General features: G+C 41.3%; 5 protein-coding genes and 2 non-coding genes across 11 annotated transcripts; 6 read left to right on the top strand and 1 right to left on the bottom strand.

The window, feature by feature from the left end:
• The first annotated feature begins 863 nt into the window (after window positions 1-863).
• On the top strand, window positions 864-3,342 carry LOC109867589 (PCNA-associated factor). Of its 2 annotated transcripts, XR_002251827.2 has the most exons (5): window positions 884-1,084; window positions 1,710-1,793; window positions 1,946-2,120; window positions 2,581-2,673; window positions 3,057-3,342. XR_002251827.2 is itself a non-coding variant. In XM_020456828.2 (4 exons), the coding sequence occupies exons 1-4, from the start codon at window positions 1,039-1,041 to the stop codon at window positions 2,618-2,620; spliced, it is 345 nt and encodes a 114-aa protein (XP_020312417.1). In that variant the 5' UTR covers window positions 864-1,038; the 3' UTR covers window positions 2,621-2,757. The 2 variants fall into 2 exon arrangements, 1 of the variants encoding a protein (XP_020312417.1); XM_020456828.2 differs by lacking the exon at window positions 3,057-3,342 and having other exon boundaries at window positions 864-1,084; window positions 2,581-2,757.
• Window positions 3,343-24,666: 21,324 nt separating this feature from the next.
• LOC109866866 (casein kinase I-like) lies at window positions 24,667-88,185 on the top strand. Of its 4 annotated transcripts, XM_020455744.2 has the most exons (14): window positions 24,676-24,829; window positions 32,590-32,930; window positions 36,929-36,969; window positions 38,986-39,055; window positions 67,265-67,416; window positions 67,545-67,779; window positions 70,409-70,494; window positions 70,817-70,901; window positions 75,193-75,341; window positions 75,628-75,735; window positions 77,752-77,865; window positions 79,751-79,857; window positions 82,409-82,432; window positions 83,057-88,185. In XM_020455744.2, the coding sequence occupies exons 2-14, from the start codon at window positions 32,753-32,755 to the stop codon at window positions 83,109-83,111; spliced, it is 1,404 nt and encodes a 467-aa protein (XP_020311333.1). In that variant the 5' UTR covers window positions 24,676-24,829; window positions 32,590-32,752; the 3' UTR covers window positions 83,112-88,185. The 4 variants fall into 4 exon arrangements, with proteins under 4 accessions (XP_031657349.1, XP_020311334.1, XP_020311333.1 ...); XM_031801489.1 differs by lacking the exon at window positions 77,752-77,865 and having other exon boundaries at window positions 24,667-24,829; XM_020455745.2 differs by lacking the exon at window positions 82,409-82,432 and having other exon boundaries at window positions 24,674-24,829; window positions 83,057-88,183.
• A 6,820-nt stretch (window positions 88,186-95,005) lies between these two features.
• LOC116356419 (small nucleolar RNA SNORA71) lies at window positions 95,006-95,115 on the top strand. Its single transcript, XR_004204915.1, has one exon. It is a non-coding gene; the product is annotated as a small nucleolar RNA SNORA71 (small nucleolar RNA).
• A 53-nt stretch (window positions 95,116-95,168) lies between these two features.
• On the top strand, window positions 95,169-101,756 carry LOC109867328 (40S ribosomal protein S17; the record flags this gene model as incomplete). Its single annotated transcript, XM_031801434.1, has 4 exons — window positions 95,169-95,353; window positions 96,862-96,967; window positions 100,257-100,322; window positions 101,629-101,756. Coding segments are annotated over 4 exons (435 nt in total), but the record flags the coding sequence as incomplete, so codon positions are not given.
• LOC116356418 (small nucleolar RNA SNORA71) lies at window positions 98,823-98,951 on the top strand. Its single transcript, XR_004204914.1, has one exon. It is a non-coding gene; the product is annotated as a small nucleolar RNA SNORA71 (small nucleolar RNA).
• A 3,754-nt stretch (window positions 101,757-105,510) lies between the features above and the next one.
• Window positions 105,511-107,193, bottom strand: cart2 (cocaine- and amphetamine-regulated transcript 2). Its single transcript, XM_020456988.2, has 3 exons — window positions 106,516-107,193; window positions 106,145-106,228; window positions 105,511-105,863 (listed from the first exon to the last, which is right to left on the bottom strand). Exons 1-3 carry the CDS (start codon window positions 106,678-106,680, stop codon window positions 105,756-105,758), a joined length of 357 nt encoding a protein of 118 aa, XP_020312577.1. The 5' UTR covers window positions 106,681-107,193; the 3' UTR covers window positions 105,511-105,755.
• Window positions 107,194-122,420: 15,227 nt separating this feature from the next.
• Window positions 122,421-127,018, top strand: LOC109866790 (uncharacterized). The gene is made up of 5 exons (XM_020455625.2): window positions 122,421-122,617; window positions 123,348-123,477; window positions 123,586-123,759; window positions 124,013-124,183; window positions 124,755-127,018. The coding sequence occupies exons 1-5, from the start codon at window positions 122,465-122,467 to the stop codon at window positions 125,303-125,305; spliced, it is 1,179 nt and encodes a 392-aa protein (XP_020311214.1). The 5' UTR covers window positions 122,421-122,464; the 3' UTR covers window positions 125,306-127,018.
• The last annotated feature ends 7,349 nt before the right edge of the window (window positions 127,019-134,367 follow it).

The following is a 134,367-nucleotide window of genomic DNA, read 5'->3' on the forward strand; positions in this document are numbered from 1 at the left end:
GGCTAGTTACCCCCTAGTAGAGGGGGCGAGTTGCTCCCAACACACTCATCCAACATATTATTACTTTACAAAAAAATGATCTACATTTTTCTCTCTAAACAAGTGGAGTATTTATATTAATGCTTTCCTACTTGTATATTTAAAAAACAATTATAGATCTAACTTAATTTGAATATATCTACAAAATTGACATTTTTTTAAATCGATTTACCACAAATAGTTTTGTTGAAATATCTCCAAGTTGTGATGACACAGAGGAAATGTTTTGTTGAGCAAGAGCAGTGGCAGCCAGGGAAAGTGTTAGGGAAATAATTTGTTGACATCTTGTGAATTACAGAGGGAGGGGGGGTGCAGATAACCCCTAGTACCCTACCCCTGGTTGGGAACCACTGCATTAGTCGATTAGGCGAAGCCAAGGACAGCGCTGTAAGAAGATTCGCTAAAACTGCTTCTCCAATAGAAATCCCCGATCACACTGGAAGGCGATGTCATGGCGACGTTGGCTAACTAAACTTATGCGCAGAAATATGTCATCGGGTCTAAGCAACGATTTTTTAAAACTATCTGTGGTCTAAGGATCGTCTCGCGCCAAACTGCGCATGTGCAGTCCGTCATATACGGCACAAATTAAAACTTGTCATTTTCACGAGGTTCAAGTAATAACATGATCAACTAGTTAAGACATTGTCTCGAATCTAGGTTGTGCCTTTAGATTTCGAGAACATTAACAACTAGGAAGACATTTCTGCCTCTCATTGACTTCTCAAACCCCGGCCTGGTCTGCTTGGTCTGTTTCGCAAATGTTCCCATAAATCTTGCAATGTTGCGCCTCTGGGTTTAGAAACTCTGTGGCAAGGCGTTGGCGAAGGGGAGGGAAATAGTAACCTAACCAATGACGTCAGAGGAGGCAAAACACACACACACACATACTCGTCATTTAAATCCAAGCGGGAAAGCAGAATGAACATTGGGCTTTCGTGAAATCTCCAGTGAAGGTCCACGTCCCGTTTGTATTTTATTGGTAAAAATTAGGACAACATGGTGAGGACGAAGGCAGACAGTGTCCCCGGAACTTACAGAAAAGGTAATGTTCTGCAATCAAAACCTGATGAATATGTCATTAGCTTGCTGGTTGAGTGCGGAACTGGAATCGCTAACGTTAGCTACTTAGTTACCGTAGCCAACTGTAGTTTTGCGAACATAATTGCCACTCCTACATTTTCTATTTTTTTATTAACTTGATCGATTTCATTGATTAGCTAACATGATTGACCGGGTTAGATGCCTGTCTCCCGCCATTGCAATAGAATCGTGAACACCGCTCACGCGTATGCCAACCCAGCCGGATGTTGCATTATCTCGTTAGCTATGTTCTCACATCTCATCATTTTTGCATGATTGGATTGTTACCCGAAACTTTACTTGCACCAATAAGTTACATTTTTGATCGTCACAGTACAAATAAAGATTTGATAAAGAATTGGCGCAACATGTCTTTATTAGCGTCTTTGGTTAGCTAACGTTGGCAAATTTTTGTAATTCATTATCCTCAATCTGGCGGTAACTTCGCCGCCCAAATTAAGGAAGCCAGCCATGCATATATGGCGGTGTCGATTTCTTTGCCAGATCAGACTAAACTCTGCATTACAATATAGCTATTAATACTTTGCTTGTAAAAATGACTTGTTAACTTATTTATACATTCTCAGCTGTGGCTGCATCTGCACCCAGGAAGTCATTGGGTGCCTCGAGTTCTGCTAATGCATTAAGCAGCTCTCAAGCAGGCACACCTGGTGAGTCATGATTTCATTCACCTTAAAAGTAACATTGACTAGCTAATAACCATATTTCAATGTAATCTTAGTTATGACAGACATTTTTGGTAGATGACAAAGAACTTGCCTCCAGATGAGTTTCTTGCAGATGTCTAAATGTTGTTTTGCAGCAAAGAGTAAATTTGCTGGTGGTAATCCTGTGTGTACTCGGCCCACCCCAACTTGGCAGAAGGGAATTGGAGATTTCTTTGGTGGGCCCAGCAGGAAGCCTGACAAAGAGAACCACCTCCCCCAGTCAGATGATGAAGAGGCCGGAGTCAGTGGAGTGGCCAAGTCATCCAGGACGTACGTTCATTCTATTTAGGCATCGTTTTAGGACTAGTCTAAAAGCAGCCCCAAAATACCTACTGCTTTAGTGCTTGCAGAAGTTCCTCTTAAATCTGTTTCAAAAACATTGCCAATTTCAATGTTGCCAATACAAAGTATGCCTAATGATTGTTAAATGCAATGTTTCTTTTACACCTGTGCCTCTGAGGTATTTTGCCAAAGCCAAATCAATGGGTTACAAGTACAGTCCTGCTGTTTCTGGGAATGTATTGAACCTAGTTTGAATGTTCATCTAGCTGTTTGTATGCAAGTTATCTGGTGTTGAGCCAGGTTTCAAATTTTCAGGATGCATCTGTATGATTTTCAGTGTGCTGCAAAGCCTAGTTTGCAGCACACTGAAGTTAATATTTATTTATAGGTGAAACCACCTTGATTCCATATTTGCTGGCCTATCTAATGTCAATCACTTGCCTTTCAGTTCCAGACCACTGCCTGCTGAGGATGCTGAGGGTGAATGAGCTTAGACAATGGTGCCCCACTTGAAAAGCCATTGCCTCTAATACTTGAATGGGTTGGGTATCTCTTTGTATATAATTATTGATTGATTCATGTTTTTGTACAGATGTTTAATAAACTTTTATTAATCTTGATTCCATAATGTTGTCACAACCTGGATGATATTTGATAGCCAGCTCTTGTTTGAGGCCCACATCAAGTGTGACCTTGGTTTTAATATATAATTCTACTGAACATTGACAGGTTACAACCTATGTTATCACAACCTGCAGCTGAGTGACTTATCCACGCCTTTATCTCATCCTGTTTGGACTATTGTAACACCCTGTTGGCGCATCTGCCAAAATCCCAGTTCACACCTACCAAGCTATCCACAACTCTGGACCCAAGTACCTGTCTTACCTTATCCTAACCCACACATGCCCTTTGCTCCTTCAGCTCCCTTCAACAGACTAAACTATGGGTGACACGGCTTTCAGTTGAATGGCTCCTCTGCTGTGGAGCGCACTTCCAGGCCTGCAGAGACTATGGCCTCGTAAGGCACAGCTACAGGCTGCTGTTCAGAAAGGTATAAGGATGTGTTAATCCTGTTCATTGGCTCTGACACCTGAATATAACCTTGATGTCTGCATACTATGTTCTGTGTTGGATTGTTTTAATTTTCTTTGGTGCCTTGGGTGAGGAAAGCACTTTATATTAAATTATTCTATTCCCGCTTCCAAAATCTAGTCTCTTCTATTGGGTCTCAAACAAAATTGCAGTTGTGATATTTTGTCCGTCCGGGTTTCACTCAGCTATAGATTGGCGTGATGGTAAGTCTCAAACTCATCAGTGGATTCCCTGCATGCCCAGCAATTTATGAATTTATGAATCTTGTAATAGCACTAGATCGTTAAGGCCGGACAGGTTTTTGTGGAACTAACTCATTCACCAAAAGTGACAGGGTGTGTTTGTAAATTTAAATCTGGAGTGCGCTCTCGGCATTCGAAAATGCAGAGCGTTGCGCTCTCAGTGTACACGACGCTGGCCGAGGAGTAGGGTTGATACGAGCGTTTTGACCCCAGAACGGCCGTCAAGCACCCAAGTTAACTTGCTAGCTACTTCCAGACACATGAAAACACCTCTGACCATTTTACTCGCACTAGCAGAGCTGGTTAGGCTGTTTTCATGTTACCCAGAGCGTTGGTTACTGTAACTGGCAATTTTAATTACGCTTTTTTTGGCCTACATTTACGGACACGGGACATATTCCACGTGTGTTGAGCGTATGTAAATTCATAATTTACTCTATGCTCTGGCACACAGACGAGTGTTCTGAAATAGGAGTAGCTCGCCAGAGTGAATGTATGAACGCACCCAAAAGCAAGTTGGCCTGCTGTTACCATGACAGCTAACGTGTTGATCTTCCATGTGATAAATGGAATCATCCATTTATTAATTGCCCAGTAAGTTTTATAGAAATATCAGCAGAAAGTCTTGTTTCAACACCCGGAAGTGCATTTCTCCAAGGAGGTGTTGGACAAAGATGTCTCGAAAAGACAGTCAAGTGACCGCTCTAACAATGGAAATACATGTCACCGAAGCTGGAAGGAGGCGAGATCAAGTGGGACCATTCTAGCCATCTTGAAGGCAGGTACGTATGTGAACAGGCCATAGTGTTACGTTCATAGTGTAACAAAACAAAACAAAGGGGAACTAACAAAAAGTCACTGACAACAACCAAAACGAAACAGGTGGGGTTTGGATAGGGGCGTCTACTGAAAGTTGACTAGCAACAACTGGGACCTAAAATAACCACCATGAGCGCCCACTAAATTTGTCCAAGAGGCAAAAGAAGCTCCCACTAAACTTAGACAGGAAGCAAACAAAGTGGATCAAAACAAGGACAATCGGAGAAGGGATTGTTTGTCTAGAACTCAAATAAGGAGGCCAACAAAAGGTTAACCCTCTGTCTCTCAAGACAGCCTGTGGCATACTTGCACGAGCATCGAATAGTCCCCGCAATATTAGTCATGAACCAGTATACACAGTCAGTTAAGAAAGCAAAGGCTAGCTTTTTCAAAAAGAAATGTGCATCCTGCAGCACTAATTCCCAAAAAATTTGGGACACTAAAGTTCATGGATATAAAGAGCACCTCCTCCCAGCTGCCCACTGCACTGAGGCTAGGAAAAACTGTCACCACCGATAAATCCACGATAATAGAGAATTTCAATAATAATTTCTCTACGGTTGACCATGCTTTCCACCTGGCTACCCCAACCCCGGCCAACAGCTCTGCACCCCCGCAGCAACTGGCCCAAGCGCTCCCTCCCCGCTTCTCCTTCACCCAAATCCAGAGAGCTGATGTTCTGATAGAGCTGCAAAATCTGGATCCCTACAAATCACCTGAGCTAGACAATCTGGATCCTCTCTCCCTAAAATGGTTTTGAGAATGACACAAATATTAATTTCCAAAGTTTGCTGCTTCAGTATCTTTAGATATTTTTGTCAGATGTTACTATGGAATACTGAAGTATAATTTCAAGCATTTCATAAGTGTCAAAGGCTTTTATTGACAATTACAAGAAGTTGATGCAAAGAGTCAATATTTGCAGTGGTGATCCTTCTTTTTCAAGACCTCTGTAATCTGCCCTGGCATGCTGTCAATTAACTTCTGGGCCACATCCTGACTGATGGCAGCACATTCTTGGTTGGAGTTTGGTTGGAGTTTGTCAGAATTTGTGGGTTTTTGTTTGTCTACCCGTCTCTTGAGGATTGACCACATGTTCTCAATGGGATTAAGGTCTGGGGAGATTCCTGGCCATGGACCCAAAATATCGATGTTTTGTTCCCCGAGCCACTTAGGTATCACTTCTGCCTTATGGCAAGGTGCTCCATCATGCTGGAAAAGGCATTGTTTGTCACCAAACTGTTCCTGGAGGGTTGAGAAAAGTTGCTTTCGGAGGATGTGTTGGTACTATTCTTTATTCATGGCTGTGTTCTTAGGCAAAATTGTGAGTGAGCCCACTCCCTTGGCTGAGAAGCAACCCCACACATGAATGGTCTCAGGATGCTTTACTGTTGGCATGACACAGGACTGATGGTAGCGCTCACCTTGTCTTCTCCGTACAAGCTTTTTTCTGGATGCCCCAAACAATCAGAAAGGGGATTCATCAGAGAAAATGACTTTACCCCCGTCCTCAGCAGTCCAATCCCTGTACCTTTTGCAGAATATCAGTCTGTCCCTGATGTTTTTTCCTGGAGAGGAGTGGCTTCTTTGCTGCCCTTGACACCAGGCCATACTCCAAAGGTCTTCACCTCACTGTGCGTGTAGATGCACTCACACCTGCCTGCTGCCATTACTGTGCAAGCTCTGTACTGGTGGTGCCCCGATCCCGCAGCTGAATCAACTTTAGGAGACGGTCCTGGCACTTGCTGGACTTTCTTGGGCGCCCTGAAGCCTTCTTCACAACAATTGAACCGTTCTCCTTGAAGTTCTTGATGATCTGATAAATGGTTGATTTAGGTGCAATCTTACTGGCAGCGATATCCTTGCCTGTGAAGCCCTTTGGACAGTGTGTTACAAACCTCCAAGTGAGCATCAATGCCATACAACACTCCTTCCGTGGCCTCCAACTGCTCTTACATGCAAGTAAAACTAAATGCATGCTCTTCAACCGATCGCTGCCCGACTAGCATCACTACTCTGGACGGTTCTGACTTAGAATATGTGGACAACTATAAATAACTTGGTGTCTGGCTAGACTAAACTCTCCCTCCAGACTCATTAAGCATCTCCAATCCAAAATTAAATCTAGAATATGCTTCCTATTTTGCAACAAAGCCTCCTTCACTCATGCTGCCAAACATACCCTTGTAAAACTGACTAGCCTACCGATCCTTGACTTCGGCAATGTCATTTACAAAATAGCCTCCAAAACTCTACTCAGCAAATTGGATGCAGTCTATCACAGTGCCATCCGTTTGGTTACCAAAGCCCCATATACTACCCACCACTGCGACCTGTATGCTCTCGTTGGCTGGTCCTCGCTACATATTCGTCGCCAAACCCACTGGCTCCAGGTCATCTATAAGTCTTTGCTAGGTAAAGCTCTGCCTTATCTCAGCTCACTGGTCACCATAGCAACACCCACCCGTAGCACGTGCTGCAGCAGGTATATTTCACTGGTCATTCCAAAAGCCAACACCTCATTTGGTCGCCTTTCCTTCCAGTTCTCTGCTGCCAATGACTGGAACGAATTGCAAAAATCACTGAAGTTGGAGACTTATATCTCCCTCACCAACTTTAAGCATCAGCTGTCAGAGCAGCTTACCAATAGCTGCAGCTGTACACAGCCCATCTGTAAATAGCCCATCTAACCAACTACCTACCTCATCCCATATTTGTTTTTCTGATCTTTTGCACACCAGTATTTCTACTTGCACATCCTCATCTGCACATCGATCACCCCAGTGTTAATTGCTCAATTGTAATTACTTCGCCACTATGGCCTATTTATTGCCTTACCTCCTTACTTAATTTGCACAGACTGAATACAGATTTTTCTATTGTGTTATTGACTGTACATTTGTTTATCCCATGTGTAACTCTGTGTTGTTTGTGTCGCACTGCTTTGCTTTATCTTGGCCAGGTTGCAGTTGTAAATGAGAACTTGTCCTCAACTGGCCTACCTGGTTGAATAAAGGTAAAATAGAAAAGACAAGCACTGGGCCATCCACTCTTAAATAACACCTGGGTCAGCACAGGTGGAAACAGGTGTAGTAAAGGCTGACTAACGAGGTGACACGAATCGGTGCACCCCATGTGCTAATGTCCAACCTCAAAATATAAAATAAAAAAAACCAAAGCCTGTAACACCTTCCCCCTTAAGATAACAAATATATCCTATGTTTTTGTTGGACAAGTTTGCACACCACCAACAGAAAACAACTTTCATTGCACAACATAATCAACATAAATGCATCACCTTCTCCAATGTAAACATGGTGTCTGCCTCCCAAGTGGCACGGTGGGCTAAGTCTCTGCAGCGCAGTGCTAACTCTGCTGCTAGAAATCCTGGTTCGAGTCCAGGCTCTGCCATTAGGGAAGGGTTTGGCTGGCAGGGATGTTCTTGTCCCATTGCGCACTAGTGACTCCTGTGGCAGGGCGAGCACAATGCAAGCTTACACGGTGGCCAGGTATACAGTGTTTCTTCCGACACATTGGTGTGGATGGCTTCCGGGTTAAGCGTGCGTTGTGTCAAGAAGCAGTGCGGCTTGGCTGGGTTGTGTTTGGGAGGACGCATGGCTCGACCTTCGGCCTCTCCCAATTCCATACGGGAGTTGCAGCGATGGGACAAGACTATAACTACGAATTGGATACCATGAAATTGAGGAGAAAAAGGGCTAAAAAACAAATGGTCAAATGGTCACAGGCTGTCAATTTAACATGTAAAAATAAATGGTTTAAATATATAGATTTAAACCATTTTTTATATATATAACGTTTTTGAAAAACGTACGCTTCCATAACTCTCGTCCCCTTGGAACGAGCCCAACCAAAACAATACTCATCCAAAAAACTGCAAAACGTGCAGTCAAAATAAATTGTGAGCCAGGGCTACACAGTGGCTAAATGCAAAACACAAAACTTATTGATTACCCACCCCTGAGCGACAATCTTTCAGTTATCCTTACCACGGACATGTCTGATTTCAAGAGGAAACTTCTGCAATATCCGTAGTAACTTTTCCTCTCGTGATTTTCCTCAGTGGAATTTGTTTGATTGGGGCAACGTTAATGTCATGCTCTAGTATATTTGTCTGATATTCCAAATGCAGTGCGACAATGTAGCCTTTTTCCTCCGGAGACAAGTGTGCCAAAAATATTAAGTTTTTCTAGAATCTCTGAGTTACTCAAACGTCTAACCGGCACATATTCTTGAGGAAGACTATAGTCAATGGTGACAGCAGTGGCCACAGGCAGAACATCACTACCGGTTTCCACCGACATCACCGCCCGATCGTAGCGGGTTAAACGTGTTTTCAACATGTTGACATGACACAGACAGTTTTTTTTCCTGCACCCTGGTGCGGTGAGGTAATCCAGATGACCCATTTTTTTCATTAAGGGTAAGGGCCTGAAAAGCCAGCTTGCAACAGTGACCCCAGAATGGGCAACAAAACCAGGGCTAGGTCTTCCACATCAAAGTGTGTTTTTGGGCCTATCGATCATACCAAACCATTTTTTAAAAACGTTTTGGTTTGTGCCTTCTCCAGATTCTCACTGGAAAACTGACAGACGCAGTGCAATCTGTATCGAAAAGCTCTGACGTGCTCCAATAGATCTGTTTTGGGGTTTAAGGTGTTGCCCTGTAACAACCTCTCTCTCAGCAAGCTCAAATGACCTCTGATGTCATGATGTCCAAACATGAGCTCATTTGGACTAAAACCCAGAGATTCATGAACAACCTCCTGCACTGCCAACGGCACAAGAGGGACCCCTTCATCTCAGTCTTTCTCAAACTCAAGAGGAACTGGTTACCACTCCTGGTTTTGGGCAAAGGAACAACACAGTCCACCAAAACTTGCTGAAAGGTATGTCAAAGGCAGGAATAGGCTGCAAAGGGGCAACCAGTACAGCTTGGTTCGGTTTAACCGTCCGTGAACGTGACAGGATTTACAGTGAGCCACTACATCCGGATTCAGACCAGGCCAGAAGTTAAACAAAATACGGTTATACGTCTTGTTGACCCCAAGATGGCTTGCCATACTACCTTTGTGAGCCAACCTCAGTATCTCTTGTTGAAGTGGAACTCGAACAACAATTTGAGATACATGTTGCCAATCATCCTGCCCAGAAGTTGCGCGAAAAAGCGCCATTAGAAAGCGCCTCATTAGAACACAATCTCTGTCAATGTCACCCACAAAACTCCTCTTCTGGATGTGTCTCAGCAAAAAGAGTGGAGAAAGGAACATTTTTACTCTGTTCAGTAATCAAATGCTTCCTAGACAGTGAAGTATCAACTGTATGGACCCTCCCTTCCGTGGTCCAACAAACTCGCTCACCTTTGGGGTTTCCAAAGGAGAAGTCAACTGAGGAGGAAATCAGGATCAACCATAAACATCTCGGACAGATTAGATATCCTCCTCAACACTAGACTTGCTCCCAGCGACTTTCTTATACAGTTGAAGTCGGAAGATGAGATACACATTAGCCAAATACATTTAAACTCCGTTTTTCACAATTCCTGACATTTAATACTAGTAAAAATTCCCTGTCTTAGGTCAGTTAGGATCACCACTTTATTTTAAGGATGTGAAATGTCAGAATATTTGTAGAGAGAATTATTTCTTTCAGCTTTTATTTCATTCATCACATTCCCAGTGGGTCAGAAGTTTACATACACTCAATTAGTATTTGGTAGTATTGCATTTAAATTGTTTAACTTGGGTCGAAAGTTTAGGGTAGCCTTCCACAAGCTTCCCACAATAAATTGGGTGAATTTTGGCCCATTCCTCCTGACAGAGCTGGTGTAACTGAGTCAGGTTTGTAGGCCTCCTTGCTCGCACACGCTTTTTCAGTTCTGCCCACATATTTTCTATAGGATTGAGATCAGAGCATTGTGATGGCCACTTCAATACCTTGACTTTGTTGTCCTTAAGCCATTTTGCCACAACTTTGGAAGTATGGTTGAGGTCATTGTCCATTTAGAAGACCCATTTGTGACCAAGCTTTAACTTCCTGACTGATGTCTTGAGATGTTGCTTCAATATATCCACATAATTGTCCTCCCTCATGAAGCCATCTATTTTGTGAAGTGCACCAGTCCCTCCTGCAGCAAAGCACCCCCACAACATGATGCTGCCACCCCCGTGCTTCACGGTTGGGATGGTGTTCTTCGGGCTTGCAAGCCTCCCCCCTTTTCCTCCAAACATAACGATGGTCATTATGGCCAAACAGTTCTATTTTTGTTTCATCAGACCAGAGGACATTTCTCCAAAAAGTATGATCTTTGTCCCCATGTGCAGTTGCAAACTGTAGTCTGGCTTTTTTATAGCGGTTTTGGAGCAGTGGCTTCTTCTGTCACGTTCTGACCTTAGTTCTTTTGTTATGTCTTTGTTTTAGTATGGTCAGGGCGTGAGTTGGGTGGGTTGTCTATGTTCGTTTTTCTAGGATTTGGTATTTCTGTGTTTTGCCTGGTATGGTTCTCAATCAGAGGCAGCTGTCAATCGTTGTCCCTGATTGAGAACCATACTTAGGCAGCCTGTTTTCACCCTTGAGTTGTGGGTGATTGTTTTCTGTTGAGTGTTTGTATCTGCATCAGACAACTGTTTCGTTCACTTTGTTGAGTGTTCATTTACTTTATTAAAAAGATGGACATTTACCACGCTGCGCATTGGTCCTCACCTTCTTCCACCACCAATGGCCAACATCTTCCTTGCTGAGCGGCATTTCAGGTTATGTCGATATAGGACTTGTTTTGCAGTGGATATAGATACTTTTGTACCCGTTTCCTCCAGCATCTTCACAAGGTCCTATGCTGCTGTTCTGGGATTGATTTGCACCTAAGTACATTAATCTCTAGTAGACAGAACACGTCTCCTTCCTGAGCAGTATGATGGCTGCATGGTCCCATGGTATCTATACTTGCGTACTATTGTTTGTACAGATGAACGTGGTACCTTCAGGCGTTTGGAAATTGCTCCCAAGGATGAACCAGACTTGTGGAGGTCTACAAAGGTTTTTCTGAGTTCTTGGTTGATTTCTTTTGATTTTCCCATGATGTCAAGTAATGAGGCACTGAGTTTGAAGGTAGGCCTTGAAATACATCCACAGGTACACCTCCAATTGACTCAAATGATGTTAATTAGCCTATCAGAAGCTTCTAAAGCCATGACATTTTCTGGAATATTCCAGGCTGTTTAAAGGCACAGTCAACTTAGTGTATGTAAACTTCTGACCCCCTGGAATTGTGGTACATTGAATTACAAGTTAAATATTCTTTCAGTAAACAGTTGTTGGAAGAATTAGTTGTGTCATGCACAAAGTAGATGTCCATACCGACTTGCCAAAACTATAGTTTGTTAACAGGACATTTGTGAAGTGGCTGAGAAACAAGTTTTAAACGACTCCAACCTAAGTATGTAAACTTCCGACTTCAAATGTATATAGCACATAACGGCACACCCTGGGAACACTCTAGGGTAATTTTCTGATAACCCATCAGGTTCCTCTACTCTGGGTTCCTTACAAATGACAAGGATTGGCATGACCTTCCCTCCAGCCAAATTATTTACCAAAATTATTTACCCCGTTCAGAGGTAGGCTAAGCCTCATAACAACGGAAGCAGAAATAAGATCAGACTCGAGTTCCTCATTATACAAAGGAACTTCCATGCAACCAATCTCCACACCTTGTACAAACACTGTAACCAGTTGCTGATGTGACAAAGGCAAAACACCCTCCAAATTGAAGGACTGGGCTACCCCAGTGTCTCACAGTATCTTCACTGGTGCTTAACAGCATTGCTACTCTGCAGAGACACAAACCCGTCTGAAACAAAGGGTTCATATATCTGATCCAAATCTTGTTTGCCCAACCAGAAACTTAATGGGCTGTAGTACTCTCACTAGACAAAACAGCTTTTCTTGCTCTCATTTTTCTGTTTCAAGTTAGGACACTGAGAGACAATGTGTGTCCTTTCTCACGGCAGTAATAGGCAGAAAACAATTTTCGTATCCGAAAGTATTGCTATCTTTGGGCACTGTAGAAATGGACTGAAACCTTGCAGTAGGAGGAGCATTCTGGATTGCTTTTTGCATAGGGATAAGTACTGGGTGCTTTGAAGGTAGTTTTATGTGTCAACACAAACTCATCTGCAAGAACTGCAGCTTTCTCAAGAGTGAGACCCTTGTGCTTTTAAATGTATGTAGCAACCCTTTTGTTAAGGCAATTTTTGAACTGCTCGAGAAGTATGAATGTCTTTAAATCCTCAAGGTCTTTGACCTCTTGAGAACCACACCACTGAGCAAAAATACATGCTTGTTCCCTTGCAAACTCAACATGGCTTTGTGATGCTGTCTTTTGTAATTTACGGAACTGTTGTCTGTATGCCTCTGGGACCAACTCATAAGTCCGAAAGGATAGCAGCTTTAATAGTGTCATAATCTTAACTCTGATCAAGAGAAAGCGGCATACACTCTCTGGGCTTTTCCACCAAGAACACTTTGGAGGAGCAGTGACCAGATATCTCGTGGCATTTTAGGAATGTGGCAATCCGCTCAGAGTAAAATTTCCATCCACCTCCTTTTTGTTGAATGGGGGTACAAGCCGATTGTTCCGACCAAGATCAAACTCTGAGGGTGCAGGATGGCCCGACTTGATTCGGAGTACTTCCAGATCAATCTCATATAATCGAATGGCATGCGCACATTCTTCTTGTTCTAGTCTTGTTGTTTGGTTGCATGCTCATCTAGTTTTTCTCTGTGCTCCAACTAATTTCTGTTGTTCCAATCTCTCCTCACGTTCTTTCCTTTTCCTTGGGCTCGAGCTCTAATTTCTGTTAACATTTTTCCTTTAGTTCTACCACTCACAGTTGCATGCCTTTGGGGTGTACTCCACCACCCGTAGGAACGTTTTCATCATCCTCCCTCTGGAAGGATTACCTCCTCCACCACCGAAGCAGTATAGAATAACTCTTTGACTACTGTTTTTTAATCGTCAGATGCCACCTTGACGTCATAAGGCTTTGCAATGACGAGCAGATTCACCTTTGTACATTTATCTAGCATCTCCCATATGGTTTTCCACAAATGTTTCCAACTTAAATTCCATGTTTTTTTATTTTATAAAGCTTTGTGTTTATGCAACTTTCAAAATTATTCCACCAATCTAGTCACTTTAAATAATGCCACTTTAATAATTTTTTACATATCTTACATTACTCATCATATACTGTATTTTATACCATCCTTCGGGCCTTGCCTATGCCGCTCGGCCATCGCACATCCATATATTTATATGTACATATTATCATTCACCCCTTTAGAATTGTGTGTATTAGGTAGTTGTTGGGGAATTGTTAGATATTACTGCACTGTCGGAACTCGAAACACAAGCATTTCGCTACACTTGCTTTAAATCAAATTTATTTATATAGCCCTTCGTACATCAGCTGATATCTCAAAGTGCTGTACAGCAACCCAGCCTAAAATCCCAAACAGCAAGCAATGCAGGTGTAAAAGCATGGTGGCTAGGAAAAACCAAAACCTAGGCAGAAACCTAGAGAGGAACCAGGCTATGTGGGGTGGCCAGTCCTCTTCTGGCTGTGCCGGGTGGAGATTATAACAGAACATAGCCAAGATGTTCAAATGTTCATAAATGACCAGCATGGTCAAATAATAATAATCACAGGCAGAACAGTTGAAACTGGAGCAGCAGCACAGCCAGGTGGACTGGGGACAGCAAGGAGTCATCATGCCAGGGAGTCCTGAGGCATGGTCCTAGGGCTCAGATCCTCTGAGAGAGAGAGAGAAAGAAAGAGAGAGAGAGAATTAGAGAGAGCATACTTAAATTCACACAGGACACCGGATAGGACAGGAGAAGTACTCCAGATATAACAAACAAACCCTAGCCCCCCGACACATAAACTACTGCAGCATAAATACTTGAGGCTGAGACAGGAGGGGTCAGGAGACAGTGTGGCCCCAACCGATGACACCCCCGGACAGGGCCAAACAGGAAGGATATAACCCCACCCACTTTGCCAAAGCACAGCCCCCACACCACTAGAGGGATATCTTCAACCACCAACTTACCATCCTGAGACAAGGCCGAGTATAGCCCACAAAGATCTCTGCCACGTCACAACCCAAGGGGGGGCGCCAACCCAGACAGGAAGATCACATCAGTGACTCAACCCACTCAAGTGACGCACCCCTCCTAGGGACAGCATGAAAGAGCACCAGTAAGCCAGTGACTCAGCCCCTGTAATAGGGTTAGATGCAGAGAATCCCAGTTGAAAGAGGGGAACCGGCCAGGCAGAGACAGCAAGGGCGGTTCGTTGCTACAGAGCCTTTCCGTTCACCTTCACACTCCTGGGCCAGACTACACTCGATCATATGACGCACTGAAGAGATGAATCTTCAGTGTAAAGACTTAAAGGTTGAGACCGAGTTTGCGTCTCTCACATGGGTAGGCAGACCATTCCATAAAAATGGAGCTCTATAGGAGAAAGCCCTGCCTCCAGCTGTTTGCTTAGAAATTCTAGGGGCAATTAGGAGGTCTGAGTCTTGTGACCGTAGCGTACGTGTAGATATGTATGGCAGGACCAAATCAGAGAGATAGGTAGGAGCAAGCCCATGTAATGCTTTGTAGGTTAGCAGTAAAACCTTGAAATCAGCCCTTGCCTTGACAGGAAGCCAGTGTAGGGAGGCTAGCACTGGAGTAATATGATCACATTTTTTGGTTCTAGTCAGGATTCTAGCAGCCGTATTTAGCACTAACTGAAGTTTAATTAGTGCTTTATCCGGGTAGTCGGAAAGTAGAGCATTGCAGTAGTCTAACCTAGAAGTGACAAAAGCATGGATTCATTTTTCTGCATCATTTTTGGACAGAAGGTTTCTGATTTTTGCAATGTTACGTAGATGGAAAAAAGCTGTCCTTGAAACAGTCTTGATATGTTCGTCAAAAGAGAGATCAGGGTCCAGAGTAACGCCGAGGTCCTTAAGTTTTATTTGAGACGACTGTACAACCATTAAGATTAATTGTCAGATTTAACATCTGCTAACCATGTGTATGTGACCAATAACATTTGATTTGATTGAATATTCTAACCCCTCATGTCAGTGACAGGAATTCTACCACAAGTGTCTTTCGAAACACTCAAATATCGGGGCAGAGCTTCAGAGTAGTTGATTAGAGCGACTACCATACTCATGGGAAACAAGATCCTGAACAAGCCCCCATGTTGTTACGTTCCCAAGCAAGAAAACCAAACATTGTCGCTCAAACAGAAAGACGAAATAACAGAGTCACGTACAACAACCAAAACGAAACGGGTGGGATTTTAGGAGGGGACCTAAAAGACACCTACCATGAGCAACCACTAAATTTGCCCAAGAAGAAGCAAACAAAAGAAAAACCCACATCAAACTTAAAGACAGGAAGCACAACAAAATGTGGAGCAAAACAAAAACAGGGACAATCAGATAAAAGATTTTTTGTCTAGAACTCTAATAGGGAGAGCCAACGAAAAGTGTTAACCCTACATCTCTCAAGACAACTGGAGCACTAGGCCAGCACAGGTGAAACACCTTCCCTCTAACAAGATGACCAACCAGCACAGGTATAATACAGACTAACAAGGTGACACCAATCGGTGCGCCCCACATGATAACATCCAACCTCGAAGTACAACATAGAAAAACCAAAGCCTGTCACAATAGAGATAGAGAACTCGTTTTTATCTGCCATTATAACGTCTATGACAGCATGGGTAGCACCATTAAGGCTATCTCCATTTTAAAGTAGTCAATTTCTACTTTGCCGATTGCTCCCAACTCATAGGAATCTCCACCCAGTTGACTACTTTAAAATGGTGGAAACCCTCAATGGCAAGGTCTATGCTAAAACCAGTTATATCCATGATGAGGTCTATCTCTATAACCAGGTTTCAATCCAACCTTTTTATGCAAGTAAAGTAGGCCTACAATGTCGACAAAACAAAATAGCAAGAGAAAGTGGGATCTTTTTGTGTAGGTAGGTGCAATTATTTATGCGAGAAATGTTGGTGGAAATGCCTTTATGTGCAAATATTGATATAATAACCATCCATATAAAAGATGTACTTGGAGCCACCCTATGACATGTGTGGTCCTCCCACTACGACTTTGGAAAGTGTGTCGTTTATTTGGCTCCAGATTAAATAAATTATGATAACCTGCACAGGGTGGTGAAAGTGCAAGGTGATGAGCTTGATGCCCCTTTTCAATAAATATCTCGCTCTTTTGTCCATAATCTCATTTTGTAGGCTATAGGCGTCTTTCTATGTGTGCTTTGGGCAACAGTTCACAGAAACAGTAGACTACTGTATCTATGCGCTGTTGGCTAGAGCGAATGTGGCATTTTTTTTTTTAGATAAACCTATCATTATAGTTAAATGCTATATAAACCCATTTAAATGGTCATTTTTATGCAGCACATAGGAATTTAACTGTAAAAAGTATTATGTGCACTGTCATCACCACCAGCCTTTCATCTGCAACAAGTCTATAAAGCCCCACAGTGGAGGTGTCATAATACCCATAAAACCTAGCAGTCACAGAGAAATGGTGCCAAGCAGAACGATGGACGACAGCAGGAAAGTGAGCACCCGATGACACACAAAAGATGGCGGAAGCAGATGATGGAGTGGATTCTGAATACAATGGGGGGTAGAATCGGAGTATTGTCCAAAGGAATGGAACACGGAGCAATGTAGTGTACAGGGATGAGAATGACCCTTCATATCTAGTAGGAGTATGGTTTGTTAATAAGGAGCAACTGAGCAGAGTACCAATCTTGAAGAAACCATTAGAATTATCCAAACTGGTGGAGAGAGTGCAGGGTAAAGTGAAGGCTGTGAGGATCAGGAGAGGCGAGCTTGTTTAGATTTTTTTGTGGATCACAATGAACGTGCGTTGTCTGAACCGATTTGATACGTTTGATGTGTCTTGTGTGTCTCTTCGGGAACAAGCGTATCGTGGTTAGTTGATTTTTGAAGAGATTAAAAATATTCCTGCAGTGATTGAAGCAAGTCAGATGAATCTTGTGGTGAATTATGAAAAAGTTGCTGTTCTTTTGCTTTTTGATATGGAGTCTCTCCCTACTTAAGTGCAGTTAGGATAAATGCTCTGACTCTGTAGGTAATATACACTAAGACCAATTAAGTGTGATCATTGTAAAGCTTTTGGTCATGTAGCAAATGTTTGCAGAAGGGAGACGCTGAGATGTTAAAGTTGTGGAAAGGATCATACTATGTGTTATAAAAGTGATGAATATATTGCAATTGCTGTGGGAACCATGAAGCCACGTCTTTTCCGAATGCCCCACAAGGGTGACAAAGAATGAGGTGGCCAAAGTCCGGGTTGTACAGAGCATTTCATATGCAGAAGCTGTGAAAAGGGTTGAGGGTTTTAATGGTGCACCAGAATAGTCCATGTTAGTGGATAGCCCTACACTGCAGGATCCTGACATTTTAAAGGATAAGAAGGTGGACTTTGTGGCATTTATAGCTATGGTAATTAATGGCACTGCCAAGGTGGCGAGAAGGTCCAGGAAGATAGAAATCAGTGATTGCGGTGGAGCGGTTCCTGGGGTTTAAAGATTTCTCAGCGAAGTAGTTACATGCAATATTGACACAAGCCGTGCCACCCCCTCAAGTCCTAGAGCCTGAAAAGGGAGATATGGAGAACTAAATGAAGGAAGAAGTGGGAGTTTTGTTTGTTTTGGCAATGTACTTATTTTTTTGTGGATTAAGTTTCACTATTACGTCTGGATTTTGGGGGGGGTTCACATCGTGTTTCTTACCCTGGCGTGATGTTTTGATAACCATGTAAATCTCTCTCGGACAAGGTGACTTTTATAAGGTTACACTCTCCTGGCGAATGTCCCGCAAAATCATCCTTTTGTCCCGCATTTGGGTATTTTTTTAAAGTGGTCACCCTAGTGCAGGGGTGTCAAACTCATTCCATGGAGGGCCTAGTGTCAGTTGTTTTTTGTTTTTTTCCTTCTCAATTAAGACCTAGACAACCAGGTGAGGGGAGTTCCTTACAAATTAGTGACCTTAATTCATTAATTAAATACAAGGGAGGACCGAAAACCTGCAGACAATTGGCCATCTGTGGAAAGAATTAGATTAATCTGCAAGCTGTCAATCAGGGCTCTCCAACCAATTGCACACGCTCTCAAAACTTGACACATCTGTGGCATTGTGTTGTGAAACAAAACTGCACATTTTAGAGTGGCCTTTATTGTCCCCAGCACAAAAGTGCACCTGTGTAATGATCATGCTGTTTAATCAGCATCTTGATATACCACACCTGTTGGGTGGATGGATTATCTTGGAAAAGGAGAAATGCTCACTAACAGAGACGTAAACAAATTTGTGACAATATTTTTGAGAAATAAGCTTTTTGTGCATATGGAACATTTCTGGGATCTTTTATTTCAGCTAATGAAACATGAGACCAGCACTTTACATGATGCGTTTATATTTTTATTCAGTGTAGTTGACTTTCTCCCATACTCTCTCTCTCCATTCATAAGTAAATTATTGAAAACATGTCTGTCTCATGACATTGTAATACATTTGGTCTCCAGTCTATGAGCTACAGAAAAACCCCACAGGCTACCCGGGTGGCGCAGTGGTTAAGGGCGCTGTACTGCAGCGCCAGCTGTGCCACCAGAGACTCTGGGTTCGCACCCAGGCTCTGTCGCAACCGGGAGGTCCGTGGGGTGATGCACAATTGGCCTAGCGTCGTCCGGGTTAGGGAGGGCTTGGCCGGTAGGGATATCCTTGTCTCACCAGCGACTCCTGTGGCGGGCCAGGTGCAGTGCACGCTAACCAAGGTTGCCAGGTGCACAGTGTTTCCTCCGACACATTGGTGCGGCTGGCTTCCGGGTTGGATGCGCGCTGTTTTAAGAAGCAGTGCGGCTTGGTTGGGTTGTGTAAGCGAGGACTTTCAACCTTCGTCTCTCCCGAGCCCGTACGGGAGTTGTAGCGATGAGACAAAACAGTAACTACTAAACAATTGGATACCACGAAATTGGGGAGAAAAGGGGTAAAATTCAAACAAAAAACAAAACAAAAAAATGAATTTGATGGAACGTTGGTAGAGAACCACAGTGCTGCGTCTCTCCAACAGCACCCATTGACGAGCTAAATACGAGAGGGGTGGTTAGTGGAAAAATGTATATATTGGAAAGATTATATATTTCAGGAGAGATGTTGATGAAACCCACAGCCTGGACGCTGTCCATTGAAGGACAGGTGGTCATGGGGTCACATACCAACTTTGTGAATGGTATGGCTACACTCTTCGCAAGCTACTATAACTTCAATCTACAGTAGCTGGAGGAGGCCTCATATGCACACTTGAGTTTGTTCAAAGGTAATCTAAGACTCCTACCAACTTACATAGACAAATCAGATCAGCACTTCTGCCAATTATAGGGCAAAAGATCAGAATTGGACTGCCTGTATACAGTGCATTCCAAAAGTATTCAGATCCCTTGACTTTTTCCACATTTTGTTACATTACAGCCTTATTCTAAAATGGATTAAATCATTTTTCCCCCCTCATCAATCTACACACAATACCCCATAATGACAAAGCAAAAACAGGTTTATTGTACCCTTCCCCAGATCTGTTCCTCGACACAATCCTGTCTCGGAGCTCTACGGACAATTTCTTTGACTTCATGGCTTGTTTTTTGCTCTGACATGCACTGTCAACTGTGTGACCTTATATAGACAGGTGTGTGCCTTTCCAAATCATGACCAATCAATTGAATTTACAACAGGTGGACCTATCATGTTGTAAAAACATCTCAAGGATGATCAATGGAAACAGGATGCACCGGAGCTCAATTTCGAGTCTCATAGCAAAGGGTCTGAATACTTATGTAAATATGGTATTTCTGTTTTTTATTTGTAATAAATGTGCAAAAATTTCTAAAAACCTGTTTTCACTTCATCAATATAGGGTATTGTGTGTAGATTGATGAGGAACATTTTTTTAGTTAATCCATTTAAAAATAAGGCTGTAACGTAACAAAATGTGGGAAAAGGGAAAGGTCGGAATACTTTCTGAATGCACTGTATATAGCTCTAGGCAGCATACTGGGCCTCCTATTCACTAACTTGCAGATAGTTGGGTTTAGTACTGTGATTCAGAAGTGTTCAGGATTTGTGCAGCACTGTACCCTGCATGGATGGTGTTGATATATGGTTTTAGGCATTTCATTGGTTTTAGGAATTGTGGTTGTAGCTCCACCTTGCTCTCTGATAGGCCAGACAGACATTAATTCCAGATATGAATTACACCTACTCAGGCCTCTTACACCAACTCGACCTCTACCTAGACGCAGTTTCTGACGGGGCCTCTGATGAATGCACACACCTATTGCTTACATCTATTCAATTGTTCTCCCTCTTTCTCTGTTTAATTGTTTTAGAGGCATCAGTCCACACATGGGCTCCAAGGTGGCTTCTGGGAAGGTGATGAGCAGAAAGTCTGTAACAGTTGTGGAGAAAAAACGTGGCACTATTACTCTACGTGTTAACCCTTTTGAAAAAGACGATAGACTGTGAACCGATGGAACGGTTCAAGGAGCTGTCAGGAACAGTTCCGGCACCAATTTTTTTTTACCACTACCGTTCCTATTCCTCGATTTGATGGTAGACCGAGTTGTAACATTTCACCCCACCCCTTATAGGTTGGCTAGGCGGTGTTGTTGAAGAACGACTTTATTGGTATGTTTCTACACTGGGAATTTGGGATGTAACCCTGGTTCAAATGTTTAAGATACAAGTTCATTGGTCTGCGGGACCCCAAACCAGTCCAAATGTAGCATTCGTCTGTCAGAAAATCAATTCAAACATTACAAATCGCCGGTTCACTTTTTTCCCCTCTTCTTCAAATGGAACTGTGTTGGCAGTCATTTTGCATGCCGAACAACCCCAGGCAATATCAGTAGCCTAGTCAAACTGTGTACTATGGTCAAATATGTTTCTTTTAAAATGACAAGATTTTACTCCTGTGAAATTATAGTAATTTACTGGCAACTGAGTTGCATTAAAATGACAGTAAATGTAATAAATTACAAGTTTACGGTTTTATTTATCCTGTGAATCTGCAGTAACTTACTGCTAACTAAGTTGCAGTAAAATACAGTAGATATAAAATTACACTCTTTTACTGTAAATAGAATACAGCAGCATACTGTTATTTCACAGCAATTGTGCAGATGATTGAACAAAAAATCCAGTAAATTGTTGTATTATGATTACAGTAAGACTACTGTATTATATTTACTGTAAAATTACATGGCATTTTTTACAGTGTAAGTTCATCCACTCGCAACATATTTTCAGCCTCCAAACAGTGGTGAATGGAAAGAGACATCTGTTACAGAAAAGACCAAAACGTATTTGGCAATTGACATTATGCCAGAATTAATGCCGCCACTGCTGTCCGCGCGCCTCAGACAATCATCTCTGCCTTGGCAAAATGTTAGTGTTCTCATCGCACAATCACATTTTGGAGTGTAAGCTACAGGCTTACCACCCGTTTTCAAGTCCATTCACCCATTTTTCATGTCTCTGACACATGGTAATGATAAATAATGATGTAATAGCCTACAGTTTTCTTGACATTTTGTTTTCATTATTGTGATAGGCTCGTGTTTTACCGGTACAGCATACCCACAATATTTATTTTGCAGGGATGCAGTAAGGGACCATACTGCCTTACTTTCACCTCACTGCTGGTTGTAAGTAATCTGATTTAGATAATCAACCAGCTAGTTATTAGAATCAGGTGTGCTAGATTAGGGTTGGAGCGAAAATCAAGCTCTTCAGGAACTGTTCGTTTTAGAGAATTTGGCAGTACGTCCAACCAGCCTCACAACTGCAGACCATGTGTATGGCGTTGGTTGGGCGAGCGGTTTGATGTAAACATTGTGAACAGGGTGCCACATGGTGGCGGTGGGGTTATGGTATGGGCAGGCAGGCATAAACTACGGACAACGAACACAATTGCTATTTATTGATGGCATTTTTAATGCACCGAGATACCATGACGAGATCCTTCATCCACCGCCATCACCTCATGTTTCAGCATGATAATGCACACCCCATGTCGCAAGGATCTGTACACAATTCCTGGAAGTTGAAAATGTCCCAGTTCTTCAATGGCCTGCATACTCACTAGACATGTCACCCATTGAGCAGGTTTGGGATGTTCTGGATGGACATGTAAGACAGCGTTTTCCAGTTTCCGCCAATATCCAGCAACTTCACACAGCTATTGAGGAGGAGTGGGACAACATTCCACAGGCCACAATCAACATCCTGATCGACTCTATTTGAAGGAGATGTGTTGCGCTGCATGAGGCAAATGGTAGTCACATCAGATCCATGCCTCTACCTTTTTTTATGGTATCTGTGACCAACAGATGCATATCTGTATTCCCAGTCATGTGAAATCCATAGATTAAGGCAATAATTAAGTTATTTCAATTCACTGATTTCCTTATATGAACTGTAACTCAGTAAAAGCTTGGAAATTGTTGGATGTTGTGTTTAGAATTTTTTTCAGTATAAAAAGGCAAGCGGGCAGACAATAGCTTTGGAGCGGCTGAGGCATAATTAAAGAGAGGTGGACAGCAAATGGTGCTGAATTTAATTGATTTAAACAGTTGTCTTCATTTTTATTTGACTTCACTCACAACAAGAGGGCTATATTGGAGCCTATTTCTTCCCATTAAAGAAAATAAAAGGTAGGCCTACCTCTTTGACAGACCCAATTATGCTATCCATAGATTTGTCAGTATAACCAAATCGACCTAAACTGTCTTTATGCACTCCTTAAATAGCTCTATGCCTGGGAAGGGCTTGGTGTGTTTGGTTAACCAGAGCTCAAATTGAGTGAAGGTATGCCATACCTTTTGTTAAAAAAAATGGCAAAAATGATACCTATTTTTAGCTTTATATTTTGAATTAAATAAAAAACTATCAAGATAAGCATTGTTATAACGCTTAACTTCGTGATGCATTATTCTAGAAAGCAGCTTTAAAATTCCCACAAAATATGTGACTCATGCATATGGGGATATATTGATTTCTCGCTATGACATTCTGAAGCTGAGCTGCAGCCTTCAATATTAGAGGAAAAATGTACTTTGCTATCCCTATTAATTGAGATTTTTACTTTCTGAGAAGTGAAAATGTTTAATACCAGGCAGTTTATAGGGAAACACGTATGTTGTTAGGTTAAACAATGAACGAGTAGCCAGCAGTTGAAGCTTAAATTGTTCTGCCTCGGGGAACCTCTGTCTGGGTGGAAAGGTAACTTTTGAAAGTGCCATGTTAAGATTGATAAGGATGTCTAATATTTAAATATTTGCAAACTGCAAACGTTTCGTTGCAAACAAGACACTGGTTTGACATTGGAGAAATATGGTAAATATGCATATTACTCTGTCATTTCTTGCCTGAAACTTCTATTTTCATTATCCACCTTTCTTTTGAGACCTTTTCATAGTATATTTTCTCTTGATTGCAAGCAATCAATGCACAAATACATGTAAAACTAATTTAAAAGACATTGGGGATTTTATCAGTGTAATCAGCTCGAAAATATTAGGATGTGTTATTGACATGATTATATAGCCTACTAACCAGATGTGTAAAAATGAAGTGTTTAATTTGCCAATGAATTGGGCCACTATTATATTCTGTTCTGTTGACTATTAGCTGACAAGAAAGATTGACCCAAAGTCAAACCTATGACCGACTGCTGTTGTACACTAGCCTATTCTGGATATTATGGATAAGAGCAGGAATGTTTTGTATTTGTCAAGCATCGATCATCATGTCACCAGAATAAGACACTCGGCATTTATTGGAAAGGAGCATCAAGCTCATACCGTGCATTTTCACCACCCTGCGAAGTTCATCCAAATGTGCTTACTCTGGAGCCTAACAAACTGCATGGTCTCCCTTGTCGTAGTGGGAGGACCACACAACATGTCATCGCGTGACTCCCAAATTTACTTCGATATGATTGTTATTATAGGCTATCAGTAATTGCGCATAAAGGCGTTTCTACAGCCATTTCTCGCATAATTAATGTGACAACGCAAAAACATGTCGAAACCACAAATGATCTGTTAGCATTTATACAACTGTACCAAACCGCCATACAAAAATTCCTCACGTGGTTTTATTTTCGTAGACAGATTTTGGGCGGAGTAAAACCTCTCGCTTCGCCTCTTCCTTCCTTTCTAGTTTGGATCAACACTTCCGGAACACTTTCATATCAGTGGAGGCGAACTGAACAGGGCTCTGGGAGGCATAGCTTGACATAACCTTAGCCAAATTGACATCTCGACCTTGTTTCTGGCGTAATTGTCACTACACAAACGGAAAATAAATGACTAAATGCACCCAGGATCACATTGAAAGTAAGTTTATATTTCCACAAACCTCGCAAGATAACATTGACTAATAGCTAAAGCTAGTCCATTAACGTTTGCTAACCGCTGCATTTCTGAACGACGCCGGCTAGGCTAGGTTTAGCAGCTAGCTAGCTAACAACTTAATGCCCTGAACTAAAGACAGTGTCTGGACAATTAGCTACCGTTAGCCAGCTAGCTAACGAACTACCTAGACAACATTTTGACCACACAGGCAATGCATCTTGGTTTCACTGTTTTGTTTGTGTGGTGCCGACAGTGCATGGAATTGGGAGCGTTTGTTGCCAGTCAAGTGCGAGTTTCCGTCATTAGTTAATTAACTAACTAGCTAGCTATATCGTATATGGGCTAATAGCTAACATTAGTAATTCGTTTTGTTCTAATAAGTAAAACGGAGAGTCGCTAGTTTATAATAAGTAACGTTAGCTAATGTAAGATATCTACAGTAAGTTAGCTAGTTAGGTCCAGTATCTGTCCCGTTACTCAACCTTGTCAGAACCAAACTAGCCAGGTGTCTGAGTTGAGCATTTCAGCCAAACAATATGTGTCTTTCCAGCGAACTAATCCAACCCTTCCTGAAGTAGTATGCAACCTACGTTAGCTAACTGGCTATGCTATCTAGATCATATTAACGTTATGGTCCTTGATCCTGTCCAGAAGTTAAGGGTCCAAGTAGTTGAGGCTCGTCATATAATGTACAATAACTTTTCAATGGCTTGTCCAGGTGGCCTAGCCACATCCTCCTTGAAGATGGGACGCTTATAATAGAGGCTATCTCGTGAAATAACTTTAAGTAAGAATTTGGTTAAAAAAAATATTATAGTTTAATCTACTCTGCTGGTTCATTGTTGTTTTGGTCCTGTTTGGGTTGGAATTTAAGACAATGTTAACAGGAAAGTATCAGGCTATATATAACAAGTTGATGATCTATGGAACCCAGGACTCCTTGCCAAACAGTGGCTGAATTGTTACTGAGTGTGCTATTCTGGCTAATTAAATCAAATGACATGAGCTAAAAAAAAGTCGGTCCCATCTCCTGCAGTACCTGCGGTGTGTTACAGGGACCACCTGCCAGCAGTCTTAAACAATTCAACATGTAGAATCGTGGACCGCTGTCGTCAATGGTTTCACACCCTTCAGCGTGCCAATCCAAAAACTAAACTAAAGCTTGGGCAGTATGTTCCAATGAGTCTAAAATATGAAGACAATCTAGTCAGCCCTACCCGATCAGATCAAACCTCCAGCAGCATAGTTAGCTAGCTTGCACTGGAGATTGATCCAATGGTCCATTCAAAGCATGGAACTTTTATTTTCTAACATCCTTTACTTGCCGTTCTTGACTTGGAAGGCACAGGTGTGGATTAACATTTTTTTGCAGAATATTCTCTGGGTATCAGAGTTCCACCAACAACTGGAAACCGACATTTTAAAGACAATACATCGAATGTAGAAAGTATCAGCAAGTAGGCTAAAGGTTGGTCTACCTTAAGTACATGGCACGCTAGTTAACTATGCTGCTGGAGGTTCGATTCTGATCGGCTAGTCAGAGACCATCGGTGGCAGTCCTGCATCTTTCTGTAGCTTTGAAGAGATGATTTAACATTGGCTGTTTTATCCAGATAAAATTCCTCCTGCTTTATTTAAATGTACTCTTGGGGACTTCCCAACCTTTCTGTCTGTTTCCAGAGTGTTAAACTTGGTGAGCAGGTGTTCATTTTTTTGTTTTTCTTCACTGCATGTTCTTGACTCCATGGTAACACGGGGCTGTCCATGTTACATCACTGTGTAGCAGGGGTTTATCATAGCTGAATTTTTTTTGAAACGCTCATTGTAAGCCATAATGCTCTTTAGGCCTAACCTATATTCCAGAGCCTACAGTAAGGTTTAAAATGACACCAAAACTTGCACTATACCATCAGATACTGTCTTAAAGGAGCCCTGTGAAGGCTCAAATTGAACAGGACATTAACTTTTTTTGGTAAGGTATGAACAACCTGTTTGTATTTTTGTTGTTGTTAATTTGTCATAGTTTGAGCTGTCCATTGTGTAACATGTTTGGCAACATAAGAACTTCACTCCTTGACGGTGTGACATTGTTTCATTTGATTAAATGCTGCGAATGGAAAGAATACACAGGTCTCTATAAAAAAATAGTTGTTAGCTATTCAGACAGAGTGAGAATGTATTTGAAACACACACATCAAACAAGAACCAGTGTTATCAGCAGTGTAGTGGCTACTGTGTCATTCCACACATTATAGTGTACCAAATTATGATTCATAACACCCATAAAACCTAGTGGTCAAACAGGGAAATGGTTCCAATCGTTTTTCCACCATTCATGTTTCCCATAGGGGATTTTGGAAACACTTAAAATAAGGGCTGTGTTTTGTGTAGGCTTACCTTGGCGTGACGTTTTGAGAACTGTAAATCTCTCTAGGACAAGGTGACTTTTTTTATCAACATATTTGCCTGTATTTTCCTGCAAAAAATGAAATGCTAATTAGCTGCTAATGTGGCGATTGTAAAGAACTAGAAATACCATGATCTGATCTAAATATAGTAATTCATAAATTGCCTTAATCTCTTTAAATAGACAATGGACAATACCTGTTTGCAAAGGTGTCAGCTAGAGTTGACGTGCAGGGATTTGTCGTCTTGCATCATGTCTACATTAATGCTAATTATCATTTTCGAATCAGAATAAATAAGTTGAATATATTGATTTGTCACCATGTCCAATAGGGATCAATGTGGTTATCAAAATGTCACACCAGGGTAAGCCTACATGAAACACCTCCCTTTAAGTGTTTGTAAAATCCCATATGGGAAAAATAAATGTTGGTAAAATGACTGGAACCATTTCCCTGTTTGACCTCTAGGTTTTATGCGTATTATGACACTTATACTGTGGGGCTCTATAGTAGGCTTAGCCATGAAGTGGGCGAGGTGCACAGAGCTGGACTTCGCATAACAGGAGCTATGCAGAATCCCTTCAGGGAGGAGGGAGCGTTCCACTAGTTCTGAAGTGGGAATATGTGAGGGTGGTGTGACTGAGTCACTGCAGGCGTGAGACACACACAAACATTCTCTATTGAAACACCAGCCTTTGTCACAATGACATGTAAAAGACCTGCCCCTGTACTTTTTTATATTTTTCCTTCCTTAAGAAAAAAACAGCCTATTTTCATTGGGCAGTAACTGGATTAAAGTGTAAAACCCCCTCCATCCACAGCCTTTTCACTCCATAGAACTAGTAAGGCATCAGTGAACCTGAAATTGCAATGAAATCCTAGAATGTATTGAATTAGTGCACATGGAACATGACCACTCTGAAAACAATCCATAAATAAATAGGCCTGTCAAACATACCGTAGGTCTAAATTCATTTTTTTCCCTGATAATTTCCTCCAGTATTGGACTGTGTTCATGGCACTGCTTTTTGCTAAAGTTATCCTCCACATTGCTGGCATTTCTTGTAGTCTGAATGGTCTGAAGAGTAGTAAACTGGAAGGAGAGGAGATATAATAGTGTCTTGTTGATCTCGTGTTTAACGGTTTATCTGCCTCCCCTCACTTGACTGGTGAACCCCATCTCAAAGTTTTACAGGTTTCAATTATTCATGAAGCCCCTCTATACCGAGTGCCTTTGTCTGATATTACCTCCATTCTCTGTGACCCCAGGTCTGGTTGGATGCTGCGTGTCAAGGGTTATTTGCACTGATTTGATCGATGTGCCAGACTAACCCGTTTCCATCAATACTCTTCATGGACAATGGAGGGAAAATGCTTTGCTGGGCAGTCACTGTCAGATGCAGTCTGAGCACGCAGATCGGTTTAGATTGAGAAAAGGGTCTCTAAACCAGCCTTGTAACAAACTATGGCCTTAGTGAAACAGTCAAAGGTTTGAAGGTCTTGCATCTAGGGTGCAGGAAGCACAGAACTATCTTTGTCTTTTGATAGCCATCTCACAGTGACTGCTTTTTTTCCCCCTCTATCACTTCTCCTCTGCGAATAGAAACTCTTTGATCCAAGCGCAGGACATCTCTCATAGGAAGCTGGCCTAATTTGTGAGAACCCATGTCACTCAGCTGAATAACAAACCATATTGTGGAGTACATTGACATATCCCTAGCACCAAGGCCCTCTCCTGCCATTGTCAGAGGGAGATGGAGCAGACAATTGTAGGAAATGAAGGGGGATCTGAAGACATTGATTTTCTTCCATGACTTTCTATAATGAATTATTAACCAAATGCTTAATGTTTTCTGCAGGTTGGTGAGACCTGTCCCGCTGTGTTTCATTTCGGTCTAGTAGTGGCAAATATATCATATACCATCATGATTACTGAGGCTAGGTCAATTCCCCAAAATGTGTGATGTAGTCTTAAATTTGTTAATGTATGGGAAATGATTGATTCACCTAGTATGTAGGCCTATCCACTATAATGGTTGTAGTTTAGTTAATAGCCTAAACTCTCACTGTGTAGGTAGTACAGTATATAGGTAGCCTACGTATGTCTATTAGTTACAAATATGGTATATTTTCTAAAAGGTCACATTTGAATAATGTTTGACTATATTCATGGCAGTAATATCCCTCACATTAGTGCCACGGTCCTATAAGTTTGCCTCCACAGACCAAAAATACACAGGGTCTGTGTCACTTTGACAAGGTCACTAGTGCATATATTTAGAACACAGTTCCTGGTTTGTAGTTGTAGCTTGTTGTCAAGGAGCATTCAACTGTAGATCGTGCAAAGGCTAATGTTTACAGCATTAAAGAAATCCTATTCATTATGAACCAAAGTGCAGTTTGAAACTGCACTTATCTCTGGAGAAGCAAGACTTACATGGAAAATTAATAGGAACAGGAAACACAAAATTTGTAAAAAATGTGAGATTTTCAACTTAAACATTTTAAACTCTTCAAATCAAATTTTATTTGTCACATAAACATATTGAGCAGATGTTAATGCGGCTGTAGCGACATGCTTGTATTCCAAGCTCCAACAGTGCAGTAGTATCTAAAAACAATACACATGAATTAACTCAATCCAATATTTATATATTTCTTAAGTAGTGGCATTGACTAAAGTACAGTAGAATAGAATACAGCATATACATATGAGATGAGTAAAGCAGTATGTAAACATTATTAAAGTGACCAGTGATTCTAAGTTTGTATATAGGGCAGCAGCCTCTAAGGTGCAGGGTTGCGTAACTGGGTGGAAGCCAGCTAGTGATGGCTGTTTAACAGTCTGATGTCCTTGAGATAGAAGCTGTTTTTCAGTTTCTCGTTCCCAGCTTTGATGCACCTGTACTGACCTCGCCTTCTGGATGATAGCGGGTTGAACAGGCTGTGGCTCTGGTGGTTGTGCTTGATGTTTTTTTTGGCATTCCTGTGACATTGGGTGCTGTAGGTGTCCTGGAGGGCAGGTAGTTTCCCCCTGGTGATGTGTTGGGCAGACCGCACCACCCTCTGGAGAGCCCTGCGGTTGCGGTCCGTGCAGTTGTCTTACCAGACGGTGATACAGCCTGTTAGGATGCTCTCAAATATGCTTCTGTAAAAGTTTTAGGGTTTTACGCCTTATTCACCACACTGTCTGTGTGGGTGAACTTTTTTTCAGATAGTCAGTGATGTGTACGCCTAGGAACTTGAAGCTTTCCACCCTCTTCACTGCGGTCCCTTCGATATGGATAGGGGCGTGCTCCCTCTGCTGTTTCCTGAAGTCCATGATCAGTGCCTTTGTTTTGTTGAGTTAGAGGTTATTTCCCTGACACCACACTCTGAGAGCTCTCACCTCTCCCGGTAGGCTGTCATTGTTAGTAATCAGGCCTGAGCACGCACCCTTGTGGGGCCCCTGTGTTGAGGATCAGTGAAGTGGAGGTGTTTCCTACCTTCACCCATCTATTGGGGTGGTAAGCAAATTTGAAGTGGGTCTAGGGTGTAAGGTAGAGCTGATATGATACTTGACTAGCCTCTCAAAGCACTTCATGATGACAGAAGTGAGTGTTACGGGGCAATAGTCATTAGGTTCAGTTACCTTATGTTCCTGTACCCAAGAAAGCAATGGTGAACATCTTGAAGCAAGTGGGGACAGCAGACTGAGATAGGGAGTGATTGAATATGTCCGTAAACACTCCAGCCAGCTAGTCTGCACACGCTTGCCCTGAGGACGCAGCTAGGGATGCCGTCAGGGCCGGCAGCCTTGCGATGGTTAACACGCTTAAATGTCTTACTCACGTCGGCCACGGAGAAGGAGTCCACAGCGGTGGCACTGTATTATTCTCGATGCATGCGAAATTGATGTTTAGCTTGTCCGGAAGCAAGACTGCGGTGTACGACGTGGCTGGTTTCCCCTTTGTAATCCGGGATTGTCTGTAGACCCTGCCACATACGTCTCGTGGTTTAACAGTTGAATTGTGACCCCACTTAGTCTCTATACTGACGTTTTGCCTCTGATTGCCTCACGGAGGGAATAACTACACTGTTTGTATTCAACCAACCATTCCCAGTCACCTTGCCATGGTTAAATGCGGTGGTTCGCGCTTTCAGTTTTGTGCGAATGCTGCCATCTAGCCGTTGTTTCTGGTTTGGTTTGAGTACACTTCCTGATGAACTCCGTCACCATATCCATGTATTCGTCAATGTTATTCTGAGGCTACCCGGAACATTTCACAGTCCGCGTGATCAAAACAATCTTGACGCATGGATTCTGATTGGTTAGACCAGTGTTGAATAGACCTTAGCACAGGTACTTCCTGTTTGAATTTCTGCCTATAGGAAGGGAGTAGCAAAATAGAATCGTGATCAGATTTGTAGAAGGGACTGCAGGGGAGGGCCTTGTAGGCATTTCGAAAAGTTGAGTAGCAGTGGTCCAATATTTAACCAGCGTGAGTACTACAGTCAATGTGTTGGTTCCCTGTGTTGCCATAAACCCAGGCCACAGCCACTGCAGGCCACAGCCCTTGCATTGAATAATGAGGTTAAGGGGACTGGCTACTAATGCTTCCACATCCCTCTCATTCCTCTTCATGGCCTTGGCAAATTATCACCAATCTGCACTGCCTCTGTACTTGTGAGGTGAATAATATCAATAATGAAAATACTGGCTTGGAGGAGGTTCCCCTAATAGCCACTACTAGCAATCCCCTGGGAGGGGGGGCTGATAAAGTAACCCCTGCATGTAATCTGAGATTTATGAGACTGATTTTGAATTTGGTAATATTTGTCTTGTGAGTCATATCATTCATATCGAGATGGCTGTCAAACATGTTGTGAAGACAATTGATACTGTGGGAGTCATGAAATATTTATGGAGCCACCTCTTGACATTTTCTAAATTATTAAATGTATTACCTTTTTGTGTGCAGAAAACAACCGGATAATAATATTGCAAACATGTAGCCCTAGGATGGGGCTAAGTGTTCGGCTACTTTACATGGGTCTATGTGAAAAACTTGTGAATAGTGCAGGATGGCACATCCGAACTGTCCAGCAAGCTTGTCAAACTGGGGAATACCATGGTGCTCTGGGAAAAAGTAATCTGAAAGTATAAATTAAGGACTTTCCTGTAGATATACTCTGGTAAACAATATAGGTGAAGTGGTCAGAACTGTCTTTTATCCTGCTGTGGGGTTGTCATGGGTTATCAATACCTAGTCAATACCTAGTCACTGCATGGTTCATCTCAGCAGGAAAATTAAATTAGACTATTTCTGACATTTCCTTTCCCCTCGTTTCCAGGATACCTGTGAAAGCTCTTGCTTCCCACCCAAATGTCAAGGTCACAGTGACCGGGGCGGGCGGAGGCAGAGCCCGTTGCCCCGGCCCCTTTGCCCAGCTGCAGAGCAGCCCCTGTCAGGGAACACATCCTCCCATTCCAGTCCTCTGGGTGGCACCTTGAGCCATGGAGAACTCAAGGGAGAAAGAGGGTGAGAGACCTGCACGCAGCAACAAGGCAGGTCAGGGGCGCAGCGGGCACTCGCGCCCCTCGGGATCAGGCTCCTCCGGAGTGCTCATGGTGGGGCCCAACTTCCGTGTGGGCAAGAAGATCGGCTGTGGTAACTTTGGAGAGCTGAAGTTAGGTAAGAACAGCATAACCCTTTAAATAATATATTTGGGGTGTTTGAAAATGACAATACAGTATATACTGAATGTGTGAACATTTGTTTAAAGCTGAAAATGTTGGGCCTTGACTATGTTCTACTCCTCTTGGAAATGTGAAACCTTGTTCACTGATATTCCTAGTTCCCTCTCCACCCTCACTATCAAATTGTACATGGGGCTTAACCGTGTACACTTTGATAAACACTGTTAATCTTATATCTCGACATGATGAATCAAATTGGATGCAATGACGGCATCATAATGAGTTCAGGCCCCAGCTAATCTGCCATGGCTGTAGACACCTGAATGGACACCCAGATTACATTGGCAGCAAATATGTATTTCATTTTCATTATGGATAATAACTTTGAGAGCTGAATGTCTATCCCCCTGCACCTCCATCTAAGATATCTGGGTTGTCTAATGACTATCTTCTCCAGGTAGGACAGTGAGGAGCTTTAAGTCATATGAAATGACTGAGCTATAGCCAGAAAGCTCAGGCTTTACTGTTTGTACTGAAATGGTTCTGTCCTGAAACCGGTTGAGAGACTAAGATTTGCCTTCCCTCTGCTGCCGCCCACATGGAAAATAGTCCGGGAGGGGGTGGGCGAGAGAATAGCTTTTCTCTGGTGTCCTCCATGCATGCACTGCTGAAGTTCTGAGGCCTATTGTTTGCCTATTGCCTACTCAGCATGAGTGTGGCTGGGTTCCATAGGCTCATCGACTCACTTTTGAGGGATTTAATAAAGGCCTTAACACTCCTGACATTTAAAAAGCCTACAGGTTGTAAGACATCTTAACATTTTATGTAAATACTTAATGACTTAGGAGGGAGTTGTTATTCAGTCCTGTGTTGTCTTTTGACGAGATTGAATCAAATTTGACTTTGTTATAGAAATGGGCGATATGGACAAATCCATATTGTGATACATTTCCTTATGTTATAATGATAAATAGAATGTTAAGTTTCTAACATTAATGTGCACCAGTTCTTTTTTAAATTTATGATCCTTTAAACTACTACTACTAGTTTGATGGTTGTAGCCATCAATTGTCCCATTAACAATCACCGATATTAGCAAACTAATTTCAAACTTTGTATTTCACTAGTGTAGGCCACTTATCATAATGAACAATATCAGCTAATTTCCTGTGATAAGTGATCGGTATGGTCTGTGTCGATACATTTTTGGTTTATCGTCGTAACTCTACTTTGTTAATCAAGGGACCTCACAACAAATTGTTCAATGTTGAAATTCCAGCAATCTCAATGTTCAAGCAGAGGATTGTTTGTTTTGAATAGAACATGTCACAAGGTGTCTTCATTGAGCCGGTGCTAACCATACAATAAGCCTCTATGATGTGTACACTAAACCTTTGACCTTTTTATTCAGGAATCTCAAAATATTAGTGGTCCATTTCAAAATGCAAAATTTCACTTTATGTAGTATTTTAAGTAAAACTACTTGAATCCTACAATTATCAATGTTCTCCCACTGTCCTACGTATTACCCCACACTTAAACAAATTTCATTTCACTGCTCTGCGCAGGATCATTGCATCTAAACACAAGCCTTGTTGTTCTCACTTTCCTACCTAGTGTCACACTGTTGGCGTCAGCACTTTCATTCTCAGCTTGCCCCACAAACGTGCTGAGTTTCACATGCCTGCAAGGGGATTTATGCCGCACTTCTCTCAGATGACACCTTTTGTATTGCAATATCACTTACAGCAGGGGTCGGCAAAAGGCAGCCCAGGGAAAAAATTGTGGGCCCCAAGTAAAATAGAGCTAAATTGATAGGAGGGATTTATTTTTTTTGTTCAAATTCCTGGTGATTTGTCTTATCTAAAATGAGTTTCATTCAGGAAATCTGTTCACCAATTATTCCCACGAATAAGAGACATACAATGGTTTAAAGTGTGCACCCCTTGACTTTTTAGTTAGTCTGAATTGAAAAACTATTAAATTTAGATTTTTTTGGTCACTGGCCTACACACAATACCCCATAATGTTAGTGGAATTGTTTTTATTATTAATTAACAAAGAAAAGCTGAAATGTCTTGTCAAGTATTCAACCTCTTTATGGCAAGCCTAAATAAGTTCAAGATTAAACATTTGCATAACAATTCACTTAAATTGCATAGACTCTGTATACAATAATAATGTTGAATATGGCTTTTGAATGACTCATCTCTGTTCCCCACACATACAATTATCTGTAAGGTCCCTCAGTCGAGCAGTACATTTCAAACACAGATTCAACCACAAAGACCAGGTAAGCAGACATTGAATATCCCTTTGACATGGTGAAGTTATTAATTACACTTTGGAGGGTGTGTCAATACACCCAGTCACTAAAAAGATACAGGTGCCCTTCCCAGCTCAGTTGCAGGAGAGGAGGGAAACTGCTCGGGGATTTTCCCATGAGGCCAGTGGTAACTTTTTTAAATGGAGATTAATGGCTGTGATGGGAGAGCTGAGGATTGCTCAACATTGTAGTTACTCCACAATACTAACCTAATTGACAGATTTTAAAAGGAAGCCTGTACAGAATAAAAAATATTCTAAAACATGCATCCTGTTTGCAGTAAGGTATTGAAGTAAAACTGTAAAAAATGTGGCAAAGAAATTAACTTTATGTTCTGAATGCAAAGTATTATGTTTGGGGCAAATCCAATACAACACATTACTGAGTACCACACTCCATATTTCCAAGCATAGTGGTGGCTGCATCATGTTATGGGTATGCTTGTGATCATTAAGGATGGGAGTTTTTCAGGATAAAAATAAATGGAATGGAGCTAAGCACAGGCAAAATGCTAAAGGAAAACCTGGTTCCATCTGCTTTCTGTCAGACACTGGGAGATGTATTCAACTTTCAGCAGGACAATAACCTAAAACACAAGGCCAAATCTACACTGGAGTTGTTTCCAAGAAGATGGTGAAATGTTCCTGATTGACTGAGTTAGTTTTGACTTAAAGCTACTTGAAAATCTGTGGCAAGATCTGAAAATAGTTGTCTATGATCAACAACCAATTTGACAAAGCTTGAATAATTTAGAAAATGATAATTGGGAAATGTCTCAGTCCAGGTGTCCAAGACTCTGAGACTAACCCAGAAAGACTCTCAGCTGTAATTGCTGCAAAAGGTGATTCTACAATTATTGACTGTGTGAACACTTATGTAAATTAGATTTCTGCATTTCAATATCAGTAAATGTGCAAACTTTTCTAAATACATGTTTTCACTTTCATTGTGATATTTAATCCATTTTGAATTCGGGCTGTAACACAACAATGTGGAATAAGTCAGGGGGGTGCGAGTACTTAAGGCACTGTATGTGATCGTGTCTCAATGTAATTAAGGTATACAATTACGATTTTGATATCTAAATCTATTTCTGGGCTTAGTTGTGGTCCAATTTGTAGTGTGAATTGTTATTGTGTTCCTGCCCCCGACCATCCTTTCCGCCAAAATTCGGCCTGCGACTGAATCTTGTTGTCTTCCTCTGACTTAGGAGAGAATGTATGCCTCGCTCACTCTATTACCATCAGAGACGGATCATTCGAGGAAAATGGAGGAAAAAATTACTTTTGCTTTGTTCATTCATTTGAAGTTGGTAGTTTTATGCAGGACATGCACCCAGTGATAGGCTACACGTGATGGGGTTCACAAACTGCAATACATGGCATTGCACAATAGGCATATGCAGATGCCTAATGGTGCATTAGTGGCCCCTGGTTATTGTCCTCATCTCAACTGTCCATTTCGAACGTTGTACGTCTGACTTTCCAGACACTTTGTTCGGTCATCACTTATTTGTGAAGCATGTGTCTTCGAGACCTATGGGAGTTTAAATGGTTCCTTAAGACTCCTAAAATATTCCTTGGTGGCTGCACTGGATATGCCATCTCGTCTGTTTTGAAATAAGTTGTTTACCCAACCTTCTAATAACCCTTTTTTTTGTTATCCAGGTAAAAATCTCTACACCAATGAATATGTTGCAATAAAATTGGTAAGTATAGAGCCTTTATTAGGGTTGGGCGGTATTCTGATTTTAATATTGTCCTTCTCTCACCACGGGATTTACAGTATTACTGATTTAGTACACAAGGGGGCACCAAAAACACCAGAAAGCCTATTGGGCATCTCTTACCAGAATGCTAGTAGTAATAGCCAATTTCCACAGTCTGCTAGCTAAATATGCTAAAGAGCGCAAACACAAATAAGTGAATTGCAAACACAGGCAATCCAGCTCATACAGTTATAGATGTGTAGGTAATAGCTACCGAATGTCTTTTTTGTTGAATTTGGACATTTGCAAGGCGATTTCAACGAGAGACATTGTGCAAATGAACAAAGTTTTTATGCATGCTTGTCTGAAGGAAGAACAATACTGCCTCTGGAGCAGCATGTCTACATGCTGTGTCTGAAGTCGGCAGAGTAATGGGCCTGCCTCCCCTGCTCGGAGAAGAGGGGGAGGAGCAGACGGGCAAAGAACGGACTGGAGAAAAAAACACAAGGAAATCAAGATAACAGTGGCAGCTGTACAAATAACTTATCCAAAGGGCTTTGACTTTTCAAACATGGCAGAAAGCTAACACAATATGATGCCACGTCACCTTATTAATAAAGTCACTTACTAAGATAACACGACCCCTGAGTTGAACTTGCTAATGCAGAGTTCAGTGTTTTTCATGCAGGAAAAATATATCAAACTCATAACAAATACCTTTCTGCATTTTGTAAGCATAGATCTAAAATACTACTTGTGAAATTTCTGCTCGGCATCCGAATAATTTTGTGCTTCAGTTGCGCTTCTAAACTCTGAGAATTCACAAAATGGGCATTCTATTAGCAGACAGTGCTCTGTGTAGCTACTGTTCTCCAGTACTTTTCTCGTATTCTTCTTTGGTAAAATGCAAGAAGAGCTGATTTTAATTAAACAAAACATTAGGAAATGTAGCTGGCTACATATTTTCTATGATGGGCCTTAACATTAGAAATATGATGGCCATGCATCGTTTTTGCAAAAAATACCTTGCATTTTCTTTAATCTCATTTACTTGTGGCTGCCATTTCAAATAGCGTTGCACTTCTGTAGTCATCTGATGAAAAAAAAGCTGTTTTCTGCTGAATGAGTTGCACTAATGTATCTTCTGTGAAGGAAAACGAGTTGCATGACCCTGATCACTCTATGGAAGCAAAAAAAAACAGACTTTCAATAAAAAACACGACCCCTGTCAGTAAACTGCTGGACCTGCTCCCGCGTTCTCCCATTGTGCTATTGACAATCAAACGTGACTGGCTCAGCTGTTCTGGGGAGCTACTTAATTTATTTTATTTAACCGTTATTTAGCTAGGCAAGTCAGTTAAGAACAAATTCTTATTTTTACAATTTAAATTATTTTTTAAAACATTTATTTGCTTGATCTTGGTCAGGTCGCAGTTGTAAATGAGAACTTGTTCTCAACTGGCCTTTTTTTTTTTTACGATGACGGCTTACCGGCCAAAACCTCCCCTAACCGGGACAACGCACGGCCAATTTTGCGCCGCCCTATACTTAAGCTTCATAATGTAAAATAATGTGACTTGTGAAAAGAAGAACGCAATCTGCTTCATCTCCTAATGCATTGCACAAGCTGACTGCAGGTATTTACTTAAAGAGATGTACTGGGGGAAAAAAATAAGTTTAAATCATATGGAAAAAACATCCCATTGCTATTTTCAAATACCCCGGTATACCACCCAAGCCTTATTTCTTATTTCCCTCATGAGATTATCCTCTTTCTAAAGTGAATTGACCCAATGAACAGCTATCAAAATCATGATCTATTTTATTAAAAAAATATTTATTTTAATAGTCAATTACATGCTAATTAATGAATTTCTGAACCTTAATTTGAAAGTAGTTTGTTTGAATGATAATTCATTTAATTAATTTTCATATTTATTGTAGGTGTAATTCATATTGTGTATTGAATGAAAAGCCCACCTTCAAATGAAGTGTTTCCTTTTTGTATTCTTCCAGGAACCAATCAAATCAAGGGCACCACAGCTGCATTTGGAGTACCGGTTTTACAAAACATTAGGCAGCACAGGTAAGACCTCCACCCTTCTATCCACCCTTCTGTCTCCATCCTCTCTTCCTCTTTTCCATCTCATTGATCACTCCTACTGACTTGAGGTCACCTCAGATTGGTGAGGTTCTGTATGAAGACTGCCCGTTCTTAAAGGGTAGGTAGCATAAACGTAACATATGGATTTGCATTAATATACTCATCAGAAGTCCCACTGCAAAGTTACACCTTCTATTTTTTGGGTTATTACATGCCATCGATCAGAATGCCGAAGTCATGCCAGAAATTATTCTTGCGAGGTGTGATTCAATTTGAGAGTACTGGTAAAGCCAGCCTATTCCCTAAATTGTAAACGCCAACAGAAATAACTTCAAATGTGTAACATCAAATAAACAATCATTTGCAATCATGACTACTGGTTTCAATTTAATTTTCAGACAACTTGCAAGCAAATACTTTACGAATATTGTTACAAATCAGCTTACCGTGTTGCTAGCCATCTATCCTGCTAACGTTAGCCCTAGCAGCCTTCTTGCGTTACATTAGCACTGCATGAGTCAGCCATTTGCTATCAACACCTAGCTTAGAGCTACATTAAAGTAAGCCGATGGTTTGGAAATGCATAACGCCATCTAACCAGTTATCAAATAATGTTACAGGTATATGCAGTTCTTTTGGCTAGCCAGCAACATTGAATTATTTTAGCCTGCTATCCAGCATACCCAGCTAACTTGTCTAGCTAGCCAACCACCACGGTCGACATAGCTCAGTAATAAGCCAGAGAACAACACCAACTAGTCTAGCACAGGCAGGAACCCACGGAACACAACAAAGTAAATTGAGGCAAGACTTGACAGTTGCATTAGCTACCAAAGAAAAGCCAAGGAAAGAGGCCCTACAGAGGGAGATGCTGCTAATCCAATATAGTGAGGCAATAGTCCAAGAGACGGCATTGGGCATAGGGGAAGAGTCAACAACTACAATCGAAGGAAGACTCCAGGCAGATGGTAATGATCACAACAGCTCAGTCAGTCAGCTACTGTAGCACACTAGTACTAAGCCCAAAGTTAAACTCAGGTAGCCTACTTCACAGAGATCACGCGGCCCCCACATGTGGCGTATCTGATTGCTTGTTTAGATCGCACCTCTTCGTGATTGGTGGATTGTAGCTCACCAATGCCAACACACACTGAATGGCAGTGGCTAATGTTAACCAGCTCGAGCTAGCTAACGCAGAGTAGATTTTCCATATGACATTGCGAAATATTGCATTGTGGTTAGTTTAATTAAAATCAAATGTACAAAGGGCTATATAAATACATCAGCTGATATCTCAAAGTGCTGTACAGAAACTCAGCCTAAAACCCCAAACAGCAAGTAATGCAGTTGTAGAAGCACAGTGGCTTGGAAAAACTCCCTAGAAAGGCCAAAACATAGGAAGAAACCTAGCTTGGAACCAGGCTATGAGGGGTGGCCAGTCTGCTTCTGGCTGTGCCGGGTGGAGATTGTAACAGAACATGGCCAAGATGTTCAAATGTTCATAAGTGACCAGCATGGTCAAATAATAATAATCACAGGCAGAACAGTTGAAACTGGAGCAGCAGCACGGCCAGGTGGACTGGGGACAGCAAGGCGTCATCATGCCAGGTAGTCCTGAGGTATGGTCCTAGGGCTCAGGTCCTCCGAGAGAGAAAGAAAGAGGGAATTAGAGACCATACTTAAATTCACACAGGACACCGGATAAGGCAGGAGAAGTACTCCAGATATAACAAACTGACCATAGCCCCCGACACAAACTACTGCAGCATAAATACTGGAGGCTGAGAGGAGGGGTCAGGAGACACTGTGGCCCCATCCGATGACACCCCCGGACAGGGCCAAACAGGAAGGATATAACCCCACCCACTTTGCCAAAGCACAGCCCCCACACCACTAGAGGGATATCTTCAACCACCAACTTACCATCCTGAGACGAGGCCGAGTATAGCCCACAAAGATCTCCGCCACGGCACAACCCAAGGGGTGGGCGCCAACCCACTCTAGTGACGCACCCCTCCTAGGGACGGCATGAAAGAGCGCCAGTGACTCAGAATCCCAGTGGAAAGAGGGGAACCAGCCAGGCAGAGACAGCAAGGGCGGTTCGTTGCTCCAGAGCCTTTCCGTCCACCTTCACACTCCTGGGCCAGACTACACTCAATCATATGACCTACTGAAGAGATTAGTCTTCAGTAAAGACTTAAAGCTTGAGACCGAGTTTGCGTCTCTCACATGGGTAGGCAGACCATTCCATAAAAATTGAGCTCTATAGGGGAAAGCCCTGCCTCCAGCTGTTTGCTTAGAAATTCTAGGGACAATTAGGAGGCCTGTGTACCTGCAGGTATATACGGCAGGACCAAATCAGAGAAATGGGTAGGAGCAAGCCCATGTAATGCTTTGTAGGTTAGCAGTAAAACCTTAATCAGCCCTCGCCTTGACAGGGAGGCTAGCACTGGAGTAATATGATCACATTTTTTGGTTCTAGTAAGGATTCTAGCAGCCGTATTTAGCACTAACTGAAGTTTATTTAGTGCTTTATCCAGGTAGTCGGAAATTAGAGCATTGCAGTGGTCTAACCTAGAAGTAACAAAAGCATGGATAAATTTTTCTGCATCATTTTTGGATAGAAAGTTTCAGATTTTTGCAATGTTACGTAGATGGGGAAAAAAGCTGTCCTTGAAACAGTCTTGATATGTTCGTCAAAAGGTATCAGGGTCCAGAGTAACGCCAAGGTCCTTCAGTTTTATTTGAGACGACTGTACAACCATTAAGATTAATTGTCAGATTCAACAGAAGATCTCTTTGTTTCTCGGGACCTAGAACAAGCATCTCTGTTTTGTCCGAGTTTAAAAGTAGAGCGTTTGCTGCCATCCACTTCCTTATGTCTGAAACACAGGCTTCTAGCAAGGGCAATTTTGGGGCTTCACCATGTTTCATTGAAATGTACAGCTGTGTGTCATCCGCATAGCAGTGAAAGTTAACATTGTTTTCGAATGACATCCCCAAGAGGTAAAATATATAGTGAAAACAATAGTGGTCCTAAAACGGATCCTTGAGGAACACCGAAATTTACAGTTGATTTGTCAGAGGACAAACCATTCACAGAGACAAACTGATATCTTTCCGACAGATAAGATCTAAACCAGGCCAGAACTTGTCCGTGTAGACCAATTTGGGTTTCCAATCTCTCCAAAAGAATGCGGTGATCGACGGTATCAAAAGCAGCACTAAGGTCTAGGAGCACGAGGACAGATGCAAAGCCTCGGGCCGATGCCATTAAAAGGTCATTTACCACCTTAACAAGTGCACTCTCAGTGCTATGATGGGGTCTAAAACCAGACTGAAGCATTTCGTATACATTGTTTGTCTTCAGGAATGCAGTGAGTTGCTGCGCAACAGCCTTTTCTAAAATTTGAGAGGAATGGAAGATTCGATATAGGCCGATGTTTTAAAAAATATTTTCTGGGTCAAGGTTTGGCTTTTTCAAGAGGCTTTATTACTGCCACTTTTAGTGAGTTTGGTACACATCCGGTGGATAGAGAGCCGTTTATTATGTTCAACATAGGAGGGCCAAGCACAGGAAGCAGCTCTTTCAGTAGTTCAGTTGGAATGGGGTCCAGTATGCAGCTTGAAGGTTGAGGCCATGATTATTTTCATCATTGTGTCAAGAGATATAGTACTAAAACACTCTAGTGTCTCTCTTGATCCTAGGTCCTGGCAGAGTTGTGCAGACTCGGGACAACTGCGCTTTGAAGGAATACGCAGATTTAAAGAGGAGTCCGTAATTTGCTTTCTAATAATCATGATCTTTTCCTCAAAGAAATTCATGAATTTATTACTGCTGAAGTGAAAGCCATCCTCTCTTGGGGAATGCTGCTTTTTAGTTAGCTTTGCGACAGTATCAAAAAGAAATGTCGTATTGTTCTTATTTTCCTCAATTAAGTTGGAAAAATAGGATGATCGAGCAGCAGTAAGGGTTCTTCGATACTGCACGGTACCGTCCTTCCAAGCTAGTCGGAAGACTTCCAGTTTGGTGTGGCGACATTTCCGTTCCAATTTTCTGGAAGCTTGCTTCAGAGCTCGGGTATTTTCTGTATACCAGGTGTCGTGGAAATTACCTGTATTACCAAATCATGAGCGAGCAAACCACACAGGTTAGAGTTATCATAAAGTCCATATTTAATTATGAGCTTCACCATAGCCCTGTGACTCTAAGAACAATTCAGTGTCTATAAATGAATTCTCTGAGAGTACTTACAAAACAGTTCTTAGTATAATTTATAGCCAAGACACACCCATCAACTCACATGACGAATAACAGATCTTAGGGACATTACACATAGGAAGATTTACTTGAAAAATGAGTATCCCATAGCCAGACAGCATTAGCCATACATTTTCGTTCAGTTTGCCCTCTTAGACGAGGTTCTACTTCTCGTTCTTGGTACAACATCCAATGGCATATATCAATTGTCAATTCTAGATACTCCCATCGAAAATACAACCCCTTCTGGACAAGATCACGGAGTGGAGTGACTGGCACACAGACATTGTGGAGCCAACTAACTGGTTCCCCATTAATCACACCATCACTTCACATGGTTTAGGAATAGTTCGACACATTCACAGATAAGACAAACCTGACCTCTCCCCTCTCTGGGCCCCAAGTAACTTTTTCCCACATAAGCATACTTATGAAAATGTATAAAACATCTTATTTATCAATGTTACCTAAAGGATTCTGATTCTGCCACAACACAGGGAGCTAGTTTCTTATGAGAAATGTTTTTAGGGGTGCAACTGCATCTAGGGTATTGCGCAAGGTTAAATTGAGTTCCTCAGTTTGGTGGTTAACTGATTTTTGTCATCTGGCGTCCTTGGGTAGACAGAGGGAATCTGGAAGGGCATCAAGGAATCTTTGTGTTGTCGGTGAATTTATAGCATGACTTTTGATGCTCCTTGGTTGGGGTCTGAGCAGATTATTTGTTGCAATTGCAAATGTGATAAAATGGTCGTCCGATAGTCCAGGATTATGAGGAAAAACATTAAGATCCACAACATTTATTCCATGGGACAAAACTAGGTCCAGAGTATGACTGTGACAGTGAGTAGGTCCAGAGACATGTTGGACAAAACCCACTGAGTCAATGATGGCTCCGAAAGCCTTTTGGAGTGGGTATGTGGACTTTTCCATGTGAATATTAAAGTCTCCAAAAATTAGAATATCTGCTATGACTACAAAGTCCGATAGGAATTCAGGGAACTCGATGAGGAATGCTCTATATGGCCCATGAGGCCTGTAAACAGTAGCTATAAAAAGTGATTGAGTAGGCTGCATAGATTTCATGGCTAGAAGCTCAAAAGACAATTATTATAAAAAAAATAAAAAATAAATTTGCTATCGTAAATGTTAGCAACACCTCCGCCTTTGCGGGATGCACAGGGGATATGGTCACAAGTGTAACCAGGAGGTGAGGCCTCATTTAACATAGTAAATTAATTAGGCTTAAACCATGTTTCAGTCAGGCTAATCACATCAAGATTATGATCAGTGATGGACTATAATTGCCTTTTGAAGTAAGGGATCTAACATTAAGTAGCCCTATTTTGAGATGTGAGGTATCAAGATCTCTTTCAATAATGACCGGAATAGAGGCGGTCTTTATCCTAGTGAGATTGCTAAGGTGAACACTGCCATGTTTAGTTTTACCCAACCTAGATTGAGGCACAGACCGTCTCAATGGGGATAGCTGAGCTGACTACATTGACTGTGCTCGTGGCAGACTACACTAAGCTGACAGGTTGGCTAACAGCCTGCTGCCTGGCCTGCACCCTATTTCATTGTGGAGCTCGAGGAGTTAGAGCCCTGTCTATGTTGGTAGATAAGATGAGAGCACCCCGTCACTCCTCAGCAGGTCAGGCTTGGTCCTGTTTGTGGGTGAGTTCCAGAAAGAGGGCCAATTATCTACAAATTATATTTTTTGGGAGGGACAGAAAACAGTTTTCAACCAGCGATTGAGTTGTGAGACTCTGCTGTTGAGCTCATCACTCCCCCTAACTGGGAGGGGGCCATTGACAATTACGCAATGCCACACATCTTTCTAGCTGATTTACATGCTGAAGCTATGTTGCACTTGGTGACCTCTGACTGTTTCATCATAAAATCGTTGGTGCCGACGTGGATAACAATATCTCTATACTCTACACTCGCCAGTTTTAGCTTTAGCCAGCACCATTTTCAGATTAGCCTTAAAGTTGGTAGCCCTGCCCCCTGGTTTTAAGTCTAATACTGCGGGTAATGGAGTCACCAATGACTAGGGTTTTCAATTTGTCAGAGCTAATGGTGGGAAGCTTCGGCTGCTCAGACCCCGTAACGGGAGGAGTAGAGACAAGAGAAGGCTCGACCTCTGACTCCGACTCGCTGTTTAATGGGGAAAACCGGTTGAAAGTTTCTGTCGGCTGAATGAGCGACACCGGTTGAGCATTCCTACACCATTTCCCTCCAGAAACCATGAGAAAGTTGTCCGGCTGCCGGGACCGTGCGAGGGGATTTATACTAGCGTTACTATCTGTACTTACTAGTGGCACAGACGCTGTTTCTTCCTTTCCTACACTGAAATTACCCTTGCCTAACGATTGCGTCTGAAGCTGGGCATGCAGCACTGCTATCCTCGCCGGAAGGCGATCGTTCTCCTGTATATTATGAGTACAGCGACTGCAATTAGAAAGCATCATGTTAATGTCTTGACGACCCACATCCAGATAAAGCGTCCGGAGTGAAAAAGTTGAAAGAAAAAATGTTTAGAGTGAAAAACCAAAAATATAAACGGTAATTAAAAAGTTAAAAGCCGTAAAGTTGTCAAGTAGCAAAGTAAGGTTGGCAGCAAAACGCACAGCAACACGTAAACAAGTTTAGAAGGTATTCGGAAATAAGTTAAATATGTAAAACCCCCAAAACACAACTTTGTAGTCATAGTTGTAGTAACAATCTGGTTACCTAAATTACTAAGTATTTTACTACACTGTGTTAATTTGGTGTGTAAAAACTCATGATTCCTACCCTTTAATTGTCACACGAAAGAAGAATTACCAAGCTCTTCTGTTTTGGAAATTTCACCGGGCCTCAGTGTCTGACAGGTTGAAGGGACTCGATAGTAATCAATTGCACTGGGTGTGTGTTAGGGCTGCACAATTAATCAAATTCACATCGAAATCTCAATATTGACGTGCAATATCCATTTTGCAAGAATTTCATATTGCATTAAATAGTTTTGAAGCGCCACAGTCACATGTGTAACGTCCGATTTGAAAATGTACTTTTTTTCCTCCTCTTGCAACTGCTTCCCACATAGAGCAAGCCTTGCCCCTCACTCAACCAAAAAGGTTCCCCCTCCTTGCTGTTAGATCCACTTTAAAGTAGAAGTTCCCCAAAAAAATGTACAACCAAATCAAATGTTTTGATATAAATTGAACATTATCAATGGGTCCAGACACCTTTTTGTGTTTATACACATGTTTTTGAGAAATTTACCCCAAACAGGAAATCACTTCCTCATCCTTGTTGTGTAGTATGGAGGCCCCGGAAAAAAACAAATACGTCCTTTTGGTAATAGTGATGCAGATCTTTAGATGTTGTACACATTAAATTGTCATTCCAAACTTCATCCGCAACGTGTTATTCCATTTTCCTGTGACTCAAGCTATACTTCTTCGTCCGTTCTACAGGTAACTGCCAAAATAAAGGAAACACTTGAATAAATGAGGATATGTAGATTTTTTTTTTTTTTACTTTGTATCCCTCATTTACTCAAGGGTTTCCTTTGTAAAATATATATATGAGATTTCAAATCGCAGTTAGATTTTTTTGGACCAATATTTTGCAGCCCTAGTGTGTGTGAGTGCTGTCCTCTTTCAGGTTGCTCACACACTACCTGAATCTCAGACATTATATTGCTCCACAATATTTAGGCTTTCAAGGCTTTGGTAATGTTTTGCAGGTGTAAAGTATTTTTGTGGTTCTCTGTTGTGGTTGGAACGGTTGCTTGGGAATGAGCTTGAGATCTTTCTCTCTCATACACACGTACATTAGTCTCTCCCTCACACAGACACCTCAGTCAATTTGCTACACACGTGTGTCGCTCGACTCGTCTGAGTCTCAGGCTCAGATGCCGAAAGTAGCACTGGTCCTGTGGTGTTGATGAGACACCTGCAGAACCTCTGCGGGAGGCGACACGTTGCCATGACGTCTCACTGAATACACTGCTGAGACTGCTTTCGCTTCTCTTTAACAGGAAGTGCTATTTTACAAACCACACCAAAAATGTTTTTATTAAAGTCTGACATATAATTATATGGCTGTAGTTGTATGTGTAATATTATTCCAGTTCTATATAGGATGACTGCTACCCTCTTGGGTAGTGTTGGCTAAGCAAGTGTCATATCAATGACTTGATAAATCCATCAATGGGAACATCAGTCACATTTGTAATACAGAGTCAGCTAAGCAGTCGGGGAGAATTGAAAATTCCTAGGTGCAATATGCCAAAACTCTGGTATTGTTCATCCTATAATTTTTTTCTCCATCTTTATAAATAGTGAGCCAACATGTTTTCAGCACTTTTATTTCCTTGATTTTTCTCATCGCTTTCTGTTGTCCCTCTGCAGCAGGCATGGTGAGCAATATGTTTGGAACATTGAATTGCAATACATTGAGAATCGAAATACATCGTATCGACACCTAAGTTGTGATATCATGTTGTGAGGTCCTTGGAAATTGCCAGCCCTGGTTCGCACTGGGTTTTAATAGTCCCTACTACTGCCTACAATAGCATACACTTCAAACACAGTGCCTACATACAGATAACACTGCCTCTACTTTCTTTACTCAATGGTAAAGGTTTTGCATGTGAGCCTGTGAGGGTATTGTGTCGCTGTAAAAGCTAGTCTGCAACCCATTCTGCCACACAATGTGATTTTTATTTTATTTTTTGCCACATATGCCATTGATTTCCCCGCCGTATCCCACTGCATGTGAAGTGAAAGTTGCATAACATGTCACTTGTGACTCATCTCCCGGCTTTGATCAGTAGCTTCGCCCGAGAGAACTTCCACTGGAGCTGTGAGGATTTCACGGCAGTGTTTTCCTCTCTGCTATGCAGCATTATAAATCACAGATTTCCCCATCAAAGCCTAAATCACAGTAAAGCCTTTGCTTTTGAAAGCAATTTTGGTGTGAATAATACATGTGAGATATTGGTAGAAAGCTTGTGGCCTAAGTCCCACGGAGTGTTTTATAGGGCTGTGACGATACCAGTATTTCAATGTCAACAAAACAAAGGAGATGATTGTGGACTTCAGGAAACAGCAGGATAGGGAGCACCCCCAATCCACATTGATGGGACAGTAGTGGAGAAGGTGGAAAGTTTTAAGTTCCTCGGCGTACACATCAAGGACAAACTGAAATGGTCCGCCCACACAGACAGCGTCGTGAAGAATGTGCAACAGCGCCTCTTCATTCTCAGGAGGCTGAAGAAATTTGGCTTGTCACCAAAATCACTCACAAACCTTTACAGATGCACAATCGAGAGCATCCTGTCGGGCTGTATCACCGCCTGGTATGGCAACCGCTCCGCCCACAACCGTAAGGCTCTCCAAAGGGTAGTGAGGTCTGCACAACGCATCACCGGGGACAAACTACCTGCCCTCCAGGACACCTACACCACCCGATGCTACAGGAAGGCCATAAAGATCATCAAGGACAATCACCCCAGCCACTGCCTGTTCACCCCGCTATCATCCAGAAGGCGAGGTCAGTACAGGTGCATCAAAGCAGGGACCGAGAGACTGAAAAACAGCTTCTCTCAAGTAGAGGTTGACCGATTATGATTTTTCAACGCCGATACCAATTACTGTTTTACCACAAAAAAAAAGCCGATACCGATTAATCAGCTTCTTTTTTTTCTTCTTTTTTTTTGTAATGACAATTACAACTACCGAATGAACACTAATTTTTACTTAATATAAAAGATCAATGAAATCCATTTAGCCTCGAATAAATAATGAAACATGTTCATTTTGGTTTAAATAATGCAAAAACAAAGTGTTGGAGAAGAAAGTAATATGTGCCATGTAAAAAAGCTAACGTTTAAGTTCCTTGCTCATGAGAACGTATGAAAGCTGATGGTTCCTTTTAACATGAGTCTTCAATATTCCCAGGTAAGAAGTTGTAGTTAATATAGTATTTATAGGACTATTTCTCTCTATACCATTTGTATTTCATATACCTTTGACTATTGGATGTTCTTATAGGCACATTAGTATTGCCAGTGTAACTTCCGTCCCTCTCCTCGCCCCTACCTAGGCTCGAACCAGGAACACATCGACAACAGCCACCCTCGAAGCATCGTTATCCATCGCTCCACAAAAGCCGCGGCCCTTGCAGAGCAACTACTTCAAGGTCTCAGAGCAAGTGACGTCACCGATTGAAATGCTATTAGCGCGCACCCCGCTAGCTAGCTAGCCATTTCACATCGGTTACACCATCCTAATCTCGGGAGTTGATGGGCTTGAAGTCATAAACAGCTCAATGCTTGAAGCACAGTAAAGAGCTGCTGGCAAACGCAGTAAAGTGCTGTTTGAATGAATGCTTACGAGCCTGCTGCTGCCGACCATCGCTTAGTCGGACAGCTCTATCAAATCATAGACTTAATTATAACATAACACACAGATACGAGCCTTTGGTCATTAACTTCTTGCGTCGAGCAATCCTGTATCCGGGAGCGTAATCATAGCCTCAAGCTCATTACCATAACGCAACGTTAACTATTCATGAAAACCGCAAATGAAATGAAAGAAATGTATTCACTCACAAGCTTAGCCTTTTGTTAACAAAACTGTCTCAGAATTTCAAAATATGCTTTTCAACCATAGCTACACAAGCATTTGTGTAAGAGTATTGATAGCTAGCATAGCATTAAGCCTAGCATTCAGCAGGCAACATTTTCACAAAAACAGGAGAAGCATTCAAATAAAATAATTTACCTTTGAAGAACTTCGGATGTTTTCAATGAGGAAACTCTCAGTTAGGTAGCAAATGTTCATTTTTTTCCCCCAAAATATTATTTGTGTAGGAGAAATCGCTCCGTTTTGTTCATCACGTTTGGCTAAGAAAACCCCCCCGAAAATTGTCATTACAACGCCAAACTTTTTTCCAAATTAACTCCATAATATCGACAAACATGGCAAACGTTGTTTAGAATCAATCCTCAAGGTGTTTTTCACATATCTATTCGATGATAAATCATTCGTGGCAGTTGGGTTTCTCCTCGGAAGCAAATGGAAAAATACACGCAGCTGGAGAGAACGCAATAATTGCGACGGAGGACACCAAGCGAGCACCTGGTAGATGTAGTGTAAAATGGTCAATCTTCCAATGATATGCCTACAAATACGTCACAATGCTGCAGACACCTTGGGGAAATGACAGTGTAAGCTCATTCCTGGCCCATTCACAGCCATATAAGGAGACATTGGAACACAGCGCCTTCAAAATCTGGGGCACTTCCTGTTTGAAATTTAATCTTGGTTTCGCCTGTAGCATCAGTTCTGTGGCACTCACAGACAATATGTTTGCAGTTTTGGAAACGTCAGTGTTTTCTTTCCAAAGCTGTCAATTATATGCATAGTCGAGCATCTTTTCGTGACAAAGTATCTTGTTTAAAACGGGAACGTTTTTTTATCCAAAAATTAAAAGGGCGCCCCCTATATCCAAGAAGTTAATATGGTCGAATCCGTAAACTATAATTTCTAAAACAAAACATTTGATTCTTTCAGTGAAATACGGAACGGTTCCGTATTTTATCTAATGGGTGGCATCCCTAAGTCTAAATATTGCTGTTACATTGTACAACCTTCAATGTTCTGTCATAATGTACAATTCTGGCGAATTAATTACGGTCTTTGTTAGGAATAAATGGACTTCACACAGTTCGCAACGAGCCAGGTGGCCCAAACTGCTGCACGGAACGCAAGAGAAGTGACACAATTTCCCTAGTTATAACAGATACATGTTAGCAGGCAATTATAACTAAATATGCACGTTTTAAAAATATATACTTGTGTATTGATTTTAAAGAAAGGCATTGATGTTTATGGTTAGGTACACATTAGTGCAACAACAGTGCTTTTTTTGCAAATGCGCTTGTTAAATCACCCGTTTGGCGAAGTAGGCTGTGATTCGATGAGAAATTAACAGGCACCGCATCGATTATATGCAACGCAGGACATGCTAGTAGATAAACTAGTAAAATCATCAACCAGATGTAGTTAACTTGTGATTATGTTAAGATTGATTTTTTTTATTTTTATATAAGTTTAATGCTAGCTAGCAACTTCCCTTGGCTTCTTGCTGCCCTCACGTAACAGGTAGTCAGCCTGCCACGCAGTCTCCTCGTGGAGTGCAATGTAAGGCAGGTGGTTAGAGCGTTGGACTAGTAAACGGAAGGTTGGAAAAACGAATCCCAGAGCTGACAAGGTAAAAATGTTGTTCTGCCCCTGAACAAGGCAGTTAACCCACCGTTCCTAGGCTGTCATTGAACATAATAATGTGTTCTTAACTGACTTGCCTAGTTAAATTTAAAAAAATTGGTGTCCAAAAATACAGATTGTTATGAACTTGAAATCGGCCCTAATTAATCGGCCATTCTGATTAATCGGTCGACCTCTAACCTCAAGGCCATCAGACTGTTAAACAGCCATCACTAACATGGAGTGGCTGCTGCCAACATACTGACTCAAATCTCTAGGCACTTTAATAATAAAAAATTGGTTGTAATAAATGTATCACTAGTCACTTTAAACAATGCCACTTTATAAAATGTTTAGATACACTACATTACTCTTCTCATATGCATATACTGTACTCTATACCATCTACTGCATCATGCCAATGCCGGCAATCGCTCATCCATATATTTATATGTTCATATTCATTCCTTTACGTGTGTGTGTATAAGGTAGTTGTTGTGAAATTGTTAGATATTACCTCACGGTTGGAACTAGAAGCACAAACATTTCTCTACACTCACATTAACATCTGCTAACCATGTATATGTGACCAATAAAATTTGATTTGAGTTTTATGGCAAAAGTAAAACACGAAGCAGACAACTCTTAGGTCTTTTAATCATATATTATCATATATTTATTATAATCGTGTGTAATATGTTTCATATATTCAACTTAGAACCAGAGGCAACATCCTAGTGCTTTATCACCCAGGAAAGGTAGAGGAGAAATTATAGAATCAAATGCTCACTGTGGTAAGCATAAACTTATGTCGGTGTAATGAGGGGGAAAAAATGGTTAGTTATATATATTGGGATTAGTGATGCACCGATATGACATTTTTGTCTGATACGATATCCAATATTTTCCTTGCCCCAAAAAATATTTTATTTTAGCGGTCTTTTAAGTGTTCTAGTACCGTTAAATCGTTAACACAAACATGGACGAAGCGGTCTAAGGCACTGCATCTCAGTGTTGGAGGAGTCACTACAATCCCAGGTTCAAGTCCAGGCTGTATCACTTCCGGCCGTGATTGGGAGTCCCATAGTGCGGCATACAATTGGCCCAGCGTTGTCCGGGTATGGCCGGGGTAGGCAGTCTTTATAAAAAAAAAGTTGCTGGGGACGCCGATCCTTAAGATTAACTGACTTGCCTAGTTAAATAAAAGTTACACATACCACACTGACTAAAACGTTATTTTGTTGGCATTTACGTATGTCCCCATTACCAGTAAAACATAATAAAAACCTATTTCTTTCATTTATTTGCTGTTCTGTTTCGTTGTTTCATTCTCAACCAGGATTTCTATGGAAAGCCGTTTAAGTCTTTGCGTGTCAAATAAGCTTGTTCACCAATCAGGACCTGCATATGACTGCAGTTCATGAAATCATTGAACACGTTTGTCACAACGATTCATCGATACGTATGCTATGATGCTGATGAAGTTGTCTTGCGCACCTACAGTGCTGGTCGTAAAAAAAAAGTTAGTTTGCATCCATGAGCTAGCTATCTGTTTCAGTAGCTGTAGCTAGCTAACTATATAGCTAGGTGTCATCTAAGATAAACCTAATTTTAAGACCGTTCTTATTTGATTAATGGTGGTCTGACCATCCTATGTGTAGCTAGCCACAATAAGGATTAGCCACAATAGTGGACTTTGCTGTTAGCCTTCAAAATAAAAGTTTTATAATTCTACTATTTGTATTAATTAGCGTCACGTACTTTTATTTTTAAGGAAAACCGTAAATTACACTATTGTGCCTAATCCGTATTATGGCTAGCTTCACAACACAACCTCACTAGCAAGATTAAGCAAGCTGGCTGCTTATAACGTTAGCTGTGTTTGCAGACTTTTGTTGTAAAGTTTTGACACGCAAAGACCCAAACAGTGTTCCATAGTGTGAATGTCGTGAAGCTAATAGCAGTGACGCTATTACTGTGTAACTCTGGTAGAGCAACATTTAAAAAATAGTGCACTTGTTAGTGTGTACCTGTACTCGACCAGTCGGCAAAAGCCAACATCACCCACGACAGAGAATGGTTGATTGTCAAGGGCAATGAATTCCATTATCTTGGCTATAAATGGACTTTGCCTTTGAGTTGTCTCGCTGAAATTCTTATTCTTTCAAATGACTGCTTGTCTTGTTGACGACTCGAGCCACATGGCAGACATTGTGGGTTTAGGAAGGCTGTGTTGCACTTATAGTGCAACATTTTACGTGGCGTGATTACGTCATGTACCTACATTATATAGGTTTATTTGTCAGCTTTGACGTCGGTTTTGCACATTGGCATTAAACTAGACATCGTGCATCCCTAGTTGGGTTATTATTTTTCACGATATATCAGATCTTTTAAAATTTTGCGTTATCGTTTTGCCTCTAGTTTGCTGTACCTTCACTAAAACGCCAGTATTTCTCCTTCATAGCTTGTTCTCCATCTTTTTAAATGGTGCGCCAATTTGTTTTAAGCATTTTTCTTTTCATGACTCTTGTCCCTATGCAGCAGACATGGTGAGCAATTGTTTACAACATCGAATTGCAATAAAATCAGTATCGAATCACAATACATACCATATGTATTGCGATTTGACAATTCTGTATCGGCACCTAAGTATCGTGTTAATATTGTATTGGAAGGTCCCTGGCAATTCCTGCCCTAGTGGTTAATTTTTTTTATAGGTACGGCATAGGATATAATGTAGAGCTGCACGATATGGGCAAAAAATCGAATTCCAATTTCTTTACTGACTTGACTCGCAATATACACTGAACAAAAAATAAACACTATGTCAATTGTTGGTTTCATGAGCTGAAATAAAAGATCCTAGATATTTTTCATGCGTGCATATTTTTACATCCCTGTTAGTGAGCATCTCCACATCCGGCTTCAGACAGCTGTTGAAACTGTCGGTTTGCACAACCAAAGAATTTCTGCACATGCTGTCAAACAGTCTCAGGGAAGCTCATCTGCGTGTTCGTCGTCCTCAACAGGGTCTTGACCTGATTGCAGTTCGATGTTGTAACCGACTTCAGTGGGTAAATGCTGACTTTTGATGGCCACTGGCACACTGGAGAAGTGGGCTCTGCTTGGATGAATCCCGTTTTCAATTGTCAGATGGCAGACAGCTTTTTATGGAGTTGCATGGGCAAGCGATTTGCTGTTGTCAACGTTGTAAAGAGTGCCCCATGGTCGTGGTGGTGTTATAATATGGGCAGGCATAAGCTACGGCCAAAGAACACAATTGCATTTTATCAGTTGCAATTTGAATGCACAGAGATAGTGACGAGATCCTGAGGCCCATTGTCATCCCATTCATCCGCCGCCATCACCTCATATTTCAGCATGATAATGCAAGGCCCCATGTCGCAAGGATCTTAACACAATTCCTGCTGAAAATGTCCCAGTTCTTCCAAGGCCTACATACTCACTAGACATGTCACCCATTGAGCGTGTTTGGGATGCTCTGGATAGATGTGTACGACAGCGTGTTCCAGTTCCCATCAATATCCAGCAACTTCTCACAGCCATTAAAGAGTGGGACAACATTCCACAGGCCACAATCAACTCCATGCGAAGGACTTCACGCTGCTTGTGGCAAATGGTGGTCAGACCAGATAATGACTGTGACCAACAGATGTTTTCTTAGACGTGAAATCCATAGATTAGTGCCTAATGAATTTATTTCAATTTATTTATTTATTTCCTTAAAGGAACTGCAACAATTAATGATTTTACTTTGAACAAAAATATAAACCGCAACATTAGTGTAGATCAAAACGCTTGTTTGAATGAGAGAAGACGATCTGTCATTCCCAAGCAACCATTTCCAACAAATACTTTACAACTGTAAAACATTACCATGTCATCACACACTCTGGCTACTAGATATTGGCAAAAAATCTAACGCATCATTTTTTTAGGATCTGATTTTTTTAAAACTGGGAAGCTGAATTGTTCTTGTTTGGAACAGTCTCTTGACTGCATTTGACCTAACAGCAAGGAGGAGGAACTGTGCTACTTGATTGACGGGGGCCGGGCTTGGTGTGTGTGGGAAGCAGCTGCAAGAGGGGGAAAACGGCGGGAACTATACAATGTATGTTATACTGAGTGACGTTTACAAATAATTATTGCGGGCAATATCCATATCGCATGCAAATCTGTGAATTTGATCAATTGTGCTGCCCTAATCCACCTAATTTTCAAACGCTTTTAAAACATGGGAACTATGGATACAACTTGCTCTGCGCACGTGTATTATTTTGTTTTGTTTGTAATTTTACCCACTTCTCCCCAATTTCGTGATATCCAATTACGTTCTTGTCTCATCGCTGCAACTCCCCAATGGGCTCTGGAAAGGCGACGTTTGAGTCATGCGTCCTCCAAAACATGACCCACCAAGCCGCTCTGCTTCTTAACACCTGCTCGCTTAAATCGGAAGCCAGCCACACCAATGTGTGGGGGAAACGCTGTTTAACTGACTGAAGTCAGCTTGCGGGAGCACTACCCTCCACATGTAGTCGCTAGAGTGCGATGAGCCAAGGAAAGCACCTGGTATGAGGAAGAACTCCATAACTGATCCAAATAGTTTCCCTATCAGACAGGCTAGTTGCAGTTATTTCAAAAATAAATATGCGTTCAAAACGCCAGGCTTATGAGCAGTTATTCAAATGACATAGGCTACTCATTGCAGTTTCCAGCCTAGAAAAGTTTTGTACTCACTTGAAAACATTAACATTCTAAATTACTTACGTGTTGTAGCCTAGGTAGGGTATATTTCTTGTCCATAAACTGAAACAATAGGGTAGCTTTTTGAGCTGCGTACACAGGGACTGGGAGGGAGCGTATAGGTGTAGCCTAGGCTACCTATGAATTTCATTATCTGCACGCACATGCATGCATGCATACATGCATACATACAGTTGGAGTCAGTAAGACTCGTTTTTCAACTACTCCACAAATTTCTTGTTAACATGCTATAGTTTTGGCAAGTCTGTGTCATGCACAAAGTAGATATCCTAAGTCATTTTTCCAACAATTGTTTCCAGATTATTTCACTTATAATTCACTGTCACAATTCCAGTGGGTCAGAAGTTTACATACACTAAGTTGACTGTACCTTTAAACATCTTGGAGAATTCCAGAAAATTATGTCATGGCTTTAGACGCTTCTGATAGGACAATTTACCTCATTTGAGTCAATTGGAGGTGTACCTGTGGATGTATTTCAAGGCCTACCATCAAACTCAGTGCTTGACATCATGGGAAAATCAAAAATCAACCAAGACCTCAGAAAAAATGTGTAGACCTCCACAAGTCTGGTTCATCCTTGGAGCAATTTCCAAATGCCTGAAGGTACCACGTTCATCTGTACAAACAATAGTACGCAGTATAAACACCATGGGACCATGCAGCCATCATACTGCTCAGGAAGGAGACGCGTTCTGTCTCCTAGAGATTAACGTACTTTGTTGCGAAAAGTGCAAATTGATCCCAGAACAACAGCAAAGGACCTTGTGAAGATGCTGGAGGAAACCGCTACAAAAGTATCTATCCACAGTAAAACGAGTCCTATATCGACATAACCTGAAAGGCTGCTCAGCAAGGAAGAAGCCACTGCTCCAAAAACGCCATAAAAAAGCCAGACTACGGTTTGCAACTGCACATGGGGACAAACATACTTTTTGGAGAAATGTCCTCTGGTCTGATGAAACAAAAATGGAACTGTTTGGCCATAATGACCATCGTTATGTTTGGAGGAAAAGGGGGGAGGCTTGCAAGCTGAAGAACACCATCCCAACCGTGACGCACGAGAGTGGCGGTAATCATGTTGTGGGAGTGCTTTGCTGCAGGAGGGACTGGTGCACTTCACAAAATAGATGGCATGAGGGAGGACAATTATGTACATATATTGAAGCAACATCAAGACAGTCAGTCAGGAAGTTGAAGCTGGATTGCAAATGGGTCTTCCAAATGGACAATGACCCAAAGCATACTTCCAAAGTTGTGGCAAAATGGCTTAAGGACATCAAAGTCAAGGTATTGAAGTGGCCATCACAAAGCCCTGACCTCAATCCTATATGAAAATGTGTGGGCAGAACTGAAAAAGCATGTGCGAGCAAGGAGGCCTACAAACCTGACTCAGTTACACCAGCTCTGTCAGGAGGAGTGGGCCAAAATTCACCCAACTTATTGTGGGAAGCTTGTGGAAGGCTATCCTAAACGTTTTGACCCAAGTTAAACAATTTAAAGGCAATGCTACCAAATACTAAATGAGTGTATGTAAACTTCTGACCCACTGGGAATGTGATGAATGAAATAAAAGCTGAAATCACTCTCTACTATTATTCTGATATTTCACATTCTTAAAATAAGTTGGTGATCCTAACTGACCGAAAATGGAATTTTTACTAGGATTAAGTGTCAGGAATTGTGAAACTGAGTTTAAATGTATTTGGCTAAGGTGTATGTACACTTCCAACTTCAACTGTATGTTCTGAGCAAGGAACTTAAACGTTAGCTTTTTTACATGGCACATATTGCACTTTATTCTCCAACATTTTTGCATTATTTAAACCAAATTGAACATGTTTCATTTATGAGACTAAATTGATATTCTTTGTATTATATTAAGTGTTCATTGTTCATTCAGTATTGTTGTAATTGTCACTATTACAAATATATATTTAAAAATTGGCCAATTTAATCGGTTTTGGTCCTCCAATAATCGATGTCGGCGTTGAAAAATCATAATCGATTGACCTGTAGTCTGAACCAATATCTGCGTTAGAGACCTCGTGAAGGGTCTTGTTACCTCCTTATTAGTATGTAGCTGTGCAGTAGGATGCGTTGATCAGGTGTATGACTGTAAAACAAACTTTTCCCCTAGTGTGTATGCTCACCAACGCTTTTGAGTTATGTAGCCTATAGTTTATCATTCTAGTTATCATAGAAGATATTGGCTTGGTGGATAGACGGGGCTTTAACTTTGACAACTAACATTATCAACAGAACTAGCTTACTAGTAAGTCTAGCAAACTTGAATGAAATAAATATAAAATTACTTACCTATACTCTTATAATTGTTTTTCTTGACTTTTTATATTGTATTAATTGACTTTAATAATAATATACATTTCTTTGGCAAGTTTTCCACCTGCGCGCTGCAGTCGGGAAGTAAAGTGGACGTAGAATCTGTCACTTCCGTTTTGGCTGTGCCCATTGTAACGTTCGAAATGAGGTGGATAGAATGCCAACTAAATTGTGTGAAATGTCAGTCCAGAATAGCGTAGTTGTGCTGTACAGATGAGTGTTCCCTCTTCTCCTGAGACCCAGCAATTCATTTTTGTCCTCAAGTGGACATCAGTTCTTGGTCCGAATCCTAGGCCATACAAGCCACTGTATTAAGATCTGTTGTCCCTTTGAGAGGACATTCTGGGCTTTTCAATGACATCACATGTGGGAGTGTGACCTTGACAATTTTATCTTCCTGGTTCCTAAAAAAATGGCTGCCTTCAAAATTAGCACATTTTGTGGAAATTTGAAAGGGGGGTTGTGCAATTATTAATTACAATTTGTGAGTTTGATATTAAAATTATTTCTAGGAAGTGAATATCTCAGGAATGGTTAAGTGAGTTGTCACCTACTGTACCCATTGTTTGTAATGTAATTTGTTTTGGACAATTATGCACTTAAAGTGTGTGTGCATACGTACAGTTGAAGTTGGAAGTTTACATACACTTAGGTTGGAGTCATTAAAACCCGTTTTTCATTCATACATACATATTTCACATTCTTAAAATAAAGTGGTGATCCTATCTGACCGAAGGTGGAATTTTTACTAGGATTAAATGTCAGGAATTGTGACAAACTGAGTTTAAATGTATTTGGCTAAGGTGTATGTACACTTCCGACTTCAACTGTACATACATACATACAGTTGAAGTCGGATGTTTACATACACCTTAGCCAAATAATTTAAACTCAGTTTTGGCACATCCCCCTTTTTCCTCCAAACATAACAATGGCCAAACAGTTCTATTTTTGTTTCATCAGACTAGAGGACATTTCTCCAAAAAGTATGATCCTTGTCCCCATGTGCAGTTGCAAAGCGTAGTCTGGATTTTTTATGGTGGTTTTGGAGCAGTGGCTTCTTCCTTGCTGAACGGCCTTTCAGGTCATGTCGATATAGGACTCGTTTTACTGTGGATATACAGTGAGGGGAAAAAGTATTTGATCCCCTGTTGATTTTGTACGTTTGCCCACTGACACAGAAATGATCAGTCTAATTTTAATGGTAGGTTTATTTGAACCATGAGAAACAGAATAACAACAAACACATCCAGAAAAACGCATGTCAAAAATGTAATAAATTGATTTGCATTTTAATGAGGTACATAAGTATTTGATCCCCTCTCAATCAGAAAGACACCTGGGAGCCCGAAATCTTTTATACAGGTAACGAGCTGAGATTAGGAGCACACTCTTAAAAGGGAGTGCTCCTAATCTCAGTTTGTTACCTGTATAAAAGACAGCTGTCCACAGAAGCAATCAATCAGATTACAAACTCTCCACCATGACCAAGACCAAAGAGCTCTCCAAGGATGCCAGGGACAAGATTGTAGACCTACACAAGGCTGGAATGGGCTACGGCAAGCAGCTTGGTGAGAAGGTGACAACAGTTGGTGCGATTATTTGAAAATGGAAGAAACACAAAAGAACTGTCAATCTCCCTCTGCCTGGGGCTCCATGCAAGATCTCACCTCGTGGAGTTGCAATGATCATGAGAACGGTGAGGAATCAGCCCAGAACTACACGGGAGGATCTTGTCAATGATCCTGCCTTGACAGCTGGGACCATAGTCACCAAGAAAACAATAGGTAACACACTACGCCGTGAAGGACTGAAATCCTGCAGCGCCCGCAAGGTCCCCCTGCTCAAGAAAGCACATACATGCCCGTCTGAAGTTTGCCAATGAACATCTGAATGATTCAGAGGACAACTGAGTGAAAGTGCTGTGGTCAGATGAGACCAAAATAGAGCTCTTTGGCCTCAACTCGCCGTGTTTGGAGGAGGAGGAATGCTGCCTATGACCCCAAGAACCCTATCCCCACCGTCAAACATGGAGTTGGAAACATTATGCTTTGGGGGTGTTTTTCTGCTAAGGGGACAGGACAACTTCACCGCATCAAAGGGACGATGGTCAAATCTTGGGTGAGAACCTCCTTCCCTCAGCCAGGGCATTGAAAATGGGTCGTGGATGGGTATTCCAGCTTGACAATGACCCAAAACACAGGGCCAAGGCAATGAAGGAGTGGCTCAAGAAGAAGCTCATTAAGGTCCTGGAATGGTCTAACCAGTCTCCAGACCTTAATCCCATAGAAAATCTGTGGAGGGAGCTGAAGGTTCAAGTTGCCAAACGTCAGCCTTAACCTTAATGACTTGGAGAAGATCTGCAGAGAGGAGTGGGACAAAATCCCTCCTGAGATGTGTGCAAACCTGGTGGCCAACTACAAGAAACATCTGACCTCCGTGATTGCCAACAAGGGTTTTGCAAAGGGGTCAAATACTTATTTCCCTCATTAAGATGCAAATCAATTTATAACATTTTTGACATGCGGTTTCTGGATTTTTTTTGCTATTTGTCTCTCACTGTTCAAGTAAACCTACCATTTAAAATTATAGACTGATAATTTCTTTGTCAGTGGGCAAACGTACATAATCAGCAGGGGATCAAATAATTTTTTCCCTCACTGTAGATACTTTTGTACCTGTTTCCTCCAGCATCTTCATAAGGTCCTTTGCTGCTGTTCTTGGATTGATTTGCACTTTTCGCAACAAAGTACGTTCTTCTCTTGGAGACAGAACGTGTCTCCTTCCTGAGCGGTATGACGGCTGCGTGGTCCCATAGTGTTTATACTTGCGTACTATTGTTTGTATAGATGATCGTGGTACCTTCAGACGTTTGGAAATTGCTTCCAAGATTTTCCCATGATGTCAAGCAAAGAGCCACTGAGTTTGAAGGTAGGCCTTGAAATACATCCACAAAGTACACGTCCAATTGACTCAAATGATGTCAATTAGCCTACCAGAAGCTTCTAAAGCCATGACACAATTTTATGGAATTTTCCGTGCTGTTTGAAAGGCACAGTCAACTTAGTCTATGTGAACTTCTGACCCACTGGAATTGTGATACAGTGAATAATAAGTGAAATAGATGTACTAACCGACTTGCCAAAATTATAGTTTGTTAACAAGAAATTTGTGGAGTGGTTGAAAAATGAGTTTTAATGACTACATCTGAAGTGTATCTAAACTTCCGACTTCAACTGTACATGCTGTAATTGTAAACGTCCACAAGCATACATGCTTGCTTACTGTCGACCGATTAATCGGAATGGCCGATTTTTAAATGGGGACGATTTCTAGTTTTCATAACAATCGGAAATCTGTATTTTTGGGCGCCCATTTTGCCTATTTATTTAAAAAATATATATTTTAAAAATGGTTTATATACCTTTATTTAACGAGGCAAGTCAGTTAAGAACGCATTCTTATTTTCAATGATGGCCTAGGAACGGTGGGTTAACTGCCTTGTTCAGGGGCAGAACAACAGATTTTCACCTTGTCAGCTCGGGGGATTCAATCTTGCAACCTTCCAGTTAACTAGTCCAACGCTCTAACCACCTGCCTCTCGTTGCACTCCACAAGGAGCCTGCCTGTTATGCGAATGCAGTAGAATCCAAGCTAAGTTGCTAGCTAGCATTAAACTTATCTTATAAAAAACAATCAATCATAATCACTAGTTATAACTACACATGGTTGATATTACTCATTTATCTAGCGTGTCCTGCGTCTCGATGCAACGCTGGGGGATGATTTAACAAAAGCGCATTTGTGAAAAAAGCACAATCGTTGCACGTCTGTACCTAACCGTCAACACCAATGCCTTTCTTAAAATCAATACACAGAAGTATATATTTTTAAACCTGCATATTTAGCTAAACGAAATCCAGGTTAGCAGGGAATATTAACCAGGTGAATTTGTCACTTCTCTTGCATTCATTGCACGCAGAGTCAGGGTATATGCAACAGTTTGGGCAGCCTGGCTCATTGCGAACTAATTTGCCAGAATTTACACAATTATGACATAACATTGAAGGTTGTGCATTGTAACAAGTAAATTTAGACTTAGGGATGCCACCCGTTAGATAAAATACCGAACGGTTCTGTATTTCACTGAAATAAACGTTTTGTTTTTGAAATTATAGTTTCCGGAGTTGACCATATTAATGACCAAAGGTTCGTATTTCTGTGTTATGTTATAATTCAGTCTGATTTGATAGAGCAGTCTGACTGAGCGATAGTCTGCAGCAGCAGGCTCGTAAGCATTCATTCAAACACCACTTTCGCGTGTTTTGCCAGCAACTCTTCACAAGCACAGGGCTGTTTATGACTTGAAGCCAATCAGCCTAATGACTGGTGTAACCGATGTGAAATGGCTAGCTAGTTAGCGGGGTGCACGCTAATACGGTTTCAAACGTCACTCGCTCTGAGACTTAGTTATTCCCTTGCTCTGCAAGGGCCGTGGCTTTTGTGGAGCGATGGGTAACGCTGCTTCGAGTGTGGCTGTTGTCGATGTGTTCCTGGTTCGAGCCCAGGTAGGGGCGAGGAGAGGGACGGAAGCTATACATTTACACTGGTAATACTAAAGTACCTATAAGAACATCCAATATTCAAAGGTATATGAAATACAAATGGTATAGAGAGAAATAGTCCTATAAATACTATATTAACTACAACTTAAAACCTCTTACCTTGGAATATTGAAGTCTCATGATAAAAGGAACCACCAACTTTCATATGTTCTCATGTTCTGAGCAAGGAACTCAAACGTTAGCTTTTTTACATGGCACATATTGCACTTTTTCCGTCTCCAACACTGTTTTTCCATTATTTAAACCAAATTGAACATGTTTCATTATTTATTTGAGGCTAAATGGAGTTTTATTGATGTTTTATATTAATTTAAAATAAGTGTTCATTCAGTATTGTTGTAATTGTCATTATTACAAATAAAGAATTAAAAATCGTCCGATTATAATCGTTATCAGCTTTTTTTGGTCCTCCAATAATCGGTATCAGGGTTGAAAAATCATAATGGGTCGGCCTCTAATACATACACTACCTGTCAAAAGTTTTGGCACGCCTACTCAACAATTTCTTTGTTTTTACTATTTTCTACATTGTAGAATAATAGTGCAGTCATCAACTCTGAAATAACACACGTGGAATCATGTTGTAACCAATTAAGTGTTAAACAAATATTTTTAATATTCTTCAAAGTAGCCATCCTTGTCTTGACAGCTTTGCACACACTTGGTGTTCTCTCAACCTTCTTCACCTGGAATGCTTTTCTAACAGTCTTAAAGTAGTTCCCACATATGCTGAGCACTTGTTGGCTGGTTTTCCTTCACTCTGTGGTCCAAGTTTCCCAAACCATCTCAACTGGGTTGAGGTCGGGTGATTGTGGAGGCCAGGTCATCTGATGCAGCATTCCATCACTCTTTCTTGGTCAAATATCCCTTACACAGCCTGGAGGTGTGTTGGGTCATTGTCCTGTTGAAAAACATAGTCACGCTAAGCGCAAACCAGATGGGATGGCGTCTCGCTCCTGAATGCTGTGGTAGCCATGGTGGTTAAGTGTGCCTTGAATTCGAAATGAATCACTGACAGTCACCAGCAAAGCACCCTCACATCATCACACCATCTCCATGCTTCACGGTGGGAACCACACATATAGAGATCATCTGTTCACCTACTCTTCTTCTCACAAAGACACGGCGGTTGGAACCAATAATCTCATTTGTACTCAACAGACCAAAGAGCCAGTTTCATCATAGCGCTTGATGGTTTTTGCGACTGTTCTTGAGATTTTCTGGATTGGCTGACCATGTCTTAAATGAATGATGGACTGTCGATTCTCTTTGCTTATTTGAGCTGCTCTTGCCATAATATGGACTTAACCCTATTTGGTTAAGGACCCTCTTCTGTGTATTACTCCTTTGTCACAGCAACTGATTGTCTCAAGCGCATTAAGGACATCCCACGAATCAAGGAACACATGTTAATTGAAATGCATTCCATTCCATCTCATGAAGCTGGTTGAGAGAATACCAAGAGTGTGCAAAGGGTGGCTACTTTTTGAAGAATCAAAAATCAAAAATATATTTTGATTTAACACTTTTTTGGGGGGGTTGCTACGTGATTCCATGTGTGTTATTCTACAATGTATAACATAGTAAAAATAACCCTTGCGTGAGTGTGTCAACTTTTGACTGGTACTAATATATATATATATATATATATATATATATATATATATATATATATATATATATATATATATATATATATATATATATATATATATATATATATATATATATATATATATATATATATATATATATATATATATATATATATATATATATATATATATATATATATATATATATATATATATTAGTACCAGTCAAAAGTTGACACACTCACGCAAGGGTTATTTTTACTATGTATATATATATATATATATATATATTAGTACCAGTCAAAAGTTGACACACTCACGCAAGGGTTATTTTTACTATGTATATTTTAAAAATTTTACATGTTTTTTTTCTTCACCCCAAACATTTTTGGGGTTTCGTTTCTCAGGAGGCTATGGTATCTTTTTGGGGCGCTTATGCTATGTAGTTAGCTAGCCTCTCTTGTCCCAAAAAACTTCCAATCTTTTTTGTGACCAGGATGCAAAATAGGTTAACAATGGCAGCCATTTAGTTTGCTGGATCAACCTAAGCCCAGTGTCAACAGAGCTGTTTTTTTTCCAAATGGGTGACCTCACCTTGAAGTGTATCAGAATTCACAACCGCATGAGGAATCATTCATTTTCCTGGTGGTTGAAGCATTTCAGTGATGTCCTCCTGAAGCACTCTTAACTTAAATGTTACTTATCATAAGGAACTTTTAGCCTAGACACCACAATTAGTGACTAAAATGTGCTAGGTCAAGGGGATATCTGAAATCCACCCTCGCTCCTGTACTACTGATAAACGCACAAGATCACCCACCGTACTCGTCCAGAGCCTTTTTTGAGAGGGCAAATCGCTCATTTTGTTGCTGGGCTCGGCTCGTTCAAGAAACCTCACACCAGTGACGTTATTGTCAGGTTGTAATCCCAACAGATTTATCCACTCTAGAATTCCCAAATTGTATCCCTCCACCCCATGCATTTATCAGCTTGCCGCAAGCTTCTCCATTCTTAATAGGTTTTAACAGAAATTCTCCTCTACTGTCGAATTGTTTTGCGCTACTGGCTATGGAAATTGGAGGTTCTAGTTGAGTTTCATGACCCTTGTTATTAGCTTCCCCAGGTTCCTCTGGGCAGCATACCCCTCTGTTCCTCCTGAGATGGATACAGCAGATGGCCTCCAATGGCTGAAACATACAATTCAGTACAACTCTCTGCGACATGACAAAGCCCAACCTAACAGCTTGGGCCTTCTTTAGTTGCCACCTGTGAAGTGCTGAGACGAGCAGTAGTTATAATTTGCAGAAGTCCTGCATGTGACTAGGACAAACTACATTTAAAAAATATATAAATGCAACATGTAAAGTGTTGGTCCCATGTTTCATGTGCCAAAATGAAACATACCAAATATTTTTCATACGCACAAAAAACATTTTCCTCTCAAATGTTTTGTAGAAATTTGTTTACATCCCTAGTAGTGGGCATTTCTCCTTTGCCAAGACGTGTGGCATATCAAGAAGCTGATTAAACAGCATGATCATTACACAGGTGCACTTTGTGCTGGGGACAATAAAAGGCTACTCTAAAATGTGTAGTTTTGTCACACAACACAGTGCCACAGATGTCTCATTTTGAGGGAGTGTACAATTGGCATGCTGACTGCAGGAATATCCACCAGAGCTGCTGCCAGAGAATTTCATGTTATATTCTCTACCATAACCCGTTTCCAATGTTTTAGAGAATTTGGCAGTACATCTAACTGGCCTCACAACCGCAATCCATGTGTATGGCATCGTGTGGGCGAGCGGTTTGGTGATATCAACGTTGTAAACAGAGTGCGCCGTGGTGGCAGTGGGGTTATGGTATGGGCAGGCATAAGCTACCAGCAACGAACACAATTGCATTTTATCTATGCCAATTTAAATGTACAAGAATTCCATGACGAGATCTTGAGGTCTGTTGTGAGGACTATTTATTTTTTAAAGTTATCTTTGACCAACCGATGCATATCTGTATTCCCAGTCATGTGAAATCCATTGATTATTTATTTGACTGATTTCCTCATATGAGCTGTTACTCAGTAAAATCTATGAAATTGTTTCCTGTTGCGTATTATATTTTTGTTCACTATAATTACAGGTAGAGCATCAAATGGGCATGTGAAGTCTACTGCAACGCCCTCACGCATATACAAAAAAAATATGGAACACCCTGCATAATCTGAACTCCAAATTATGCTTATATGATTATCAACTGATAAGTGGATTCAGTTTAAATGAACTTCTCTCTAAATCAAATTCCCTCTCTTTCTCTCTCAGCGGAGGGTCTTCCTCAGGTCTTCTACTTTGGGCCATGTGGGAAATACAATGCCATGGTTTTGGAGCTGCTGGGTCCCAGTCTAGAAGACCTCTTTGACCTCTGTGACAGGACCTTCTCTCTTAAGACCGTTTTGATGATGGCTATTCAGCTGGTAAGTTCGGCTAGCATCTAAATGACGAAGAATCTTATTTTCTTTAATTATATCAGTGTTCTGATTGTATTTGCCAGTGTGTCCACTTGTGCATCTGTTTGACTGTCACACACTTCTCCACTCCTCAGCTCTCCCGGATGGAGTACGTCCACTCCAAGAACCTCATCTACCGAGACGTGAAGCCAGAGAACTTCCTCATCGGGCGGCAGGGGCACAAGCAGGAGCACATCATCCACATAATCGACTTTGGCCTGGCCAAAGAGTACATCGACCCCGAGACCAAAAAACACATCCCCTACAGGGAACACAAGAGCCTCACAGGGACCGCCCGCTACATGTCTATTAACACCCACTTAGGAAAAGGTAGGGCTACAGTACTGCTCCACTCTACCACACAACTTAACTTCTCGCCTCAACTTCCCTGAGTGGTACTTACATGGATACAGTATAGGCTGCTCTCATATTTGATTGGTTGAACTCTACAATTTGAAGGGCATTGCCTTTGAGATTTTTGTAACCTGTGTACATACAGTGCATTCGGAAAGCAGTCAGACCCCTAGACATTTCCCACATTTTGTTACATTACAGCCTTATTCTAAAATTGATTAAATATATATTTTTTCTCACCAATCTACACACAATACCCCCATAATGATAAAGTAAAAACAGGTTTTTAGGAATGTGTGCAAATTTATTACAAATAAGAAACTGATTATTTTTACACCAGTATTCAGACCCTTTGCTATGAGACTCGAAATTGAGCTCAGGTGCATCCTAATTCCATTGATCATCCTTGATGTTTCTACAACTTGATTGGTCCACCTGTGGTAAATTCAATTGGTTGGTCATGATTTGGAAAGGCACACATCTGTCTATATAAGGGCTAACATTTGACAGTGCATGTCAGAGCAAAAACCAAGCCATGAGGTCGCTGGAATTGTCAGTAGAGTGCCGAGACCGGATTGTGTCGAGGCACAGATCTGGGGAAGGGTACCAAAACATTTCTGCAGCATTGAAGATCCCCAAGAACAAAGTGGCCTCCAGCATTCTTAAATGGGAGAAGTTTGGAACCACCAAGACTTCCTAGACCTGGCCAAACCTGAGAAATCGGGGGAGAAGGTCAGAGGTGACCAAGAACACAATGGTGACTCTGACAGAGCTACAGAGTTTCTCAAGTTTCTACGACATGTAATATAAGTATAGAATCAATATTTAGGATGTTTTTATCATAAATGTTCAATAATGTTCCAACCGGAGAATTCCATTGTCTGTAGAAAAGCGATGGAACGAGAGCTACCTCATGTGAAATGCGCGTGACTGAGAACGAGGCTGCTGGCAGACCCCTTAGTGAAACAGCTCCCACCCGGCTCCCCTTCACATGAGAAGCCTGAAACAACGTTCTAAAGGCGGTTGACAACTAGTGGAAGCCTTAGGAAGTGCAACATAACCCATATCCCACTGTGTATTCGATAGGGGCTGAGTTCAAAAACTACAACTCAGATTTCCCACTTCCTGTTTGGATTTTTTTCAGGTTTCTGCCTGCCATATGATTTCTGTTATACTCAGACATCATTCAAACAGTTTTAGAAACTTCAGATTGTTTTGTATCCAATAATACTAATAATATGCATATATTAGCATCTGGGACTGAGTAGGAGGCAGTTGACTCTGGGCACGCTATTTATTCATCCAAAAGTGAAAATGCTGCCCCCTATCCCAAAGAAGTTAATGCGTTTGTGCCACTTGTGCTGTGACATGGTAGGGGTGGTATACAGAAGATAGCCCTAATTAAGTAAAGTAAAAAGTCCATAGTATGGCATGAACAGCTCAAATAAGCCAAGAATAACGACAGTCCTTTACTTTTAAGACCTGAAGGTCAGTCATCTGGAAAATTTGAAAGATTCTTCCTGCAGTTGCAAAAACCATAAAGCGCCATGATGAAACTGGCTCATGAGGACCGCCACAGGAAAGGAAGATGCAGCGTTACCTCTGCTGCAGAGGATAAGTTCATTACAGTTACCAGCCTCAGAAATGGCAGCCCAAATAAATGCTTCAGAGTTTAAGTAACAGACACATCTCAGCATCAGCTGTTCAGGGGGGGGACTACGGGAATCAGGCCTTCATGGTTGAATTGCTGCAAAGAAACTATTACTAAAGGACACCAATAAGAAGAGACTTGCTTGGGCCAAGGAACACGAGCGATGGACAGTAGCCCGGTGGAAATCTGTCCTTTGGTCTGATGAGTCCAAATTTTAGATTTTTGGTTCCAACCGCTGTGTTTTTGTGAGACGCAGTGTAGGTGAATGGATTATCTCTGCATGTGTGGTTCCCACTGTGAAGCATGGAGGAGGTGGTGTCATGGTGTGGGGATACTTTGCTGGTGACACTGTCAATGATTTATTTATAATTCAAGGCACACTTAACCACCATGGCTACCACAGCTTTCAGCAGCAATACGCCATCCCTTCTGGTTTGTGCTCAGTGGGACTATCATTTGTTTTTCAACAGGACAATGACCTATCACACCTCCAGGCTGTGGAAGGGCTATTTGACCAAGATGGAGTGCTGCATCAGATAACCTGGCCTCCACAATCACCCGACCTCAACCCAATTGAGATGTTTTGGGATGAGTTGGTCCGGCAGAGTGAAGGAAAAGCAGCCAACAAGTGCTCAGCATATGTGGGAAATCCTTCAAGACTGTTGGAAAAGCATTCCAGGTGAAGATGGTTGAGAGAGTGCCAAGCGTGTGCAAAGCTGTCAAGGCAAAGAGTGGCTACTTTGAAGAATCTAAAATATGCTAAACGATTCCATGTTTTCTTTCGTAGTTTTGATGTCTTCACTATTATTCTTCAATGTAGAAAATGATACAAATAAACTTTTGATGTGTGGAGATGTGTGTGCGTGTGGAGCAAGACCTCCAACACAGGAGTATGGTAGAAAGGCTATATATTGGTCACCGCTGAAAACGGACACCCCTCCCTTTTTGTTTCAGAGCAAAGTCGACGGGATGACCTGGAAGCCCTGGGCCACATGTTCATGTATTTCCTACGAGGGAGTCTGCCGTGGCAAGGACTCAAGGTAGGGGAGCTAGGCATGATGTCAGCTGGGTCATGTTCAGTAGGCACAAAATGGAGAGGTACTATCAGAGCTTGTCCAATAAGAAATGCTTGTTTTTGTTTTTTGTTGCAAAGCATTTTGCTATGATGTGTGATGCGCTACTAGTTGTGATTCAAGGAGAGAGAGAGAAGGAATGTTCACCTAAAGGAAGCACAGGAGCGATAAAGTGGGTGATTGAAAGACTGGCTAGGAGGAGGGAAAGCGAAATGTAACATTGGGTTGAAGGGAGGGAGAAAAGATGGCAAAAGTGTGTTTGGACTCTATTTGTGCCTTCTACCTACAGGCTGACACCCTGAAAGAGCGATACCAGAAGATTGGCGACACCAAGCGCAACACTCCCATCGAGGTCCTCTGTGAAAGCTTTCCAGGTATTATGCCAATCTTCCACCATGACACTAGTACATGCCTTTGAAATGGTTACATTTCCTAGAACACACACTTTGCACTGCATGTTATGGCAGTTAATAATCACAATAGAATAATCTAGAGTGAGCTGGACTTGGACTGGGGTTCCGCTAACCCCGTTCCGCTAGCGGAACCCCTCGCCCACAACCAAATGAAATTGCAGTGCGCCAAATACAAATCAACAGAAATCACATAAATCAAATTTCTCAAACAATCAAGTATTAGGCACCATTTTAAAGATACATTTCTCGTAAATCCAGCCAGTGTCTGATTTCAAAAATGCTTTACAGCGAAAGCTCCACAAACGATTATGTGAGGTCACCACCAAGTCACAGAAAAACTCAGCCATTTTTCCAGCCAGAGAGGAGTCACAAATAGAGATCAAATTAACCTTTGATCTTCATCAGATGACACTCATAGGACTTCATGTTACACAATACATGTATGTTTTGTTCGATAAAGTTCATAATTTATGTCCAAATAGCTTATTTTGTTAGGGCGTTTGATAAACAAATCCAAACGCGCGTTCAGGTCCAGCTGAACGTCGGACGAAAAGTTTAAAAAGTTATATTACAGGTCGTAGAAACTTGTCAAACTAAGTATAGCATCGATCTTTAGGTTGTTTTTATCATAAATGTTCAATGTTCCAACTGGAGAATTCCGTTGTCTGTAGAAAAGCAATGGAACGAGAGCTACCTCATGTGAATGCGCGTGACTGAGATTGAGGCTGCTGCCATACCTCTGACTCAATCCCCTCTCATTCGGCCCCCCTTCACAGTAGAAGCCTGAAACAACGTTCTAAAGGCGGTTGACATCTAGTGGAAGCCTTAGGAAGTGCAAAATGACCCATATCCCACTGTGTATTCGATAGGGGCTGAGTTCAAAAACTACAAACCTCAGATTTCCCACTTCCTATTTGGATTTTTTTCTCAGGTTTTTGCCTGCCATATGCGTTCTGTTATACTCAGACATCATTCAAACAGTTTTAGAAACTTCACATTGTTTTCTATCCCAATACTAATAATATGCATATATTAGCATCTGGGACTGAGTAGGAGGCAGTTCTCTGTGCACGCTTTTCATCCAAAAGTGAAAATGCTACCCCCTATCCCAAAGAAGTTAAGTTAGCAGAAGATGCTTCTTGGAGGACAGGCGCATAGGAGAGTGAATGATGGAGCATGTATTTGCAAGACACCATGTTTCCATCAACTTTTCATGCGGATGAATTTAGCTGATGGAAACAGGAACTGCCGGTTAAATTTTTGAAATGCTGACAATTTATTAGTTTGACATGGTGGTGTCTTTGGGTTGTTAAAAATGAATTATACGAGAAATGTGCAAATATTGATATAACCATCATATTGAAGTAGTCACTCAATATTTTGTGTGGTCCTCCCACAACTTACACGACTCGAAAGCTTGGCTGCCGTTTGATAGATACAAATAATATCGCTCTTATCCATAATAATCTCAATGTAGGTAGCCTACCTGCGAGCTATTGGCTGAAGAGCATGTGCCAAAATCAGTGGGCACATTTGCTATATAAATCAAATCAGCTATTTTCAAGTCTCTCCACAGATGGCAAATCAAATTGTATTTGTCACATGCGCCGAATACAACAGGTATTCACCTTACAGTGAAATGCTTACTTACAAGCCCTTAACCAACAATGCAGTTTCAAGAAAATAACTAAAAATAGTAATAGATAAGAATAACAAATAATTAAAGAGCAGCAGTAAATAACAATAGCGGGCTATATACAGGGGGTAACGGTACAGAGTCAATGTGCGGGGGGCACCGGGGTCAAGGTGATATGTACATGAAGGTAGAGTTATTCAAATGACTATGCATAGATAATAAACTGAGTGTAAAAGCAATGCAAATATTCTGGGTAGCAATTAGTTTACTTGTTCAGCAGTCTTATGGCTTGGGGGTAGAAGCTGTTTAGAAGCTTCTGGGACCTAGACTTGGCACTCCGGTACCGCTTGCCGTGCGGTAGCAGAGACGACAGTCTATGACTAGGGTGGCTGGTGTCTTGGACTATTTTTACGACTTGGTCCCGGTGATTTACTGGGGGTACGCACTACCCTCTGTAGTGCCTTGCGGTCGGAGGCAGAGCAGTTGCCTTACCAGGTAGTGATGCACCCCATCGATTGGTGCAGCTGTAAAATGTTTTGAGGATCTGAGGACCCATGACAAATCTTTTCAGTCGCCTGAGGGGGAATAGGTTTTGTCATGCCCTCTTCACGACGGTCTTGGTGTGCTTGGATCATGTTAGTTTGTTGGTGACATGGACGCCAAGGAACTTGAAGCTCTCAACCTGCTCCACTACAGCCCCACCGATGAGAATGGGGGCGTGCTCAGTCCTCCTTTTCCTGTAATCCACAATCATCTCCTTTGTCTAGGTCATGTTGCGGGAGAGGTTGTTGTCCTTGTACCACACGGTCAGGTCTCTGACCACCTAACCTATAGGCGGGCTCGTCGGTGATCAGGCCTACCATTGCTGTGTCATCGGCAAAGTGAATGCTGGTGTTGGAGTCGTCCCTGGCCGTGGAGTTATGCGTGAACAGGGAGTACAGGAGGGGACTGAGCATGCACCCCTGAGGGGTCCCCAAGTTGAGGATCAGCGTGGCGGATGTGTTGTTACCTACCCATACCACCTGGGGGCAGCCCATCGGGAAGTCCAGGATCCAGTTGCAGAGGGAGATGTTTAGTCCCAGGGTCCTTAGCTTAGTGATGAGCTATGAGGGCACTATGGTGTTGAACACTGAGCTGTAGTCAATGAATAGCATTCTCATATACAGTGCCTTGCGAAAGTATATCTTTATGTTTGAAGCCTGAAATGTGGCAAAAGGTCGCAAAGTTCAAGGGGGCCGAATACTTTCGCAAGGCACTGTAGGTGTTTCTTTTGTCCATGTGTGAAAGGGCAGTGTGGAGTGCAATAGAGCTTGCATCATCTGTGGATCTGTTGGGGTGGTATGCACATTTTGGGTCTAGTGTTTCTGGGATAATGGTTTTTATGAGCTATGACCAGCCTTTCAAAGCATTTCATGGTTACAGGCGTGAGTGCTACAGGTTGGTAGTCATTTAGGCACGTTACCTTAGTGTTCTTGGGCACAGGGACTATGGTGGTCTGCTTGAAACATGTTGGTATTACAGACTCAATCAGGGACATGTTGAAAATGTCAATGATGACACTTGCATGCTGGCAGTACACGTCCTGGTAATCCGTCTGACCCTTGCAGCCTTGTGAATGTTGACCTGTTTAAAGGTCTTACTCACATCGGCTGCAGAAAGCGTGATCACACTGTTGCCCGGAACAGCTGATGCATGTTTCAGTGTTACTAGCCTTGAAGCAAGCATAGGTTGCAGAGTGGGATTTCTTAGAAGCTTCCGGGTTAGAGTCCCACTCCTTGAAAGCGGCAGCTCTACCCTTTAGCTCAGTCCGAATGTTGCCTGTAATCCATGGCTTCTGGTTGGGGTATGTACGTACAGTCACTGTGGGGACGACGTCATCGATGCACTTATTGATAAAGCCAGTGACTGATGTGGTGTACTTAATGCCATTGGAAGAATCCCGGAACATATTCCAGTCTGTGCTTGAAAAACAGTCCTGTAGTTTAGCATCTGCTTCATCTGACCACTTTTTTTTATATAGCTAGTCACTGGTGCTTCATGCTTTCATTTTTGCGTGTAAGCGGGAATCAGGAGGATAGAATTATGGTCAGATTTGCCAAATGGAGTGTGAGGGAGAGCTTTGTATGCGTCTCTGTGTGTGGAGTAAGGTGGTCTAAGATTTATTTTCCTTTAGTTGCACATTTAACGTGCTGATATAAATGAGGTAAAACTGATTTACGTTTCCCTGAATTAAAGTCCCCGGCCACGAGGAGCGCCGCCTCTGGATGAGCATTTTCCTGTTTTCTTATGGCGGTATACAGCTCATTGATTGCGGTTTTAGTGCCAGCATCGGTCTGTGGTGGTATGTAGACAGCTACGAAAAATACAGATAATCTTTAGGTAGATAGTGTGGTCTACAGTTTATTATGATATACTTTACCTCAGGCGAGCAACCTCGAGACTTCCTTAGATAACGTGCACAAGCTGTTTACAAATATTTACAAATAAAGCAGCAGTTTTTGTGACAAACCATCAGTAGAGGGGAAAATGTGGCCTTAGTGCACTCAATTGTCTGGTATGACTAGATGGGCCTCTTGTTTTGCCTGAACCATGTTGACTGTGTTTCCCCATTTGTAGAAGAGATGGCCACCTACCTGCGCTACGTGCGGCGATTGGACTTCTTTGAGAAGCCCGACTACGAGTATTTGAGGACTCTGTTCACCGAGCTGCTTGAGCGTAAAGGATACACCTTTGACTACACCTACGACTGGGATGGCAGACCGATTGTGAGAAGCTAGCGTTCACGTGCTAAATAGCATAAGTGTAGTCTCAACTACAATTGTCAAATAGCAGCTGTTGAAAGACTAGAGTAAATGTTCTGATTTACAGCAGCTTGCTAACTGTTAATTCCTTTTTGTTTTTGTATAATAACTATTTGTGTACCTTTTCATAGCTGGAAAGTTGGGAAATCAAAAGTAGAGAATTTAAAACACGTGAAATAATAAAAATATATATATTTCCTTGAGCCTTTTTGTTTACCTGTCAGTCTCTCGCTTTCACTCTTTCTCTCAGCCTACTCCAGTGGGGGCTGTCAACGTGGACTCGGGTGCGTCTGCCATCACGAGAGAAAGCAACGCTAACAGAGACAGGCCCTCGCAGCAACAACCCCTACGGAACCAGGTAAACACAGTCTCACTTCAGCTCTGCCTGTTCATCTGAAAAAGCCAATAATTTCCAGAAAATCTACTGGAATAAACAAATTCATGAATATACTAATCCTTGTGATGAAAATGTGCATGGTTCTAGTCAATACTATTTCCATTCCTGTCAGTTGATTTGGACATGGAATTTCTCAATAGGAGAGCCAATTCCTAAATTGAAGGAGATTGAAATGGTGTTGGTCCTCACCTTACCAGCCACAAGGACAATGAATAAGTATTGCTTGCTTGAACACCTTGTATAAGTGACCTACTGTAGAATTAGTTTCAATGCTATGGAGTTGCAAGACTTATGATTATGGTTTTGGGATTGTCTAAATAGATCACACTAGCTCTCAACAAGCTTTACAGTTTACACTACAGTAAGTCCAACACCATTTAAATTCGTACAATTTTAAGGCAAAAGAGTAGTAGTCCATATAGTTTTTTTCCAACTGGGTGGCTTTCCTTATGCTCCACACACTTCAAGCTTTCCTCTCAAATATTTTTTCGGTTGGTTTGGTGCTATATGGCTTGATTTTCTAACAGTTCGAGTAAAAAATAATATTTCTCAGCATCTCCGCTTTTGGAAAAGACAGAAGCAAAAGGAGCTTTCAGGTTGAAATTAGAACCTAACATGTAGTCTCAGCTGATCTTTTAGATGAGTTGCTGTTGGCACCAAAATACCTCATCCATCTCCGCCTCTACCTAACTGTGTTCAACCAGAAAGAGGCATGGAGAGACGCAAAAGGAATTTCATAGTTGGATGTCCTCCAGCGATGGCTACCAACAGGCAGTGAAGCTTGTCTCAAATTTGATTGGCTGCAGCTAGAGTAGTTCTACGTGAGTGTGTGTGGCGCTGCGCCCAGGAGTCCCAGACTTATCTCTAATCATTGCTTCAGCTCTGAACAACAACCCACCTGTCTCCATTGGTGCTCCAGTATGTGCCAAAAAGGGATTGTAAGAGCAAGCTGGAGAGACAGAGGGAAGAGGAAGGAATTGAGATGGAGGGGAGATTTAGGTAGAGGGAGAAAGAGGAAGGTGAATAAGGCAGAGTGGACTTGAAGAGAACTAGAGGTAGAAAAAAGGAGAGAAATGAGAGGGGGAGAAAGGAAACATCCTTGGTTTTGAGTAGGTAGACGCATATCACCCCATCAGTATCTCCAAGCACGAGTTGTTTTATTGAGCCAGGACTTCAGACCCGCAATACAGGACATGACAACCAGTCTGAAATGAACTCACAGTAATTACCAGTTGAAAGCTCCCAGACTGCATAAGACCCCTGCCAAAGCCCCCTGCAACAACTTTTAGTAGCTAATCCCTCAATGTCCTGTCACGTGCAACCTGTCCTGTCCAGGGGAACAGTGAAAGAACGAGATACATGGGGGGATAAAGCAGTGCTTGCTGGCCCAGACTACTCAATCAATGCAGCCAGGACAAAGAAACAATTGCAAGTCTCTTCGGAAAGCCACCAGGGTTATAAAATATGGTAATACAGAAAAATATGTCAAACATACATACAAGGTTTCTTATAACTGTCTAAAATGTTTTGCTTTAAAATCAGAAATCAAATTAAGGTAGACTCAGCCATATGAAGTAGATTAAGGGTTAATTTCCGCAACAACTTAGTGTTGAAACGTGAGGCTCTACTTCTCCGCTGTTTTGGTCCCGTGGCTACCACGCGGTCGCCAACCTTTGCACATGCGCAGATACTATATGAGAGTGAAGTGTTGCATATCGCTCATTTCGATATCGGCGATGCTGCTCGTGGCAATGTCATTTTGCTGAGTCTACCTTTTTAAATGTCTAATTTTGCCATACTTTTTTTGTTTTGACCTGGTTGTTTTCAATTGCTTACACGTATTCCCAGCTTCGTAATGCGTCTCACCTCTTTTCTTTGTTTTCCTGCGTTGCATGGCCTGTTGGCACCTGCTGCTCTCACTCACTTGCACCGCCCACCCACATCTTGCTCTGCCCATCCGCCTCCCCAACCAACCAGACAGCAGCATCAGACCGCAGAGGGGCATGGGATGCACAGCCCCACCGGCAGACAAACTCCTCCTACCTGAGCAGCTCCCACCTGGCCGCAGACAGGCATGGGGGCTCTGTGCAGGTATACACCAACCACTGAGATACCGACTACTACTTAGTGGCTGGCTTCCAAACCAAAAAACCTGCTTCGTTGCCTATGTCCTTGATAGCCCTCTAGCCCACAGATACGAAGGGACATAAAAGATGAAAACAATATGGCAGAAACTCTTCATAGGTGGGGCCCTCGCCACATTGCTTTCACCCGCTCTCTGCTCTTAAGATAGATGTTGTACTCTGTATGCGAAGATGTTATGGTATGTTGATCAACAGCAATGATGATTAACATGTTGTGTTCAGGAGCAAGACAGGGAGGGACCAGCTTTTTCATAGCAGCATGCAGACATTTAGTCTGAGGAGGCGGCAGACAGGGAGAGACCGGTTCACAAGACCCACCAGACACATGTTCACTCACACTCAAGCAAGATCCTTTCCCATTAAGGGAGACCGGGAGTAGAGTGAAGGCTAATGAGCCACATAAGTGACACCACACATGGATGTCTGGAAGTGGCTAAGCTGTATGGATGGAAATCAGTAACTTTACTATAACTTAACTTATATTATATTTCTGTCATGAGGGCCTACGTATTACTGTAATGTTTGTGACCGAACGGGCAAGATGCCGTAAGCAGTCATTACAGAGCTGATGTCATAACAGCTTATGACAACTGCCATTACGCTTTCTTGAAATTATTAGTTGTAGTTAAGATTGTTGGCTAGCATAGCTTTTCAGAATTCACCGATAAATTGGTAAACTAAAGGCATAGAAACTGTAAATGACTTGGTAACAGGAAATACATTAATGTCCATGACAGAATTAAAGTCATTTTGGACTGACTAATTTGAAATACATTCTTAAGTTACATATCACACAATATTTTGAACATCAGAGCAACCTTGAGGGAATCTTATTTGAGTCAGAAAATAATGTTCATATGATAGGTTAGATATATACCAAACCTTGCAGAGAGCATATCCAACTGACAATCTCTTAGAAGAAAAAAGCCCAAACTATTTTAACCAAGACTTAAAATAACTGATATTGGCACAAGATGGGGGGGAAAGTTGGCGCATAACTAATGAAATTGCAGTTAATGAAATTGCAGTTAATGAAAATGTATGTCAATGCAGTATAAACTAATGTATATAATTTATCATACAAGTGAGAAAAAAAATCACATTCTACAGCACAACGGCAGAGTCATGTCTGAAGTGTAAAACTAACAATGATTGTTAGTCCATGTTTTCTGGGAATGCTATAAAATCCTAAATGTATGGGTGGAGCTAGAAAGTTGGCTGTCAGAAGTATTACAATGTAAACTTAATTTTAATCAGTCTGTATGCATATTTAAAGACATGGCATATGAGGGTATAGTGATACCCAATGGACCGGACGATTCTCATCACTCATCTGGAAAAAACGTATGACAACGTGGAAATCAATTAACACAATGGAAAAATCGAATGATCGATTATTGAAATGGCATCTGCGACCAAGGAAAAACAAATCGGTACAATATAAGGCCATGTGACAAACAATAATGCAGGTACTAAGGATGGAGGTGTGAGCGTACGGGTCTGGGCAGAGGATGTAGTTTATTTCTGTTAGTAGTTGTTTGCATATGTATGTTTGTATTTGGAGTGGGGGAAAAACACTTTTGAATAAACTAATACAAAATTGAGTTAGCTAGCAGTAGACCTAGCCAACATGCATATTTGAGTAACAGTTTTATGTGACTCGTGACAGAGTTAAGTTGGTTGTCACAAGATGTTATCATGACACTTTGGGCTATAGTATGATCATGACAGTGTTTTGTTAATCTTACGACGCAATGTCGGCATTTAGTCATCTAGCAGAATTATCTTTATTTTTGCATGGCTGATATGACTTTTTTTCCCATGTGCCTCAGGTGGTCAGCTCCACCAATGGGGAACTGAATGCTGATGACCCAATGACGGCCCACTCCAACGCACCTATCGCAGCGCAGGCCGACGTGGAGGTGGTGGATGAGGCCAAGTACGTTTCTGCTGCTTTTTCTTCTGTCGTAGCTAGCTCGGTCTCTCCCCATTTTTGCTTGGTCATCTGTCCCTTTCGAAAGCACTTCGTTTTTTAGTTGTAATCAAATCAAATTTTATTTGTCACATTCTTTGTAAACAAGTGCGGACTAACAGTGAAATGCTTACTTTCGGGCCGTTCCCAACAATGCAGAGAGAAAGAAAAGAGAAATAATAGAAAAGTAAAACACTGAATAATATGCTAAATGAAAATATAAACTTGCAACAATTTCTATGATTTTACTGAGACACAATTAATTTAAGGAAAACCGGAAATGGAAATAAATGTATTCGGCCCTGACCTATGGATTTCACATGAATGGGAATAGATAACTTTTAAAAAATTCAAAAAATTCAAGTCACTATCTGGTATGACCGCCATTTGCCTCATGCAGCACGACATATCTCTTTCGCATAGAGTTGATCAGGCTGTTGATTGTGGCCTGTGGAATGTTGTCCCAATCCTCTTCAATGACTGCGAAGTTGCTGGATATTGACAGGAAACATATTGTCAGAAACATGCTCATTAGGTGACATGTCTGGTGAGTATGCAAGCCATGTAAGAACAGGGACATTTTCAGCTTCCAGTAATTGTGTACAGATCCTTGCGACATGGAGCTGTGCGTTATCATGCTGAAACATGAGGCGACAGAGGTGGATGAATGGGACGACAACGAGCCTCAGGATCTCATCACGGTTTCTCTGTGCATTCAAATTGCCATCGATAAAATGCTAATTTGTTTGTTGTCCATAGCTTATGCCTGCCCGTACCATAACCCCACTGCCACCATGGGTCCCTCTGTTCACAACGTTGACATCAGCAAACTGCTCACACACACAACGCCGTACACGTGGTCTGCACTTGAGGCCGTTTGGATGTAGCAGTAGCATATGTGATGAGTAAAAAAAAGTTAGTGCACTGCTGATTGTCCAGTTAGTTAAATAGTTAACCAAATAGCTAACTATTTAGCTGTCTTATGGCTTGGGGATAAAAGCTATTCAGGGTCCTGTTGGTTCCAGACTTCGTGCATCGATACCGCTTACCATGCGGTAGCAGAGAGAACAGTCTATTACGGGTGGCTGAAGTCTTCAACAATTCTTAGGGCCTTCCTCTGTCACCGCCTGTTGTAGAGGTCCTGGATAGCAGGGAGCTCTGCCCCAGTGATGTACTGGGCCGTACGCACTACCCTCTGCGCAGCGCCTTGCTGTCAGATGCCAAGTAGTTGACATACCAAGTGGGGATGCAGCCAGTCAAGATGCTCTCAGTGGTGATGCTGTAGACATTGTTGAGGATCTGAGGGCCCAAGCCAAATCTGTTCATCATCCTGAGGGGGAAGAGGCATTATTGTGCACTCCTCATGACTGCATTTGTGTGTTTGGACCATAATAGATCCTTAGTGATGTGGAAACTGAGGAACTTGAAGCTCTCGACTCTCTTCACTTCAGCCCTGTCAACGTGAATGGGGGGCATGCTCGACCCTCCATTTCCTGTAATCCATGATCAGCTCCTTTGTCATGCTGACGTTGAGGAAGAGGTTGTCCTGGCACCACACTGCCAGGTCTCTGACATCCCTATAGGCTGTCTCGTGGTTGTAGGTGATCAGGCCTACCACCTTCTGCAAACTTAATGATGGTAATGGAGTCATGCGTGGCCACGCATTCGTGGGTGAACAGGGACTACAGGAGCGAACTAAGCACACAACCCTGAGGGGCCCCTGTGATCAATGTGTTGTTGCCTACCATCACCACCTAGGTGCGTCCTGTCAGGCAGTCCAGGATCCAGTTGCAGATGAAGGCCATGTCCAGGCTTTCAAAGCTACAGATGAGTGCTACGGGTCAATAGTCATTTAGACAGGTTACCTTGATGTTCTTGGGCACAGGGACTATAGTGGTCTGCTTGAAACATGTAGATATTACAGACTGGGTCAGTGAGAGGTTAAAAATGTCAGTGAAGACGTTGAAGAAATGTATCGGAAGACTATTTATGACAGTGGTATTTTGGATAATTTCTTTACTATAACTCTTGCTCAGTCCATGAGACTGACTAACTGTCCAATTCCAACCAGTTTGAAGTACCGTGAAAGCGTATTAGATACAAGAAATCAAACTGCCTGAGCTGGGATAAAATCATGTCCAAACAAGTTGTCTCTTGTGGCAGGAACCTGTCGGGACCGGGTGGTGAACTGATAATCTGCAAAAAAAACACATTTTGGTTCAGTTAGTTTCAATTATGATATGGGGCAAAATTCTTACAATTTCTGATTATCTGAATTATTTGAATCTGAAAATATACTTTCTCGCTAAAACAAAAAAATAACAAAATTCCCCTCATACTTTCACCTTTCTGTCTTTGTTTTAGTTTCCCTTGCATGAACTGCGATTGTCCTTAGCCACACTCTTTGTGTGTGTGTGTGCATGCATGTGGTTCTACCTTGCACAAGGACTATCTTGCATCGTTGTCTCGGTCTCTGTACAGTATTAATCTGTCTTTTCTCCTCACACTCTCTCTGTAGCTGCGTGAAAATGCTCAACCTGTGGTGAGTCCCACTCCCATACACATCAGCCATTCAAAGGGAGTGGACCAGACTAGCACTAAATGAATACCACCAGACTAGCACCAGACAACATATCCAGCACTGTGTTGGTTTATTGGCTTCACCCTTGACATTCCATTAAACAAATAACAATGTTGCTTTCATATTGGATTTGAGGCTTCTCACATGAAGTGTCTAATATCCTTTTCACACTACTAAGAGGAGCTGAAGTATGATTATGTAGCTCAACTGGAAAGACTTAAGGCCATAGCCACACAGTGCTTGTCTCCGTCAAGAACGGATTTGTGATGGCATTCGTATGGGGTTCACAAAGATCTGCAACGTTGGTTATACAGTTACCTGCCTGCAACCTTGTTCGATCTAATTGTAGAACATTACGGAAACGTTTTGTGCCAGCTGGGTAGCATACAGTCTGGGTTTATTCCCTCCCCATCACATGCTCGCGCTCTTCTCACGTCACACTCTCGCACTCCATTTTTATAACTGTTAAATGTTCACATTAATTACATATTTGAAGTTGAGTAAGTTTGGAGTGATTGCAGCATATTGAAAGATATAGATTGTCAAGTAACTTTCCTCTTCTGTCTCTTAATCCTTTCTCTTCAGGTGTTGTTGCTTCTTCAAGCGAAAACGGAAGAAGAACACTCCACGGCAGAAATGATCTCCTACCCTGTCCGGTGTCGCTGAGCGAGTTTAGTTTTAAGGAAACTAACGAAGGGACATTTCTGGGAGGGAGTTGGGAGAGAGACTTGTTATTACAAGAGAAATGGGATTCTTACTGACCTGGACCTACTGAATGGAACTACTATACACATGAAGACCTTGGCCACAAAGTCCTTTCTTTTCTTTCCTTCTCGGTGGATGAATGACTCAATTTGACTTTTGACCTTTCCTCTGAATACTGGAGGATGCCTGAGGACATCTCTTCATCTGCCCCAGTTTTTTTTTTTTTTTTTCAAGTGGAGATCAAAAGTCAAGTCTTCCCCTCTCCATTTCTCTTTTCGGGCGTGAGGAGACCAGTCTATAGACCTCTACCACCTTTCTTTCTTTCTTGTGTCTCTCTCCTCTTTCTCTCTCTCCAAACCCACTCACCTCCACAGTAAAAGCCGGTCTTAAGCTGTCCCATTTGCTTTTTGTTCATACAAATTTATGTCTACATACGTAGGTGTGGATGTTTGTTTGAATGTGCCCTAATGGCTAATTTGTTCATATGCCACAAAGCTCCTCCCACTAAGCCCTGTTTGACTGTCTTTTGAAGAAGGCATTATAGATGATGCTTCCTAGTCTTGAAGTAACCTTGCTTCAACCCTAGACACTTCCATGGTCTCTTGTAGATCTGCAAAGATGCCACAGGTTCTTTCAAATCTATCAAGAATGGTCTGCAGGTTGATTTGGGATTGGCATAAGTAGTCAAAGCAGAAAGAAATGGTAGAAAAGGAGGGAACACCAAAATAATCACTTTTCTAATGCCAGAAAAAAACCTGATGAGTACCAATTCACCTCTCAACAATCACTAACAATCACTTTGCCTTCTGCCTCCATTTTTGTTAAAAACAATTGTTCTAATTTCAATGATATGCAAGAAATATGTTAGACTGCAGCGAGTGACCAAAGGGATGTGTGTGGACAGAGGACCTATTATGTTACCAGATTTAACTGAAAATTATTTGTATTCCAGATCCATGTTTGATGCACTGGTCATTATTACCCACCCACTACTTTTCAGCTTTTCAATTTCAGGCCCAAAAAAAAATGTTTGGGGGGGGAGAATCACCAATAGATCTGTTATGAGTTGCATTTCGCATTGCTTTTGGTAACATTGCCAGTACCTGTAAACTGGTCCCTGTTATCCACAAACACCTAAATTTGTGTCTGTGCGGATTTAGGAAGTTGCTTCCAACTGCTGATCTAAGGTCATTTGTAGAATTTTTATTTTATTTTTTTACCTCCCAATGTTTAAAGCTAGGATTGGGCTATCATGAACTGACACCAGGTGTACACTTTAGGGTGGCTTCTACCTCCAGTCTGTCTGTGTACTGAATCTGGGACAAGGAGAACAGACTTGGCTCTCCTATTGATTTAGATGCTACTGCTCCTCCTGCTGGCCTTACCATGTAATGCCTTAATCAAACCACCTCTCTTCAGAGCCTATCAGGATAGGCATCTGTTCACTGCAACAACACACCAGCCAATAAGAAGACATGTTGACAAGTCTGGTTCCTATAGAGCAGTGTTGCTCAACTGGATTCCTGGGGTACCTTATGGTGTTGCATATTTTTGTTCTAGCCCAACTAATTACAAGTTTAATGATTAGTTGAGTATTATTTTTGAATCAGGTGTGTTTGCTGGGCTAGAACAAAAAATGGAGCTGTGCTGCGGTGTCGACGCTCAAGACCTGGACTTAAGAAATGGAAGCTGTAGAGAGGGAGACTATACAGCTGCCTCAATGCCCCTTAGAGGTCCAAATTATTTAGCCTGTGGAAATGGTTGTGTTTTAGGAGATGACACTGGTCTCTCACTTTAAATCAATTTTAGTGCAGACAAGGTTGAGAAAGCAGAATTTGAAGATTTCAAATACAGGAACAGTTTTATGTGACTCGTGACAGGTCATCTAAGGTCATCAGAGTAAAAGGAAGTGAAGGACCTTTTTTTTATTCTTCAGAATTGCTTATTTGTGTTCCTCTGCAGTCAAAACATTTGAGGTTGTGAAATGCTACATTTTACAATAATATTCTACCCTTTTGGTAAACCTCAGTGTTTACTCTTGAGTGGTTATCTTGTCTGTTTTCAATTTATTTAGTTTTGTGTTGTCAATGTGAACTGAAAATGTATGATGTCCTGTAATTTGTATTTTTTTAATCATTGAATGATCTTGCTTTTTCATGGGGGGGGGGGGGGGAGTATTTAAACAACTATTGAGTGCACTACTTATTTTGTACCTACTGTTGACTGCAGTTAGAATGCCAGCCTCGCTCTCTACCATCTAGATACTATCCACTGTTTCACTTGTGTATTGTGGAAAGAACTCTGTGGCTTTGAGTCAAGGCTGGAGGAATTGTCAATTTCCTTATGCTTCTATTGAATAACTCCCTTGTACACAGACACACAGGCTGGTGTGATACTGTATGATATGTTTTTATCTTTGGAGTCAGTTCCCTAGCTGTCTTTTATAGGGATAGACAAACAGAAGCTATGTATATTTTTGAGTAACAAAGCAGTGTTTTGTTTTTTTTTTGTACTGTGTGCAAATGTCGTATTCTTCCTTGAAAGTGTATGTCTTGAGTAAGTATCTCTGCAGTTTAAATTATTTCAAATGTACTTGAATTGAAAGATGTGGGACGAGTCTTAGTCAAGTAGTGGAATGTCAGGATTTACTCAAATGCTATTGTCTGACTAAATGATGTGCTTGTGAGTGATCTTAATTCATGGATTGGTCAGTTGATTCACCCACCTATCATTCAGACTTTTAGAAATCGCTGCTGACCACACCAGGATAATTGTGAAGTGGGTAAAAGGCTTAGGCTGTTGTCATGTGTCGCTCTCCTTCACTTGCTCTCTCCTTTTCTCTCTCCTTCACCTTGTTGTTTTTGTTGGCTTCCTCCCTTCCTTGAAGTACTTAGTGAAAGAACGTGACAGTTGAAAGAAATGGCTTTTCTAATCATGTCCAATCAGTGATTACTTGAAGGAAGAGAGAAAGGACTGTATTTATCCCTGCCCTTTAAACTTTCTATGACACTGGTGCAGCATGGAGGTGCTGACCCCAGGGTTTCTTGAGAGGACAGAGGATGTATTTTCCGCTAGTTACCACAGCCATATTGTCAAAATTGGCTATATCGTAAAAATGCATGACACTTTTTGGTCTTAATTTAAGATTAGTGTTAGGCATAATATTATCATTGTGGTTAGAGGTAGGTTTAAAATTACATTTTTAAGAACATAAATCGTAGAAGTCGGGGTGTTTATGACTTCGTGGCTAGGGTAACTAGTGAAGACCAGAGGACTTTTACTGGCTTATTCACCGGAGTCCCACACGCCCCCTGATGGCAGTATATATTTGCCCATGCAGCCTTCTGATCCCACTGGGGGTAATTTTGACACTGCACATTCCTTTTCCTCCATGACATGTTAACACAACCTCCTCCGATGGCAGGGTTTGTTTGAGATGTCACTCACTGTATCAGGATGCGCTGACTATGAATATGTATACCTCAGAGAAAAGCCATTACTGTCTCTAGCGCGCGCACACACTTTTTGTTCTCTCATTTGTCTCTGGTGCCAAAGGTGCTGAAATGTTAACATGTATACATGAGCCCTATTCTCTGCTCTTAAGGTGGTGCCATTTTAGACACTGGCATTTGGTGGGTTAGCTGTATCATTGCAAGTGCTTTTGGAGAAAACCATTCAGAAATATATATTTTTTTGCCATGTTATTGCTTACCTGCTGTCTTCCCAGGCCGTGCTTGTGTAACAACCATACCATCTCAGAATTGGATTGGTTGCGTATTTCTGACATGACATAAAAGGTCTTTTGCTTTAGATCATTTACGTGACTAAGAATTCATGAGGCTTCTACTATAGTAATATTGCTTATGATTACAGATGATAATTTCTTTCATTTAAGTATTCTTGACCTTTTCTTCCTTGATCCCAACAACCAAAGTTAATGTTTTGGCATCCTTGTTTTCTTGTCGTTGTACTTCCTTTTTATTAATGGAACCACTTACTTTAATACATACTTGAAATGTTTTGCCCCAGTTTGTGCAACATGTACATATGTACAGTCACCTCTAAATTAACTAGATGCTACGGGGGGGGGGGGGGGGGGGTTGATGACGACTTTGTACCCTCTCCATCAGCAACTAGAAGACTACACTGAGTCAGATGGCTTTGACCAGTTGTATCCTCGTCATGCCTTCTGCATCTAGGGGTAGATTAATTCAACCAGAGGTTTTCTCATTGGCTTTAAGCACAATTATTATTGTACTGGTATGCTTTGTGTATTTAAAGAATACTATCTTGCTTGAATGAAACGGGTCCATCAGGGCCTTAACGACCATTTTCATTGTTGCTGGTTCCTTTTTCATTCTCACTGTCGTTCCAGACACTCTCTCCACTTCCTCAGTGTTGGAGAGACCATTTATCGATGGTTTCTTGCATTTGTCCACAGAAATGTGTAGGGCACGAGCTGCAAAGACTGCTCAAGTGAGGTAGACTTTTTCCGACATTACGTTCAGAGTTGCTTAAACTGTAGACCTCCAGTGGTTAGAGACCAGACTGCAATATTGTACTGATTATTTTCAATTGTAAATTATGTAAAGTTGATTATGTTCAAATGGGAGTCTATTTTCTTGATCCGTTTTTCTTTTCTCCCTTTTCAAAGCTGTCTCCTGTTCTGGTAATAGTTTCAAAGCTATGAATATGAGTCAAGTATTAAAATTGTATTATGAATATTACTGTGTTGAAACATGAATGTTACTTCAAAATGTATTTGAATGCTTTAACCTGGTTAAGGGCTCCAATTGTGAAAAAAAAAATTTTTTTTTTGTTTTGTTGCACAGAAAGAAACTGTCTCGACTCTTTCTTTCTTAAAATGCCTACCCCCCTCGCCCCCAGAAACCTCAAGTGAAATGTGTCTTGGGAACTTTCCAAAATCATACTTTTTATTCCCTCCGAACTTAAAAGGAAAATCAAGTTTGCACCCTTTTTTATGTAAAATAAATCTCTCTTAACCTTTACTCTTGGCCCAGTGTTTCCTTCAAAGTTTGAGGTCTATTCGGATTCTTAAAGAAACTTTTGTAGTTTCATTTGATGAGGACACAATGTGTTATGAAATGTTATATTTAATTGTGTGTGTATGTAGCTGCCTTAATGTTGCTGGACCCCAGGAAGAGTGCTAATTGGGATTCTAAATAAATGCAAATTTCCTGATGGGCCGCCCCCAGTTGGTGAGGTTAGGCAATAACGCTTCTGCCACACTGATTCTCCACACGGGTGCCCCCCAGGGGTGTGTGCTCAGCCCCCTTCTATACTCCCTGTTCACCCATGACTAACTCTATCATCAAGTTGGCTGACAACATGACCGTGGTAGACCTGATTACAAACAATGACGAGATGGCCTACAGGGAGGAGGTTAGAGCCCTTGCGGAGTGGTGCCAGGAAAATAACCTATCCCTCAACAAAACAATGGAGCTGACCATGGACAACAGGGAGCACCATCCTCATCGACAGAGCAGCAGTAGATAGGGTCAAAAGCTTCAACTTCCTTGGCCTGTACGTCACTAAGGACCTGAAATGGTCTCACCACACTGACAGTTTTGCATGTTATTTTGGAATTAATGGGTCACGTATCAGTTTGCAAACAAAGTAAAGGCAAATGTAGTGAGTGAATAAAGTTGCATACAAACATGGTCTCTTGCTTTCTAAAGGCAGGTGTTTCAGCAGAGCTCAGTGCTTTCTGTGGGGGAGGGACAGCCAGTGGAAAATAGAGCGTGGGCATTGGTAATCTTCTCTAATTGTGCTGTGATTGGCTCAGTGTTCTATCACTCATGGGGACACTAGGTCATTGCAGAATCTGCAGGGAGAGCTTGAAAATTCAAGCACCTTGGGTGCTGCCATAGATTTACATTAGAAGTGCCTGTCCAAGAAGGGTGAAGGTCATTGGCCACAGATAAAATCACGTTATAGCTACCATAGGCAGACAAGCAGTCATCGTGAATCATGTCGACAATCTACTGGCAAAGCAATCACTATTTTGCTTCCCCTGCCTGCTATTTGGTGGAGAGGATTTGTGGTCCAAGTCTGAGTTTATGAATTTAAAACATTGTCTGAAAGAGTCTCTTTTCCAAGCTTAAATTAAACATTCACACGCAACACCATGGGACAGAAAAGGTTGAATACATTGGCCAGCTTGGAACTCGGGGGGGGGGGGGGTGTTTTGAACTGTCATTCAACTCGGAATACAAGTCGGGAACTCTGGCCTTTTTCTAGAGCTGACCTGAAGATCACCGACGTCATGATTTGACCTGGTTTGTCTTGAAAGCACCATAAATCCAGAGAATGACAGACTGATGACAGTATTTGCCCACGAAAGGACCGCCACACCACCTTCCTGTTCAAGTGAGCACAGCACAACAACGAGTCCAAAAATGTCTTGCATGCTGCTGCATAAATTATGTAATATGCCAGGGAGATATGTATACTGTAGCTAAGAAAGTAATACTAAGTGTATGTTGTGAAGTAAGATGTTCGTAGCCCATGTGCCTCACCCTAATAATTGTCTATTTACCCCTCTTAATTTCGCCTACTGTTCTAACTTGGTGGTGCACATGTGGTCTATTACCTGTTTTAGAGAAATGTAATCAATAAATATTGTAAGAGCTTTCATTGTCTGCTTATATGCCCCCTTTATTTATCCTACGGTTCTGACTTGGTGTACAAGGAGAACACTAAGAACGGCCCATGTTCTGAATTCTGTTGCTGTACATTTCATTAGAGCTAAACAAATAGTTATATTGACTAACGTTACATCCATCCTAGCTCGCTTAATGTATTAATCGAAATTACGGATTGCCTCTTGTCCGCTTGTCCTCTTCTTACGCCATAGTTTGTACATCTCAATTGTCATTAGAATCCACATTTGTTCAAGCAAGTCAGCCATATCGGCTACGTTTTTTTTTTAAAGGCAGTAAATGATAATGAATTAACTGTTTCGCTGCCAAACAAGGCTCCGCTGATAGCCAGTTGTAGCAGTGGTCAGATGTTTGGACAGCTTTATGAAGGCCCTAACAGTTTGTGGGCACCGTTTGTCATTGTTATAGTGCAATTAATGCATTGTTTAGTGTTGTTACATGCTAAATTGGCCACTGAATACTTCATTTTATTTACAGTTTATACACCCCACATTTATTTATATACTAGATTCTTGGCATAGCTCACTCTAATATATCTACTGCTGTACATAACATTGTTAGTATATCTTGTGTAAATTTATCTGGTGTACATTGGGCTCCCGAGTGCCTCAGAGGCCTAAGTCACTGCATCTCAGTGCTAGAGGTGTAACTACAGACCCCGTGAGGAGCCAATAACATAAGCATTTCGCTGCACCGGCTATAGAGTACCACAGTATGAGTCATAATACCCACAAAACCTACCAGTCAAATAGGGAACTGCTTCCAAGTGTTTTTCCACCATTCATTTTTTAGAAACACTTAAAATAAGGGCTGTTTTTGGCGTCGGCTTACAAGGGTTAAGGGATTTTTTATCAATAATGACTATGTATACATTTCAATCAGGACTGACTAATCAGAATACTATTATGTTACTGTATAGATGTATGAATTTTCTTTTAATCCTAGTACTGAATATAATGTGTGTAATTATAATCAAGAAGTAGAACAATGACTGTCTGTTCCTTGGTAGAAATTAATGAATTTATCGTCAGACTGGCTAGAATGCTTATCTACACAGGCAGACCTTGGCTCGGGTCATAAATTATCTAAGTTTGGGGGAGACGATGTGGGAAGTCTTGAACTATACAGCCATTGTACTGGAGTGGAGATGAGATGGGGTAGTACGAAAACTAATGACGACATTTTCAGTTTATAACCTGTGGTAAACTGTATCATGTTCAGTACTCTCGAGAATAAACACTGCTGATTGATTTTGAGACTGGTCTCTGTCCATTTTATGCAAATAAGAGTCTTACAAATTCTTAGGAATTGACAGTGTTTCATTTTAATTGGGTATTAAGACATGTAGGAATTTAATTCCTGTAACAGTTTGATAACCATGTAAATTTCTCTAGGACAAAGTGACTTTTATCAATATATTTGCCTGTATTACCTGCAAAAAATGAAATGCTAATTAGCTACTAATGTGGCTATTATAAAGAACTACAAAAACTGATCTGGACGAGGCTGCCAAATCGAGGCAAAGGTAAAAATCTCTGGATTAACTATCAAATGTTAGCTAAATGTAGTCATGAATAAATTGGCAAAATTTCTTTAGATTAACAATTCTGTGAACTGTCTTGTGCAAGTTTTAAATTGACAATATCTGTTCGCAAAGGTTTCAGCTAGAGATGATGTGCAGGAGCTAGCATGTATTTGTAGTCTTGCATGATGTCTATTTTGATGCTAATTAGCTTTTTTCGAATGTGAGAACAAATAGGGCCGAATACATTAAAAGTCACCATGTCCGAGAGAGATTTACATTGTTATCAAAACGTCACACCAGGGTAAGCCTACACGCAACACAGCCCTTATTTGAAGTGTTTCTAAAATCCCCTATGGGAAAAATGAATGGTATAAAAAAGATTGGAACCAGTTCCCTGATTGACCGCTAGGTTTTATGGGTATTATGACACCACTGTGGGGTTCAATAACATCTGCTAAACTGTGTAACTATGCCACCAATAAACTTAGATTTGATATGCATTGTGTGAAATGTGTAACCCTTTAAGCATATTTCCCAAAACATGTTCATGAACTGGAGGTGTAAAAAGATGACTGAGAATATGAACATGGGAATACTGCATATACTGTATTTCACTAATATACACTAGAACAAAGTGTTAACTTATAATGATGACATGTCATGATCACCTGAATGAAAAGCAAAGCATTGGCAGAATGATTACATATGAATCAGACACAGATGGATTCTCATGTTATACTTCGGAAAGTATTCAGACCCCTTCACTTTTCCCACATTGTTACGTTACAGCCTTATTCTAAAATTTATTAAATCATTTTTCTCTCTCATCAATCTACACACAATACCTGATAATGACAAAGCAAAAACATTTGATGTAAAAAACTGAAATTTTACATTACTTTGCCTGTTTGATGGTTCGTCGGAGGGCATAGCGGGATTTCTTATAAGCTTCCGTGTTAGAGTCCCGCTCCTTGAAAGTGGCAGCTCTACCCTTTAGCTCAGTCCGAATGTTGCCTGTAATCCATGGCTTCTGGATGGGTTATGTACTGTAAGTACAATTACCGTGGGGACGACATCCCCGATGCACTTTTTGATAAAGCCAGTGACTGATGTGGTGTACTCTTCAATGCCATCGGAAGAATCCCGGGAACATATTCTAGTCTGTGCTAGCAAAGCAGTCCTGTAGTTAGCATCTGCTTCATCTGACCACTTTTTTATATACCTAGTCACTGGTGCTTCATGCTTTCATTTTTGCTTGTAAGCAGGAATCCGGAGAATCAAATTATGGTCAGATTTGCCAAAATGGAGGGCGAAGGAGAGCTTTGTAAGCATCTCTGTGTGTGGAGTAAAGGTGGTCTATAAACATTTTCATCTGGTTGCACATTTAATGTTCTGATAGAAATGAGGTAAAACTGATTTAAGTTTCCCTGCATTAAAGTCCCTGGCCACTAGGAGTGATGCTTCTGGATGAGCAGTTTCCTGTTTGCTTACGGCGGTATACAGCTTTTAGTGCCAGCATCGGTCTGTGGTGGTATGTAGACAGCTACGAAAAATACTGATAAACTCTCTAGGTAGATAGTGAGGTCTACCGCTTATCATGAGATACTCTACCTCAGGCAAGCAAAATCTTGAGACGTCCTTAGATATCATGCACCAGCTGTTATTCACATATATACATAAGCCCCCACCCCGGGTCTTACCAGATGCTGCTGTTCTGTCCTGCCAATGGAGTGTATAACCCGCAAGCTGTATGTTCTTAATATCGTCGTTCAGCCACGACTCTGTGAAACAAAAGATATTACAATATTTAATGTCCCGTTGGTAGGATATACGTGCTTTCAGCTTCGTCCCATTTATTTTCCAGTGATTGAACATTAGCTAGCAGGACGGAAAGCAAGTGCTGATTAGCCACTCGTCACCTGATCCTCACAAGGCACCCTGATCTTTTTCCACAAAATCTTTGTTTCCTTCTCCAGCGAATCACGGGGATCTGTTGCCTGGTCCGGTTTCTGTAGTAGTATGTTCCTCCCATCCGACTCATTGAAGAAGAACTCTTCGTACAGTTTGAGGTGAGCAATCACAGTTCTGATGTCCAGAAGCTATTTTCGGTCATAAGAGACGGTAGCAGCAACATTATGTACAAAACAAGTTACAAACATCACGAAAAAACAAACAAAATTGCATGGTTGGTTAAGAGCCGGTAAGACGGCAACCCTCCTCTCCGGCGCCATTGTAACAATGCTCAATTGGGTTGAAGTCCAGGCTCTGGCTGGGCCACTCAAGGACATTCAGAGACTTGTCCCGAAGCCAATCCTGCTTTGTCTTGGCTGTGTGGTCGTTGTCCTGTTAGAAGGTGAACCTTCACCCAAGTCTGAGGTCCTGAGTGATCTGGAGCAGGTTTTCATCAAGGATCTATCTGTACTTTGCTCCGTTGATCTTTGCCTCAACTCTGATTAGTCTCCCAGTCCCTGCTGCTGAAAAATATCCCCACAGCATGATGCTGCCACCACCATGCTTCACCGTAGGGATGGTGCCATGTTTCCTCCAGACGTGTAAATAAGAATTTATTCTTAACTGACTTGCCTAGTTAAATAAAGGTTAAATCAAATACAAATAAAAACGTGAAGAGCACATCGACACTTTTCCCCCCTAGTCAGCTCGGGGATAGAACCAGCGGCTTTTCGGTTACTTGACCAACGCTCTTAACCGCTAGACTAACTGCCGCACTTACGCGCAATAATTTCACTCAACTGGGGAAACCAAATGTACAGTAATATAGCTGTAATTAACTGCAAGTCTGGTTGTATATTTTTGTGAATTCTTCTACCACTAGGGGGTGGCACCCTTTTCCCTTTGGTTTCCCACATCCGCGTGCCCTCTTATTATACTTCCGCTGAAGCGCTTGTATAGTCCTCTTCTACCAGCCCGATTCAACATGGTGGGTACTTCAACATTTACAACCCCTCTAAATCTATCGTAATCCTCAGTTTTTTAGTATCCAAAATGGTATTTATCTCTACAATAGTGAAATGTTGTATATATTACGCAATCGCAGTGACATATTGCGTTAGGATGCCCTTCCTGGCAGATTTTTTGAACAATATGACGAGGGTTCTCCGAGATGCTAACGGAAGAAGCATTATGCTAGCATTTGGCTGCACATGAACAACCACGTTTTCCATGTCTTGATTTGATTACGATCAGTAGAGAACTGGTGATGACTTTAATATTGTACACATTTTCCGCTATGTGGTTAGTGGTTTTGCACGTTGGTTTCAACTGTTTGTAAGAAATACATTTTGTTCCGTGGTACTGATTAGCGTAGCTAACTAGCTGATTGCGGAATCATCCTACTAGCTAATTAACCATAGGTGGTCTGTTTTCCCAATGTAGGGTACCCATTGTTTCTGACTTACTCACCGGTGTAGTTAATCGTGAGATCCATTTACTAGCAAGTAGGTAGTTGGCTAGGTAGCCAGTCTGCGCAAAGTTGCTAGCTCGTTAATATTAGGTACAACCTTGTATGTTAGATCCAAATGTAGCTTGCCTGGTCATGCCAGCCGTTGGCGTACTTATACCTCCTAAAATGTCAACCGCTTTTGAAATGTAATTTACGTTGAACCCTGTATCGAAAGTGGCCAGGTCATTGATAGTACAGGAAACGTGAATTGAGGGTCTTTCCCGTGTTCGATGGGTCCTAAGTCCCTACCGAACCCTGGTTCTCTCAGATATTTTAAATTAATTAAATGTAAGCCCATTCTGAACGTTCAGGAGATCAGGATAACCTAGTCATTTGCACAACTCCTTTGTTCCACAGGGACGAGTCAGGACCAAGACGGTGAAAAAAGCCGCCCGGGTCATCATTGAGAAGTACTACACCCGGCTGGGAAATGACTTCCACACCAACAAGAGGGTGTGCGAAGAGATCGCTATCATCCCCAGCAAGAAGCTCCGCAACAAGATCGCTGGGTGAGTCTGATTTCTTCAGCTTTATTGTCTCTAATAGCCAAGCTGACTCGAACCTCAGCGACATATATAAAGCTTGTCTGAGGTCAAGCAGCAGATGTTGCGTAAACAGCGCTGAACAGCTACGTTCAACCAACCGTGGTGATGTTTTCTTTGTTCTCAATTTGGAAGTCACCCGTGTCTTAACTCCTGGGTCTAGTTTTGGGTGTAGCCAGCCGATCCGACGCCTTACACTTCCTCACAGCTGCACTACAGGGTCGGACAGGCAATTTTCTTAAATGAAGTCACCACGGAGCCAGCACGAGATATGGCTTGGAAAACGTACCACGGTCATGGATGAGAAATGCGTTGTACTCTGAATTGTCCCATTATTCCAACTGTTATTCTGAGAAGATTAAATGGCTGCTCGTTTTTCTGGAAACTGCCCTTTTCATCCTCATGATGGGTAGCAGAAACCATAGCAGCCATTTTGGGATGTCGGTGTCAGCTAATTGGCACCTTTGCTTTTTTTCAATGCTGAAGTATTTTATTAATTTCATGAATCAAATTTATTTATAAAGCCTTAAATCAGCTGGTGTCACAAAATGCTGTACAGAAACCCAGCCTAAACCCCCAAACAGCAAGCAATACAGGTGTAGAAGCACGGTGGCTAGGAAAAACTCCATAGAAAGGCCAGATCCTAGAGGGACCAGGCCTCTTCTGGCTGTGCCGGGTGGATATTATAACAAAACATGGCCAAGATGTTCAAATGTTCATAGATGACCAGCAGGGTCAAATAATAATAATCACAGTGGTTGTAGAGGGTGCAACAGGTCAGCATGTCAGGAGTAAATGTCAGTTGGCTTTTCATAGCCGATCATTCCCAGTATCTTTACTGCTCCTGCTGTCTCTAGAGAGTTGAAAACAGCAGGTCTGGGACCGGTAGCACGTCCGGTGAACAGGTCAGGGTTCCATAGCCACAGGCAGAACAGTTGAAACTGGAGCAGCAGCACGGCCAGGTGGACTGGGGCCAGTAAGGAGTCATCATGCCAGGTAGTCCTGAGGCATGGTCCTAGGGCTCAGGTCCTCCTTAGAGAAAGATGTTTCATATGACATGTACTATGCTGCACTTCAATCAGGTTGGATTTCAAAACACTACTTCTAATAGCATGGCTTGGAGGGAGTTATTGATTATATCATATCCCTGACCTAGCTGATTATTGCTAGTTTGCCACATAAAACCCTATATCGAAAGTGACTATGGCGCAACTGTTGCCATAGTCATTGATGTTACGGGAATTGTGACAGAAATATTTTACAGTGTTTGTTGAAATACCTTTTCCTGTCAAACCCTGTCTTTCAAACATCTTTCTCGTCCGCAACAACCTAAACTTGAGTGAAACCTAATTCTAGTTAGACTAGTTTTCAGTGATCTAGAATAAATATTTTTGTTTGAACCCATGGTCTGATCTAATGCTGTTACAATTGTGATGTTGTACATGAATTAACTGAATTCTGGTTTGTGCTCTTAGGTATGTGACCCATCTGATGAAGCGCATCCAGAGGGGTCCCGTCAGAGGCATCTCCATCAAGCTGCAGGAGGAGGAGAGGGAGAGGAGGGACAACTACGTCCCAGAGGTAAGTGTCCCCACCCACACTTTTGAGCATCGGAACACAGTGCATCTATACTTGCTGGCACCGATACCGATTAATCGGCCAATTTTTATTTTTTATTTGTAATAATGACAATTACAACAATACTGAATGAACACTTATTTTAACTTAATATAATACACCAATAAAATCAATTTAGCCTCAAATAAATTTGGTTTAAATAATGCAAAAACTGTCAACCATGTGTAAAAGTGCAATATGTGCCATGTAAAAAAAAGCTGACGTTTGAGTTCCTTGCTCAGAACATATGAAACTTGGTGGTTCCTTTTAACATGAGACTTCAATGTTCCAAGGTAAGCGGTTTTAGGTTGTGGTTACTATAGTATTTATAGGACTATTTCTCTCTATACCATTTGTATTTTATATACCTTTGACTATTGGATGTTCTTATAGGCACTTTATTGCCAGTGTAACAGTATGGCTTCTGTCCCTCTCCTCGCCTCTACCTGGGCTCGAACCAGGAACACATCGACAACAGCCACACTCAAAGCAGCGTTACCCATCGCTCCACAAAAGCCGCGGCCCTTGCAGAGCAAGGAGAATAACTAAGTCTCAGAGCGAGTGATGTTTGAAACGCTATTAGCGCACACCCAGCTAACTAGCTAGCCATTTCACATCTGTTACACCAGCCATTAGGCTGATAGGCTTGAAGTCATAAACAGCGCTGTGCTTGCAAAGAGCTGCTGGCAAAACGCACGAAAGTGCTGTTTGAATGAATGCTTATGAGCCTGCTGCTGCCTATTATCGCTCAGACAGACTGCTCTATCAAATCATAGACTTAATTATAACATAATAACACACAAAAATACGAGCCTTTGGTCATTAATATGGTTGAATCCGGAAACTATCATTTAGAGAGATTTTTATTTTATTTGTGTAATACGGAACCGTTCGGTATTTTATCTAACGGGTGGCATCCCTAAGTCTAAATATTCTTGTTACAATGCATAACCTTCAATGTTATGTCATAATTGTGTAAAATTCTGGCAAATTTGTTCGCAATGAGCCAGGCAGCCCAAACTGTTGCATATACCCTGACTCTGCGTGCAATGAACGCAAGAGAAATTACACAATTTCACCTGGTTAATATTGCCTGCTGACCTGGAGTTCTTTTAGCTAAATATGCAGGTTTAAAAAATATATACTTCTGTGTAATGATTTTAAGAAAGTCGTTGGTGTTTATGGTTAGGTACACATTGGAGCAACGATGCACACCGCATCGATTATATGCAACGCAGGACACGCTAGATAAACGAGTATCATCAACCATGTGTAGTTATAACTGGAGTGATTATGATAGATTTTTTTTAATGGAAAGTTTAATGCTAGCTAGCAACTTACCTTGGCTTCTACTGCATTCGCGTAACAGGCAGGCTCCTCGTGGAGGGCGATGAGAGGGCAGGTGGTTAGAGCTTTGGACTAGTTAACTGTAAGGTTGCAAGATTGGCTCCCCCGAGCCGACAAGGTGAAAATCTGGCCATTCTGCCCCTGAACAAGGCAGTTAACCCACCGTTTCTAGGCCTTCATTGAAAATAAGAATGTGTTCTTAACTGACTTGCCTAGGGGGGAAAATAATCTGCAAAATCGTTTCTCAAAAATACTGATTTCTGATTAGGAAAACTTGTAATCGGCCATTCCGATTTTAATCGGTCGACCTCTACTATGCATGTTTCTACTTTGCCTAGGCACGGAAAGATGCATCCATAAACTGCTTTGGGTCATCATTTATCTCCTTTATTTGCTGCCATTGGTTATCTTTAGTGTATAGTTGGGATGTGAAATACCTTTTGATTCAGTCAAATTCTCATTCTTTGATTTGCCCTGTATCGAAAGTGACTATGGCATGACTGTTGCCATAGTTATTGATAGTACAGGAATAGTGATCTTGAAAGCTTTTCCCGTGTTTGTTGGAATACTGGTTCCTGTCAAACCCTGTATCTTTCAAACAATGTGGGAACATCGTAAACCCAGACCTGCCAACATGCAGGCATTTTGCGTTCCAACTTTGCAATTCTCTGTCCAGGTACGAGATCCGAGTTAAAATTACACAGAAATGAATAGGGCCTGATTTAATTAAATTTTTTATTTAATAAAATATTTACTCAGTGGATTTAACATCCCGATTCTCGAGCTGCAACACACACGTACGGAGTTGGCAACAGACATGGAGATTAATACATCATTATTCAACGTAGCTACCCCGTGTTTGCCCCTCCTGTATGTTGTGATGCTGAGTTTGCCAACTGTCAGCAGTACGTAAAAGCATGGATAAATCCCTTTCACTATGTGTGTTGTGGAAAGGTAAACTAATTGTTTCAAGCTAACGTTAGCGAGCGTAAGATGGAGATTCATTGGTCTCTAAAGTGTTCACTCGCATTTCTAGTGAAAGAAATTAAATGCAAATACGAAAAATAACTGGTCGCATTTGTGCGAGTGTGATATACATTTAATTCTGCGTCCCATTAATTGTGTTTGACGGATCACGCAACCTGAATGATTGTAACTGTAATTAGGAGCCACATCACAAAGCATTAGAGAAGTATAATAAAAAAATCAATATAAACATCTTGGCATTAAATGGAGTCTGAGTGCAGATTGCGAACGAATATTCCGTCTTGTTTCCAAGAACAAAACCCAGTACGGAGCCTCCCTCAGCTACCAGGCAAATGTGCCGAGGAAATAATTTCCTGAACATTTGAATGTGTCCCGAAGATTTGTTCTCATCCACTGTTTCCTGTCATAGCTTTTTCGTTTTTTATGAATAACATGTTTGCTTCAAACATTTGTCATATCAGAGTAATAAAAAAAAAAGTGTTGTGGGTAAGATATTTGTACATATTTTAATAAATTTGTGCATTTTTAATTAATAAAAAAAAAAACACCAAGAATAAAGGCCCTTGGTGTGTTGTTTCTAATTAGAACTTGTTAGTGACTTTTACAAATGTGTGAATGGAATGCAGTCAAGAAAGTATTCCAACCTTATATAGACTTGATTTGGTACAATTTTATAGTTGCAATCAGACTCATAAACAGCGCGCACGAGCGTGCAGGGGGAAAGAAACTCAAATTGCCACTCGCGTCTGGTACTCTAAAAAGTTGCCAGGCCTGTAAACATTGCCCCAGGCAGCCAGTAACTGCTGTGCGCTCTGTTGAATTGATGTATTTAACTGTTGCCAGTTTACTATGCACACTATTACTAATGTGTTTGGACAGTGTTGACATGATGCATTACCACTAACTTTTCTGTTTCCAGGTTTCTGCTCTTGACCAGGAGATCATAGAGGTGGACCCTGACACCAAGGAGATGCTCAAACTACTGGTAAGTCCCTCGCAGGCAGTTACGTTTGGTGTCTTCATGATTAATAAACCCTACCTGATCCAAAGTATGTGGACACCTGCTTGTGTATGGAACTCGCTTTGTGCACAGTGGCATTGTCATGCTGAAACAGAAAAGGGCCATTACCAAACGGTTGCCACAAAGTTCGAAGCACAGGATCGTCTAGGATGTCTTTGTTTGCTGTAGCGTTAAGATTTCCCTTCACTGGAATTAAGGGGCCTAGCCCGAACCATGAAAAACAGCCCCAGACCATTATTCCTCCTCCACTAAACTTTACAGTTGGCACAATGCATTCGGACAGTTAGCCTTCTCCTGGCATCCGCCAAACACAGATTTGTCCGCCGGACTGCCAGATGGTGAAGCATGATTCATCACTCCAGAGTACGCTTTTCCATTGCCCCAGAGTCAAATTGGCGGCGAGCTTTACACCACTCAAGCCGATGCTTGGCATTGTGCATGGTGATTTTAGGCTTGTGTGTGGCTGCTCGGCCATGGAAACCCATTTCATGAAGCTCCCGATGACGAACAGTTCTTGTGCTGATGTTGCTTCGAGGCAGTTTGGAACTCTGTAGTGAGTGTTGCAACCGAGGACAGGAGATAGATTTTTTTTTAAACACATATATATATATATTTTTTGATAAGCTTCAGCACTCGGCAGTCCTGTTCTAAGCTTGTGTGGCCTACCACTTCGCAACTGAGCTGTTGTCGCTCTTAGACGTTTCCACTTCACAAAAACAGCACTTAGTTTACAGGGGCAGCTCTAGTAGGGCAGAAATTTGACAAACTGACTTGTTGGAAAGGTGGCATCCAATGATGGTGCCACGTTGAAAGTCACTGAGCTCGGTTCAGTAAGGCCATTCTCTACTGCTAATGTTTGTCTATGGCGATTTCATGGCGGTGTACTCAATTTTATATACCAGTCAGCAACGGTTGTGGCTGAAATGGCCAAATCAACTAATTTGAAGGGGTGTCCACATACACAAAAGTATGATTAGCCTTAAGATAACACCATGGCTTAAACCCTGTATCGAAGGTGACTATGGCATGACTTGCCATAGTCATTGATAGTACAGGAACAGTGACTTTGAAAAATGTTCCTGTGTTTTGTTGGAATACCGGTTCCTGTCACACCCTGTATTCAACATCCTCCACAATCTTAACTTCAGGGTGAAACTACTCACGGGGTATGAGACAAGGCTCTGTGGTTTACATCGTTAGCATGAACTTGTGGTGTATTCTGGTGGTTACTTGATGGTGAAATTGAATTTAATCTTTCTCTTTCCTCCAGGACTTCGGCAGTCTCTCCAACCTGCAGGTCACCCAGCCAACTGTCGGAATGAACTTCAAGACACCCAGAGGAGTCTAGGCATTTGTAATATATCTCTTAATAAATACAAAATGTACAAAAAAAAGCAATGAGTCTCCGAGTGGTCTTGCTGTTTAGAACAAGTAGATCCGGATGAGTGATTCTTAATTGCGTATGCTAGGTTGATGGAAATTTGAATTGGATAAGCACTTGGTCCTCATGTCCTGGACTCAATTGAACTGTAATTTCAGGCTTTGTGCAAAAGTGTAGCTCCTATACTATAGAGCAAAAACAGGTTTTTAAGTGTTTGCAAATGTATTGAAATATCACATTTACATAAGTATTAAGACCCTTTACTCAGTACTTTGTTGAAGTGCCTTTGGCAGTGATTACAGCCTCAAGCCTTTGGTATGAAGCTACAAGCTTGGCACACCTGTATTGGGAGTTTCTCCCATACCTCTGCAGATTCTCGCAAGCTCTGTCAGGTTGGATGGGGAGCTTCGCTGCAGAGCTATTTGCAGATCTTGAGAGTTGTTCGATCAGGTAAAGTTCGGGCTCTGGCTGGGTCACGCAAGGACATTGACACTTGTCTAGGGTTCCCACGGGTCCTTGGAAGTTTGTGAATTTGAGAGAAAATCAAGGCTTTTACGTTTTTGAAAATAGACATGGGACATTGAAAGTGTTTGAATTTATACATCTTGTGCAAGAATATAAATTGCAGTTATTAAAGTTTTTTTTTACGTCAGTAATTGGCTACGTTCCGCTGTATGTTTGCCTTTTGTGTGTCCTTGTTTCACGGGCCACCTGACCTGAGAAAGTGCGACAGTCACGTGCATGAGTGATTTGAAGTTGAATGACGCAGGTTAAACAACGGTAAGTGAGAAATCTAACGTTAAGCGAACCTTAAGCTATGCCTGGAAAATGTATATTCCTGGACTCGTGGCCCCCCAAAGACATTTACAAAGACTGGCTTGTTAAAGATCCGCGGAACATCCAAATGTTCCGATGCAGAGCCTGCAGCAAATCAAAAGTTGACGCCATGGGCGAAGCAGCTGCGACGGGCCATGGAGCGTCACATCACGGCACTCAAGTTAAAAGCGGTTATGTCCTACCCCTGGTAACATGTAGAAAGGAATACAACAACCATGCTTAGTTACTAACGTTAATTAGTTAGCTAGATTATTCTCTCTCTTCGTGGTTGGGTAAATTAACTTTTAACGTTACAATTTTTCGGTCAAATTAACTTGTCCGCAGGGAAATGGCAGGCACAAATGGAAAGATGCTGTGTACAGCAAAATTGAAGGCCCTGACCTACCATGTAAATAGTCATCGGGTGAAGGAAGAAGATTGTGATGACATCATTCGACAATACTCACATTTTATTGATGAAGTTGTCCAGGCCCATCACTCAAGAGTTGGTAAACTTTGATCCTGTCCTAGACAGCTTGGACACATTTTTACATGAGTTTGTCATTGGACAAAGAGCTCAAATTTATGGAGACTTTGCAGCCAACTCCTCTTACTGTCACACAGGCAAGCCTCAGTAGAGCGCGGATTCTCCATCAATCGCCAGATTGAAGTGGAGAACTTCAAACAAGATTCATATGTACCACAGAGATGTTTAGTTGACCACATAAGAGCTGTGGGTGGCATACATAATGTGTGCATTGACAGGCCGCCGCTTATGTCAGTGGCATCTGCAAGGCAGAGTATGTGACACATCAAGAAGAACAGAGACAGAAGAATGGATGAGCAAAAAACAGAAAGAGAAAAGACCTTATAGATTAAATAGATTAACTTAAAGGGAAGAAAAGAAGACTGACAGATGACATAAATGCTCTCGAGACCTCAGCAGGCGAATTTGCACTCAAAGAGAAGAGCACAGGCAACCTCACTCTTATTGCCAAGTCCAATAGCCTGAGAAAGGGTGGTAAAGATAAAAGGGCACAAGCAGCTGAAATAGAAACACTACTCAATGAAAAATTGAATGACCTGAAAAGCAAATGAAGGGGCATAGCAGCAAAAAGCAAGGGTTGGGCACTGTTTTAACAGTTTGGGAAAGGGCAAAACACTACTCAATGAGTAAGCGATAAAATAAAGAAAAGCAAATTAACCAAAAAGGCCAACAACCCCAGAACACAATGGTTGGGGAAATGTTTTATTTATTTAGATTTTCGTCTAATCTTTTGTTGCAAAACTATTTATGGCCATGTGTTTTTTATTTGCCTATTTATTTGGTCATGTTCATGGAAAAACAAGGTCATATTTTTGCTCTGCGACATGTTTTGTGTTAAGCTGGTGCTAATGAAATAAAGGAGGAGTTACTTAGCTCTTCAACTTCAACTTAAAAAGTGCTTGAATTTGATGTTTAAGATGGTGTGGGAACCCTGGACTTGTCCCAAAGTCACTGCTGTGTTGTCTTGGCTGTGGGCTTAGGGTCATTGTCCTGTTGGAAGGTGAACCTTCGCCCCAATCAGGTCCTGAGCGCTCTGGAACAGTTTTTCATCAAGGATCTCTGTACTGTCCTCTGTACCTCGATCCTGACTAGTCTTCCAGTCCACAGGAACTCTGGAGCTCTGTAAATGACTATCGGGTTCTTGTTCACCTCCCTGACCAAAGCCTTTCTCCCCTGATGGCTCAGTTTGGCCAGGTGGTCAGCTCTTGGAAGGGTTGGTGGTTCCAAACCTATTCCATTTACGAACAATTGAGGCCACTGTGTTCTTGGACCTTCAATGCTGCAGAAATGTTTTGGTACGCTTCACTGTGCCTTGACACAATCCTGTCTCGGAGCTCTACGGACAATTCCTTCGACCCCACGGCTTGGTTTTTGCTCTGACATGCACTGTCAATTGTGGGACCTTATATAGACATGTGTGTGCCTTTCCAAATCACTTCCAATCAATTGAATTTACCACAGTTGGACTCCAATCAAGTTGTAGAAATATCAAGGACGATCAATGAAAACAGGATGCACCTGAGCTCAATTTCAAGTCTCATAGCAAAGGGTCTGAATACTTATGTAAATAAGGTATTTCTGTTTTTTATTTCTTATAAATTTGCCAATTTCTAAAAACCTGTTTTTGGTATCATGGGGTATTGTGTGTAGATGGATGAAACAAATTAAATATTTAATCAATTTTAGAATAAGGCTATAATGTAAAGAAATGTGGAAAACAAAGGTTTTTGAAAACTTTCTGAATGCACTATACTTCTAGTATCACACACTCACGACTACAGCACGATTGTGAGTCCGGTGTGCGATTTACATGACTTAACATTTTATAGATATTGAGTGTTGATTGAGTCTTAGAACGAACATTCCCTTTTCAAATTTGACCAATTCAGTCAAATTTGAAACTGTCAGTTCCCTCTGAGATCAAATGGCATCTTTATATTTTGTTTTCCTACTTATGTGAAGATGGAATGACATAAATGTTTGGAGCAAGCTACATTTGTAATATAGCTTATGGAAAAACATGACTATAATTAAAGTATGTAATTGAAGTACAGTTTTAGATCCAACCAAGTTTGTGATCCTGACTAATTTTCACTAAATTAGTTCTCCAGCTTGCACCCAGGCTGAAGACTGCTTTAATACGCCTTAATTTCCCTAATTCATCACCTCTAACATGTACGTTTTTATTATTACTGTGAATGGAAACGTGTCATGAAATTGAAGTTCGTGTGGTTTTGTTGAAATTCTCAATAGGATCTTTGTATCATGAGAACAGCATATTAACACATTTACTAATCCTAACTAACCTTTTAATAAGAGGCTTCATGATGCATTTATTAATACATTCTATTGCACAAATATTTAACTAGAAAAAGGGAATTCCGAGACCAAAAATAATGATTACGAAAGAAGTTGTGACACACTTTATTGCACAATATAGAGAGCTCAGTAACACTTAGGTGACACAAATGTTTAATCTAACTCCAGGAAACGATAGGATGTACCATTATCTAATTGGTGGTCCCACCATAACATTGACAATTATAGTCCGCCTGTATTTGAAAAATATTCATAAAAATAATGACATATGTTACATTATTATCCCTCTTTTAAATAACACAATGATAGGGGATTGAATCCAATAAACCTCCATTCACAAGCACTTCAACAGAAAGAAGTTGCAGAAAGCTCCCCGTGGACAGTCGCACATTTTGCCGATTCGAGCACCTTTCCTCACTGCGCAATGCTCCCCCACGTCGCACTGAAAAATATGAATGTCAAATTGTTAAATGAAAGCAATAAGGATACTGTAGGTTACAATATCATCCTGTAAATAGTTTAGAAACACCACGCATTTATTAAATAATCCGATGACATGTTTGAAGAACTTCCAATAGCCTAGTTAAGACAACTTACATTAAGAACACTGGACCATAGTTTATTTTATTATCTTGTCATTCTGCATTTGGTGATTATTCGTCATTTAAAAATTAAAAATAAAGTAATACCTTCTCTGAACAGAGAAAGAGTGTAAAATCTTACAGTGGGAACTTGTCCAAATTTCTTTTCCCATGGATTAATTCTTTTGGTCTGGAGTTTTTTTAGAACTTCGTGTAGAGCTCCAAGCTATGGAAACAGTAGGAAATACACAATTAAAATACATAACTGTCAGAGCTTGAAGTGCTGTCTTGTCATTGTGCAGTATTACTACAATTCCTTGAGTCAATATTCCCATTTTGACCAACAAACCTAAAACACCATTCACGTTCTCAAGAACAATGTTATTTTTATTTTGTATATAGCATAATTTAGCCTACTCTTATTTTTCGAGTTAGTCGAATGTAAATTCCAAAAGCTACCCGCGGACATAAGCATTCATGCATACAGTTTACAGATAATATAGCTAGACTTACAAGACGTTTTTCGTTCGTTAGATTCGGATTTTGTGGATAGAAGTCGTGAATGTTTCTCGTTTCCAAATCCACTTCCATTTCTGAGTCGCTCGTTTCAGCACCACATAGGATGGACAGCAGCGCTGTACAAACTACCGCTCTCGTCCACAGTTTAGAGCTCTCCATGGTCCTGATCTGGAGAAGTGCTTTACGATCGCGCGAAGTTGTTTCCTATTTCAACTCGATTGACCAATCCCTGCCGTTTTGCCTCCTTTTGTTTGCTCTTCAGTGTTTGTATTCCCATTGATATTGAATTGCTCCGCCTTGAGCATTGATCTCCTTATATACGTAAGAGAATTAATAACCTACGTAAGAAGCCCATTACGCTGTCCAAACTGTCTCAGCAAATGCCCTTCAGAATTATTTTTGCTCTTGTGGTCTTTGCTAGTGCACAGCCATGGGCAGTTTAATATTATATTATCTGATTGCTAATTTTTATTAAAATTAACAAAACGTAATCTGATGGTCTAGAAAGTTAGTTATATTTTCAGAGGTTCTTCAGTAAATAGCCCACCATGGACAGTAAGTTGTGCTACATTTTGTACAGAATTTGGAATTTCAGAATTTAGGGCTGGTTTGCCGGACACAGATTAAGCCTAGTCCTAGACTAAAATGCTTGTTCAATGGATATTCGCCATTAAAAGTACTTCTTAGTCCGTTACTAGGCTTAATATGTGTGTGGAGACCGCCCCTTTGAGTTTAAAACATGTTCTCACTGGCTTATTTTTGAATTAATCTCTTTGAGGAGATGGGTTCTGAATGATAAAAGGAGGATCATCCAATGATGATCCCTGAAGCTCTGAGATTAGCTTGATTGTGGATATTTGTTTGTGACGCACTTCTATACCCAGGGGAACAGTGCGCAGATAAGGTGTCACGTTTTCAGTTTAAATGAACCATACTCCAACTTTCTACTAGTATAGCCTATATACAGCTATACGTTAAAGTTTCTTTAGTTTGTGACATAACTAATGTGAATAATATTTCCGACAAACACTTGCAAAAGGCACAATATATAATACACCACAGGTTAAAAAAGTCACTGCCATGTATCAAGAAATCTGAAGTTACCAAGGCCTTGTAAACAAACAGTGTTGTTTGTGTGCAGCATGCACATAATAGGAGCAAACTCCTGTTGCTATGTTAATTGTGCAGTGACACCTCTTTTGCCAAAGCCCCCAAATCAATATTTTCATGAATACTCTCCTTTGCATGAGCTTTTCTTATTCTAATGTTATGTTGAACATATTATGTTGAGAAGTGAATTAGGTTTGCAACATAATGTTATTATTATGTTGTGAAATAAATTGTGCGTTGAACTCCTAAAAGTAGGACTGGATTATCATCTCATGACTTTACCATATTGAGGTCAACAGTATGGACATTTTTAGACCCTATATGGTATCTTCACTGAGTCTAATATTGAGTGGCAGCCTCTAATATTGCAGAGGCTGCCTCAATTCATCGGCGCATGGACTCTACAAGGTGTCGAAAGTGTTCCACAGGGATGCTGGCCCATGTTCACTCCAATGCTTCCCACAGTTGTGTAAAGTTGACTGGATGTCTTTCGGTGGTGGACCATTCTTGATACACATGGGAAACTGTTGAGCGTGGAAAAACCCAGCAGCGTTGCAGTTCTTGAAACACACAAACCGGTGTGCCTGGCACCTACTACCTTACCCCGTTCAAAGGCACTTAAATCTTTTGTCTTGTCCATTTACTTTCTGAATGGCACATATACAATCCATGTCTCAAGGCTTAAAAATCCTTTATCCTGTCTCCTTCCATTCATGTACACTGACTGGATTTAACAAGTGACATCAATAAGGGATCATAGTTTCCACTGGATTCACCTGGTCATGGAAATAGCAGGTTTTCCTACTGTTTTGTACACTCAGTGTATGTCTTGACAAGCGAATACCCCCCCCCCCCCAAAAAAAAACCGCACACAATATAAATATTGAAATTGCCATGACATGTCACAGATACAGTAAAGTGCAAACACCTTCTTTATGCTGATGACTCAGCCTTACTGGTATCAGGGAAGGATATGGCTTACATAGAAGAGACCCTGGGTAAGAAATTGCATTCTGTTAGAGATTGGTTGACTGACAACAAATTGTCGCTACATTTGGGGAAAACAGAATCAATTTAGTTTGGAACAAAACTTAGTTTGCTTGGGGCTGACAAGATAAAGGTAAACTGTGCAGGCAAAGAGATTGAATCAAAGACAAGTTTAACTTATCTTGGTGTATCCCTAGATCAATCCCTTTCTGGTGACCTGATTGCTGCTAAAATTACTTGTGAAAAGAGAATGCAGGTCAATAATGTTATCAGGTATATGCTGAATTTCCCCCTATGTCCCACATACAGTTGAAGTCTGAAGTTTACATACACCTTAGCCAAATACATTTAAACTTAGTTTTTCACAATTCCTGACATTTAATCCTAGTAAAAATGCCCTGTCTTAGGTCAGTTAAGATCACTACTTTATTTTAAGAATGTGAAATTTCAGAATAATATTAGAGAGAATGATTTATTTCAGCTTTTCTTTCATTCATCACATTCCCAGTGGGTCAGAAGTTTACATACACTCAATTAGTATTTGGTAGAATTGCCTTTAAATTGTTTAACTTGGGTCAAATGTTTAGGATAGCCTTCCACAAGCTTCCCACAATAAGTTGGGTGAATTTTGGCCCATTCCTCCTGACAGAGCTGGTGTAACAGACAGGTTTGTAGGCCTCCTTGCTCGCACATGCTTTTTCAGTTCTGCCCACAAATGTTCTATAGGGTTGAGGTCAGGGCTTTGTGATGGCCACTCCAATACCTTGACTTTGTTGTCCTTAAGCCATTTTGCCCCAACTTTGGAAGTATGCTTTGGGTCATTGTCCATTTGGAAGACCCATTTGCGACCAAGCTTTAACTTCCTGACTGATGTCTTGAGATGTTGCTTCAATATATCCACATAACTTGCACCAGTCCCTCCGGCAGCAAAGCACCCCCACAACATGATGCTGCCACCCCTGTGCTTCACGGTTGGGATGGTGTTTCTTCGGCTTGCAAGCCTACCCCATTTTCCTCCAAACATAACAATGGTCATTATGGCCAAACAGTTCTATTTTTGTTTCCTCAGACCAGAGGACATTTCTCCAAAAAGTTGGATCTTTGTCCCTATGTGCAGTTGCAAAATTAATGTATTTATGGTTGTAATTTTGACTTGCCTTTTAATCATTATATGTGTTATTGATTTTTACCATTGAGGACCACTTTGGAAACAACCGTTTTAATTCATATCCTTTTAAGTTATGTCCTCGTGGTTCACATTGTACATTTTGTTGTATATGGCTGTTACCCAAATAAATTGAATTCAATAGTGACAACTGTGCATCTGTATTTGGAGGTTAACATTTTGGTTTGGTTAATATGTCATAGCTCCTGCCTGGGCCAATCAACATTTAATTTTATGTTCAGAATCATTGTTCGGCAGCGTGCTAGACAAATCACAAAATATCCACACAAATACACATCAGCCTGGGTTAGTTTGGTTTTCAATTTAAAATCTGGAAAAATCTATTAAACTGAGCCAAATGGGAAGCGCACTTCAAGCGGCACCCAAGGAGTTCATTCATATCCACTTGGCGGGAGCATATGCCACACAGACAGAGAGGTATAATTGTTCCAGGCTCTTACGCAAGCAGAGACAAGTCAGCTCTCCACATGAGTTCCAGCCAGCTCACTCCAGCTCACTTTCATTGACTTTAAAATGCTCAGATTGATTCAGCCTTTACGCTATCAACATTCAATATGTGGCACGGATTCGTGGCATTTGCAATAAAAATAGATCTTCCATGAAGACATGGTAGGTCATGACTTGTGGCATCTGTCAGGCCACAAAATTATTCAGCCCCTTTGCATTTTATTCAGCGTTTGATACCACAGAGGCCAGAGGAAACTGTGATTCAGTCAAAACCATTACTCTTAACCTAATTATTAAGACAAACTATTGTAAAACCACTCTATAATTCAATGACCCCTGACGATAAGGCTAGGTAAACATACTGCACTCAGCAAACAGCATAATGGGAAATTAGGGTGACATCTGCACACTTCAATCAACAATCGGGAGAAAATCTAACAGAAAAACATGTAAATTAATACTTGAGAAGATACACAACAACAAACTAGCAGCCATACCACCTTGCATCTCACTGCTGTTGGGATGAGTTAGATTTGGTCAGTCCTTGGATGAGAGATCAGATTCTGGATGTGGTTTTAGAGGGCCAGTAGAGGGTGACCCTTTCCTCTGGTGTCTTATTGTGGGGTTTATTTTTCCAGACACTTCTATATGACACTCTTTAAGTTCACAAAAACAAGGCACCATTTCATGCTACATCTATTTGTTTTATGGGCTGTGGCTGTGATGAATAGCATACACTGGTGTCCAGTGACAGGTTATGGGTCTCGTTAAGTGAAAAGATGGCCCCAGGCCAATCAGTAGAGATTGCGATGGGGGGCTGGGGGGGGTTACTGTGATATTAAGCAGTTTCTACTTACCCAGAGTCAGATGAACCTGTGGATAACGATTTTCTGGCTCTGAGTGCAGTATAAAGGAAGTTAGAGGTAGTTTGGCAAGCCAATGCTAGCAAGCTTTACCCAAGACTAGCTGGTCCTGTAGACTTCCAGTCATTGGCTAGCAAAACTACCTCTAACTTCCTTTCATACTGCATGACTTAAAACCTGAAATATTACATTTACGTAACTATTCAGAACCTTTACTCAGTACTTTGTTAAAGCACGTTTGTCGGAGATTACAGCCTCAAGTTTTCTTGGGTATGACGCTACAAGCTTGGCACACCTGTATTTGGAGAGTTTCTCCCATTCTTAGTAGAAGCATCACTACACAGCTATTTTCAGGTCTCTCCAGAGATGTTAGATCGGGTTCATGTCTGGGCTCTGGCTGGGCCACTCAAGGACATTCAGAGACTTGTCCCTTAGCCACTCCTGTCTTGTCTTGGCTGTGTGCTTAGGGTTGTTGTCCTGTTGGAAAGGGAACCTTGGCCCCAGTCTGAGGTCCTGAGTGATCTGGAGCAGGTTTTCATCAAGGATCTCTCTGTACTTTTCTTCGTTCATCTTTCCCTCAATTCTGACTAGTCTCCCAGTCCCTGTCGCTGAAAAACATCCATATGCTTCACCATAGGGATGGTGCCAGGTTTCCTCCAGATGTGACACTTGGCATTCAGGCCAAAGAGTTCAATCTTGGTTTCATCAGACCAGAGAAACTTGTTTCTCATGGCCTGTGCGTTCTTTAGGTGCCTTGTGGCAAACTCCAAGCGGGCTGTCATGTGCCTTTTACTGAGGAGTGGCTTCCGTCTGGCCACTCTATCATAACGGCCTGATTGTTGGGGTGCTGCAGAGATTGTTGCCCTTCTGGAAGGTTCTCCCATCTCCACAGAGGAACTCTGGAGGTCTGTCAGAGTGACCCTCGGGTTTTTGGTCACCTCCCTGACCAAGGCTCTTCTACCCCGTTTACTAGGTTTGGCTGGGCGGCCACCTCTAGGAAGAAGCTTGGTGGTTCCTAACTTCTTCATTTAAGAATGATGGAGGCCACTTCAATGCCGCAGATATGTTTTGCTACCCTTCCCCAGATCTGTGCCTCGACACAATCCTGTCTCGGCGCTCTACTGGACAATTCATTTCGACCCCATGGCTTGGTTTTGCTCTGACATGCACTGTCAACCGTTGGACCTTATATAGACAGGTGTGTGCCTTTCCAAATCATGTCCAATCAATTTAATATACCACAGGTGGACTCCAATCAAGTTGTAGAAACATCTCAAGGTTGATCAATGGAAACAGGATGCACCTGAGCTCAACTTCGAGTCTAATAGATAAAGGGTCTGAATAAATAAGTTATTTCTGTTTTGTATTTTTAATACATTTGCAAAACTGTCTAAAAAGCTGTTTTTGCTTTGTCATTATGGAGTATTGTGTGTAGATTGATGAGGATTTTATTTTATTTAATCAATTTTAGAATAAGTCTGTAGCGAAACAAAATCTGGAAAAAGTCAACGGGTCTAAGTACTTTCCGATTGCACTGTATGTGTTTGTAGTCTATTTACCATCATTAGATAGGGTAGATTACCAACTTGAATCACAAGTATGTCACTCAAACCTTCGGTGAAATCTTGCATTGATATTCACATTTTTACCCCAAAAGTTTATTTAAATCAGGGTTCGGCATCATGTACTCTCGTCTTAAGCAAAAGCATCAGGGATGAAAGCCAAATCTTATTTGCCAGTTCCATGTGCCAGGGGCACAGTAAAAATGGCTTTTGAACTATTCAGTGCTGTAAAACCTGCTATAAATAACCATCCAGAGAGGGGTGAGTAAAGGGGTTTAAAATCCTCCCCTTGTTCCTCTGCCACTTTCCGCCTGGCCATGAGGCACGATTTGATTCCCCACGATCGGCTTAGCTCTGCCCTCATAGCCCGTCTTCAAAACTCACTGAGCTCACATCCCATCACCGCATCCATCCCTCCACCTCTTTCTCCAACAAACCCACAACCCTCAGACAGCTTCCCTCTTCAATCCCTTATGTGAAGAAAACACTATTTAAAAGGAACAAGACTACCAGGGAAATCTCATAGAGATTAGTTTACCTATTCAGAATTAGTCATGTATTCCTAGTAGTGATAGAGGAGAACCTACGTCACTACCAGATGAGAGGACTGAAAAAACACAGACTGATGCAATCATCTCAATTCACCCACAGAGACAAAAATAGCAATTCACCTCCATAACAACAAAATCAATCACATTGACTTCCTCCATTGATCAAAGGGAAAGTTCACAAACCAACCTGCTTCATGAACAAGACAGGGTCTCTTATCAGTTAACACACTCATTCAGTGTTTCACTCCTAATTGCTTTTTGGTATTGCTTTAATTTAGCATTTAGTTTGCTATAGAGTTTTCTACAAAGTTGACCTCACCCATCCTAATACAATTATTGATGTGTCTCAAGAACATCATTCTTTGGCAGTTTGAAAATAGCAGCGTCATTTGATGTTCTAGGCCCAGAGGAGGCTCTCTGACAGGATCTGTCACTGTAATTGAGAGGTTTGTGAAATTGTGCCTGATGAAAACTCACTAACAAGAAAAACACACAATTAAACATGTTATAATTGTCAGTGGAACTTGTAAACTGTCAGGTCACATCAATGTTCATCTAAACTTACTCTGTTAAATTGAGATGAGTGAGATGATGACTCAGGTCAAAGGCCACACAGTCCTCAGAAGGCCCAGGGGGACATTTTGTTTTGTCTTTCTTCCCCAGACAGGCCTGTCTACATGGCTGAAACTGTCACGTCTCTTTATCCACTTGTCCATATTGGCTGTTTATTATACACAAGAGGTGCTTTTTATGTCTAAAATATTTCCCCAGACACCACAGAGAAGACGCCAGGCACAGAAGAGGCTCCTGGTGTTCCCACGGCCTGAAATTTAAAGTCCATGTCACTCGCAGCTCTTCACGGTGTCTGCACTATCCCTCATCCTGACAAGCAGCTCAAGGCCAAAGGCAGGGGCCACCAAAGAAACAGTTAACACAGCCACCCGAGGGAGAGACCAGTTATTTTATGTGTCATTCATTGCAGTTTTAGTGGAACATTATGTGGAAAGTACACTGAACAAAAACATAAACACAACATGCAACAATCTCAAAGATTTTACTGAGTTACAGTTCATATAAGGAAATCAGTCCTTGAAATTTAAATGAATTGAAATAAATTCATTAGGCCCTAATCTATCAATTTCACAGGACTAGGAAAACAGATATGCATCTGTTGGTCACAGATACCTTAAAAAAAAGGTAGGGGCGTGGATCAGAAAACCAGTCAGTATCTGGTGTGACCACCATTTGCCTCATGCAGTGCGACACATCTCCTTTGCATAGAGTTGATCAGGCTGTTTATTGTGGCTTGTGGAATGTTGTCCCACTCCTCTTCAATGGCTGCTGGATATTGGCTGGAACTGGAACACGCTGTCGACCACATCATCAATCCAGAGCATCCCAAAAATGCTCAGTGGGTGATGTGTCTGGTGAGTATGCAGGCCATAGAAGAACTGGGACATGTTCAGCTTCCAGGAATTGTGTAAAGATCCTTGCGACATGGGGCCGTGCATTATCATGCTGAAACATGAGGTGATGGCGGCGGATGAATGGCACGACAACAGGCCTCAGGATCTCGTCACGGTATCTCTGTGCATTCAAATTGCTATTGATAAAATGCAATTGTGTTTGTTGTCTGTAGCTTATGCCTGCCTATACCATAACCCCATAACCATGGGGCACTCTGTTTGCAACATTGACATCAGCAAACTGCTTGCCCACACGATGCCATACACGCTGTCTGCCATCTGCCCGGTACAGTTGAAGCCGGGATTAATTCATGAAGAGCACACTTCTCCAGCGTGCCAGTGGCCATCGAAGGTGAGCATTTGCCCACTGAGGTCAGTTACAACGCCGAACTGCAGTCAGGTCAAGTCCCTGGTGAGGATGACAAGCACGCAGATGAGCTTCCCTGAGATGGTTTCTGACAGTTTGTACAGAAATTCTTCAGTTGTGCAAACCCACAATTTCATCAGCTGTCCAGGTGTATTGAATGTACATTCAATTCTATGGCAACAGCTCTGGTGGACATTCTTGCAGTCAGCATGCCAATTGCTCGTCCCCTCAAAACTTGAGACATCTGTGGTATTGTGTGACAAACTGCATATTTTAGAGTGGCCTTTTATTGTCCCCAGCACAACATACACCTGTGTAATGATCATGCTGTTACATCAGCTTCTTGATATGTCACACCTGTCAGGTGGATGGATTATCTTGGCAAATGAGAAATGCTCACTAACATGGATGTAAACTAATTTGTGCACAAACTCTGGGAGAAATAAGCTTCTTATGCGTATGGAACCATCCATGATATCACAATTATAGTTTTAGGCTTTCTTTAAGCTCATGAGGTATTTATACGTTTTATTCTTCAAGAATCAATGTGTACATTTAAAGTCCAAAAAAAGATATTGAAAAAATGGATACTGTTGATTGCCCCTTAATAGATGAACCACCTTGTTGAGAATTCTCCTTCTCTCCAAAGTTGTCAAAGTTTTATCTGATCTCCCAGTTCCTTCTAAGTTGAGGGTCAGGCCAGCGGTTTGATGTTCCTTCCGGTCATGCAGAACTGTAAAGTAGTCTGAATGGAGACCAAATAAAATCTCTCTCTGCTGTGCTTTCATCAAATCGTTGGTCTTCTTTCCACCAGTATGTGTGCATAGCCCTTTGAAGCTGATTCCCAGTTGAAACCGCTTTCTCTGAGTGGGAGACTTGCCTCATTATTTCCTCACTGATTCATTAGCTTCTGCTTGATCTTACAGATATTTTTTTAATCTTTGACTTTCTGAGTCCCCTTTCGTTATGCAGAACCCTCACACCACGCCCTCTACACCCACACGCTTACTCTCATATCCTGCACGTGTAGCCCCATGGGAAGTTTTGTTTCACGCGCTGATCTGCCTTAATGCCACTATTGATTTTGCAAGGGCTTGAGATTTAAACCATGATGTCCCGTTTGATATTTACATATAAATATATATATTTACATATAATCCTCCAAGTGGGTGAAAAAATCATACAACAGTACACAAAGACAGAGTTTGTCTTTGCATTATGTGTTTGCAATGGTTATTAGGAAAAAGGAATGGGGCATTTGAACAAACATTAAATTACCTAGTAGTATATTTCAATCTATGAGTTGCAGTAGATCTCAAGCATGGTTACTCATCATGTGAGGCTAACTCGTTTCATGATGTGACATATCTCTCGCACATGAGAACTTTTTAAAAGATCCAGCATATGATTTTAGGACTAAAATATATACATCTCACCTAGCTCTCCTCTCTCCAGTCATGCATTAGTCACGTTAGTCAAATTTGCATTCTGTCTCATGCAGAGCCGGCCCTGGCTGAAATGCGTTCCTTGCTAATATGAAAAAGTCGCTGTTTTTTTACCTTTATTTAACTAGGCAAGTCAGTTAAGAACAAATTCTTATTTTCAATGACAGCCTGGGTTAACTGCCTTGTTCAGGGGCAGAACAACAGATTTGTACCTTGTCAGCTGGGGGATTTGAACTTGCAACCTTGTGGTTACTAGACCAATGCTCTAACCACTAGGCTACCCTGCTGCCCCAGTAAGCAAAATGATGTTGAAAAGATGTCTAAAATATGTATTTTATAGATGTTGAAGTTAGGTTAAATTTAGGTTTTGAATAAAAGGTGAAAAGACGTCTTTTCCGGATGTTGAAATCAGGTTAATTTTCGGTTCTGAATGAACATTTTTAGACATCTATGTCTGGGCCAAATATTAACCAAACATAGACGTCTATGATTAGTTCACATTTGGTCCAGACCTGACCAAAAACCAATGTCCGTGGACGTCCAGTCCGGACAGGACCAAAAAAAGGCGTCCAAAAGCCATCAGCGTCGGTCCGTGGGTCCGTGCTTACTGACATATAGCCTACAGTGTCAGCTGAAATTTAATTTTAGGAATGCCCATTTTTGTGGTTTGCCTACCATTTGTAAAACACCAAAAAAAGACGGACGTCGGGACAGGACCAAAGAAAAACGTCCTAAAGACATCGGTGTCGGTCAGGGCTTTCTGTGGTGTAGCCTACCATGTAGGCTGCAATGGAATCTTACTAATGCCCATCCATATGGTAGGTCCACCGTTTGTAAAACAGGCCATTGCATTGACTTTATTAGTCCTCATTCCTGTGACTAATTAAATGGCTATTTAACCTCTGCATATCAGCTACCCAACATTATCAGAAGGAGTTATCCTGAGCCTATATGCAATGTGTTTACACAGTGGGAAACGCAGAAGTATTTTTCTTTTTCGCTATGATCAACTTGTCAAAAATTGACTGATGCAAACTTGAAACCACTGATCATGACAATTTAGCCAATGGGATGAAACTCATAGACAGCTGTTGTGAGTAGCCTGATTGTTCATTCCATATTGTTCCATTTACTTTAACCTGTACTGTTTTTAGGATATGTTGTTTGTTAACATGTCAGCGCATTTCTTTATTGATTGGGCGCAATTTAGGTTAGGTAATTTGACCGGAGAAACGAGCCTGATGTAGAAAGTTTCCGTCTCATTAAATTGTCATACATTTTATCTCCTGCCTGTAGGCTACAGAAAATACCACATACTCTTTCAACCATATCCTATATCTGCTACATGATTTATGTTAGATACATTTTTTTACGGAATGTTGGTGGCATGCCGCGGTGATGCATCTCTCCAACAGCACACTGGAGAGGCGCCCTGGGAATGGACAAGATAAATAATGGCAAATTTGACTAAGTGGGCACTGCTTATTACAGGGCAGCATCAGCGCACACATAAAAAGCCCATATGCCACTGGTTGAGAGAAAATGTCATTATTTTGGGGCAAAATTATGTGATATTTTATGTGTTGTTGGAGGTGCATCTTGGTCAGTTTAGATCAGAAAAGGCAGCCCTTGTCAATATGTCGCCATAGGTGGCCGCTTAATCCTGTCTAATGAGCGGGCTGGCCATGGGCTTAATGCTGAAGCACATCTCCCCCTTCAGATGCAGCATTACTTTCCAGATTACATAGTCCTGACAGCACCAGCAATGAAAAGTCTTTCATCACATTTCACAGTCAGAGGTCTTGGTATCAGGTATTAACATAGCACTCTGCATTGGTTGAATTCATCCTGCTAAGTAGCGGTGTAGGTCATTAAGATCAAATAGTAAAGTTTGGGACCATTTGCCAGGTTTTTAGCTACTTACATGGGATGGCTCACTGATAGTATGACAGGGCGAGATCTGGAGACGAAGGAATATTAAAATTATTTATTTGCCTGGTGCTTCAATACAGTGCATTCGGAAAGTATTCAGATCCATTGACTTTTTCCAGATTTTGTCACTCTACAGCCTTATTCTAAAATGTATTAAATAAATAAAAACTAATCAATCTACACACAATACCACATAATGACAAAGCAAAAACAGGTTTTTAGAAATGTTTGTATTAAAAATTTAATTGTTTACATAAGTATTCAGACCCTTTGCTATGAGACTCGAAATTGAGCAAAGGTGCATCCTGTTTCCATTGATCATCCTTGAGAGGTTTCTACAACTTGATTTACTACACCTGTAGTAAATTCAATAGATTGGACATGATTTGGAACGGCACACACCTGTCTATATAAACAAGTTTCTCTGGTCTGATGAAACTGAGATTGAACTCTTTGGCCTGAATGCAAAGCGTCACGCCTGGAGGAAACCTGGCACAATCCCTACGGTGAAGCATGGGGTTGTTTTTCAGCAGTAGGGACTGGGAGACTAGTCAGGATCAAGGGAAAGATGAATGGAGCAAAGTACATAGAGATCCTTGATGAAAAACTGCTCCAGAGTGTTCAGGACCTCAGACTACGGCAGAGACCTGGGCGTGTGGTGCCAGGATAACAACCAGGATAACAACCTCTCCCTCAACGTGATCAAGACAAAGGAGATGATTGTGGACTACAGAAAAAGGAGAGCAGAGGCCGCCCCCATTCTCATCGATGGGGCTGTAGTGGAACAGGTTGAGAGCTTCAAGTTCCTTGGTGTCCACATCACCAACAAACTATCATGGTCCAAACACACCAAGACAGTCGTGAAGAGGGCACGACAAAGCCGATTCCCCCTCAGGACACTGAAAAGATTTGTCATGGGTCCTCAGACCCTCAAAAAGTTCTACAGCTGCACCATCGAGAGCATCCTGACTGGTTGCATCACTGCCTGGTAAAGGCAACTGCTCGGCCTCAACCGCAAGGCACTACACAGGGTAGTGCGTACGGCCCAGTACATTTCTGGGGCCAAGCTTCCTGCCATCCAGGACCTCTATACCAGGCGGTGTCAGAGAAAGGCCCTGAAAATTGTCAAAGACTCCAGCCACCCTAGCCATAGACTGTTCTCTCAGCTACCGCATGGCAAGCGGTACCAGAGTGCCAAGTCTAGGTCCAAAAGGCTTCTTAACAGCTTCTACCCCCAAGCCATAAGACTCCTGAACAGCTAATCAAATGGCTACCCAATCTATTTGCAGTGAATTTCAAAGACAGATTCAACTTCAAAGACCAGAGAGGTTGTACAATGCCTAGCAAAGAAGGGCACCTATTGTTAGATGGGCAAAAACAAAAAAGCAGACATTGAATATCCCTTTGAGTATGGGGAAGTTATGAATTACACTTTGGATGGTGTATCAATACACCCAGTCACTACAAATATACAGGCGTCCTTCCTAACTCAGTTGTCGGAGAGGAAGGAAACCGCTCAGGGATTTCACCATTAGGTCAATGGTGACTTTAAAACAGTGAACAGAGTTTAATGGCTGTGATATGAGAACTGAAGATGGCTCAACAACATTGTAGTTACTCCACAATACTAACCTAATTGACAGAGTGGAAAGAAGGAAGCCTGTACAGACTAAAAGTATTCCAAAACATGCATCCTGTTTGCAACCAGGCACTTAAGTAATATAACATATTATTGAGTACCACTCTCCATATGTTCAAGCATAGGGGTGGCTGCATCATGTTATGGGTATGCTTGTAATCGTGAAGGACTGGGGAGTGAATAACTTAAAAAAGGAATTGAAAAACTTAAAAGGTTAAAAAAGAAACGGAATGTAGCTAAGCACAGGCAAAAACCCGATAGGAAACCTTGGTTCAGTCTGCTTTCCACCAGAAACTGGGAAATTAATTCACCTTTCAGCAGTGCAACAAAACATAAGGCCAAATTTACACTGGAGTTGCTTACCAAGAAGACAGTGAATGTTCCTGAGTGGCCGAGTTACAGTTTTGACTTAAATTTACATGAAAATAGTTGTCTAGCAATGATCAATAACCAATTTGACAGAGCTTGAATAATTTAGAAAAGAATAATAGGCAAATGTTGCATAATCCAGGTGTGGAAAGCTCTTTGAGACTTACTCAGAAAGACTGCTATAATCACCGGAAAAGGTGCTTCAAAGTAGGGTGTGAATGCTTATGTAAATTATATATTTGGTACAGTGCCTTGCGAAAGTATTCGGTCCCCCTGAAATTTGCGACCTTTTGCCACATTTCAGGCTTCAAACATAAAGATATAAAACTGTATTTTTTGTGAAGAATCAACAACAAGTGGGACACAATCATGAAGTGGAACGACATTTATTGGATATTTCAAACTTTTTTAACAAATCAAAAACTGAAAAATTGGGCATGCAAAATTATTCAGCCCCTTTACTTTCAGTGCAGCAAACTCTCTCCAGAAGTTCAGTGAGGATCTCTGAATGATCCAATGTTGACCTAAATGACTAATGATGATAAATACAATCCACCTGTGTGTAATCAAGTCTCCGTATAAATGCACCTGCACTGTGATAGTCTCAGAGGTCTGTTAAAAGCGCAGAGAGCATCATGAAGAACAAGGAACACACCAGGCAGGTCCGAGATACTGTTGTGAAGAAGTTTAAAGCCGGATTTGGATACAAAAAGATTTCCCAAGCTTTAAACATCCCAAGGAGCACTGTGCAAGCGATAATATTGAAATGGAAGGAGTATCAGACCACTGCAAATCTACCAAGACCTGGCCGTCCCTCTAAACTTTCAGCTCATACAAGGAGAAGACTGATCAGAGGTGCAGCCAAGAGGCCCATGATCACTCTGGATGAACTGCAGAGATCTACAGCTGAGGTGGGAGACTGTCCATAGGACAACAATCAGTCGTATATTCCACAAATCTGGCCTTTATGGAAGAGTGGCAAGAAGAAAGCCATTTCTTAAAGATATCCATAAAAAGTGTCGTTTAAAGTTTGCCACAAGCCACCTGGGAGACACACCAAACATGTGGAAGAAGATGCTCTGGTCAGTTGAAACCAAAATTTAACTTTTTGGCAACAATGCAAAACGTTATGTTTGGCGTAAAAGCAACACAGCTCATCACCCTGAACACACCATCCCCACTGTCAAACATGGTGGTGGCAGCATCATGGTTTGGGCCTGCTTTTCTTCAGCAGGGACAGGGAAGATGGTTAAAATTGATGGGAAGATGGATGGAGCCAAATACAGGACCATTCTGGAAGAAAACCTGATGGAGTCTGCAAAAGACCTGAGACTGGGACGGAGATTTGTCTTCCAACAAGACAATGATCCAAAACATAAAGCAACATCTACAATGGAATGGTTCAAAAATAAACATATCCAGGTGTTAGAATGGCCAAGTCAAAGTCCAGACCTGAATCCAATCGAGAATCTGTGGAAAGAACTGAAAACTGCTGTTCACAAATGCTCTCCATCCAACCTCACCTAAATGTCGTTCCACTTCATGATTGTGTCCCACTTGTTGTTGATTCTTCACAAAAAAATACAGTTTTATATCTTTATGTTTGAAGCCTGAAATGTGGCAAAAGGTCGCAAAGTTCAAGGGGGCCGAATACTTTCGCAAGGCACTGTATATTATTTTTTGAAATGTTTAAAAAAAACATTTTTTCACTTTTTCATTATGAGATATTGTGTGTAGATGGGTGAGCAAATAAATATATATAATCAATTTTGAATTCAGGCTGAAACACAACAAAATGGGGAATAAGTCAAGGGAATGAATACTTTCTGATGGCACTGTGTGTGTTGTAGATACCGTTACAGATTGACAAAGCATTGCTGAGTGTGTTGTTTATCTACAGGGCAGGGCTACACAGGTATTTACAGTTTCAAAGGTTACAAGGAAATGGGGCTGGGAAAGCTGTTGTTGCTTAATCATTTGTTAAACCTCCTGAACATTCCACTTCCTCCAGTTGCAAAAATGGACATGGACACTAGCAAACTACACTGGGGGCATCAAGAATACAATCTTGGAGAGTTTGCTGAAAAATTCAAGGACTCCTTTCCTAAGATCATCAATGTGACGGTGGGCTTTCTTGGACAACAGGAACTGGACAGTATCAGCTCAAGCACAGTGAGTGTGATTTCTTTCCTTTGATACCTAGTGATATTATCAACTGCCTGAAGCTATTTTAGCACAGTGGTTTGGGGTTCAAATAATGTCTCTTAATACTTAATATTTCAAAAAATGGACTGTATTGTACTACTGCACTGTAGGTTTGTAAAATTTGAAAAGAAGCCTGTCCTTTATCGACCGAATCAGTATTTTTCAATTGTTCTGATTTGCAAAGCCTTTTGTTAAGAGAGTATATGAAAGAATCTCCTGACTCACTCAGTCATGTATTTTGTAATTGTATTTGTATTTATTATGGTTCATCATTAGCTGCTGTCTTGGCAGCAGCTACTGTTCCTGGGGTCCAGGAAAATGTAGGCAGTTTATACATGTGTCTGTGCCTATTATTGTGTTGCTTCACGGCCCCCGCTGTTCAATGTGTATTTTTATATATATTTTTTTATGTATCTGATTCTATTTCTTGCATCAGTTACCCTATGTGGAATAGAGTTCCATGCAGACATGGCTCTATGTAGTACTGTGCGCCTCCCATAGTCTGTTTTGGACTTGGGGACTGTGAAGAGACCTCTGGTGGCATGTCTTGTGGGGTATGCATGGGTGTCTGAGCTGTGTGCTAGTCGTTTAAACAGACCGCTTGGTGCTTTTAACATGTCACGTATTATTACCGCTTAAAATGAAGTGCAGCTCTCATGTTTATGTTTTTATCACCTCCCACCCCAACTTTCCAAAGCACATCATGGTCCACTCCCTGCTCTGCCAGCAGAGAGCAGTGGTTGAGAGCAAACATGGGAAAGTCCTGTCCCTACCTGTCACCATCTCCACTGTAGGCTTCTACATAATCAGAAATGATAGACGAGAAGGTGAGTCGCACAGTTAAGTGAGGTGAATCTACAACCTCTTATCAACCACTCTGAGGATGATAGCTCAGTTACCGTTGCAAACGGGGTCTTTTTGGCAATCACTCATAGGACCACCAATCAGTCTTCAGGCTATTTTGGAGTCCAACCCACTGCCAGTGATCATCCAACCAATAACGCCACTCGTCCTGCCGTGGCTGTCAGGGGGTCATAGGCTGGACACACTGACAATCACACGCACCTATGAGGAGCAGCTCTTAATTGGGTTTCCTTTCAGCAGCAAAGGTATTCATCGATTGCATTATTTTTAAAGAAATCTGATTTATCATTCATTGAAACCTGCTCTGAATGTTACAGTAGGTAATTTGTATGGTGACCTCAAATATGTATGTTTGTCATATAGCATTTTACCACAAATAGTGAGAACTTTGCATTTTAAAATATGTAACCTATACATCTATTCTGTTTAGTATGGAGACCAAGAGAAGGACAGATTTAGTCTCCAAAAATTTATTCATTATGTGTTGTTGTTATGCAGGAATCCTCTCCAGACACACTCCCCTGGTGCTGCCCATGTATATGAAGGAGGTGCGTATTGCACAGGCAGAGGGGTTGGAGGGACTCGATCAGGGCCAGTTCGAGGATGCCTGTGCTACATTGGGGGGGCAGATCGATGAACTGGGCCTCAGGAACCTTTTTATCTTTCAAGGTAAACCGCAGCACTCTGCATGAAAAAAATATTGTTACATTACACCTCCCTTTGGTGAATGACCACATACTTCACCATAGAACGTGATGGTGGATGACAATTTACTAAGTGTGGATCAGTAATAGCATCAGTACACCACACTACAGCAGACCCAGAGGAGTCACACAGGAATTTGTACTCAGTCCTCTTTAATTTTGTTCTGATTTCCAATATAATGTACAAGGAGACTTCTATGCCTGTTTGGTGTGAGCGTGGCACAGTTGAAGAGGCAGGGACTAAACTGGTTTTCTCAGTTTTAGAGAAATTGATTTTGCCATATAGTCAACATACACTATCAATGAAGCAAGAATTGATGCAGGATGCTGCATGTCTCCTTGCATTTGAGAAATCAGAAATGTAAAATGGAGGGGACCAAGTACAAATCCCTGTGGGACTCCTGTATTGTGCTATCAGAACATACATTTTTGTGACGTCACTATTCTTTTTAGTGATGTTATGGCACATAAATATCCTAATTGGCATTGACAGATGTAAATGTTCAAAATAACTCAAACCTAGTCTGCCTCTTCAGATATCACCATTTTGAATAAGCAAGAGTTGATTGAAAAGGGTCACGAATACATGGAGGTGAAGCCAATCTACATGTGCCTGAAGAGCCAGGGTGATGAAATCAACCTCTACCAGCACCTTGACTTTGAGACAACCGAGCCTCCTACTTTACAGAGAAAAGCAGCAAGACCCCCACCTCTACCCCCTAAACCACAACATTTACAAATAGCTAGACACAAACTTCCACCCCTTTCTCCATCATTGGAGAACAATTCCCAGTTCTACTCTGGCGGCTCATGGCATCCACTCTTCTGCTCCTTAGCAGAGGTGCCCTCTAATCTACGGGACCTGAGTGTGGCACAGGTGTGCTCCTGCCTGCGACTGCTCAACTTGGACCAGTACTGCCAGGCCTTCGAGAGGGAGCAGATTGACGGGGATCTGTTGTACACAGTTGAGCCCAGCATGATGAGGGAGACCCTGGGTATGGAGAGCCTGCACGTGGGCAAGCTTCTCCGCTTCCGAGAGGGCTGGAGGCCCTTACTTGGGTCTTCTGGAGCTGAGCAGGTTGGGTAGTAATCGATTATCTGTAATGGGGATTATAATCAGATTATAAAAATTTCATTGGCAATCTAGGATCCAAACAACACTAAAGCGATCATAGAAGTGACATTTTGTACTCTTGTGCTGGATGGTAAATTATTTACATATTTTATGATAGGCTAAGTACCATTTACATTAGTAATGGCTAAAGTGTCATTCAGCATAAAGGCTACTTTTTGGAGTAATTCCTGCTGGGAAGCAAACATTCATCCACACAGCATGATTAAAAGCACAGGTTTCAGGCCAATAGCCTTGTCCCGTTGTTACACCACAGGGCCGGTGGAGTCACAGACGTCATTGACATTTTCATTTCCATTGTCAAAATGTAATTGACTTTCAGTCATTTCATTTACCACAACTACAGCAATAAGATACAGAAATAAATACCTACATGAGGTCCAAGAAAATAAACATAACATACATTTTATGGCCAACAAAAAGCATGCAAAACAAAAGAAGGCACAAGGATCTAAGCTGCACAAGGATCTAAGCTTATTTAAAATCCCTGAAACTGTTCTGTAATGGGCAACACAGTATGTATAAATATACTGTAGGAATCATGAAACTTCCAGCTCTCAGACCTTCTCCAAATGACTTTGCTTCTTTTCAACCTCAGCACCTTAGAGCTATACCGCACAAGCTCCACCTCCTCATCCATTAACGGTGTGGCAATAGCGACACCGCTTCCCATTAATTTTCAATGGAGGGAAAGCAGTGAGAAGCGTTGTGGGCGGGGGACCGTTCGGCGGCTCGAGCGTGGTGTGGGAGGCGGTGAAAAAGTTCAGCATTTCCCAGCTTCATGCAAATCATCAGCAGCGACCCCTGTGCAATGACCAATTATATTGAGTGGTTCCCATGACGAATTTGATGCTACGCAACCCAACGCTGGAGACTTTCTTCAGCAAAGATGGCTGACAAAAATACTAGGATGGAAGCAAATGTAAGTCATTATTTAAGTGATAATGCCAGAGAAGCCCGTGTTTGGAGAAAAATTTGGCATGGAACGAGACAAAGTCGAGTGCCGGCAAACCGTGCAATTATTTCCTCCAAACACCGGCTTCGAGAGCATTATCACTTTTATACAAGGGGTTACCAACATATTAAAAAAATTATTGAAATGTGAGATAATGTCTAATCTTTATTTTGATGAATTTATTCATACTATTTCATCCTTCCACAAGATATAGTCCCGACACAAATCTAGGGTTGCTACCCAAGCCGGCTGGTCGTTCATTCTATTGGTTCGGTTGCCTAGTTAAATAAAGGTTAAAAAAAAAATGTCAAAAAAAAAAAACGGTGTATTGCGTAGTCAGATGGAACAGAGTAAATAGGCATTTTAACATCATAGATTTAGCCGGTGGTAATTTGTGGAATAGACACGGGCTGGAATGCGCTTTTAACCAATCAGCATTCATGATTAGACCCACCGGTTGTATAAAACGTCATTACAAATCATGCAAAATATGTACAGTATATGTATATGTATATGTTAGTTAATGTAAAGACCAGTGGCGACTGGTCATTCAGGGCAGGTGGGGCAGAGCTACATTTTTTAGCCATTTTTTAAATAAAACGTTTGAGGGGATTGCCTGTTTTGCATGTTATTTTGGCATTATGTCACATATCAGTTTGAAAACAATGTAAAAAAAAATAAAAATTAATCATTTACTTAATAAAGCTGCATACAAACATGGTCTCTTTTTTGCTATCTTGAGTAAGGCAGGTCCAAAATGCAAGTGTTTCAGCCTAAATCAGAGGTGGTGGTGAGGCAGCCAGCGGAAATACGGATCGTAGGGGTTGGTAATGTTCTCTAGATGCGCCGTGATTGGCTCAGTGTTCTGTCACTCATGGGGACACTACGTCACTACCAAAACAGAATTAATGAAAATAAATTATAGATAAAACATGTCGTGGTCATCGGCCATTGGACATAAATATTACACAACAAGTTGGAAATCGCAAATTCAACAATGAGTGGTTTGGAAGGAATCCGTGGCTAACTGCAAGCATTGCAAAGCAATCACTAACCTGCTATTCAGTGGAGTGGCTGTGTGGTCCAAATTCTGGGTTTAAGGGTCTATTTTCCAAGCTTAAAATGATAAAAATTCGACATTGGCCATGCTGTCAATCCAGCATAATTTCTGCTGTCCTCAAAACAAGTGTTAACTCGGAACTGGGAAATCTGACTTCAGAGAGTTCAAGACAACTGGGAACTTGTGAAAAAACTAGCTCTGACTGGGAAAATACATTTTGAACGGTCATCCAACTCGGAATTGTAATTCGGGAACTAGGGCCTCTTTCTAGAGCTATGACCTGAAGATCACTGACATCATCATGATTCAACAGTTGTCTTGAAAGTACCATAAATCCAGAGGATGCCAGACTTTGATGACAAACTTTGATGACAAACTTTTCCCACAAAGGACTGCCACGTCACCTTCCTGTTCAAGTGAGCACAACAAGGTGAGCCCAAAAATGTATTGTACGCTGCTGCATAAATTATGTAATATGCCAGGGAGATATGTATACTGTAGTTAAGAAAGTAATAGTAAGTGTATGTTGTGTAGTAAGCTGTTAGTAGCCCTTATGCTTCACCCTAATAATTTGGTATATTTTCCCTTCTTAATTTAGCCTACTGTTTTGACTTGGTGGTGCACATGTAGCCTATAGCCTTTTTTAGAGAAATGTTATTGTAAGAGCTTTCATTGTCTGCTTATATGCCCCTTTATTTATCCTACGGTACTGACTTGGTGTACAGGGAGAACACTGTAAGAACGGCCCATGTTCTGAATTCTGTCACTGTACATTTCAAAAGTGCTGAACAAATAGTTATATTGACTACGTCAGTCCTAGCTTGCTCATTTATTTCTCAATCGAAATGATTGCCTCTTATGCGCTTGTCATCCCCTTATGCCATAGTTTGTACATCTCAATTGTCAGTAGAAACCACATTTGTTTAAGCAAGTCAGTCATATCAGCTATGTTTTAAAAAGGGAGTAAATGAGGCTCAATCAACTGTTTCGCTACCAGACAAGGCTCTGCTGATAGCCAGGTGTAGCAGTGGTAAGGTGCTGGGACTGTTGTTGAGACTCTGCTGTTGGGACAGCTTTACGTAGGCCAGTTTGTCACCGTTATAGTGCAATTAATGTGTTTTTTAGTGTTGTGTTGTGTAGTGGCTTTACTGGCATGCATCCCTAACGTTTTTTTGTTTGTTTTCCCTACCAAGATTTACATGCTAAAATCTCCACTGGTAGAGACAAATCATTATGCATATTTTGTTGTCATAAAGTTCATTTACAAAAATCGGTATTTAGCAAGTTAGCTGTCTAGCTAATATTAGCCTGCTAGCTAGCTTTATGGGGGTTGTGACATGAGTATGAAATTGTCATTCGTGTTGTTTAATGTTTTAGGGACTCCTAAGAAACCCCCCAAAAACAGTCTTGTGAAACAGTGGATGTAAAGAATCTAGTTAGCTAAAGCATTTACTGCAAATTGAATGTACAATTTTGTAAGCTTGTCTTGCTGATATTTGCCATGCAATGCAGCTGAAGTAACGTAGCTATTTTCTTGGCTGGAGGATAAAAATACCTGTATGCATATTGATAGCTAGCTATGTAGCCGATCTGTGTATGAACCCTAAAACGTTTGGAATAAGTATTAGTTCAGAGCCTAGCTATGAACCTCAGCTATCATAGCCGGTTGTATCGACTTCAAAACAGTCTGAATGGCATTAATGAAGCCTGTGGATTGAGTAGAATATAAGATAACTTTATTGTGCCAAGGATGCAAGTTGCATATACATGTAGTTATTAACAAGCATGAGACCCCCAGATTGTAGCATATACATTGAATATATTCTCATGTACTCTACCTTGGCAAATATAGCTGCGGTTCAGGAATGAATGTCTGTGAGACATTATTTTTCAGTCATATCCTATACCAGGAGTATCAAACTCTAGTCTTTGAATGATGCTGTGTCTGCATGTATGTAATGTATTACAATTATACACTTCAACAGTGTTTACCGATCCTGGTCCTGGGACATCAATGGTTACACATTGTAACTATGCAGTAGACTAGAAACATGATTTAACTAGTTAAAGGCTGATTTGTAATTCATATATACAGAAACAGAATAACAAAAAATAGTACATTACACTTCCTATGCATCATGTAAATACTCTAAAACCAGTTCATCTCAATATATAATTTCCCTTATCTATACTGATCTGAGGACACAGGATATGTGTAGTATTTAATCAAATGAGAGACTTAATTTCAACCAGTAGAGAATGTGAAATGCTTTATTGAAAAAAGTTAATTATCCAAGTGTTATCAATACATAATACATGCATTATAAATATTATAATTATAATATTATATTATAAATACAACTTAAATCTGTACTTCTATGCACATCTGGTGTGCATTATAAAAACAGAGGAAGAAAGAGGAGGTGGGGAGAGGTGTGAGAAAGAGTGTAAAAGACAGAAAGGGAAAGAGGTAAGAACAGAAGAGCAGGGAAGACAGCATATGATTAACAAATTACAGTGCTGCCCTAATATTCTTTCAGTTCATCACAATTACATAATTGAGTCTCTAGCGATGTTTCTTAACCAGTCTTGGGCCCTCAGTTGGCTCAAAGGTTATCTTAAGAGCAGGTGAGGTGGCGATGACGGGACTATGGGTTGGCATCCTCTCATATCAAAACATACCTGCAGATGAGAGACAGATGGATAGAGAGATGAATTGATAGATAGATGCATGTGCACACACATGTGAATGTGTAGCATGTGACAATAGCAGGATCATATCAAGGATAGTATCACAAATGAATACATAAATACCACTTGAAGCTTGATGATGGGTTGATCATTTGAACCAGCTGTGCAATGCTAAGGCAAAACAAAACTGTGCACCTCTTTGAGTCCCCAGGACCAGGACTGAGAACCAGTGCTCTTCATTGTGACCTCTTCATCTGCAGACAGGCTTTCACAGCTCTCTGTATCTGAGGACAGAAAACATCACAAGAAACAGACTTCATTATACTCAAAAATAGACATCACTGAATATTATGTTACTATTAAGCAGCCACAGCTTAGGTATTTGACATACAGTTGAAGTCAGAAGTTTACATACACCTTAGCCAAATACATTTAAACTCAGTTTTCACAATTCCTGACATTCAATCCTAGTAAAAATGCCCTGTCTTAGGTCAGTTAGGATCATCACTTTATTTTAAGAATGTCAGAATAATAGTTGAGAGAATGACTTATTTCCGCTTTTCTTTCTTTCATCACATTCCCAGTGGGTCAGAAGTTTACATACATTCAATTAGTATTTGGTAGCATTGCCTTTAAATTGTTTAACTTGGGTCAAACATTTCAGTTTGCCTTCCACAAGCTTCCCACAATAAGTTGGGTGGATTTTGGCCCATTCCTCCTGACAGAGCTGGTGTAACTGGCACTCCTTGCTTGCACACGCTTTTTCAGTTCTGCCCACACATTTTCTATAGGATTGAGGTCAGGGCTTTGTGATGGCCACTCCAATACCTTGACTTTGTTGTCCTTAAGCCATTTTGCCCCAACTTTGGAAGTATGCTTGGGGTCATTGTCCATTTGGAAGACCCATTTGCGACCAAGCTTTAACTTCCTGACTGATGTCTTGAGATGTTGCTTCAATATATCCACATAACTTTCCTCCCTCATGATGTCATCTATTTTGTGAAGTGCACCAGTCCCCCCTGCAGCAATGCACCCCCACAACATGATGCTGTAACCCCGTGCTTCACGGTTGGGATGTGGGGTGTGTTCTTCAGCTTGCAAGCCTCCCCCTTTTTCCTCCAAACATAATGATGGTCATTATGGCCAAACAGTTCTATTTTTGTTTCATCAGACCAGAGGGCATTTCTCCAAAAAGTACGATTTTTGTCCCCATGTGCAGTTGCAAACCGTAGTCTGGCTTTTTTTATGGCAGTTTTGGAGCAGTGTCTTCTTCCTTGCTAAGCGGCCTTTCAGGTTATGTCGATATAGGACATGTTTTACTGTGGATACAGATACTTTTGTACCTGTTTCCTCAAGCATCTTCACAAGGTCCTTTGTTGTTGTTCTGGGATTGATTTGCACTTTTCACACCAAAGTACGTTCATCTCTGAGAGACAGAACGCGTCTCCTTCCTGACGGCTGTGTGGTCCCATGGTGTTTATACTTGCATACTATTGTTTGTACAGATGAACGTGGTACCTTCAGGCATTTGGAAATTGTTCCCAAGGATGAACCAGACTTGTGGAGGTCTACAATTTTTTTGGGGGGGGGGTCTTGGCTGATTTCTTTAGATTTTCCCATGATGTCAAGCAAAGAGGCACTGAGTTTGAAGGTAGCCCTTGAAATACATCCACAGATACACCTCCAATTGACTCAAATGATGTCAATTAGCCTATCAGAAGCTTCTAAAGACATGACATAATTTTCTTGAATTTTCCAAGCTGTTTAAAGGCTCAGTGTATGTAAACTTCTGACACACTGGAATTGTGATAGACTGAATTATAAGTGAAATAATCTGTCAGTAAACAATTGTTGAAAAATTACTTGCGTCATGCACAAAGTAGATGTCCTAACCGACTTGCCAAAACTATAGTTTGTTAACAAGAAATTTGTGGAGTGGTTGAAAAACAAGTTTTAATGACTCCAACCTAAGTGTATGTAAACTTCCGACTTCAACTCTACTTATTCTTATTGGTGGGGCTAGCAGCAGCCCCAGTTTAGATATTAAACATACTTCTTCTTATAATTATTATTCCGCCGCCTACTCCTCCTACTCCGTTCCAACTTCAGAACATGCGGAATGGCCTGGATTGATTTGCATGTATACAACTTTTTGATATCTGCTATACTTTTTACGTTATACATTTGTTTGTTGTCTTTTTTGTCCCCCCCATCCGCTAACATGGGATTTCTCAATGTTTTTAATCCTCTCCATTGTAACATCATCACTTCCAATTGTCATTTTCTCCTGATAATTCCACTCTGCAACCACTTAAACAAAATATTTCAAGTTTACCAGCTTAATCTATTTCTCTGCTACTCAAATGTAGGATATTCACATCAAAAGTTACAGCAGTTTAAGTAACCGCATCATTATTTTCTGTAACATTTTGGCAAACAATCTCCATTTTGACCACTACCGCAACAAGTTAGACAAAAAGTTAAAGGGTTTTAGATATTCGTTTACTTCTCTGCTATTCATAGCTGTGCGCAGAATCAAAATATTCAATACGGAACTTACGGTTCAGCTGTTTTTGTAACTGCATTACCACGTGTTGTTCAAACTTACCCAAACAGCTGCCGTTTTGACCACTAACACTATTATATACCACAACTACACATCTTCTGACAGCAACCACACAACTGCTTACCATATCTAGTGACAACAACCACACAATTACATACTAGCAACCACACAACTGCTTACCATATCTAGTGACAACAACCACACAATTACATACTAGCAACCACACAACTGCTTACCATATCTAGTGACAACAACCACACAATTACATACTAGCAACCACACAACTGCTTAACATCTTGTGACAACAACCACACAATTATATACCACAACCACACAACTTCTGATCACACATTTAACTACTGACCATATCCAAACTACTGCTGACCACAACTACTGAACCACATAACTACTGACCACAACTTCTGACCTCAACCGCACAACTTCTGACCACATCTAGTATCCACAGCCACACAATTACATACCACAACTGCACAACCTCTGACAGCAACCACACAACTTCTGACGTCAACCATATCTATTGACCCCAACCACACAACTTCTGACCTCAACCGCACAACTTCTGAACACAACCACACAATTACATACCTCAACCACATAACCTCTGACCGCAACCACACAACTTCTGACCATATCTATTGACCCCAACCACACAACTTCTGACCACACAACTTCTGATCACACATTTAACTACTAACCATTTCCAAACAACATTTGACCACATAACTACTGACCACTACTACCACAACTTCTGACCAAATCTACTGACCTTTAATGGGAAATAAAAAATTACATTTTTACACTTCTTTCAGTACCACAAACGTTTAAAGAGCTTTTGCTAGCCCCACCAACTTTACTTGTAAAGTTACCATCTAGTTTTATACAGTATCTATATACAAAATACTCAATTAGTCTTTACTAGCAGAACTTCTTTTCCATTTGTTTGGCTCATAAACAATGTGTGCAGCTGTAATCGCATTCTGTTTAGATCCAGGCTTCGCATGCATTGAAATTGTCACCACTCCAACTTGTCTCGAGCTACCTAGAAGATGGTCTTCTGTAGGCCTACAGTTTTATTCTGAGGAAAGGAGAGGGGCACAAAATGTTAAGAACATACGTGTTAGTAAGTAGCCATGTGTCTGCATGACAATTATTTTAGTCAATTAACATAACCAAACCTCTCTGGCTAGCAAAGCTATAGCCAACACGGTGCTTGTTTTAGCACAGCCCTACATTTTTGTACTTTTTGGGCATTTTATGCTTTCCAGAGTAATTTCTTCTCGCTGCATAATGTCCCTCAAACTCATGTGATGATGGAATGTGATGATGGAACCTGAAATAATGGTGTCCAGGTTAAACAATGAGGATGGATTTGAGTGAACATCAAGGAATCTCACTCTATTCAAAATTCTTTGATTCATCTCAGTAACTTCAAAGCACAGTCGGTCAAAAAAGTTCAATAAAGCTAACTGTGCTGCGCATGTCAACACTTGTGTAAGGGTGTGTGCTGGTGGCAGGGAAGTCAGGCGCAGGAGATCGAACTTGGTATAAACGGAGCAGTTAAATAAGTGCTCAAAAACTCCAAAAAACTAAATCTACAAAATAAAACAAGTGGGAACAAAACCCGTCGCACACCAGACATATATTGCACAATGCTTACAAACAAACAATCACCGACAAGGACAATGAGGGGGAACAGAGGGTTAAATACACAACATGTAATGAAT

This window comes from Oncorhynchus kisutch, linkage group LG22 (genome assembly GCF_002021735.2).
Source record: "Oncorhynchus kisutch isolate 150728-3 linkage group LG22, Okis_V2, whole genome shotgun sequence".
Taxonomy (NCBI): Eukaryota; Metazoa; Chordata; class Actinopteri; order Salmoniformes; family Salmonidae; genus Oncorhynchus; species Oncorhynchus kisutch.

Coding starts and splice junctions, on each gene's coding strand:
- LOC109867589 (XM_020456828.2), top strand. CDS start 1,039: ATGGTGAGGACGAAGGCAGACAGTGTCCCCGGAACTTACAGAAAAG. Junction 1,794..1,945: donor CTCTCAAGCAGGCACACCTG/GTGAGTCATGAT, acceptor GTTGTTTTGCAG/CAAAGAGTAAATTTGCTGGT. Junction 2,121..2,580: donor GTGGCCAAGTCATCCAGGAC/GTACGTTCATTC, acceptor CTTGCCTTTCAG/TTCCAGACCACTGCCTGCTG.
- LOC109866866 (XM_020455744.2), top strand. CDS start 32,753: ATGGAGAACTCAAGGGAGAAAGAGGGTGAGAGACCTGCACGCAGCAAC. Junction 67,417..67,544: donor TGATGATGGCTATTCAGCTG/GTAAGTTCGGCT, acceptor TCCACTCCTCAG/CTCTCCCGGATGGAGTACGT. Junction 70,495..70,816: donor TGCCGTGGCAAGGACTCAAG/GTAGGGGAGCTA, acceptor TTCTACCTACAG/GCTGACACCCTGAAAGAGCG.
- cart2 (XM_020456988.2), bottom strand. CDS start 106,680: ATGGAGAGCTCTAAACTGTGGACGAGAGCGGTAGTTTGTACAGCGCTG. Junction 106,229..106,515: donor TAACGAACGAAAAACGTCTT/GTAAGTCTAGCT, acceptor CTGTTTCCATAG/CTTGGAGCTCTACACGAAGT. Junction 105,864..106,144: donor AATTTGGACAAGTTCCCACT/GTAAGATTTTAC, acceptor CATATTTTTCAG/TGCGACGTGGGGGAGCATTG.
- LOC109866790 (XM_020455625.2), top strand. CDS start 122,465: ATGGACATGGACACTAGCAAACTACACTGGGGGCATCAAGAATACAAT. Junction 122,618..123,347: donor ACAGTATCAGCTCAAGCACA/GTGAGTGTGATT, acceptor AACTTTCCAAAG/CACATCATGGTCCACTCCCT. Junction 124,184..124,754: donor GAACCTTTTTATCTTTCAAG/GTAAACCGCAGC, acceptor CTGCCTCTTCAG/ATATCACCATTTTGAATAAG.